The 115,161-nt window shown below is 37.3% G+C and overlaps 1 protein-coding gene and 1 non-coding gene across 2 annotated transcripts; one reads left to right on the forward strand and one right to left on the reverse strand.

Annotated features, from left to right (window-relative positions):
• Positions 1-1,651: 1,651 nt before the first annotated feature.
• Positions 1,652-107,481, reverse strand: Rbcn-3A (rabconnectin-3 alpha). The gene is made up of 62 exons (XM_071666188.1): positions 107,391-107,481; positions 105,720-105,841; positions 104,077-104,274; positions 103,397-103,553; positions 102,995-103,183; positions 101,839-101,983; positions 101,084-101,269; positions 98,458-98,612; positions 95,464-95,630; positions 94,089-94,660; positions 93,138-93,312; positions 91,333-91,503; positions 89,665-89,825; positions 89,124-89,325; positions 87,210-87,375; positions 86,599-86,717; positions 86,286-86,441; positions 85,582-85,831; positions 84,310-84,459; positions 83,154-83,369; positions 81,287-81,444; positions 78,870-79,009; positions 77,366-77,508; positions 76,750-76,938; positions 73,694-73,871; positions 72,694-72,826; positions 71,474-71,635; positions 69,659-69,799; positions 68,451-68,649; positions 66,489-66,676; positions 66,107-66,193; positions 65,704-65,967; positions 64,720-64,827; positions 63,734-63,935; positions 61,939-62,050; positions 59,362-59,549; positions 56,215-56,367; positions 55,906-56,069; positions 55,534-55,537; positions 55,125-55,340; positions 53,273-53,305; positions 51,551-51,718; positions 49,342-49,574; positions 48,076-48,248; positions 47,329-47,468; positions 45,771-46,012; positions 44,723-44,956; positions 43,995-44,105; positions 42,891-43,020; positions 37,021-37,219; positions 34,802-34,941; positions 33,681-33,880; positions 30,903-31,027; positions 28,526-28,608; positions 27,843-27,934; positions 20,963-21,055; positions 14,848-14,908; positions 14,394-14,602; positions 13,124-13,268; positions 11,338-11,471; positions 9,726-9,809; positions 1,652-8,966 (listed from the first exon to the last, which is right to left on the reverse strand). Exons 2-62 carry the CDS (start codon positions 105,804-105,806, stop codon positions 8,769-8,771), a joined length of 9,978 nt encoding a protein of 3,325 aa, XP_071522289.1. The 5' UTR covers positions 105,807-105,841; positions 107,391-107,481; the 3' UTR covers positions 1,652-8,768.
• A 1,870-nt stretch (positions 107,482-109,351) lies between these two features.
• TRNAH-GUG (transfer RNA histidin (anticodon GUG)) lies at positions 109,352-109,423 on the forward strand. Its single transcript has one exon. It is a non-coding gene; the product is annotated as a tRNA-His (tRNA).
• The last annotated feature ends 5,738 nt before the right edge of the window (positions 109,424-115,161 follow it).

The following is a 115,161-nucleotide window of genomic DNA, read 5'->3' on the forward strand; positions in this document are numbered from 1 at the left end:
TTTCAGCATTTAACGGAATCCTAAAAAAAATTATGGTAGTAACTCCCACATTTTAGCTTCTCTGTCAGTTTAAGAAACCTACGGAGTTGTATCCCACATTTCACATCTACATGCTCGACATCAGCACGGTCTTACAACCTAAGATTGTTTAACCATCAAAAGGTTATGGTGTGGTATGGGTGGGAGGGGGTTTAGTGCCGGTACACTAGGGCCTCTTAGGAGGGAGGTGCAAAGGGTACGTCGTACCAGGCACCGGGGGTCTAAAAGGAGGACCGGGAATTTCCTGGGGTCTCAAAAGAATGCTGAAAATCAACAGAACGCTCCATTCCACCCCTCTCTCATCCTTCATAACCTTTTTGGTCTTATACATCATGGTATAAAACCGTAGTAGATAAAAACAGGATGACTAATGGAAAAGGGAAGGGGGCCCCGAAGAAACTTTGTACCCCCCAAATAAAATTCCTCTCAGAGGCCTTGTGCTACACTAATATGTGTATATGTGACCAAAAAGTTATTTTTGTGAAGTACTGTTTGCCAGTCCATGGAGTACTTTCGGTGGTGAAACTCTCCCTCTCTGTATGCAAGCTCACCACCGAAATTACTACGACAGGAAACCCAAGCTTCACAAACCAACTATATGGCCTTATAACCCATGTTATAATCTCTGCATAAAACCTAGTTCCAAGAAAAATCTATCGACTTTCTCATGTAATTCATTAGGAATAAAAATGTATGAAGCTTCGATCCCATCTCAAATAAAAACTATGGACTTTCATCTACATTTAATGATTAAAAATGCCACTTAAAATTCATATTTCCTAAACAAAAACAAGGACTGGAATTAGAAGGCTTTGTGATACTGTCACAAAAGACATGAAGATGAGTAAGAGAGAAAATATAATGGATTTGTTTGAAAGTATGGGTAAAGATGATGAGTGAAGTAATAATATTTCTCCTTTTTACTCTAGCAATTAAGAAATGGGAGGGAAGGATTTCTAGCCCCTCCCCTCACCTTTTAGGATGCTTCGGGTATACACGGCAAGTATTCATTCTCCCCTATATACATAAAGGCATGATTAGTATGTATTGCAAAAAGATTGGTGTGGAGGCGAAGACAGTTACATATGTTCAGGTGTTGACTTGGTAATAGAATCAATGTAGTGAAAGGAAATGGGAGACAATGACAATACAGGAGTTAGTAAGAGTTTCAATAAATTTCTTTTTATATATAGAAAAGTTGGTGGTATATAAGAAGCAATGACTGATATGGTGAAGCATGAATATGGAATTGCTGTGAAGGGCACCTAGCGTGTATCAAAGTATGAAAATAGTGATTGCATTTCTGGACCAAATGAAGGCAGTAGTTGTTTCATTGTATAAATGAATGGGTACTAAAAACAACTGTAAGAATTAATTGGAATAACTTTAATATAGTTGGTAGAATAGAAATACTGTGTAACAACAGTGGTTCCCAAACTTTCTAACATGATGACCCCTTTTTGGTTTCTACAAGTTCCTCATGCCCCAATCCATATCTTTACTTTAATAAATTTTACATTTTGTATCATATGTTTTAGTATTGATTAGGATCAACTACTTTGTAATTAATAAATCTTTGTATGAGTGAACAAGGGTGGAAGAAGACACAAGAGACAACTAAAACTCTTTATTCCTATGTTTCAGTTCAGTGAACCATCTTCAGCGAATGGACAACAGACCAGAACAATGGTATACATGTGCAGCTCAAGTCAACCCACAGTCAGACACCACACCACATCTCACAGTCATACACCATCCAACAGTTACACACCACACTGCACAGTCACACAATGCAGTCAATATACCATACCACAGTAATACACCACACTACAGGCACAAACCATACCACACAGTCAGACACCACACTAACTGCACAGTCACACACCTAATTACAAGGTGGATAAAATAAGAAACCATACGCTTCTTCAGAGGTCCATGACTGAGAACTGCACATCACACCAAAGCTACAGGCAAATTCCATAAAAAAATAATTCAAAAAGGAGAAAACCTGAATAAAACAAACGGAGGACCATGACAAATCTTATTATATCCCTGGGTAAGGGAAGATTGGCACATGGTAATGTTGAGAGAGATGAACAGTGAGTCACTGTGGTACGCACTACACACATAAGGCGCATGAGGAAAGATGCGATGGACAGAGTACAGATAAGGCTGATTGCTGTGTTTTGGTTTTGCAAGGATGTGTGGCATGTTTAATCTGAGGGAGATTCCTCTTAAATGACATAAACTCAGAGTTCCTTATTGACCTTTTGTTAAACGAAATTATATTTTCTGGCACATGGTTTTGTATATCCCCTGTATCCACCATACACACCCTAGTTTGGGAAACTGCATTCAAAGGATTTGTGAAGTTCTTGTTGGCGAAGAACAACGTGGGTTAAGGAACAGAAAAGGGTGTACAGGCCAGATTTTAGAACTTTAACAGGTAGTAGAGAAAAATCTAGAGAGGATGAACAAAGTGTATATAGCATTTAAAAGGAACAATGATAGATGCAAGGGAAGACTGAAGGTAAAGTCAGAGTAAGAAAACAGTATAATATCAATGAAACTAAAGATGTAAAAACAAAAATGAACTTGTGAAGAGGATGGATACAGGTAGATGGAAGGGAAGGTTCACAGTAAGATTACAAGAATATGATGATTCTGCATATCACATCCTAAAGAAACCAGGAAAAAAAATCAATATCTGAAAAATGAATATGTCTCTGGAAGTAAGATTCCATTTGGCAGGAAAATGAAATATAGCAATCGCATATTTACACCATATTTATACTCATAATACAAGACTAACATATTTCTCACAATGTTTTAATAATTTATCAACACAGAATATATACACACAAACACACACAGACACACACAGAAAAACAGAAGAACAGAAAATGAGACTATTTCATACACATGTTTTCCAAAAAAGTTATCTTTCTAATACTCCATCACTATATATTAATTGCAGTTATATCATACATACATTTGCACATAGTGATGAGATTTGCATAACAACTACAAAACTGCATTATAATGAAAATTTTTCTATAAAAGATAAATGTTCATATGTATCAATAAGAGTTTTGATATTCCAAAACCTTGCAACATACATTTACATATCACACTACCTATATTGGTGGGAATGTAATGAGTCTATCTATCAACCTATCATTATTAACTCCATTCCCATTTCTATGGGGTAGATCATGTCCCCAGCCCCAAGCCTGCATCCTGACTAAAAGGGCAGAGATATCCAAGTCCTTGGGTAGACTTGCTACCATAGAATGAAATAATCTACCAGCACTTTAACAGAATATATATTAAAAGAAAAATTAGAATTAAAAGACTACAGAAAAATATATAAATTTTAAAATCCTGAATGTTATCATATCTGAAAAAATTAATGTATTAATATCATACATCCTAATTTACATCAATAATGAACAAAATATTACACCAGAAATGGTCAACAATTTCAAAATAATACTAGATAAGTTTTTGGGTTATAAGAATACTAAACACAAGAAAATGTACTGCAATAAAACAAAAATTAGGCAGGAATACAAATTTGTAGTTAAAAGCATAATAGCTCTAACATTTTGATGTTTTATAGCATAAACACCGATGACAGGCCGCTCTTAGCTGTTGTGAAAATCGAAATTTGTCTGCACAGTGTAAGTATTCCACTGGAGCAAAAGTAAGTTTTATTTCATACATCCTTCTTTGAACGGGAGAACGATTTTAAGGATTCATGTACATATATTATACATAAGACTTAGAGAGTGGATGTGAGCAAATGAGGCCATTCTTCATTTGTTGCTAGTGCTATCTCACTATCTGGGAAACAGGGAACAAGTATGGAAATATATACAAGAAAGTGTACCTGTTATGTTGTGCGGGATAACAATGATTGAGATAGTGGTAACATGCTCAGAGCATCAGACTAAGGCAAAACAGTACGATTTCAGAAATGAAGTGCTTTAGATACCTTGGGATGGACATGACTGCAAAAGGAACTATGAGACCTGGAGAGAGTCACAGGGTGGGTCAGGGGGCAAAGTTCCTTGGTGTACTAAGGAATGTGTGAAAAAAGAGGACAATCTGTGAAGGTAAAGACAGGCATGTTTGATGGTAAAGTAGTCCTGACTGTGTAGCATGGATGTGACGTATGGCTTAAGGATAATATGTGGTATTAGGAGAATTGATTGATTAAGAAATGAGGGGTAAGAGAAAGCTTACTCATAAGTGTATAATTTCCATCATTGTGGGGTTGTATAAAAAATCAATATATTGGTGTTACCTGGCTTAGTCTTTAAGTGGTTACACCATGAGCAAGAAGTCACTACCATCAAGGAATTCTCGATATCAGTGGACAGTATTGGGGTACAGTCTCATTAAGGAGCTTCTCTCTCCAAAATGGTCCATTATTTCCCTACTCTTGCATGGAATTAAGCCTCAGTGAAGTGCAGACTTGAAGCTGCAGGAGTCCCATAAAAGGGCTCCTGGGGCTGTATAACAATAAAATAATAATGTAAAATCTGGAACTACAGCAATTTCATCACACAGAATGAAATTAAAATCTCTACCATTGCACAATCCAATGAATTAGTTGAAACAAATGTTAAATTTTGCAAGTCCTAAATTTTCAACTTAATCTTATAAAACATTTGAGGTAAAAAACAGAAATATCATGAGTTTCATGCAATAACAATACAATTCAGACTTAAAATATCTGGGTTTCTAGAGCAATCCAGAATAAATAATCTCCATCTGCAAAGACAGATTACCATCACAGACAGGTAAAGGCCCATGTGATAATATTGCTATTCTATGAGTGTATGGGTTTTGATCTTTGAATTCCTATATTGTTTAAGTGACATTAGTGGGCTTCAGAACTCTTTTTCATCATATTATACAATGATCATATGTATCCTCTAGCCAGTGCAAATGGTGGGAACAACAATTAAGTTTACAAAAATAAACATTGTACTGTATGTAAAGGTATTGATAAGCTGATTAACCTAGTTTCTGTATTTTGTTCAAGGTCAAGCATTAATTCTGTTAACTTATAATAATTTCCAGTTTGGATTCTAACTAACTGCCAAATGAATGACAGCTTTTTCTTATATTTCCAATTGTCTATTACACCCAAATATAACTTGTATATGCAATCAAAGCTTGGGATTAAAGCCAAGTCTACTTTAGTAAACAATATGAATCAATATCAATATGAATCAAAAAGTAAGTACACTGATTACAAGACATCATATAAGTAAGCAACACTTGACTGGACTAGTTTAATATAAACAGGGTTCCATCATCTAGAAAGTATCAATAATTAAATTTCATGAATACTTTTGGGATAGTTGCCACATTCTAAATTCAGAGAATTCATGAATTTGGCTAATAAGCTGAGAAAATACAATTTCATAAAGCAATAATATCTTCTAGGTTTACAGTTATAATAAATTCATTCAAGTTATAGTTTCTTTGAAAGTGAAATCCAGAGATAAAACTACTTAACAATAGTAAGTAGTCTGAACAGTAAACAAACACGAGAGATAAAATTTTTAAGTGTGTAGTCTAAATGGCAAACATTAGTGCACTTTCAATTGTATAAAATTGTCTAACAGATGCCTAAATCCTTTGATCCCACCAAGCCTTCTTTGGCCAAGCTTTACTTTCAAGCCGCAACCAAGCATATCTGACACCCCAAAGAAATGATCGCTCATGAAAAAAATACTAATAAACCCTTTTCATGTCAAATATTCAACCCTTTACTTTTAATGAAACTCTTACCCTAACATAGCAACATTTCAAGTAATGTTGAGCTATTACACTTTACTTAAATTTCAAAAAAATGTGTTGAATTTTAAAAACTATCTTAGATTAGCATATGATATCACAACATCTGTCATGCTCTACTCATGAATTTCATGAAACAGTTTGGCATGCTTGTTCCCATTTTGCTGGCATTTCAGCAGGGTACCATGTCATGTTGCAGTGCTCTTCCCTAAGGAATTCATAATGGATATAACATTTTGCACAATTTGACATTCATGGCTTTTTCAAATTCAATGATCAATAACTTCTTGAAATGTTTGTCAAAATCTTAAAGAACAACTCCCAAAAGAAAAACAAAAAAGAAAAACAAAACGATTCAAATATGTTACACTGCCTCTAAAAATATTTTTTTCATGAGATGGAATCATAAGTCAGGCATACCTGGGTAAATACAACAAATAAACAAATAAAAAAATTCACTGCACTTCAAAAATGCATTTTACTTATTGAAAGTTATAACATGCACATTCGATAGGTAATCCAAATGAATAATATTCTAGTATATATAAAAATACAAAGAAGAACAGCTTGAGATAAGAAAAAAAAGATGAATCATTATATTCATAAAATTCTGTATACAAGTAACCTCATTTCTTTCATAAACAAGTAAGTCATATAAGTTTTGTCTTAACAAGCTAAAGCATTACAGGAGCTTCTTGAGACACTTTCCTTGGACCCAATTTCTGGATCAGTAATTAATGAAGGAAAAATAAAAGTGGTTACAAAAATTACTCTGCAATTAATCAAATACTTATGAAGTTACTTTTTATGATGGCAAAACAATCAAATATCTATCTATCTACCTATATCTATTCTATAAATCCTGTTCAAACTTCAGTAATCGTTGATATTAACTATCTAGTTCTATATTTGATGTAATAATCTATATTTACAATACATATTAAATTCAAAAATACCGATGCAAACAGAGCACTAAAAAAATAATCTTAGTATGTGTGAGAAACACAAAAAGAAGGTACACCTAAAATGAAGTATTTATAACTGCAAGCTTCTCGAATCTAACTCAAACCCTAAGACGGTACAGACTAAGAAGATTGCTCTAAAATGCAGTATAATCTTGGGGTACAGGTTTTAAATAGATTTTCACCATTTTTAGAAATTATGAAAAAATAGAGAAATTAAAATACTTTCTTAAAATACAGTGACAACCATTCATAAAAAAAACTATTAATCTGATATCAAAACATTTCTCACAACTAACAATACATATCTATTACAAAAGAATAACCAATATGCCATACCAAGGCATGTAAACTAGTATTTACAATACAGGAACTTATGTACAAATTACACTTAAAATGGCTATAGGCAATATCTCATAATTATCATAAATATGACCTCATAGGGTTTCTTAACGGTGGTACATGACCAATGAAGGACTTGAAAAACCATATTATATAACCTCCCAAGACAGACTTTTCAGATTCATACACAAGTGATACACGTAGAGACAATAAATATATGACAACCAGAATAACTGAATAAATGTAACCATAAAATAATCATAGTTTCATCTCCTTTTAACACTGTACAGTAGTGTAGATAAGGTCTGTAAGGTTTCAGTGATAATGCTCGTGTTACATATGATCATTAGTATAAAAAGACACTACTCAAGTGTTTTTACATTGTGAAGATCAATCATTCAAGAAATCAGAGGTTGTTTTTATAATAAGTTAGCAGATAATCTGCAGCAAGCGGCACAAAAATTTAGTTGCCTATCACAAATGTTCATTGGCTAGAGGTAGATAAGAGAATTTCCAAAAGTGTAATGCCAGTTTAAGACATATATCAAGAAAATTCTGGTCAGAGTCACATGACTGTAACACAATATACAATAACCTAAAATATAAAAGCTGAGAGGATATCTAGATTTTTGGTCAATAAAGGAACAAGTAGGTAACTCCATGGAGCAGGAGTTACTCTGATTTCCCTGTCTGAGATGCTAGGTATGATTCTACGACTGGGAATAGCGAGAAGGTGCTATGCTCATGGTTGGTCAGATGCTGCGCTATCAATAAAAACAAGGAAACTGAAAAGATCCTAGCAAACAGGTTGTCATCCCTTTTAGAAAAAAAGACAAAAAGCACATTGGATCATAGGATACAAAATCTTCTGAAGAAAAAACTATAATCTAACAGTATGTCTTTATCATGTGAACCTTATCATCACAGTGACAATCTGGGAAAATAAGCTTTCTTTGAAAGTCTCAGAAAAAATAATGGACTGGCTTATTTAATGATGGGGACCAAATGTTCAAATACTTGATTCAGAGCAAGAGTTCCATCAGTAAAGATGGTCATCATGTAACTGAATTCTATTGGAGAAATGGTCATCATGTAAATTGTACATTGTAAATATAGAAATATCATGAAAAAATATATGTTTGAAATAAATGAAAGAAAAGAGAAGAATAACTTAAGAGAACCACAAGTACATCTGAACTTTTTTTTCCAAAGATTTACCAGACAGATTTTGTTCTATATCAAAAAATTAATATACTTAATGGTATTTACATCATATACTTACTGATATTTACATCACAAACTGACTGAGATATTTACCATCAAACAAAACTATACCTTTTTTCACATATGTTTGCCATTCCCCATATTAGTGGTAGGAACAGGCAAAGAAATGGCTGCAATCACACACATCCACCCTCTAGCTGTCACGTATTATGCACTAAAACCAGAGGGAACTCTGGTTTCAGCACATTTTATTTGACAGCTAGTGGATGTGGCCAGATGAGGCCATTTCTTTGCCTATTCCTTGAACCTTCTTGCGACAGCAGATAATGGTGATCATGTTAAAAAAAAAAAAAAAATCTATATACTCTACCTCATCCTCTAATTCTCTTATAAATGGTTAACGTTGAGGTCTCTTTCTGGTAATTGCCTTAGTTTAATGGACCCATCAGCACCACATGAGAAGAGTCTATTGTTTGCATCAAGTTGAAGCTGTGTCACACCTTGACTCAAATTCTTGAAAAGAGATGAACGAGAGTGTTCTCCAGGCAAATTATATATCAGGTTGTGGATAGCAAGACCCCAAACCTACAAAAAGAATCAAATTCATTAATGTTTATATATGCACACTGCTAAGAAACATAAATCCAAAAGAACATTCTAACATTTAGAATAGGCCATCCATACCTGTCAGAAATATCAATCAGTATATTGTATAATAAACAAGGATTGGGGAGAGGTAAAAACGAATACTACACAGGTATCCCCTGTGCATCACAAAATGCAACTAAGAGGGGTGGAAGCAACGGGCTGGAACTCCTTCCCTCCGGTATCATGACATTCTAATGGTAAGAACAGAAGAGGAACCGAGTAAAAAATTTTTTCCCACTGGCAGTGTTGCAGTTAGCATTGCTGACCATGATACATTCATGGGCCATCTGGGGATTGGCACATGAGTTCAAATCCTAGGTGTGGCATTTCTGAACTGAAGTGAGATGAACCAGAGATTTTTGTTCAGTATCTGACACTTGAAAATTGTGGAGAAATAGCAGATAACTTAAATTACGCAGAAGATTCAGCAGGCAACTATTTACTTTGATTACAGGAATTATACAGTGCACGATACATGTTGGGTGAAATTCATCTGATATCATTTACAAATAGTTAATATGCAAAAACACTTCCTATACAGATAAGTGAATATCCATGTCAGGTTACAGAAAACAAATAACATAATTCAACTAGGATTACTGCCTACTTGAAGAAATGTCACAGTTATGTGGAGTCTGTATGACATTAAATACGAAAGTGCTACAACTAGATAAGGCAAAGACATATGTCAATTACCTTGATATCTCCATCAGCAGATCCTGTACAAAAGAACTCTTCACTCTGATCCAGGGCCATGCATTTAATGGCTGCATCATGTGCCTGAAAATTCAATGGGTGCCGTGATACAGGATCAATAAGTACACATACAAGTATAGCACTACATAATAAATTTCTGTGATGCTCATTAACCCATTTAATTTGAAAGCAGGGAAACAATTTCTATATTTGTTTCTTTTCTGAATCTCATTCATTTCTTCTAATCAAATTCAAAAATACTATAATTCAACCTAATGATAACTTAAACATGTTAGCAATAACCATACAGTCCACCCTATACTGGAAACACCACAAAAAAAAAAAAAAAAAAAAAAAAAAAAATCAAAATCTGCTTCCTAAAAGACACAAAAGTTGCATAGGTGCCATCATTATTTTCTGAGAGGCTACTCCATACTTATAGGTATCTCATTCACCATCAAGCATAATGGGGTGACTCTTCTACTTCTATTCGGTCAGAGTGGAATCAGAAGCATTCTACCTTGTCAACTCTCCTGCTATCACCCTTAAACCCTCCTTTTTCATATGATGTGATGCTGTTTCCCTCTCTCTGTTTCCTGAGGCACTGTTTTGTCCACCACACTTGCAAGATATCAACATGAGTCCAAGCCTCTAAGACCTGGACATATGGCATGCAAGTGGCTGCTTCTTTATGTAGTTTCTGCATGGGGGCTAGCCATATCTCAGTTTTTTCCCCCATACTCCAAAGCTGTAGAGCTCTCTTCCATCTCTTGTCTTTCCCTCTTCTAATTAGCTTTCCACCTTCAGGAGTCAAGTCTAGAAACAACTGAAGATCTCAACTGAATTCTGGCTATTTATCTTCTTTCTTAATACTAAAAATCTTTCTTTCATTTGACATATCCACAACTGGAGCACACTTTTACCAATGTCATGCAACTTACATAAAAAACAATTTTTTCTTATTAATTTTCCCATTTCATTTACAATCACCTAAGAACCAATTTCTATAAGAGTCCTCATGTCATCCAAGGCCTTTCTAAAGATCTGTGCAGCCCAAGGATGCACATCATCCAGCGGCGGGGAAATGTACATTCCTCTGGAGTGAAAAGTTTTTTGATGAGAATGTACCCCCAGGGATACAACCTTGCTAAAGGTGACTTTTCACTCATGGTGTAAATGCAAATAGGTGGAGTCCGGTTACCCATTTTTGATTTACAAAGTAATTAGACAAAAGGACTTTAATACCCACTGATGTCCTCAGTACAGCATTTGCTGATAGGATTTTAATTGGTTGAATTTACAAACATTAAAATACTGAGAGAACATTAATGTCTAAAAGCTAATTTCACCTAAATGAAGAACATTTCAGTTACTACTTTTATGTAAACATAAAACCCTTATGAGAAAGGATGAAAATTTTTGAAAGATAAAATAAACTTTAAAAAATATGCTTTATTCAAGAGGTAAATGAGATAAATATCATAAGCAGTATCAAGCACAACAAGCAGCTGACATCTCTCAATACTGAGAAAATGCCATATATTTCTTATTCTATCTATCTTTGCAAACTGCAGGCTACTGCCAACTTTGAAGCTATGAACAAATATCATACCTGAAATTTGTGTCTAAGTGTGCGTTGCCTGATGTCAAAGATACAGACAGTGCCTTTCTTGCCTGCAGAGAGAACCACTTGGTGTTGTGGGGCATACAACAATGCAGATGCCCCATTCTCATGACAAGTCCATGCTGTCAAAACATAATTTTTGATAAACTCAATGAAGAATTTTCTTGGTATTGATCTATAATTCTACAACCCTGGTAAGACATCACTTGGTTTATAAAAAGTCAACACAAAGAACTTTGAGTTACAATTATAACAAGTGGAAATGAGACTATGATCTTTTTTAAACTTGTTTGCTGTTTCCCATAACAGCAAGGTAAGGCTGAAAACAGACAAAGAACAACCTCATTTGATCACATCCACTCTCGAGCTTTCATGTACAATACACAAAAACTTCCTATCCACAATCAAGACCCACAGACCTTTCCATGATTTCCCTTGACCATTTCAATCATCCTAATTCAACCCAATGACAGCATGATGCCCCGTGTACAACATTACTACAATCTGCTCTATGACATGCATGCCTCACATCCTCATGTATGCCAAGCCCTGAACACTCAAGGCTTCTTTCACTCCATCCTTGGTTCCTCCTTTTCCTTGTTCCCTTCACTTCCAACATGTGTACCCTGTAAGTCATCCTCTCTATGTGTCCAAAACCTTTTAGCACACCCTCTTCAACTCTCATTTATACTCTTCGTAATACCACACCTTTCTCTTACCTTATCATTTCTTATTCAACCAACCCTTTTCACACCAAACTTTTGTCTTTAAACATTTAATTTCAAAGACATCCACCTTCTTTTGTGCTTGTTTAACTAGGGCCCATATCTCACATTCATACAACTATTTTGGAACTACTCTACCACCAAATATAGCCATCTTTGCCCTCACACACTACTCAAGGCATCCAGGATCTTAGACCTCTCACCACTTATAGGGCTTAATTGATTTTCTATGATTCCATCCACTCCCATGTCCAATCCTAAATCAATATAACAAAGTTAGGAAGCACTGCAGGATGGGAGATGGGCACGTGTTCAAGGGTAATGAACGATGGGACGGAGAAGTTAAACTCCTAGTAAAAGAGAAAAGTGTATGGATTGTATCTGCTGGGAAGGAGAATGAGTGAATGGGACATGTGAAGTTGGTCAAGGAAAAGGTATGTGAACTGAAAAGAGGATGAATGAGAAATGGGGTGAAATAATATTGATGAACTGCAGGTTGCATAAAAAAGAATTTTGCAGTAGAACAGTGCAAGCAGAACAAGAGAACAAATGGAAGCTACAGTAAGGGAAGCAGATGGGGAAATGCAAGGAATAGGTGAAAAAAAAAAAAGTGTTTTGAAGGACTGTCGAAGGTGTTTGATAAATACAGTGGTAGATATGGTGATTTTGGGACAAGTCACTTGGTGAGCGAAAAAGGTCTTGCAAAAGGTTTAATAAAATGAAAGGGGGTAGCAAAGGCCTTGCAGATGAAGCATGAAAAAGAAGCAGAAGCAGATGCAAAAGTAATGCCGGAAAAATGTAAACAGATGGACAGACTTTCTTAATTAACTTACCTTTACCAGTATCAACTTTTTTTTTAGTATCTTGAGGTATATCTGCATCACTGATAATTGCATTGAAACATACTCTTCACAGACAAAGAAAATATAGAAGAGATAGCTAATTAGAAATGGTTTACATGACAGACCTGATAAAACATATACACTACTACTACTACAGCATAAAATGCAACTTCCCGCACATTATAGTTCATTTCAATGAATACTTACAAACAACATTAGCCTTCCTCTGAGGCAACAATGTGTCCCAGAGTGCCACATTACGGTGCTCAGAAGATTGCCCAGCTGTAGCAAGCAGACTAGATGATCCCACGAAGACAAAATCACTTCCATGTTTGTTATGGCACTGATGAGTCTTGAAATGAGCAAGTAAAAATATTTAGTCCCTTGTACAAGTTAGTCTTGATATAATGCTCTCTTCCATCACATTGATTCACCCTTGAACTATCAATGGCCACAGAAAATACACAATGCAACAGCAAGCCTACTTTATGGGCATGCATACAACCCATAATGCAACAGCAGGCCTACTTTATGGGAATGCATATGGCCCATTCTCTGAGGTAAAAAACCAAAGTACCTATTATATCTCCATGTAAGAGAAGTCGATCTATGGGAGAGAGGGTCAAGTTTTAAAGGAAGATTTGGGGAGTTGATACATCTTTGTCAGGTAATTATATGGAGCTAGAGACTTATCAAATGAGGAAGCAGTACTCTATACAAGGGCAAATCAGTTCAATGAGGAAGCAGTACTCTATACAAGGGCAAATCAGTTCAATGTCAAACAAGAGCACCTTCTCAGGGTAGAAGAATCACTGGCACCTGAATACGATTCTCAGTCTATTGGAGACTAAAATATAAGTGCACATTGAAGATGCAAATTTGAAGATGTGATGGAATCTGCAAAGAGGTGGGAAGTAAGACATGGGCCTACAAAAATGGGACAACAGCAAACAGAGAGAGTGCAGAAAAAGAATGTTGTGAGAATATATAAAAGTTAAAAATATGGATGTTTGACAGAAGTAAAAATCACTGTGGATATGAATGATGGATTTTGAAAACAATTTTATAAGCAAGGTTTGGTATGAGAAGGTTAACTCAGAATGCAAATATGAGCAAGCTGAAAGAAGAGGAGAGGAAAACCTACACCATAGTGAAAGGCTCAAGTTGGGAAGTAAACGACTAAGGAAAGTTTAGGAATTGGTAGAGAGTTTGGAGTTAATTAAGGAAAGAAAAACTCAGCTGGATGGGGAAAGACAGTATACTGGGGAGAGAGAAATGTCTAAATACAACATATGATCATATAACAACACCAGGTGTCTGATTTCTTTGCACTCTGAAATATTCATCAAGAATGCAAATATTTGCACAGTTTTACATAATCCATATTCAGCAGCTCATTTGTTACAGGACATTTATGACTTCCAATATTTCATAATAATAAAACACAATAAGAAATATGAGGTGAAAAGCTACTTACATAGTATGGTTTATTGACTTGCGATGCCAGTCCTAGCTGGTAGAGGGATAAATTTCCATCACCATCTATTACTCCAAATTTGTTACCTTGTTGGTTGAACTGGACACGCGCCACCTTGGCAAATGTGCCTCCAGGACGAGGCCTGGCTACAACTGCACTGTGGTGCCACTCTCGAACAACCACAGATCCATCTTGGCATCCTAGCAGGTCTAAGAGATATCCATAAATATCGATAATGAAACAAGATGGCTGAAGACTCCGTCTGATGGTCTTATCAAAATATATAATCATTACAGAATCGGCATAAGTATCTCTCTGAATGTATACAATTTTTATACATAATTGCTGATGTTTCATATCACTGTCTCCACATCTAAAGTAATTCCTCTAAATCTTTGCAAAAAGCTACAAGTTTTTAAGAAATACAAAGCTCTTTTACATATGACCAACTTACAAAGTGGTAAGACAGGGTGAGATGCCATGCGGCGAGTTCCCTCAATACGATGATTCAGCAGCTGAAGAGTATAAACCAAAATTTTAGTTTTCAATAATCTGTCTCTTGCTTCAGAGACTACAAAGTAAGCCCTGTAAAGCTAAAAGAATCAAGCTGAAGAAAGCAGAGAAGTAATTATCTTATGGATGAATAAGATTACACTCTAACCATTACTCATGGTTACATATAAAAAACAAACAATATCTCATATAAGATATGCCTACTTTGCATTCTTATTTACATGTGCTATCATGCTGGTGCAATATAACACAGGTGAAGATGGTAGAGTTTTTCTTTTTTCATATTCTGTGTATCAAATAAAAATTATTTCAAATCTTCCATCAGATTTTTAAAGAATTCATAAAAATTCATCCTATACATACCTTGGCAGATTCGCACATTACTTTTGATTATATCCTTTATGATACAAAAATTCAATCTCAGTATGGCTTTATTCACAAATCATTCACTTCTGCTCACAAAACCATGCCTTGCAGTTTTGAAAACAGTTAAATATACCTAATGGTTTTATTCTTACACTATAAAAGCATATGGCTAATAATCAACATGTTTTTGGAAGATGCAAATCAAATCTTGGTTGAATTAAGGCTAAATTTTACCATATCATAGACAAATTACTCAGGTATTCCCAAAAAGACACTGAAAATGCATCTAAAAACACCTCAGTGATTTCAAATGTGTAATCTATGAACCTGTCTGGCCAAATCAAACCCTAAATTTTGCCAATATAATTTCTTACTAATATACTTTCCTCTATCAACTTATCAACAATTCATCACAAAAATTACATTATGCATAAAGAGAAAATCAAACTTAATTACTAAAAAGTGATGTCAACTGGCAGTGTGGTGACAGAAGGCTCTGTCAAGATGATCAAAATGCTCACCTCATTCTAAGGTCATGCATGTGATGGTATGAATGCCAGTGAAGATAAGTAGTTTTCCTGTTCATGTCCCAACAAGAAACCAAGTTCTGTTTGGACACAAGCAAAACTAACACAAGGATAGAGTTGCCATCAACGTAATTGGGTGGTGAGTGACTGTGGCTGGTTGGAGGAGGATAAAACCCCTGAGCAGGAAGTAGGGGAGGCTCTTTTGTTCGTATTTTGTGTGCTTCTTAAGCAATTCTGTATAGACTTGCATAACCTTGTTGAGATGAAGCACAGCCTATATACAGCCTGCTAGATGTAATAATTACCGATTCTCTCCACCGCCTCTACATTGTAACTAAGCATCTCCATCTTGCTCTCTTAGGTATCATAAATTACTTCTTGTTCTTTTCCTGCAGAAGCACTAGATGCTTCACTGTCACATAATTCATCATGAGAAGATGCAGTGCACTGATAATCCATGGGGTTATTAAAGAACAATTACACAAGACAGCCACATATGCTGAGTGTAAACAGAGACTGCATTAAGAACAGAGCATGTTAGCAACACCCACTTGGCAGCAAGCATGCGGGGAATTCTTGTGTTTTTTCAATGACGTATGGAAAAGTGGGTTAACTCAAACCCTCACAGACATGAAATGCACACATATGAATTGTTGATTAATGGGGGATACTTTACAATGAATTTGAGTATCATAATATTCATATGGATAAAAAAGGAGGGAAGCTTTTTGTAAAAAAAATGTTTTATGATTTTTCATTCTCATATATGTTTTGGAAAATGTTCTTCAAATGTATCAATTTTTCCACTCTTCATGCATTAGAATAGCCAATGGTCTTGGTATTCTGTATCTTACATGGGAGAATAATAAGAATGGTAATCATGTAATTTCTTGTACTAAGAAACAAAATCTTCATTCTTCAAGATACATCCCATAGATATATATGGAGCTGTGGTTTCGGTGCATTATTACATGATAGCTAGAGAATGAGTGTGAACAAATGGGGCCTTTGTTGTCTTTTCCTAACGCTACCTTGCACACATGAGGGGGGAGGGGGTTGTTATTTCATGTGTGGCAAGGTGGCGATGGGAATGAATAAAGGCAGACAGTATGAATCATGTACATGTGTATATATGTTATTGTCTGTGTGTGTGTGTGTATATATATATATATATATATATATATATATATATATATATATATATATATATATATGTATAAGTTGAGACGTATAGGTACGTATATTTGCGTGTGTGGACGTGTATGTATATACATGTGTGTGTGAGTGGGTTGGGCCATTCTTTCGTCTGTTTCCTTGCGTTACCTCGCTAATGCAGGAGACAGCGACAAAGCAAAATAAATAAATAAATAATATATATATTATGTGTGGAAGTCGAGAACATTATCTCGGAAAGCAAAAATGGGTATGTTTGAAGGAATAGTGGTTCCAACAATGTTGTATGGTTGCGAGGCGTGGGCTATGGATAGAGTTGTGCGCAGGAGGATGGATGTGCTGGAAATGAGATGTTTGAGGACAATGTGTGGTGTGAGGTGGTTTGATCGAGTGAGTAACGTAAGGGTAAGAGAGATGTGTGGAAATAAAAAGAGCGTGGTTGAGAGAGCAGAAGAGGGTGTTTTGAAGTGGTTTGGGCACATGGAGAGGATGAGTGAGGAAAGATTGACCAAGAGGATATATGTGTCGGAGGTGGAGGGAGCAAGGAGAAGAGGGAGACCAAATTGGAGGTGGAAAGATGGAGTGAAAAAGATTTTGTGTGATCGGGGCCTGAACATGCAGGAGGGTGAAAGGAGGGCAAGGAATAGAGTGAATTGGAGCGATGTGGTATACCGGGGTTGACGTGCTGTCAGTGGATTGAATCAAGGCATGTGAAGCGTCTGGGGTAAACCATGGAAAGCTGTGTAGGTATGTATATTTGCGTGTGTGGACGTATGTATATACATGTGTATGGGGGGGGGTTGGGCCATTTCTTTCGTCTGTTTCCTTGCGCTACCTCGCAAACGCGGGAGACAGCGACAAAGTATAAAAAAAAAAAAAAAAAAAAAAAAAAAAAAAAAAAAATATATATATATATATATATATATATATATATATATATATATATATATATATATATATATATATTGGCGTGCTGTCAATGGATTGAACCAGGGCATGTGAAGCATCTGGGGTAAACCATGGAAAGTTTTGTGGGGCCTGGATGTGGAGAGGGAGCTGTGGTTTCGGTGCATTATACATGACAGCTGGAGACTGAGTGTGAACGAATGTGGCCTTTGTTGTCTTTTCAGGCTTAAAGCTGAAGAAGTATCCTTAATTTCCTAATTCTTACAGTGGTCAGGTCAAAGGGATTTTCTGGACCTTGTTGTGTAATCAAAGCAGTAAAAATATACCTACAAGGTCTGGTTATAGCCAGCCCTTGTAGGTATATATCTATAGCTGTCTTATAACACCTAAACTACTGTTATGTTAAGCCAGCCACCTCCCAGCTGTTGAAATATCTACATGTGATTAAACTCATGGCACACAGATGAGGTCACAAACTGATTATAACATATCGGTGTTCTTCTCTTCATCACATCATGGAAGAAAAACTCAGAATAAGTATCTGTAGAAAGCTTCTGACACTGATAGTTAGAGAAGTTTGCTTATAAGGTACACCTATCATCCACTATGAGGGTTATATCTATTGTATTCATCTACTCCAAAGTGAAGTAACTTATAAGTAACAGAGCAGTAACTGGATAGAGGCTAGAGACTAGAAGGCAAGCAAAATTCTTTCTAGTAAAGAAGCTCTTCAGACAAAGGACATTTAAATCTAGATAGACATCTTGTATGAGATGAGACTGGATTATGACAGTGGTCAAGGAGACAGACATCAGGAAGAATGCAGTGATAGTAACATGAATGATGCAACTCCCTGTTCTCTTTCTGTGGTGACAGTGGTGCTAATGGTGATGACAAGAAGAGCCAAGATGCCATCTCCCCTTACAGTGAGCAAAAGAACCTGTTCCAGTGATTTTCAAGATACTGAAACATGCTTATGTTCACTAACATTTTCTGAGAAATCTTGCAATAATCTACTACACATATTTGATCAAGAAAAAGAAAAAGCCTTTAAAATATCATCTTTTATATTCTTTTGGGAGTGGAGGAGAGAGCAAGAATCATAAAACAATTTTTTTTTCAAAAAGTTTCACTGTCATGTTTGAGGGCATGACCAACATTACATTCATAGCTTACCAATAATTGGCATTACATGATGCTATGAAATACTTTAATCAAAAACCCATGGGATCCTATTCTTACAACATTAATCATGTCTACTTCTCAATTAAGAAACTTCAGCTATGATTTATTTGCACTCCTTTAGATGGCCATCACATACATTCTAAATTGCATGGTAGAAGTTTAGGAAACCTCTGAATGAAGTCACACGGAGCTCCATTTTTGTGGTAAAAATATGTTACAAAATATTGAGAAAGCAATACAAGGTACGTACGGGATGAGTTTTGTATTTTCAGATTGGTCTATTTATTTTACATAGAAAAATAAGAATGATCTATGTATGTATCACTAAGGTACAACACCTCATACATAGTTTTTTTTTATCATATCTAAAGAGTCAGTCACAGAAGCAAACTAAAATGGTACAAGCATTATCAAAAGAAACACTTCAATGACAATAAGCTAAAAAATTTTAAGATGCTGCAAAATATATCAAAGTAACTTAATTCTAAACCATTCTCATTCACTATTTGGAGAACTGAAATATTAGTCAATTCAAAAGGAATCAGTTTCCAAAATTTAATCTTGTCACTTCAAATTTCAAAAGTAAAAAGCAAAATGCCAGAAAATATCTGCTTTGAGTAAAGGATACCAACCAAATTTCATACTTCATTCCCTGTTCTCTATTTCACATTCACATATGAATTAGGTCAGTATGCAAAAACAAAACATCTATCAGTATTCTTTAAAAATTAAGATTTCAACATAAAAAAGATGGAATATTCACTGATCATAAGGTACACTAATATCACTTGACATTTAACACACAAAACAGGAGTGCTACAGATGATCAACAGTATTGCATATCAACTGTTCATTAACTGATTCCTTCACCACACAAGATTAACTTTGATAAATAAATGTCAGATCCCTTTTATGGAGATATATCTACAATGCAAAACTGAGGTGCACATTTCATCCTTGATGATCTGGGCATGTATGATTCCCACTGTAAGTTGGTTAGATATCATGAAAGTGGGCCCAATGGTAAAGAAAAAGAAATACAAAAAAACTTTGTAATATTTTTTGACGCTGACAGAGATATCTAGGTAGAATTCTGACAGGCAATCACTGTTTATAAAGTCATATCCAACTTCATATCCATCAATCAGTACAGTGCTTGGTGTAAAAACTGACTGCCAGTTGCTAGACAATATCAATTGTATAAGACAAACTGAAAATAACGAAATCCAAGGGAATAGTGAGCCATGTTTATATGGCAACTGCTTTGTTATCAAACTCTGGCAAGTCCAAAAATTTCCATTCCTTTAGCATTATAATATCAATTCCTTAGCCATCTCTAAGTTCAAATGAATAATTCAACTTTCATGTTCTGGCACCTTACTCATATCCAAATATAGAAATGTGAATGATTTTATCACTTTAGCACATGAAAGATATGAATAAACATCAAATAAAATGAAAACACATAAAACTACAGAGAAGATTCACTTCAAAGTAGCTTTCGAGTTAATGAGCCCATGGTTGTCTAATGACTTCTGAAGGCACTACTACCACATTATCATGCTTCATCCTGGGCCAACTTGAGTTCTACAGAATTTACTGTATCAATCTCACATTTCAGTTTAGGTTCAGTTATATGCTTAGGAAAACTTTTCTCATCACTTCAGCAAAACTTTTTCTACCACACAACATTCATTACGTTGTCTCATTCAATAAAGATATGAAACGAAGTGTTTCATTCTTGAATTATCCCTGATTAGGAGTGACAGTGTATACTGAGGAATTCACTTCTCTTAAGCAATACTATTACCATCTGTAATAAACTATCAACAAATACAAACAAACACTACAGTCATAGGGAATAAAGTCTGTTATGAAAGGTAAAAGGGCATTCCTCACCGGCTTCAGGTAATGACGACTGCGTTCCCATACGAAGCGACAGAAACGAGGGTTGTTGGAGCCAGGGAAACTAACCCCTTTAAACTCCTTCAACTGAGCCGCATTAACAAGACAACACAACACAGTATATAAATAAAATTAAAGTGTTCTGTACTGATGAAGAAACTAGGCTCATGAACTCAGTAACACCTACGACAATGTAAGACACATTCAGTTAAAAGATTAAAGGAAGAACTAAAAATCTCAACAGGTCTTACCAAAATGACATGAAACTATCGGCTGTTAAAGATTATCATAATTTCTACCATGGCCTGTACCAGGTAATTTAGTAACTGAATTATACTCTATAATGGGACAATCTGATAATCATAATAATGATGAATACACAATGTAAAACAGTGTCAAAAAACTGAAAGACCAGAATAAATCGTTATATCTTTTACATCTGCACTGTGCATCTTTATTAGCTTTTGATCATTTACAAACACAGGGATGTTAGCAGCTATCCAATTAGCAATCTGAGATGGCAACATGCTCAGCTTGTAATTTTCATTGAAAATAATAACAGGAGAAAGAGGGGAAAAAATAAAACAGGATCTCAAGAACAGTTTCACTTTGCAAATTCACAATGAATTTGGATAAATAGTTTTTAAAAATTCAATAGCTAAGAGATGATAGATAATGACAGACAGAGGGACGACAGGAAAGGTCACATCTTAGTTAATTAAGCCAAAAAACAAATAAGTAAATAAAATCTGTTTAAACTTTGTACTACTTCAATATTCTAAAATCAATAGTTACATTAAATGTTCTGTAACTGTGCCAGCCACTTTAACAATCTGTGATGGCATCAAATGTAAATATACCAGCCACTTCAACCTATCAATGAAAGACATTCAGTAAAAAATTCAGGACAACTGAGTAGCATGCTCTGCATAAACCAATGCATGGAATCCGTTCTAACCTTGCCTCAGTTTTGGTTCTTTAATGAGATGCAAATAGAAACCTTAATATCTGCAACAATTATGAAATGCTCCTGTTACCCTATTACTATCTATTTATCTCTATCCATATTCCTTTTGGTATAAGATAGCTGAAGTAAAACCACCTCCACATAAGATGAGCTCTATAAATTTCAACAGGTTCCTTTATTTACATGCCTTTCTCACTCTTCTACTCCTTAACTCTTTTTCTCCATTTTAACTCCCAAATTCTTTTACACCTATTTCTACTAATTTCACACAAAGGCACTCTCACCCATTCCCTCCACATATCCATGTACCCAAAGTGTTTCCTATTTCACCATCTTCACAGTATCCTAATTCACAATTCTCTTGCAAATTTCCTCATTTTTCAATCTTTAGAAAAAATCCAGAACAAGCACTATATCTTATTCTACAGTTACAAACCTGTTTCAATGCTATAAACTACACTACAGAAGAATGTTAAGTAAACTATTATGCATTACATCAGTTCACACTGAATCTGAAAAATATATCTTGTTTGCATATATGGTAAGAACTTTTGTCTTTAAAATAACATTTAATGGATATGATCAGTTTGTAATATATCTAGCACCGATAGATGCTTAGTTTTTACCATAAGAAATAAGCGTTTAATGTAACACTGGTATAATCTATTATGGTAGGAAAGAGCCGCATCCTATATTTCTATCATACTTAAAATGTAACACAGTTATTGCTGGATTAAAGGATACATTATTAACACTTCCAAAATCTTTAGTCACTTTCACAATACTGAAACTGAGCACTTTTTGACAGAGAGAGGGACAGATCTAACCACAAGGAACAACACACTAAGCAAGAGGGAAGTCAGAAACAATAAGAAAAAATACTCCTGTTACTAACAGACAATATCCCTGGGGATAGGGGAGAAAGAATACTTCCCACGTATTCCCTGCGTGTCGTAGAAGGCGACTAAAAGGGAAGGGAGCGGGGGGCTGGAAATCCTCCACTCTCATTTTTTTATTTTAATTTTCCAAAAGAAGGAACAGAGAAGGGGGCCAGGTGAGGGTATTCCCTCAAAGGCCCAGTCCTCTGTTCTTAACGCCACCTCGCTATCGCGGGAAATGGCGAATAGTATGAAAAAAAAAAAAAACAAACTAACAGACAAGTGGACAAATGTTAAGTGAATAAGCAATGAATACAGAAATCATTACAAAGAATTTATATGACAGAAATGACAAGTTAAAAGAGTGGGGAACATGTGTAAAACTTCCCACCTATCAGCACAAATAGGAAATGAAATTCACGCAAACAATGGGAGTATACAGACTTATCACTTGCCTTGCAAGGGTAATCTTTTTATACTTGGTGGTGAGAGATGTACTTTAGAGAGGCTAGATTTATCCTTGCATATATCAGTGGGCATGATATGAAAAATATTAAATGTTATTGTTAGTTTTAACTCAAGCTGTATCATGCAGTTAAAAGTTGGTCCAACTTGCTTTGCTTTAGATATGCACACATTATTCTTGAGACTATGTTGAATTGGGAAATAGATATTCTGCATTACAATAGCACAAGATCAATTCATGTCTAATATTAGATGATAATCCATGTGGGATAATGCATGAAAATTAAACTTACTGCCTACATGACAGTAATAACAAAAATGAGCACTGCATACCTCATTAAAAGTGGTTTTTAATATCTAATGCGCACAAAAGCACTCAGAGGTTACACAAGTTGTTCAATGTTATTTTTTCACATTCTAGAGGCTTTGCATGCAGAAATATTATGATAATTAAGGCAACCACAGTAGATATGCATGAAACATCAAAGAAAGCATCCTTCCGATATCTTTATTCACTGTTGTGAATATGCCAAGATCCTTTAATGATTAACTGTAACTCTTTTCTTGAACACACTGTTAAATGTCAAAGAGTATAAGTCAAATCAAGCTGTATCAGAATCTGTTCTAGAAGTAAAAAAATATCTATCAATGACAATGTTCATCAAAATAATTTTTGTATATGAGGGCAGACAGATGATCAAGCCAAAGTTTTTCCTAAAATGAAGCTAATATTACACCATCACACTTTCATATCCACACATGATTCACAAGCCTACATATTCTCTCTTGGATTTGCTACATTCAGCCATTATGGATCTCTTCGAAAACATCAAAATTCAAAAGTATATCACCATTACAACCCCTGCTTTAACTTTTCTGGCACTCACTTCTCAATCCTGTCTTTCTTCACAGCTTCCTATCAACTTAAATGAAATTCAGCATTAACTTCCTTTCTTTATCCTGCTAGCAAATGTGTAGAGAGAGAGAGAACATATCAGTTCATGTCTTACGCCATCTACAGTATGTGGAGTGGCTACATCTCACTTATGACTTAGTAATTCCTGAATAATAACTTCAAATCTAAGGATAATTCAAGCATACCAAGGCTAACTGCTTACACAAAACTGACTTCTTGAGTGCAGCATTACTCCTACACCATAGTGTCCAAGAAAATTTCACTTTTATACTCCTATACCTTAGTGGCCGACACAAAAAATCAATTTTTACCCTTACACCATAGTGCCCTAAATAAAATTTTGCTATTAATCAGAAATCAGTTCTAATTATAATATCACTATTCATCATCATTGCTTTCACCATAACTAAAAGAATGGCAAGTGCAGCAGTTGCTGCAATCTTGATTTACAAAAAAAAAAGGAAAAAGAAAAAGAGGAAAAAAAGAGAGTTGTTTCAGTAAGTAAATGTACAGAGGGGGGATGTAAATATAGGGACAGAGACAGGAGTAAAACAGATGTTAAATAATTACATAAAGAAATATAACACACCAATTTCTGAAGTGCAAGTAAAACTGAGCATGTATGCAATGCCACCTAGTGGTCTACCATACAGGCAGCTCCACACTATTTTAAATACTACCATCTGTTCTCTCCTGTTTATCCTTTCCTGTCACTTTCACTTTCCTCTCTACCCTTCTACTTCCTTCTCAAGCATAATTTGTGGGGCAACTTGAAGTCTTTTCAGATATTTTCATTCTAAATGTAAGCACATGGCAATTCCTTACGAGAGCTGATAACCATCTAACATTCTTCAGTTTATGTCTTGTGTAATAAGTCATTCATATATGAAGGAGTGGAGATGGTCAGTAACCAATATGTCTGAGAAATCTTATGCGTGCATTAACCTGTTCCGAATGCAGGGAAATGTAACATAATATTTGATGATACGGGCAGGGGGATATCATTACTTAAATGTACTGTATTTTCTAAAGCTCGGTCATCTCTACATAACAAAGTATCTTGTGTACTGCAATATGCTTGCTTTGACATCAAGTTTTGATGTAATGCAGCACTGATAATTAATTTTGATCTTCATTTAGTCTAATATTTAGCCATTCCACTGACAAATAAAAAAATTTACGTATTCATTATGGAAAAGGTTCCTACCATTGATTTCTAATAAGAACTTGTAAAAAGTACCATCAGTTCTTAAAAAATAAAAATTCAAGTAATCAGACCTTTAGGCAAACTAGGAAAAATCAATAAAACAGATGTAACTACTCTAGGATAATACTGATGCTGTAAACTAAATGCAATACTGGATCAGCAAAGTCATTGGAATTGAAGCTTGTGAGTATTTCATAAAGAAAAGCAGCTGGTGTGGCACAAAAAGCAAATTGTGGTGCTGAGAAACAACTTTATGTGATGACATTTATGAAAAGTTGGTGAAAGCTGTGAGGTGCAAACATACAAATTATAAGAATACTCACTATAGCAGCTCAACAGAAAATTATCCTATATCTTTTCTTTACACAAACAAGAAGCAAGAAATCCACATGGCAAAACTATACCCCCATATAATGAAACTAATACAGTGATCAACAAAAAATCTAAGCTTGCCCTGCATTTCATAAACAATAATATTTACCATTTATCCAAACATCAGCTTATCTTTCATTAAAGAGATACCATAGTAATCTTCAATGAGAAATTCTTTTACACTGTAACAGCTTTTATCCATAAGAAAACACCAGTAATTCATCAAGCTATAATTTCATATTTCAGTGTCTAAGCATAAACTTCATTAGAGTTACTACAATAAAAATTTTAAGTTTTGAAGGATAAACTAATTCTCTGCCACAGGCAAAGCACTATAAACATTGAGAAAATCCTTGCTGGTGAAAGGTTCTTGCTTGGAAGGGTCAAAACACCAAAGATCTAATGAGGTTCCACACAGACCAGACTCATTAAGAATCACAAAGATTCCCCCAGGGCAGACACCCTTTGACTCAGTACCCTGCTGAATTAAAGGTACATTAGTAGAAACATGGGAACCTTAGGCCAGGGGGTCTTTCTTCACTTCTACAGCTGACACAGTTATAAGATGATTTTATCTGGTCTCAGTTCACCAGCAACAGTAAACATCCTGCATCATGAAGACTAAGGCTTTGCTGAGTTTCATAAGCAATTTCTTTGGAATGACATCTCTAACCCATTCTCCTCATAGTGTTTCTCAAGTGTTGGGTTGTGACCCTATATGGGATAATGAGTGGACTTCCAAAGGGTATGAGAGATTGTCTGTACTGAGCAAACATTTTTTTTTTTTGCTTTGGAATACTAAAAGTTTCTGACCAGTTCATATATCATTTACGTTTTGAACTAAAGAAAGATGACCTACACCAAGGAAAATCTAAAGAAAGGGACTCCAGACTGTCCAACATTTGACAAAGCATCCTTCATTCACCTCAGCACACTGGATGCAAATGATTAAGAATACATGTGGTAATATGCACTTAATCAAACCTGTTTAAAGCTTAGCCTGTGATATGCCAGCATGCTGGTTTACTGTAATGCCTATGATGTGTCATGAGACAACCAAACATTTTGGCAACAATGTTTTAAATTCACAACAGATGTATGATTCCATATCTTATCCAATGATGTCACTAGCAAGCTAACAATGCAGCTGAAAAAATATCAAGCATCACAGTTACCCATAAATCATCAAAGACAGTGTAACCGAGTCATGAGCACAGGAGCCAGAATTACAGAGGGCCTATTCTTGTCAATCTTATAAAAGAAAAAATTTCTCTTGTATTTGAGTAATAGTCTTAACTCTGTCCATGTAACTGATAAGCAAATACATAAATAATGCATTTAATTTATAAAATGTGGTTTTCCTTCCATCCATGATCATGAACTTCCTATAGTTTCATTTACATATGCATCTTTCTTCATCTTTTTTCATACATATTTGCCCTTTTTATATATCTATTTATTTATCATACTTAATTGCCGTGACCTCACTGACGCGGGAAACAGCAATTAAGTATAATAAATAAATATATAAAAAATATGCACATGTAAATGATAGTATGGGATGTTCATGATCATGGATGGAAGGAAAACCACAGTGTAATGTATTGTGGTGTGTATTAAGAAACCATACTAAGGAAAACCCAAAATCATCATATACTTATATAAATAAAAACCATCTATGCTGCCTGACAGGGCTCTCCCCTGTCAACTTAAAGAAAATCAGAACAGTTTTCATATCTCCTGCTTTTATTAAATGGAAACCTGAGAGGTAAGGATTAGCTACTCTATGGACTTGACATTATAAAAAGATCAGCTATGTATACCTTAGTGGATAATGCCGATTCAAACCCAATAAACTACAGGATGAAAGGAAATTCACATGACTGAGGGCAGAATACTACCTTGAGACAGAGGAATCATGAAACCACTGGGGATAATCTCTACGAAGATGATGATTACTGAAATTCAATTCAGGAAATGCATAAGAATGCAAAATGAATCTAAGAACAAGTGAGGACTAAAATATCTTTACTGTTAAACTAAATTGTAAAAAGTCATATAAGCCTTACCACATTGGTGCCCCTTCCTGTTTGTCCCATTGATGGTCCACCCATGGCTGAGAAGTTGATGCTCGAGGAAGATGACAAGTTCCCGTCAATGGCTGCACAATACAGTAAATCTAATTACAATCTGCGTGTACAATACAAGTCAGGTTTATTATTCAGTAACAATTTTTCTACAGTGATAATTAGATAAAGCAATTGCATTATTTTTTTTTTCTAAATTCTGTATGCATAAGCACCAACAAACTTGCACACATACACCACACACACAAGCCCATGTAGTGTAGTGGTTAACACTATAACCAACTTGTCTAATGGGCCCAGATCTGAATCCTGAACAAGGCAGCTGGTTCATGGCCAACCAAGCTGTTCACTCCTCTCTTGGAGCTGGTTGATGAATGGGTACCTGGTAAGCAGGGAGGTGTATGTGTGTGTATATGTAAGGCTTGATCATGACAATAAAGTTAAGATATGAAATAATGTGAGTCTTCATTTCTTTCCCTGATTATTGGAAGGCAAAGTGAAGGTGGTAAACAGAACTAGCACTACAGTGCAATCAAGTTCCCTGCTCTGGCCCAGGTCACTGCTTTTTCTTTCAGTCTTAAACACACATGAAAGACAAGTTAGGATGCAAATAATAACATAAATAAACTTCTCCAAAGACTCCCTCAAAGATACAAAAGACTTACCTCCCTTGCTAGGGTCTAAAACATTTTTATCCAGAGGAGTCTGCACCACCAAGAAGTTTGACGATGGCACAGTGTCTGGTTCCCTGAAATATTCATAAGCCTGTATTGAAAGTATCTCACACCTTTCATATCATCCATTCTGTTTCAAATAATACAAATGTTCCTGAACTCTACACTATCTACAGCAACTTTCATGGAGTAAAGCAGGCAAGCAGTCTTTGGGAGTCTGCGTGGAACCCAACATAAGGTCTCTGGAACAGACAAAAATGGGTTTTGCTTTCTACAAAAAACTAGTTTTTTAGCCTATATAGAGCAAGTCAAGGATAAAGTCCAAACATCATCTTATATTCTAGAGTTAGCAGTGATATTTTGAATTATCCCTTAAGTATGGTTTGTTAATGTAAATGTCTGGGTTTTTAAGTTCATTATATACTGCTAACATCCCTGAGTAGTAAGCACACACCACCAAAATCTGTGTGAGGATGCTCTTCTCTTTTTGAGCTTAGTATTACTAACCAGCATTAGCCAAGATGTCAGAGCCTTTTCAGACCATGTTCCATACTGTTCAACAAAATGTTCATCAAGCATTGTTTTTAACTCAGAGCGAGTCATGCCTCATGCTAAAAGTACCAAATTGCTGCACACTAAGGCGACATCCCAACAGGGTGGCAAAAGTTTGGTTTCATCCCTCATTAATTAAATCCAACATGCTGGCTCAAGTGCTAGCACATACTCTTACTGATGCATGCAGAGTGGTAAGGCCTTTCAATGAACAGCATGAACCATCCTAAATGCCTGCTAATGGGGACGGGGCAGTACTGTCATAGATGAAAAGATAAAAGTCTGCATTCATATAATCATTCATATAATCAATCAACCCATCTGTGAAGTATGTGGGAAGAGTTTTACAATTGTGAGGCCCCACCTTTTGAGCTTTTTTTACTGTAAGGTAGCTTTTTAAACATCTGTACACATGTATTTATGATTTCATCACTATATTTATTCCAACCATCAAAAACCCTAACACCAAAACAATATTTCTTCATGTATTTTCTAACAAGCTTCTCACCAAGCTCCTTTTTATAACCTCTAGTTAGTCTGCCTTTGCATTACAGGAAGATCTGCTCACTGTTTATATCATTCAACTGATTCAAAATGCCAAGGCTGTAATCATATCACCCCTTATTCTTCTTTTCTCTAAGGTGGGTTTCAGGTGATTGGTAGACACTATACATGACAGCTGGATGCTACAGAATCATCTGCAGAAGACTGGCGAATCAACTTTGTTTCTTTAGCTTCCCAGCAGCCACAGAAACTGCTGCTCTGTACCAGCAGCTGGGAAAAGGGGCTGTTCCACAATGCACAACTTGGGAAAGCTCTGCTCTAATGCTTGTCCATCTCAGAAAATCACTGCTGGCTTAGTGCCATGGTTACTGTATAAATGTTCTATTTTTTTTGCATTTGTCTTTGTGTGCCCTATGGGTGAGCATATGCATATTTTCATATGCTTTAAGAATGTGGAGGCAGTGTTCCTAAGCCCTCCCTATGCCTATTACATTTCTTCCAGCAAAATGCTCATTAGTCTTATCATGCCTGGTCTGTAGCCACAAATCAAACCCATTTCACACACTTTGTTCACCTATCCCAGAGACTACCCTATGCCAGTGCTCTGAATTTCTTTCTTACATAGCGCTTAAACAATCTTGATAATGAATTATGCAAGTGTCAGAGGGCTTACTTGGTCAATTTCCTCCTTGTGTTCTCTTATTCTGCCACCACAAATCATGCCATTTGTGCTCCCACAGACAACCTGCTATCCAGATGTTTTCTATTTCTCTATTTTACAATAACAAACCTACAATAGTGTAAGAGATTCTGCAGCCCTTTAGTGTTACCCTCCATATATCTATTGGGTCCTTAAGTTATGAGCTATATATCTGAGATGAATTCCATTCCTAACTTCATGTGGTGGATAATGTGCATACAGGCATACATCCTCAACTTATCTTCCTATAATTATAGGAACAAAGGCATTTACATTGCTCAGGTGCTTCTTAATCATTTACTTTATAAATTGCCCCCATACTTAGGTGCTTTTTGAACATTCACATGGCATACTGAGGTGACTCACCCAACTGCATCTGAAATCATTCATTGATCAGAATCTCTACCTATCTATGTCTCTAATGCCCAATCCCTTCAGGGACTCCCATTTAGGGGGTCGCCACAGAAAATGAGTCTCCACTTATCCATGTCCTTACATGCCTCCCTCACATAAAGAAACCTTTGAATATTATGGTAAGATGGGGACTCTATTAAACTAAAGAATATAAGCTTATGATACAAAACCATAAATATCTCAAGATAAAAAACTCACTTGTTTAAGGCCAAGACATCTAATTCACATTCATTGGTAAGCCATCCAGGATGATCCAATAGTAAAGACACATCCAGTTCTTGTACCTCACGCACAGTTGCTATAGCCATCAAACCAGCATTCACCTTGAAAAGAAACATATCTTTTTATGACTTCAAAGATCTTCTCCAGCTTCAATTATAATTACTATAACAAAAGTTACACCTTTTAGAAACTGAAATACAAGGAGGGGAGGGTCTCCAGCTCCCCATACATTGATATGTATATGTATGTATATGTGTGTGTATGGGTATTTGTGTATATATACATGTATCCGAGTGGATGGGCCATTTTTCGTGTTTCCTGGTGCTACCTCGCAGGAAACAGCAATCAAGTATAATAAATGAATAAAAACAATAAAATTTACAAATCAGCCAAAAGAGCATGAATGTCCATAATGGCACAAAATATAAAGTGTTCATAATTGCTTGTCACATGTAAGGATTAAACACTTCCATCTGGATAACTGAAAAGAAACTGCATTTAACAGTTCATTCCTACCTATTGCAAGTAGTAGATGGGCAGCCATCAACTACTGGAAGTATATTACCAGTACAGTAAAAACCTGCCTGGATTTGTATGTAGCATTTATGGATCTGGAGAAGGCATATGATAGAGTTGATAGAGATGCTCTGTGGAAGGTATTAAGAATATATGGTGTGGGAGGCAAGTTGTTAGAAGCAGTGAAAAGTTTTTATCGAGGATGTAAGGCGTGTGTACGTGTAGGAAGAGAGGAAAGTGATTGGTTCTCAGTGAATGTAGGATTGCGGCAGGGGTGTGTGATGTCTCCATGGTTGTTTAATTTGTTTATGGATGGGGTTGTTAGGGAGGTAAATGCAAGAGTCTTGGAAAGAGGGGCAAGTATGAAGTCTGTTGGGGATGAGAGAGCTTGGGAAGTGAGTCAGTTGTTGTTCGCTGATGATACAGCGCTGGTGGCGGATTCATGTGAGAAACTGCAGAAGCTGGTGACTGAGTTTGGTAAAGTGTGTGGAAGAAGAAAGTTAAGAGTAAATGTGAATAAGAGCAAGGTTATTAGGTACAGTAGGGTTGAGGGTCAAGTCAATTGGGAGGTGAGTTTGAATGGAGAAAAACTGGAGGAAGTGAAGTGTTTTAGATATCTGGGAGTGGATCTGTCAGCGGATGGAACCATGGAAGCGGAAGTGGATCATAGGGTGGGGGAGGGAGCGAAAATTTTGGGAGCCTTGAAAAATGTGTGGAAGTCGAGAACATTATCCCGGAAAGCAAAAATGGGTATGTTTGAAGGAATAGTAGTTCCAACAATGTTGTATGGTTGCGAGGCGTGGGCTATGGATAGAGTTGTGCGCAGGAGGATGGATGTGCTGGAAATGAGATGTTTGAGGACAATGTGTGGTGTGAGGTGGTTTGATCGAGTAAGTAACGTAAGGGTAAGAGAGATGTGTGGAAATAAAAAGAGCGTGGTTGAGAGAGCAGAAGAGGGTGTTTTGAAATGGTTTGGGCACATGGAGAGAATGAGTGAGGAAAGATTGACCAAGAGGATATATGTGTCGGAGGTGAAGGGAACGAGGAGAAGAGGGAGACCAAATTGGAGGTGGAAAGATGGAGTGAAAAGGATTTTGTGTGATCGGGGCCTGAACATGCAGGAGGGTGAAAGGAGGGCAAGGAATAGAGTGAATTGGAGCGATGTGGTATACAGGGGTTGACGTGCTGTCAGTGGATTGAATCAGGGCATGTGGAGCGTCCGGGGTGGGCCGTGGAGGGCTGTGTGGGTATGTATATTTGCGTGTGTGGACGTGTGTATGTACATGTGTATGGGGGGGGTTGGGCCATTTCTTTCGTCTGTTTCCTTGCGCTACCTCGCAAACGCGGGAGACAGCGACAAAGTATAAAAAAAAAAAAAAAAAAAAAAAAAAAAAAAAAAAAAGATTTTGGGAGGATCAGCAGGGGCTATCAAGCTTCACTTCTTTGGTCCAGGTAACTGGCTTTTATTTCTGTCTTACCCATAAATGGGCTTCTGGCTTTATGTTCACAAACATACATTCTCACCACTCACACATAACTGACAACAAGTAACTCACAAAACTCATTCATTATTCCTCTATATTCTCCAGTGGTACGTGTTAAGTACCAAACCTCGTCATAACTGATTGTAAGTAAGTAACCTTCCTGTTGGCTCCTGACAAAGCAGCATAGAAAAGTCTTTATATTAACTACCTGACTTAAACTGGTACAATGCAGTACAGAGGTGGAACTGTGTGTGTGTGTGTGTGTGTGTGTGTGTGTGTGTGTGTGTGTGTGTGTGTGTAACATGTCCCCTTTTTGTATAACAGGAATTACAGTCATAAACATATCCTCTTTCTCTTTGAAACTGTTATCCTGAGGTCAGAGTGAGGTGAAGCATGAGCTGGGTAGCAAGCAGCTACTGCACACAACCATAAGATTCTGTCCGTACAGCAAACACTTTCTTGACATATACCCTTAACACATCTTCATTCTCTAATGACATATTTTTCTAAATCCAAATAAATCGTCTAAGATACTTATCTATGTTGTTCTCCTATGAATTTATATCCATACAAATGGAACAAAAATATTCAAATACATGAACTCCTGAAATGAAGTTATTAAATACAATACCACCAAAAAATAATTCCTAATTACTAGGAATTGTTGCAATCATTTGCCCACATCAAGGCATACTTCTTTTCAAGGAAGGAAGCAAGAAAAATCTGTGTTGTAAGCAATCATTCTTTGATATACCTTATTGATGCAGTAAGCAGTAACAGAGTCCTGTTCCTTGTGGATAATGCGTACTGGCTCTAAAGACTGCACTGCCGTTTCTGAAGGCGGACCACCGTGTTCTGAAGGCTCATGCTGGTTTTCAGCACCCATCTCAGACCCTCCTTCACCTGTTCCAGAACCATCAGCTGCATCTCCTACTTCACTCATAGTGTCATCACCTTGAGAAACGAGACGAAAACTAATTATCAAACATACACATACACGGGCATATACATATACACACATGTACATATTCATACTTGCTTGCCATCATCCATTCCTGGCGTTACCCTACCCCACAGAAAACAGCATTGCTACCCCCTGCTTCTGTGAGGTAGTACCAGGAAAACACAAAATAAAGCCACATTCGCACACACTCAGTCTCTAGCTGTCATGTGTAATGCACCAAAACCACAGCTCCCTATCGACTTCTAGGCCCCACAGACCTTTCCATGGTTTACCCTAGACATTTCATATGCCCTAGTTCAGTCCACTGACAGCATGTCGACCCTAGTATACCACATTGTTTCAATTCACTCTATTCCTTGCACACCTCTCACCCTCCTAATCACTCAAGATCATTTTCACTCCATCCTTCCACCTTCAATGTGGTTTCCTACTTCTCCTTGTTCCCTCCACCTCTGACACATATATCCTCTTTGTCAATCATTCCTCACTCATTCTCTCCATATGTCCAAACCATTTCAACATAAATGAGATGGCCTCAATTGGGGTATTCAGTTGCTGGTGCTGACACAGCTACTATAGAAAACAAAAAGATAGGCAATATAACAAAAAGAGAAGTATATCAAGGAGGAGTGAAGTGGAGATTAAGAAGAGTTAAAGCAAATTACAAAAGCATGAATCAGTTAATGGATGGTTGCATCAATTTATGGATGGTTGTTGTACATTAGGGAGGTGCAACAAAACTTCAGAGATGAAAGTTATCAGTACTAAGTCAAGAAAATTAAGGACAGGATGTAATTTGTACAAAACTAAAAAAAGGATTGTAATACAGGGACAGATAACTAATATTTAGAAAATGAGGGAAAAGTTAGTTATAACCTCCGCTGGTAACTTAAACAACTTGGATCACATACCATGGTCAGAATACTGGGCTGGTTCAGGTGCAGGTCTCTTGCGACCAAAGATGTATCTTACAAAAACATCCTGAACATCTTCCTGTCTCACAAGGTAGTTCCACAGGCGATCCACAGGTTTCACTCCTCTTTTGTTACGTCTGTAGTAATATAAGAAATCAAATTTCAATTAGACTTAGGAACAAAGCAACTCATGGAAAGTAGATATTACACTATGAGAAATTATACCCACAAAAATTTCAAATATCTAAAGAGTTACAAATTCAGATATCTGCCGTTATGGGAGATATCTATCTTTACATCTCTTCCCAAGACTAGACTTGCTATTCAATCAGCAGCAGCTGTAAGCTATATAGGCCTGATTTATTTCAATATGGCTCAAGGGAAATCTAACAAGCATACTTACCCTTAATGTGTATAGCATATGGGAAACATGCATTCTTATGACAAACTTGTGGGTGTAACATCAAAACACTGATGCTTTATATATTCATATTCTCCTTTCATTTTCTCATACATCATTTCTTATACACTAATACATCAAAAGCTTACTTCAAGCACACACTCTTATGAACTTCTAAGGATATTCATGCTGACCTGAATTCAAGAATTATATTTCAATGAATCCTTCTTAGGACTAATGAACTGCTTCTCTCTTTCCTTTGACTTAATTTAATTTCAATCTAATTTTTTCAGTATGTGAACACTGTTAAACACATCAATCATATCAGGACAAGTCACAGTCTGGTAAGCTATCTGTATAATGTTTATATCATGATATCTGATCAATTTTCCTAACCAGAAATGAGCAAATCTCAAAGTAAAATCTACAGAAGAGGGAAAAACACCAAAATGCAAAATGAACAAAATATGAATAGTTCTGAAGCCTGAATGTGAGATTTGATATGACTGGCTGTTTCAGAATAAACTGATGAGTAAGTGTGCAGAACTAAAGACATTCCACAAGATATAACAGTGTATTAGAAAAAAATCCTCTGTATAATTTATGTATTATAACTGCTTAGAAGACATTAATCTTCAGCCTCTGAACAAGATTTCCAGTTTCTTTAGTCAAACTTAATTATATTTTTGTAAATGACAAATTCTAAGATAGACAGAACCAAGCAGTATTCACTATGCAGCCCATGGGCCCTACGCAACTCCTAAAAGTCTCCCCTGTAACCAAGAAGAAAGACAAAGAAAAAACAATAATCAAATTTGAGAGAATGTTAATGATAATAATTTGTAAGTATATGGAAAAATGAACTGATTACAAAACTACGGTATATAAATTTTAGCAATTCAATGCAAATCTTGAGACATATATATAGAAAACATTAGCTATGCATATTTCAAAAGGCTTATATATAATTTGTAAAAAGTTTTCACAGCTTACTTGAAATTTCCTGCTGCTCCAAACAGCCCTCACCATTTCTCTAGCAAATACCAATCAATCAATCATCATGGTGATGCCAAGTATGTTCAAAGTGTTAAATGGTGGATGGAGTGAAACATCAAAGGAGATGAGGAAGTGCAGTTTTAAAAAAAAAAATGGTAAGATTTCATTTTTGGCATTAAACTTAAATTGGCTATACCTTCCCATTGAGAAATTCTATTCAAATTAGGGTTTATGAAAGAAGGTTATGCTGTGATGCAATGCAGCACACGAAAGAAAGTAAGCAGAATTTTAGGAAGTTAAATAAACTAGTGCCATGTTATGACTGTATAAGTGCATTATGTTATTTGTAAAAGAAAGACTCTTCTTACTCTTGGCATATAAAATAATTATCAAATGCATCACTTGATTACTGTGTATGGATAATGGAGCAGAACAGATTCCTTGTCTCCCAACATAATTCTTAATCCATTATGATATATGCATACCTACTTGTCAAAATAGCTACAGAAAAATTTTTCTTACAAAGAACCAAGGGAAAAAGGCAGCCATAATTTCTCTCAATTACCTCTCTGAATTCAGTTATAGAGAAAAACTTAAGAAGACAGGACAAACAAAGGTATTTGTTTTAGGTGGCATTGGCCACATAAGTAATAAATCCTTTTTTTTCAAAGAAAAGTATGAATGCCTCATCATTGATGAAGTTATAAGCAAACAATTCTTACTTTGAGATTATTCATCACTTTTCCCGTTCAAAACTATAAATACTTAAGAAGGATAAAACAATTTTTGTATGGTGGTACAAAAAGAAATATATACTCACGCAAATGGAGTATTATGAGTTTCCAACAGTCCTCGGTATTTAAGAATGGCAGGTCCAACAACCTGAGTCTCAGCAAAACAACCAGGAATGTATTCTGGTGGAGGACCCTTCTTGCTTTCAATGTGCGTTACCAATGCAGCCAACCACTGGTCCAAAGTTCGCAAAATGGAATGCAGCAAAGGACTTTGCATTGGAAGTTCTGTGTGGATCATTAGGTTTAACAGGGGATCATCAGTACACAACTGAGATTTAATATATTCTTTTACCTGTTCCCATACATCTATTTCAATTCAAGATACAATGTGCGAGAAACTGTCTAAAAATATTTCAAGGAAAATTCAATGGCAGCTTAATGGACAATTAATAATCCTAAAGCATATAAATTCAATGATAATTATTTATGATAACATAAAAATGTAACAACATGAATGAAAGAACTGAATGTTATGAATATTCCTTGATATACAGTACTGTAATGGAATTAATGTTGGCAAGAAGTGCAGTCTAAACTATTTGTGCAATTTTGCAATTAGGCATATTTAATTGAATACAAGCAAATAGCCGGCAATATCTAAACTTCTATCCCTTATTAATACACCAAGCAATAACTTATCCTAACCATATCTTGAATTACAGCCCTTAAAATTCTTTAAAATGTATGCTGACCATAACACTGCAAATATTAGTAATGTTTAATTAACTATGAATAGCCTACAAATTATATGTACTATGTTAAAAGATGTATGCCATGTTGGTTTATGTATGTATGTATGCATGTGCTAGTTTATCGCCATCCCAAAGCCAAGCAAAGCCAAGCATAGCAAAGAAAATCTAAAGATTCTAAACAGAAAATTTCGAAGTAAATTCACAGATCACATATAAGCATTTCAAGTACAGTCTTAGCAGATAGAAAGAAAAAAATAGAGTTTTGAAGATGAAATATTCTCTCTGTGGGGCAGCTTACTGCAAGCTGTGAGAGAATCTCCATGATCTCTGAGGGTTAGAGACCTCTATCCCCTTACCTTCCAGTAAGGTCAACCATCTCCCCCTTTACAAACCACCCTTTCAATGGCAGTGCCTCTCGGTATTTAGGGAAGAAATGCAAGTAAATGGCATGCAGATGGTGCTATGCTGACATATTAGAAATGGAAGTACATGATGGAATGAGGAAGTTAAATTACTAATGAAATCAAAAAGGGAGATGCATGAACTTTATATGCATAGAAAGTATTAGGTGACTGGGAAGAGCATGAGAAAAAATGGAGGTCAAGAGAAAGATACACAAGCTGAAAAATAGGGCAATGAGAGATAGAAGAAATATTGATGTACTTTAAACAGAATACAAACATGTTTGGGAAGGAAGTAAATAATGAGAATAATAGAACACTTTTTGGGAGTAAGCCTGAAATTCAATCAAACAGCAAAAGGAATAATCTATTAATGAACAGGGTGGTGAGGGAGGTTTAATGCAAGGATCAGTGCAGTATGCTGAAGGCACAGGGTCATAGAAGGTACAGCAGTTGCTGTTTCTGGATAACATGATTCTAGAGGCAGACTCCAGAGAAACGTCCAGAAGCTAGTGATGGAGTTTGCAATAGTGTGTATCGGGAAAAAAAAAGTGAAAACTGACACAAACAAAAATAAGGTACTGAAGTATGACAAGATGGTTTGAATGTACCTTTAAACATGGAGGACCTGGAAGATGTGGACCTCCAATAAATCTAAAATGGGTATGGCATTCAATGGAACTATGAGGTTAAAGTGAATCACAACGTGCAGGAGGGGGTTAAGCTTGGGTGCATTAAGGAGTAAGCGGAAGAGAAGGTTAGTTTCAGTTTGGGAAAAGATAGGTATGTTTTAAGATACAGTAGTTGCCAGAGTTGGATGGATATGAGTCTTGGGTCCTGAATGCAAAGGTAAGGAAAAAGAGGGAATGTACTGGAAATAAAATGCCTGAAAATGATGTATGGTATGAGGCAGCTTGTTAATGTAAATATGATACTGTCAGAGAGGGATATGGTAGTGAGCAACTAGGGTGTTCTGAAATATTTTGGGCAAAAAAAGATGATTGAAGAGACAATACTGAAAAAAAAAAATTGTGCTGGTAGAAAGGGGGTGGGGGAAATCAATGAGATGGAAGGATGGAGTAATGGAGGATCTGGGGTACCAAGGCCAGAACATTGAGAAGAGTAAGAGGTGTGTGTGTGTGTGTGTGTGTGTGTTAGATGGAAACAACTGGAGCATTATGGTACAAGGAAGTCATCATGCTCTTAACGAATAAGTCGAAGTAAACTCCTGGGTAGTATTTGAACTTGCCTGTGGACAGTAGTATCTGGTTTTGATACATTATACTATACATGATGGCTAAGATCAGATTGCAGATGTCTATAGTACATCTCATTGCTCTTCAGTTTCAATTCATCTGACCATATCTCTCTTTTAACTTTCTTTCTCTCCTCATTGCTACTGATCCCTACCCATGTAATACTGGTAACCCTCTCACTAGAGGTTTCAAAGAACCATCCATGATAATGTTTTACATTCTGACTATGGATTTTTATTTACTAGTTCATGTTACCAATGAAAAGTTTATCTCTCTGTAGTTACATTACCACAGTTGTATACCCTTTTTAGTCTTATTTCTTCTCTGATCCTCTTCTGATATTCTCACTAATGATGTAGATACATTCAAGCTTGATATCTTTTACTTATGTTACTTTATCTTTATGATCTAATACTGATACCACAGAAGCCCATCTGACTCTAGTGCTTAGACAAGGCGATGCATTAAATTTTTTATATTGGTCTCTCCACAATTTTGTATCCATTTGAAATGATGTACATTAATCCAAATCTATATCTCTGCTATCAAAATTCCCCATCATTAGAACTATATTACCTCAGTACAGTGTATATCTTACTGCCCTTGGATCATCTTCAAAGACCTTATTTTCTCATTAAATGACTGTCTGGCTCATGACAAGTCTTTGGAGGACTGTAAATCACACAACTTTTCCCCATTCTACTTTTCCCAATCATGCAATTCTTAAAAGTACCATCCACCAGAATTTTCTTGAAACTAAGTCTTTTCTCAATAAATGGGCTAGTTCCTCTTCTTCTATGTCTCTTCTTTCTTTCCTTGCTATTATACAACTCATGAAAAAAGTTTGGTGATATTTCACTTCTAGTAAGTCTCCTCTCAACAACAATACTACCTGATATAGTTTTACCTATTTTGTCTTTAAAGTTCTAGCACTTTCTCAATTCTTACTAATCCAGCATCACATCACATTACTTTCATGCCTACCCTAGCTTTATTTACTGTATCTATCCTCAATGTGCTGGTGATGGGATGATCTGCTCTTTAGTCTCCTATGACGTTCCCAGATCTTTTCTTTACTCCTTCCTCACTCTTCCTTTCAAATTTTCTTTAAGCATCAGCTGCAACTTTTGATCCTGTTTCTCTAGTAGTGCCATTAATGTCTCTACCCTTAAGGTTCAAAATTCCCTTCATCCATCTTCTTTACAGATGATCTGGTGAAAATACCATCTTTCTTTTCTAACTTGTTCCATTTCTTTGCACCAGCCAACTATCCAATATAGTGTAGTGTTTGTGGAGGCTCCTACCTAATGTTCCTAATGACTACTACTACTCACTAATGTTTCTACCTAATACTCCAGCCTATATGTTCCAGCTTATTACTGCTATCTACTGCTGCTACCAATTGCCAATAGGCAGGGATAGCACATAGTGCTCACCGCAGGAAAATCTAGAATTATGAAGAATGAGCTGTGTCACTTAAGTGTTGTCAAGTAATTGTATAACAAGGAAAGACTGTATGTTTCTGGACAGAAATCCAGCAGTCCACCTGTGGGTGAGGCAGAAACAAAAGACAGCTACCTGGGTCAGAGGAGTGCAACTTGACAACCATTGAAGTTGCTGGCTTACTATGCAACTGTGAGTAACCCTCCTGATACCCAGGCTGGTAGTACTAGGAATATGTCTTCCTGGTCGTTGGCTGCCTACAAACTACTATCTACTACAAAACAAGCAATAAAAAGAATCTTTAGTAAAAAATACTTGGCTTCTCTCATCAGCCAGATCATCTGAATCACTTATAGACTACTCTGCTCTCATTACATGTTAATCTGCCACAAGGGATTGGTACTTCTACAAATTATTATGTCAAGAGTTCCTTATGGTATCTCTTCCCTCCATTTCACTGTACTATGGGCATGCTGAATGTGTTGTTGCTCTGCTTCCTCTTCTTCACTGAAAAAGCTGGTCCTGGTGATCATGACCCTCTTAAAGATGTGTAAATGTCATAGTAGGGCTGTGAGCATTGTGTGAACTAGCAGTATTGCTGAAAGCACTAATTGAGGTTTGAGCACTGTGTAATAATCTAGAGGCATTGTGGTTAGCAGTGCATGAACTAATGTAATAAGTATTTGAACATTAAATGCATCACTGGTAGTTTTGAACAGGGCAATTCACACTAAGCTGCAAGCAATGTAATAAGTCACTGCTATGCTGTAAGTATTATGTGAGACTAGTAGTGTGAGAGCTGTGTAGATTATCTTATAGAATACCCGAAATGTAGGAGCATAATTACCAGCTACCTCAGCTGCTTAACAGTGTGCTTTTTTATCTAAAGTAAGTGATAAGCTAAATATCTTTGTAGACTTTACATTAACAAAGGAAATGTTTAGCATTAAGTTATTGCAGACTTAACTGCTCATGCATTTGGAGTCTAAGGCTAGGCATCATATTGAAAAGATGCATTACCACAAGGAGGTACTTTATCATGAATTTAAACAAAAATGCAAGTCTATGAGCTAAAAGTCTTGATTAAATCATTCAACTAACCGTACAAAAAAAAAAAAAGAAAAGAAAAAAGAAAAAACGAAAGGTTAAGTGAACTCTTCAAGAAAGAAATGTGTGGTGCACTTACTTTTGTGCATATTACTGAAATATGAATCTGGATCAAACAGTTGTCTCATACAATGCAAGAGGCTGTGGAAGATTCTTGAAAGAGGAATAAAGGAATAGGAAAAGAAAATCTGAGGGAGTTACAGAATTCATAAAGTATTAGATGAATGAGTATTATGAGTCATGCTGTTCTGGATATGTGCAATGAGTGTTCAAGAATCCTAAAAAACAATGCAGGTAAGTAATATAAGGAGGTGGGGCATAAGAAAGAACAGATGAAGTGAAAAACAGGAGATAGGGTATATGAACATGAAACAAATACATATACAGGAACATGTGCTTAATATGGCAATGAAGGATTTTCAGTAAAGTGAAAGATATCACAAAACTCTGACAATTGCAATCCAAAACACAAACAAAAAAGATTAACACAAAATGAAGAAAAAATTGTCAGGATAATATATTCTAGAGATAGCTATGCAGATACAGATGAGGGCAGCTTATCAAAGAGTGAATGAGAAGATCAGGAGCAGTACAAACAAGAAAGTCCACAGCAAAGATGGGAGAAAAGAAAAGAAGTACTTATATGACTTAAGTGCCATGACCTTGATATTTGGAGCAAAGATGCATATATCTTGCAATCAGTCACTATAGCAAAGGTCATACAGCAATCCATACATAACAAGAGAAGGCTGAAAATGGCTTCTAAAAGCTTAGTGCAACTTACACAAGTGCATGCAAGTGAAAATAATGAACAACAGGGTGACTAACAAAGAAAAGATTAAGCAATACTCACATGCTAATCAAGGGATATAATTCATTTCAAAGTGATACAGCTATGGATGAGTTATGCTGTCTGTACTACTCAAGCAGATATGCAAGCTGATGCACATTAAATGGGATTGGCGAGAGCATGTGTGTGTACCTTTTTTCCCCTTACCAAGAAACTCCACCCCAGCAACCTCTAGAAACCGTAACACCACCATCTTAGCTGCACGCACTGTGGCCAATCTCAGCAGACACCAGGAGTATGAGTCTGGATCACTGTGTTCTGTATTTTCAGCCATTACCTGGTGAGAAAATAAATTCTGTAAATAGCAACTAATTTTTCTTAAAAGTGGAAAGATGCCTGAACATATGCAAAGCAGTCATGTCTAGTCAAGGTAATTGTACTCTTACTCTACCATCCTCATCATCCACGTACAGTATCCATTACTCCCTAATACTGTCCAATATCTAGTCAATCATAATCCTTAAACACAAGAGCAATTACAATTAAGTTACTTAATTCCTGGTGGGGTCACAATAAGCTTGTGACCCAAATATCAACTACCAAATAAAGCAGTTGATATAAACAAGCCAGATTTCTATTTCTAGGTAGTAGCTGGTAGGCATCCAACAACCAAGGAGGTACATTGCCATTACTACCAGCCTGAGTATCAGGAGGTTTAGTGACTGCTGCATATTGGTACAACACTTCAGGTTGTCGAGGTGCACTATTCTTACCTAGGTAGCTGTAGCTGTCTTTTCTTTCTGCCTCAACCACATGTGGACTATTGGCATTCTGTCCACAAACAAACGATTTCTCCTTGTCATACACAGCACTTAACAACACTTTAAATCACACAGCTCATTCTTTTTAACTCTAGATTTTCTTGCAGTGAGCTTTATGGGATATCTCTGCCTTTTGGCAAAAAGGGAGGAGCTATAGACAGAAGTAGTGGGTAAGAACATTTACAGCAGGAGCGTTAGGTAGAAATATTAGGAGGAAGAAGCAGGTAGGAACATTAGGCAGGCGGAATTATGAAGTAGGAGTCGGTAGGAACATTAGGCAAGAGCCTCTGCAAACACTATGCTAGAGTTGCCCTCTCCTATTGGCCTTTTAAGGGTGAGGCACTGGAGTTCACTAGTTCTGGAGACTCTACTGCCATGACAACTCTTTTGAGGGAGATCTAATGGGGAACAGGCATCAGAGATATAGATAGATAGATAAATAGATTATCAAATACATATCATTATCTACACATATGCTGAAAATACTAACTTTGGGCTCTTTAAACACATCTTCATCCTCTTCCTCGTACTCTAGACCTTCATCATCATCACTAGCGGATGAATCATAATCAATGTTTTCTTGTTCTGATGGAAGCACTGGCTGCAAAGGATAAAACGATAAGAAATATGAATAAAAATATAGTAAGTTCAATTACTTTTGCACAAGGCAGCCGGAAAAACATTGCTATGACATCTGCAAACATCCATTGTCAGTCAACTGTTATCTGGAAATTATTCTACCTTATGAAAGTAATTCTCAAGTGACTAGCACTTACACTCAGTGAATGAGAAATAAGTTGGCAGAGTTCAGCCAATTGTACACTAATATATATATAGTGACAGCTATTCAGAAGCCACGATTACAGTGCTATTTCAGTGCCAACAAATGAATCCCATTCCCTTCTTTCAGACATGGCTTTAGTGGTACAAGCTCTATTTGTGATCTCTCCTATGTGATTCATCTTTGATCCTCCTCTCTCAGGGATTTCAGTGAATCTCATTATGGCCTAAAGCATCTAATAGGGTCTATCACAAGTCTTTACTTCTAAACTTACTTCCTTAAACTTTTTTGCTTCTCTCTGTTCTCTAATGCATAGCTTCCTCTCTAAATGGCCAGTGGAAGTCAGTGATGAATGACTTCTTTCTCTAATATCATCAAAAGCCTCTAAACCTCTTATTATCTACATTCTAACTTCTAAAACATAAAAATTTACTAACTTTTTTCATAAGAAGTGATACAATAGACATTTCTGGAGGCAAAAACTGCTCCCGAGATGCTGGCTTGGTCTCTCCATCATTAGAGGAGCTGCGTGGGTCCTGGAAGCCTAATTGGCCAAGAAGCTTCATATTGAATTTTATGCGGGTCTTTTGCAAGTTTGAGAATGTGGACAAAATCCTTTCTCCACTAACAGATGCTCCACCAACAGCTTCTTTCTCCACAGAACTTTGACTCTGAGGAATCAAGAAGGTTATACATTTAAATTTATTCAATTTGCAATTTTACCTTCTGTATATATTCATAATTCTATTAATGGAAGTTTACTGGTTGCATAGCTAATACTATTCATCTACCAATATCTATGCCTACTTACATCTAAAAGGCATTTAACCTCATTACATGCTGGGTAGCTTAAGAATAAATAAGTGATTTTCTACTCTGCAAGATGGCTCATGAAAAATGTTTACACACTAAATTCAAAGTAAAGTATACCACCTAACATTACTTTGTGCGTTCTCCTCTGACACAAATGTTTTCACTGTCCTTTTATCATGTCATTAATTTTCCATTTTGTCAAATCCCATTCATCTTAACAAAATGTAATTTCTGTCTATCTCCAAATATCCATTCTATCTATAAACCTAAACCACCTCATCAAATCATTCTGTAATCTGCAAAGCATTTCTTTTTCAATTTTGTATCAGTCATAATTCTTCATTCTACAACTCATCTACTCTGAGAAATATTCTACATCTTTCGGTATATAACAAAATACAGTATTCTATCACTTACCCTCTAAAAGCTATCCTTCATTTTCTGACCGACATTTCACTGACAGGCATAATATAAGGATATAGTAATCATCCTAACAGTTATTTCTATATGCACATACTGAGGCTTTCATGTTTCATTAAATGTTCTATTACTTTCTCTTTATATACCATAAAGGAAGTTGATGCTTGAGTAAGTTCAGAAAGACATCTAAAATAATGATCATTACATTGATTGGGATTAAAGTTTCATTTCTTATGTCTAAATCCAACTTACAGGCAAAACATTGGTAATAACTTTAAGCAGTTTCTTGACCCCACCACCAAAAAGCATGGCCCAATCTTTCTCTGTCACTGGTCGAGCAATGAGGCGATAAAGGACGTATGCATCACTAGCTGCTAAACCATGGATTAGAAGACTGAGATATACTGCAACAAATGCTTCACAGAGGAGGAGGTTGAGCTTGGGAGTATCTTCATCACGTTCTCGAGCCACTAAGGCTAAAAGAGATGTCACGCCTGAAACAAAACAAAATAGCACAAGATTCATAACAACCACAAATAACCACAAAAATGAATTTTAAAGAATGAAAAACCGTTTCACTCCATGAAAGTGCCCTGTGACCTAAGAGAGGATCTCCTAGGGTGAGAAGGCTCTAAACCCTTACTTTCTGGTGAGGTTATTAATACCTCACCCTTTGATAACCAGGCAAATGGTGGTAGATTAAATAGCTCACTCAAGGAGCACTCCCATACAATCAGCAACCACCATCAGGTGAAGATCTTATTGTCTAACCTGTTGTCAGGTTTCTAGAGGCTTCCCACCTCATAATTCTTCTGCTGTCACTCTGACAATGATTACTATAAATCAAGAGAAAGGTGGGAAAAGTGAGTGATAAATGTAGATGCTCCTCTATGTCCATGACGTCACTTCTTTAAAATCCTGATACAACAGTAACTTGGGAGATGGGTACCTCACTCTTAAGTAATCTAAGATGTTGACAATAAGCTTGCTAGCATAAATGTGCAGGGGTAGTGAAAATGCAGCACACATTAAATGAGAGAATTTATTTCCCAAGAGTGGGTGCCTGAATGTCATATTTGTCCTCTAAAATTAAATTTACAGCACATCCAATCTCTCTTTTGACGTGCTGTGATATCATTTGGCTTTGAATGACTCAGACATTAATAATGCTGACAGCACGCCCTTTTTACAAGTATAAGGATGAATTCCACATTCAGGGAAACATCTAAAAACATGATTCAGCTTGTCAAAAGTCAGAAGGGCACGCACAGAAAGATAATATACAACATGAGTAATTGCTCTAAATAAAATGGATCATGTTTGCTTACTGAGAACCAAATACCATGGTACTGATGAGTATCTCTGAGATAACATAAAAAGTAATGATACAAGTTAATCCAGCATGGAATGCACAGTAAGAGAATGTCCAAGACAGGTAGCTGTACTACACTAAATGGAGTATGTTAGCTTAATGAGAAGCAAATGCTATGGTAAAAAGTAAATTTTTCAAAAATTAAGTATGAAGTGAGGATAGCATATAATTCGCTTCAGATGTTTATAGTAGGTCCAGGTCCAAAAAAGGGATGTGGCAAGGAAATAAGTTCAAGAAGACACGATACAGTTTGGATATAGCATATGAACGGGGAATAAAAGTCATAAAAAAAAAAAGTTGCTAAAACCCATAGCTGATGGGAATGAGAAGTGCATGACTTTGGGAAGAGTATAAAAAAGCTAAATCTAAAATAAATACTGTTCTGCCTGTTCTAAAACATATAAAATTCTTCAGATAGTTATGTAAACTATTTCTTACCTGGCCACTTGGCAGGTGCAGTGCATACAGTTAATGGTTCTTCTTCATGGGGTGTTCCCGTTCGTATATCACGGCCTACTAAATGAGATTCCCTGTGAGCTACTGTCACATGCTGGATATCCACACCCAAGGCAGCCACTCTATCAGGAAAAGGGAAGTTATGTAACAGCTTCTCAGTGACACTCCTATATGGCTGGTGAGAAGCTCAAGCTACCTATCAAATAAGGCACACTCATGTAGCCTGATGCCCTGCTACAAGTAAAGAAAAAATAATCTAACAAGTCAAAAAAATAATCTACTGGCAAACATTTCTATGAAATGATAGTTGTCTTAAAATGAGCTCTGTTCTTTCATTTTTACCTAATGCAACCTGACAACCACTAAAGTGCCAACTCACTAAACAAATGTCATTAACCATCCTGATACCCAGGCGGGTAGTACTGGTAATATGACTCCCTGACCGACTGACTGAATGACAGATCAAATGATATATTCATTATAGCTTATCAAATCTATTTTTTTCATATGGGTGAATGTATGACAGCCCTTGGCAACTTACGTCACTACAGCAACCACTGGCACACTTAAAATGTGCAAGGTTTGAAAAATATATAGCTGGGTCCCATACTGAAATGTGAAGCGGATGAAAGTTGAGCCCCACATATAAAAGAATCAATACTTGATGACACTGGCATGTGAAAAATTACAAATAAAACTTTACAACACACAAAGTCATAAATACAATACCTGTGTTGAGCCTTCACAGTAAATGTTTCTGAGTCACACAGAGACTGATAGATACAGGCAGATAGAGCAGCAGCCAAGTTACGTAAAACAGTAGCATGGCACAGAAGTTGAGCTTCAGGTTCTGCAACACCTAATATTTCCACCAAAGTTTGCAGAAGATCATGAGTGCCAGCCTATAAAGAAAGCAAAAGATTCATCACCAAAACAAATAAACTTGCAGATGAGCTTTAACATCAAATTCCTTATCAATGCCAGTCTACATTTTAGCTTTGTAAAATAAGCCTATTACTCCAATCACACTTAACTGTAAGTCTAATACTCTCAAGAACATTTTCATGTAAGGAAAATAATACAAAAAGATACTGTATGTAATGTAGTTTGCAGCAGTGCAATACTGTTATTCAAGACATCAAACTGCTGGTTATGTACTTCAAATTACTGAAACTACTGCACATTTTTTTCTCTGAAATTTCTGTATCCACAGATAAGGAACAGAATAACACATGTACTATTTTAGCAAATATCCTGTATTTCCTGCAAATTAGTGCTATGCTGTGCACAACATTAAGACCTTTCTGTCTGTCTGTATCTATCTGTATCTCTGATGCCAGTTCCCTAAGAGAACTCCCTCAGGGGGGGTAGCCACAATAAAAGAGTTGCCATTATGAGTGAGTTCCTGTGCAACACCTTTCTTCAAAAAAATGGGTTCTAGGTTCTCACAAGCCTACTATAATGTCTTTCACCATCTTTAATGAACACAAATCAGTAGGCAGCCATTAACAGACAATGAAAACAAAGATCTGCAATGTTGAAAGAAAATCTGTCAAAATATGGTACAAGTTATTTGCAACCCTTGGCATCTATTAGCAATGGGAAAGATTGTCTTTAAGTACAGTAACAAAGTATGCAGGGGATATGAGGTGTATCCTCAACTCTTTCAGTCCCTGGTCAGACATTTGTCAAGACTCAATACCCATGTACTCAGCTTTACACATGCAGAAATGAAAATATGATTTATAAGTATGGTTGAGGTAGTATGTTTGTCTGCTGACCATGATCACAAAGACTAACGAGTTTTAAGATAATCATGAAATATTAAAGGCTGCTAGCTTAAATTCTATCTTTAATATCCAAATCAAACTCAGAATATATCATCTTCATATACAGAAGGAACTTTAAATTCAATAGCAAGCAAACCACAGGATCAAAGAAATCAAATAATAAGCAATAACCCTGCTGTAACTATGGCTTTATTGTTATTCATACCTGTAAATGGCGAACAGGATCAGACACAACAGTCTTATTGGAGGCTATAGATGCAGACAACAATGGCAGAGTAGTTGGGAATGGTAATGGGGACAGCAACTGCTGCTTACTATTCTCTTGTTGTAATTCCTGAAGAAGCAATATCAACTCCATTCTAACTGAAGCCAAGCCACCACCACTGGACCCATGTAGCGAGCAATAACTCAGCAGTGTTCGTAGAAGTTGCTGGTTGGCTACAAAGATCTTAGATTAATATTTGAGTTATGAATGTGTCACTATAAAAATATTTAACAAACATATTACAATAAGCTCTGGAAATCCAATTACATTATGTAAAGTCTTAAACAAACCAGTTGGTTCACTTGTATGAATTACAGGCTATGCAAAAGGGAGCTGAGAAGAAAGATGTGTGGTTCAACCTACGACTATAAATGGTTCTGACAGCAAAGACATTTCATGATGATACAGTTCATATAATCAACATATAAGAAAGAGCAAGAAATGAAAAAACAATAAAAAAGATGAGCAGAAAAAAAAGGACAAGGTAAATAAATATCCTAAACTGTTTCCAAAATCATCATGAGGCAAACAGCTATTCAGAAATACAAAATTAGACTCAGTGATTCAGAGGGATTTATTGTTCAAAGAGAAGAGTCCAAAAATGAAAAGATAAATGCTACACTACATGTTTATTCACAATGGAGGATACACTACTATGAACAAAAATTAAATAAGATACAGGAAACAACATTTATATGAAATCAGCAGCCATCTGTACTTAACTAGTTTTCTTCCCACAAAATCCTCCTATCCATGATTTCACGTTCATCATGTATAAAACTTAAATGTTTATAAGTGTATAGTAACCAGGTGTAAACTGGCCTAATGATAATAAACACATTTTTTTGACTCATACAAATATATGATATCAAGCTGAGGGTAAACATGAATAAAAGTAAGCTTATTAGGTTTAGCACTGGAGAGACACATGTGAGGTGGTGTGCGAGTTTGAGTGGAGAAAACCTGGAGCAAGAGAAGTGTTTTAAATAACTGGGAGTGTACATGGCAGCAAATGGAATCATGGAAACTGAAGTGATCTAAAGGTAGGTGAGTGGGGGGTAAAGGTTATGGGAGCACGGAGGAGTGAATGGAAACAGAGGTTACAAACTGTTAAGACAAAGATGAATATGTTTGAAGGTGCTGTATGAATGCAAGGCATGGGCTATAGATCAGAATGTAAGAAAGATGGTGAAAATGCTGATAATTAAAAGTTTGAGGACAATATGTAGTAAAAGAAAGGTTGAAAGAGTGAAAAATGAGAAGGTAAGACAAAGCTGTGGTAACAAGAAGAGTGTCATTGGGAGAGCTGTGGAGGGTGTGCTGAGTTGAGAGAATGAGTGAGGAATGGTTGACAAAAAGGATGTGTGTCAGAATTAGAGGGGAAAGGAAAATTGAAATGCGGATGAGAGGATGGAGAGGAAAAGGTTTTGAGTGCTTAAAGCCTGAACATGCAGGGCTGGTGAAAAGGTGTGCACAGGAATGAGTGAAATGGAAAACTGTGGTATACAAGGGGTGATGTGGTGTCAATGGACTAAACCAGGGTATATGAAGTGGCTGGGAGAAACCACGGAAAGGTCAGTGGGACCTGGTTGGATAGGTGTCAGTGCATTACATGTTCATATGCTTGTGGGTTAGCTCTACATTTACCTGTTACCTTACTATTTTTCTTCATTTGCTTGTAAAAAAACTGAGTAAATAGCTCTACTTTCTTATTCGATATATATCCTTTTAATATCACACTGTCAAGAACCTCTGAATGTTAAACTGTTAAGTAATGCACTCAACAACTAGTTTCATGGGCTTTGAAATTTGCTAAAAACCTACCTAAATTGGGGAGGTAAAGAATTTTCATAATGTATGGATGGGGCTGAGCTAGGTACTAGCATCTAAATGAATAACAGTCTTGAACCCTATTCAGTTAAATTGATGCCTTTATCTTCAGGAATTGGGTAATGAGATGTGAATTTTTACCTCTAAGCCACAAAGAGTTGAATAACATCCACATATCATTTACATATCATTCCTATGGTTAGAGACATCACTTAAAACCGAAAAAACCTAAACATACTAATGTATTTCAGGGAAGATTTGCAGCACTAATGCCAATAACAGAAGATATACATATATTTAAAACAAAAAATCAAAATACCCATAAGCCAGCGTTTCCTTCTGGCAGCACGCTCCATTTTCTCCTCAAACTCAAGCTTCTCCTGCTGCAGGATTTCATGTAGTGTGGAGGGCTCCGTCATAGGCATGGAGGGCAATGGTGTGTGGTCAGCAACCTCATCAGGAGGAATTGCTTCAATGAGATCATTCTCTGTTGATGAAAATGACTCATAAAACCATAACATTAATACAACGTAAAGTAAACTTTGCCTCACCCACTTTTCATGCTTGAAACTGCATTCAGATTGTTAAATTGTTAACAATATAGGAAGCCCTTCTATTAAGTAGCTAACACCATTAAGAATGACACAGATAATGAAGTTAGGTCTTGAGTGAGAAAAGGGACAAAAGAAAAAAGAAAGAATTCTACAAAATTCAAGATGAAAGATACAGGTTTATGAATACATTAAAGAAAATAGGAAGATGAGTGAGTGGCATGTCTATAGAAAGGACATTAAGCACAGACCAGTTTTTAGTTTTAATGAGACTAAAAGCAAGCCAAACAATTCTGACATTTAGGGTCTAGGATGGTTTTCTGGTGGAAACTTTAGGTATAAAAAAGTAATACCATAAAGGATATCAGTTTGTAGTTTTAGTTCTCTGATGGAAAAGTTTTTCACATAACAACAAAATGAGAGAACACATCTAACTTACATTAAGACATCAAAGTTTCAGGACATGTAAGGTTTTATCACAACCATATCAAAATACAGATAAACAGAATCTCAATACGACAAGAAGCTATATTCATTACGGCATTCATAGTGCTTACTATGATCAATATCAACAAGGCCAAACAATTTTATTTCATATCTCAGATGTCCTTAATAAATCACATGCCTAATACATGTATTAACAAACTCAAGAGTAAGTAAGAAGAGAGGTCACTGTTTGTGAGGCAAAGACATGTATGTTTCATGATATAGTGTCCTGACAAGTGTTGAATGAATGCAATGTTGGGCCTTAGATAAAATACTAGATTTATCATTCAAGAGAAAGCTTTCTTGTTTAGTAAATGCTTCACCACGCAAAAACCATCACACAAAAACCATATCCAGAATGCAAGCACCAGTATATCAAAGCAACTATTTACACAAGCAAATACCCTTCACCAGCATGGACGCTACAGCAGAGGCTTTTCCAAACAACAAACTCAGTCCTATTTTACACAAAGGTCCTTCAGCCAGTCTCCCAATCAATTAACTTTATAAACTTGTTCCAGAGCTGGGGTGGTTAGCAATCTCCATCCTATGAAGATTTCAAACTAAAAGGCTGTGTATATTACAATTGGTAGGTAAAGTGAATTCTATCTTGAGCTGGCTAGAACTGTGATTATTGAATCTGTAACCATTTGCCTAAAAGATTATACTGTTTTACCAATTTTTTACTAACTACCAAAACATCTAAGTCACTCTCAAGGCAGTACTCGAGAACAGCTTTACAGAGAAACTCCAAACATAAAAATGATTTTCATCTGACACAGATACAACTACTATTCAACTCTTTATACTGCATTAACCAGTAAAACATTCATGACTATTACCAACATAAGTAGTAACCCTTGGGATTAAAAATCAATAAACATGATCCAGTTATAAGCTCCTATATAACTCTGCTGCTGGTGTCTACAGATGTTATAATAACTGTTATCTAAGTTAGCCAGATCACCCCCACCATATGTGTTTAACCTCATCCATATACTTACCCCACCAGGTGTCCAGCCACAACTTGCAGTTAACTGTGGTGATTAAATTCTAACATAAATACACTTTCTTTACCAGTCAAAGTCTTAAAACATAACTGTTACAGGAATGATAATTACTTTATAAAACCTATAAAAGTCTTCAAAACTTTTTCCATTAACAGGGATGGGACAGATGTGAAAGGTCTCAAGGAAATGAAGAAAGCAGCTCTGATTAAGAAAAGACATCTTTATGGCACTGTGATGATATATGGCTTATGAGGAGTAATACTTTGTTCTTCCCAAAGTAAATTACGATAGAAGACTTTTAAAGATTCTAGAAGCATATTCTTTTAACAAAATATTCATCTAACAGAATTATCTAAGCCTCAAAAGTTTTAACCACTGATATATATGTCCCATGATAACAATGCCACCAACCCAACTCTGTCTTCATGATACACATACCCATTTGTTTGGAGACAAAATAGCACTAAGCCTTGAAAGAAGGGTAGTATAACAGCACAGCCTAATATTCAGTGACTTTTTCACCACCACAGCACAAAAATCTTTCATGAAATATACACTTCAGGGCTACAAAATTGGAAAAATACAGATATCAATGGGATCATTAAGTCAATTGAAAGTATGTATACCATAGCTTATGAAAAGGGGGCCCCAAGTCAAAAGCATAAAATTCACCTGCAAACTGTTGAGGAGAGGGAGAACATTATGATTATCAGCTGCTAGGAGTGTCACTCAGGTTGCATATATTCATCCCTTAAATTACGACATTCATGAGAATCGTATCCTTCAGTTGTGAAGCAGATGTATTAAATTCCTTAAGAACATTTCTGATTCTCTTTTTGGCAGGAAACTTTTTGTACTTTTGATGTCCCAATACAATACTAATTTTCTTCAAGAAAGAAGAGTTCAATCTTTCTTCTTTAAAGCTATCTAAATTAAAGAACACTTTCCTAATAAACCCTTTTCACTCTAGACTGACAAAATCTTCACAGCCATTCTTCAAAACTCCTCTGAATCCTGTGCATATCTTAAAAAATTCCAAGCTTCAATATACTTCCCATTACAATATCATTCTTCAAAATGGTGCTACTTACCATTATGCTCTTAGTAATTCATGTGAATTAACTACTTTATATGTAATACATCACTACATTCTAGAATATATTGTGCCGAGTAAGTAACGTAAGGGTAAGAGAGATGTGTGGAAATAAAAAGAGCGTGGTTGAGAGAGCAGAAGAGGGTGTTTTGAAATGGTTTGGGCACATGGAGAGAATGAGTGAGGAGAGATTGACCAAGAGGATATATGTGTCGGAGGTGGAGGGAACGAGGAGAAGAGGGAGACCAAATTGGAGGTGGAAAGATGGAGTGAAAAAGATTTTGTGTGATCGGGGCCTGAACATGCAGGAGGGTGAAAGGAGGGCAAGAAATAGAGTGAATTGGAGTCATGTGGTATACAGGGGTTGACGTGCTGTCAGTGGATTGAAGCAAGGCATGTGAAGCGTCTGGGGTAAACCATGGAAAGCTGTGTAGGTATGTATATTTGCGTGTGTGGACGTGTGTATGTACATGTGTATGGGGGGGGGGGGGCCATTTCTTTCGTCTGTTTCCTTGCGCTACCTCGCAAACGCGGGAGACAGCGACAAAGTATAAAAAAAAAAAAAAAAAAAAAAAAATATTCATAATTTAAAAACTCATTCTGCTCCCTAAGGTATACTTTTTGGTGTCCTGCTATCCAATTCTGCATTCTAAATATCACAGACAAACCATCTCCATCAACTTATCCTGTCAAAATCTTATATGTTGGTGTCACTTAAGCATACGTCCATCTTTGTGACGATACAAGACTCACCACCAGCATGGAGTGTACTGCAGTAGTTGCAAACCTCCTTCAGAGCTTCTACTTCTCTCTCAAGCCAAACATACAGCTGATATCGTAGCTGTCCCCCGTCTACTTCACAGCCAGTGGCTAGAGTTGCTAGTTCCTCCATCATCATCTTAAGGCACGACACAAACTTCAGCTGCTGAGCCATTATATCCAAATGTTTTTTACTTGTCTCTGATGGCCCTACGGGTAAAATGAATTTTACTCTAAACCTTAAAAATCTTCTTTCTTTGTAGAGACTGTGGCGTTAGCCATGTGAATGACACCAAGAACCAGCCAGGCAGGCTAGCTAACAACAGAATACAAAGAATTCCAGTCACTCAAATAAACAATAAAAAACAAGAGCACCATTATAAAGATATTCCATTTATCCTACCAGCCTGATAATAAAAACACTAGTCAATTAAGATAATGCTATGACAGACAACTTCCAGCTTGTTATCGAAGCATCACATCAAGAGAGTTGAAAATGGAACAAATTATATACAGGCCAATGTCAAAACTGTTTTTTGAAAGAATGGGCAATGAAATGTTCTCAAAATCATTTACAGCATCTAGCAGGTCCAAACCACTAGTATGTATTCCCACCAAGTCAGATTATCCAAATTAAAGGAAATGAAAATACCGAGTTAAATTTTTACCATTCTTTGCCTTAATAAAAAGTACCTTTCCACCTAATGCAACTATTTTTCATTATAAGAAACGTATGATATATCAACTGACAGTGATGTAACAATCAAAATCTTACCTTCATCCTCACTACCTTGAGACATGGTATCAACTGGTTTATCATCTTTCTCTTCCTCTCATCATCTACACCTAGGGCAAAATCTAGCTCAAGACCATCATCTTCTCTTTTCTGAAAAGATGCTGGAGTGGACCAGTCAAACCCTGTAGACAATGAACCAAAACCTGAAGAAGTGAAGGGATGGAAAGTGACAGAAATACACAAAACCTTATTTGAAATAGTTTCAGGACTTCACAAAACCATGTTTTATGAGATATTTTCCAGAGCAACAAATCAACAGAGATGAGTAATCTTTAAGAGGGTACATACCTGAGGATGAGCTTGGTGCAAACAGATCAGCAGCTCTGTCTCCACTACCATCAGCAAGGCCACTACGTTCAAAGGAGTCACCACTTTCAAGTGTTCCACTGTGTATCAGCTCTGATGCAGGTTTTTGCTCCTTAGATGGGCTTCCTAAAAGATCTAAAAAAAGGAAAACTAAATGAACAACTTGATGCATAGATTCATTTATTTTGTCTCTCTTAAATCAACTGTACTGGAATGGCTTAGAAAAATCAACGTGGAAAAACTACATGTAAAGTGAAACCCTGTTCCAATGCAATTCAATGTATCAGAATTTGGCTTCTAACGGACCATGTGGACCCCACCAAACTAAGTTTGGGATCAAAGGGAACATTCTGTGAAAGTCCATTAAATCACAAAATTAGTCCAGTAAGGTAAGTATCCATCAGACTGAGTCTGGGATGAAACAAAATAGTCCATTAGCTCCCAAGCTCGATCAAAGATGCTGGGCACAGGAGAACATGTGACAGCCTATTGTGCATTACCTTGGTACACTTTTTCTTTATCTTTTATCATTTTTTTAACAATTTCAAAGCATTACACATGAAAGCTTGTGTGTGAATGTGGCCTTCCTTCGTCTGCTTCCTGGAGCTACCTCGTTGATGCAGGGGGTGGCAATGTTGTTTCCTGTGGGGTGGGGTGGTGCCAGGAATGGATGAAGGCAAGTATGAATATGTACACATGTAAATATGTATATGCATATATACACATGTATATATTCACATTTTTTTTGTCTTCATCCATTCCTGGTACTACCCTGCCCAACAGGAAACAGCATTGCTATCCCATGCTTCAGCAAGGTAGCAACATGAAAACAGACAAAAAAAAAGGCCACATTTGTTCACCCTCAGTCTCCAGCTGTCATGTGCAATGCACCAAAACCACAGCTCCCTATCCACATCCACGCCACATAGACCTTTCCTTGTTTTACCCCAGATGTTTCACATGTCATGGTTCAGTCCATATGTATATGTGCTTCCATGTACATATATGTGCATGTGAGTGAATGTGCCCTTATTTGATTGTTTCTTAGCACTGCCTCCCTAACACAGAAACAGCAATCAAGTACAATAAATAAAATAATAAACAATCATATATCTACACATAAAGACCTAGCTTGGTCACTACCTCCAGCATGAAATATATGTGTGCTTAGTCAGCACATGTACTAACTTGGTACTTGTGTTTTCATGCAACTGCTGTATTTTTGTGGTAAAAAGGCCTATCTTTTTGTCCAAAATCATGATAAATATGAGCATCATCAGTACTGTATGTGCTACAAATTCCTGGAAACATATCAGCATTGCTAAGGTGGTTTGATCGAGTAAGTAATGAAAGGGTAAGAGAGATGTGGTAACAAAAAAGTGTGGTTGAGATAGCGGAAGAGGTGTATTGAAATGGTTTGGTCTCATGAAGAGAATGAGAGAGGAAAGATTGACAAGGAGGATATATGTATCAGAGATGGAGGGAACAAGGAAAAGTGGGAGACCAAATTGGAGGTGGAAGGATGGAGTGAAAAAGATTTTGAGAGATCGGGGCCTGAACATACAGGAGGGTGAAAGACGTGCAAGGAATAGAGTGAATTGGAACAATGTGGTATACCAGGGTCGACATGCTGTCAGCGGATTGAACCAAGGCATGTGAAGCGTCTGGGGTAAACCATGGAAAGTTTTGTGGGGCCTGGATGTGGAAAGGGAGCGGTGGTTTCGGTGCATAACACATGACAGCTAGAGACTGAGTGTGACATGACAGCTAGAGACTGAGTGTGAACGAATGTGGCCTTTTGTCTTTTCCTAGCGCTACCTCGCGAGAGGAGGGGGGATGTTATTTCATGAGTGGCATGGTGGTGATGGGAATGAATAAAGGCAGCAAGTATGAATATGTACAAGGGTATATATATATATGTCTGTGTATGTATGTATATGTATATGTTGAAATGTATAGGTGTGTATATGTGCGTGTGTGGATATGTATGTATATACATGTGTATGTGGGTGGGTTGGGCTATTCTTTTGTCTGTTTCCATGTGCTACCTCGCTAACGTGAGAGACAGCGACAAAGTATAATAATAATAATAAAAAATAAAAAAAAGTATCTATAGTCTAATCTCAGAATTCCATTAGAGCAAATGTAAGATTGATAAAATCAACTCAATTATCAACAGTTCGTCAACATTACCTGCCCGTGTCGACCAAAAAAGATCACCTCCTAAGCCTTTGTTTTCAGAAAAGGACACTTCTAGAAGGTTGAGATTCTTGGTAATAGATAAACTTGTGAGCACTAACCTTCTATTGAATTCATAGTTCACAAATCCTATATATCAAGGCTGTTAACTCTGGAGCTGGGTGAACACAAACCACATCAACAGTAAGAAAAGCTTCATTCAGTACTTAGTTACTAAATGCTGTATCTGAGTATGCCAATGTTTTTTTACACTCCTCAGCATCATCTGATCCACTCTTGTTATTGTAATCATTCACCAGATGGAAATGACCAAAAATTTCCTCATCAAAAGGAGACCTAAATGCAAAGAAACTAAGAGACTGGAAAACTTACATATACAACATAACCTTGTTTCAATTAGTTTCCAAAAACTGTCTAACATTTCTTCTTCACAAAAGGAAATTCAGTTTCCTCAACTTAAATTTGCAAGTTAGTTAAAATAATCAAAACTCATAGCTGCATGGTTGAGCTGGAATCGTGTTAATGACCAGGTTTGAAAGCTGACATCTTTCCAGTTTACTATACACTAAGCCCATGATCTGCAATTTTTTTTCCAGCCATCTTTGTTTAAGGATTGAATGAATGTGAATCTCTGTATGGCTATGCTGTGAGGGTAAAGCCCATAATGTATGGAACAGAGTTAACTGCTAAGAAATAGCTTTCATATCCTGATCTATTTCGTTTACTTTAGCTTTTCAATAACTGAATCAAGCTTACTAAGATACTCTTTCAATGCCAATCAAAATGCAGGATCACTTTGCCAAGGGAAGCTGGGTTCCAAATACCTTTGTTCCTAGCCTGTACAGGTCAAAATTGCCACAGCGTGTGTCTATGGCTGTGTCAGGTAAAGAATGTTATTCAACATCTAAAGATCAAGCACTGAATTCCTACCTCCAGTATCTGGATTTTCCAAATCAATCACATTGTCAGGTAATTTTGACAAGACCTCCAGTGCTAGAGTTGGACAGCCTGAACGGAGATGAGCATGAGCAGTGGTAAAGTACAGTCGTCTCTCCAGTGGGGTCATGCTGCTTTCATACACACTCTTTTTGTCAAGTGTGTCCTGACCTGCTCCTAGGCTGCAAAAAGTTAAAACTGGGTTAAATTACAAGCAGCAAAAAGTTGAAATCTGTGTTAAATCACAAGTTTTATCCATGGCTGAACAATAATAAAATCTTGATGTCAGAAAAATTACCCAAAGTTGACAAATATGGTATATATGATATATATTCCCAGGAAATGTATGGGCCAGATCTCTACCTAACTTCATATTTCAGTGAAAAGGCACCAGCCCTTCATCCTTTGCAAATGAGGCAAAGGCATTTGTAGCTGTTTGCTCATATAATGGGTCTGCCCTTAGCCAGTCAGCTGATTCGAGCGAGAAACAGCAGAAGTTGGTGACAGTGTCTGGAAAAGTGTGAAAGTAGAAAGATAAGAGTAAATGTGAATAAAAGCAAGGTTATTAGGTTTAGTAGGTTTGAGGGACAAGTTAATTGGGATATAAGTATGAATGGAGAAAAGTTGGAGGAAGTGAAGTATTTTAGATATCTGAGAGTGGACTTAGCAATGAATGGAACCATGGAAGCGGAAGTGAGTCACAGGGTGGGGGAGGGGGCAAAGGTTCTGGGAGCGGTGAAGAATGTGTGGAAGGAGAAAACATTATCTCGGAGAGTAAAAATGGGTTATGTTTGAAGGAATAGTAGTTCCAACAATGTGATATGGTTGCGAGGCATGGGCTATAGATAGGGATGTACGGAGGAGGGTGGATGTGTTGAAAATGAAATGTATGAGGACAATATATGGTGTGAGGTGGTTTGATTAAGTAATGAAAGGGTAAGAGAGATGTGTGGAAATAAAGAGTGAGGTTGCAAGATCAGAAGAGGGTGTGTTGAAATGGTTTGGACATAAGGAGGAATGAGAGGAAAGATTGACAAAGAGGATATATGTGTCAGAGGTGGAGGACCAAACTGTGGGTGGAAGGATGGTGTGAAAAATATCCTGAGCGACTGGGACCTGAACATAAGGAAAGAAAGAGGCGTGCAAGGAATAGAGTGAATTGGCACGATGTGGTATACCAGGGTTGACGTGCTGTCAGTGGACTAAACTAAGGCAACTGAAACGTCTCGAGTAAACCATGGAAAGGGAGCTGTGGTTTCGGTGCATTACACATGACAGCTAGAGACCAAGAGTGAATGCATGTGGTCTTTTTTGTCTGTTTTCCTGGCGCTACCTTGCTGAAACAAGGGGTTGTGCTGCTGTTCCCTGTGGGGCGGGGTAGTACCAGGAATGGATGAAGGCAAGCAAGTATAAATGTGTATATGTGTATATATGTATATGTCTGTGCATGTGTATGTATATGTATGTATATGTGTATGTGATGATATGTATATGTGTGTATATGTGCATTTATGTACATATACGTGTATATAAGTGGATGGGCCATCCTTTGTCTGTTTCCTGGCACTACTTCGCTGATGCAGGAAACAACGATAAGTATAAAAATAATCAATTTCATACATATTCGCCATTTCTCACACTTGGCCCCCTTCTTTGTTCCTTCTTTTGGAAAAGCAAAAAACTGTGTTGCAGATGGCAACTAAAAGGGGTAGGAGCGAGGTGCTGGAAATTCTTGAGCAGAGAATGGGGACAAGAGAGGATTTTACTCTGTAAGGCTGTCATCTATTCCTTACGCTACCTTGCTAATGTGGGAAATGGCAAATACGTATGAAAGTTTTTTAAAACATTTGTCACTTCCGGCATTAGCAAGGTAGCACCTAAAACAGATGACATACAAAAAGGATACTTAGCCATGAGAGCTGGCTGACACCAGCAAGGAAGCCATGCAGCATAGCCAACTGTGCGCACAATCCCAGAGAAAACACGAGCCCCAAGAAGCTGGCTGGGGGAAAGTCGATGATGTCAGCCCAGTGGTAGCTGCCAACTGGCTGAGGACAGGCTTGTTAAACAAGCATGGAGCTACGGATACCTTTGGCAAGTCAACAAAGGTTGAGTGAAGGCTGCCTCCTCAAAGAAATAAGAGAGAAAGCGGAGTCCTGCTTTGAATATTCCAAAGGAATATGTTTCATGCTTATGGAACAATTTTCTGGGGGAATACAGTAAAATTTTTCTTTATCCAAAGTTGCAGATTGCTAAAATTTCATTCAAGCTGTTTACATGGTCATTATCCTCAAGAATGAAAGAGTAACATAAATCTTTCAGACTGCCTTTTACATAATATAAAATTATTAAATAATCAAATTCAAATATCACCAATGACACAAAAGAATATTTCACATTATGTGTGAGCTATTCTGCTGGCAACATTTCAAGGTCAAATTCATAATATGGTATACTCTTATTAGCTATACATCATTTGTTATTTTTCCTAATAAACATTAGCAGCTATAGAAAACTCTTAAACCCACACCAGATATATCACTTCATAAAGATATGCACAGTGATACTCACCGAGAAGCCATCAATGATCCACCGGCACCCTTTGCACTGTTAGCAATACACTGCCGAATCAGTAGTGGATGAGTTCTCAGGTAAATGTAGAAATTGAACACACTTGGATCAGCTAAAAGATTAGGGAAAATATTTGAAGTTAAAGTAACCAAATTCCTTTCTCTTTCATCACAAAGAACAATGACACAGAAAAAAATAATCAATTCAATGTAAGAGGAAATCTGACTTCTGAATCTTCTTGCTTGTTGGCTTTTAAACAGATTCCAATGAATCTTTATTGTCTTACTTATTCTGTTTCTTTCACATTTTGAAGTTTTGAATTATAGCACATCTTACTTCTTCAAACTGTTACCATCCATAAATTATTAAAACCTTTCATTTCCTCTTTCTAGGTTGTAACCTCAAGTTCTTTAAGTCTTTAGAGATAATCTATGAGTTTAATTTCTTCAATTTTGTTACTAACATATCTATGAGTTCTCTACAGTTTATCAATTTCTGCTTGTACAGCTTTATGAATAAATATTTTGCATTTTTATCATTACCCTTCTATCTCCCATGCAAGTTTTCATTGTCAAGCCTCATTACCATTTGCTAATGCCATTCTTGACCATAGTCTTCTAATTTCAATTTTCCCCTGGGTGGACACTCTCTGACAGTTTCCTTTGGGTACTTTTGTACACTGCTCAAAGAATGGGAACCTCTGACCTCAGGGTTTGTCTTAGACCTCTCTACCTATAACAGCAACCTATGATGAGGGGGCACACCAGAAAATGACAAATGGAAACAAAAGAGAGTGGAGGGAGTATGTGATGGACTGTTTGAGAGAGAAAATCTTACAACTCTGGTATTGTCTCATGTAAGCAAAACAATCAAAACATATACAAAGCCAACAAAGCCACAGTTATACATATGGTACTCGATTCATAGTCTGTAATATTCCAAAACAGACAATCAAAAATTAAAAACAAGAGAAGTTAAATGTAAAATACATTGTAAAGGTTGTGCTACTATATATCTAGCTCGGCCATGCTTTCGTCTGTTTCCTTGCGCTACCTCACTAATGTGGGAGACGGTGATTAAGTATAATAACAATTCGGTGATTAAGTATAATAACAATAACAATATAACATGGGAGAAAATCTATGGAAAAAAGTACACACTGCTGAACTATCATAATGAAACCATCATCACATAGTTAGCTTAACTGTGCAGACACACTATCATATGCCATGGGGCTGTAAATAAAAACTGAAGTACCTAAATAATGTGCTATGAAGCACAAAGCAAAGCATCGAAATCTATTATCTTTGAGGCCTATAAACAAAGGTCACAATGCAAAAACACAACAAGCAGATCAAGTGTAAACAATTGTGAAGAGGATATCTGATGACTAGGTGTCATCTCACCACTATGCCAAGACACCAATGACATTACAAACTTAGGTGGGTTGCTGGATCTTTATGATTAAGTATCAGCCAATAAGGAATCATGGTATCTGAAAAAGAGATGAATCCTCAAGGATGCACCCTATTTTGGGGATGAAATGGAATTTTAACTATCTAAAAGCAGGTGGTCTATCAAATGCTCATTGAGCTTTGTTTACAGTTTAAAATAAGAAGTCTGAGGAATATAAAATCAATAATTACATAAATCACTTAAAAATTACTCGTTAATGCAGGAAATGGCAAACAAGTAAAAAAAGAATCTTTAAAGTTTAGGCCTAATTAGTTTCCTAAACTTTATCTAGCTTTACAAAGGTCACTTAAACTTTTCCACACTTAACTACATGACTGACCAGCACTAATGCCACTTGTAGATGATTTGGTGGCTACATAGTCTGGGTGATGTATCCCAAGAATGGCATCAGTCTGCAGCAATGTATTGAGGGAGTTACTGTAATCTCTAAGCATCCAGTATGCTGTAGACCGGATGAATGGATTTGGATGGACTTTCTTCAGGTCCATATTTTCACCTTGTTCATCTTTTCCCAGAATTCTCTGAAATTTTAATACAAAGATTGTTGACTGAGGATTTCTGGTAAAGAAAACTACGCTTGGTTTAACAATAAATTACATATAAACTAACATTATGTTCTAAAAAAATCAACAATCATATTTCTCAAAGACAGCTATTCACTGTCTTACTTGTTTCTCTTGCCTTCACAATCATCTATCTTTTATCAATTTCCTACTTTATACACCTCCTTATGCAGACTTTAAAAGGCACCTCTCATTCTTTTCTGTTATCCACAATTCTTAAACTAAAAGGCATAATCTTCACCTCTGTAACATAATACAGAACTCATGCCTAATGAGCTTCTGACATTTAAAGGAATTTGAATATCTAAATATTGAGTAAACAGGATAAGCAGGGATGATTCTCATGGAGCGTCTTACTCAGAGAATACTAAGTACATGAAGGATAAAGAGACAAACATGATTTCCATAGGATTTGGGAGGAGGGCTTTAAACAGGAACAGGGCTCTGTAATATGATGAAGCATACATTGAAAATAATATATTTGTTAGTTTTCATTCTGAATCATGTACATTCCACAGATTTAAAGAAGGTCAACCCACTTTGAATAAAAATGTCCGATATATAATATACCCTGCGTATGATATGATAAACTATTCTACTGCTAAAACTTGCAATTTGCTCAAACACAAAATAACATTCAAGAAATTATGTCTATGGCCAAAGAATGTTATATGCATGTTCTCAATATCTATGAAAGAAATAAGCCTTCCACTTGTATCACACTGGGGACATGAAAACTCACTGTATTAAGAAGTTTACACAGTGTTGGAGGTACAGCCTCAAACTCCCCTTCATACAGTCGTATGATAACAATTGCTAGCTGTTCATCCTGCAGCTTGTTCAGTACCACCTGAAAAAATACATGGAAATAACTTACTATGAAGGCTCAGTCACCTGTTCCTTATGCTACCCTGCTATTGCGGGAAATGGTGAATATGAAAAAAAAATATATATATTTCTTTCATACATATTTGCCATTTCCTGCGTTAGCAAGATATATATAGAGTGAATTTGAATGATGTGGTACACAGGGGTCGACATGCTGTCAATGGACTGAATCATGGCATGTAAAATGTTTGGGGTAAACCATGGAAAGGTATGTGGGGCTTAGATGTGGATAGGATGTTGTGGTTTCGGTGCATTACACATGACAGCTAGAGACTGAGTGTGAACAAATGTGGCTAAATGAGGATGAACAGAAGATCCTGCAGCACCTAAGTTCTGACTAAACCTACAGGTAACCCAGGCTTAAACAGCTCCTGAGGATCATTTGTGAAACTTAACTTGATCAATTCCTAATTCTTATCTTAGCAACCATAATCCCCAAAGTCTAATCAGTTACTTTTACCAATTTTCATCGATAACACAAAAAAAGGTTTCTGCAGTAGTGCTACAACAATTTCTTTTTTCTTATTTTTCTTTGCATTTCTACTTGTTTTCTTTTATTTCTAGGATAATTTAGTCTATTCCTCAAAGGCCCTAATCCATGATCAAATATATCAAATGAGAATGTTTTCTGAAAGAAATTTCTTAGTTGGAACAAACCAATCTCTTTCAGTGTATCATATGTAATATTTATATACCTGCATAAGTACCTCCAACCAAATGAGTAAATACCCCTACATCTATAAGTATTTCCAACTTCTGTTAACTCTAAAAGTATTAAGTATTTCCAAAATGACTGAATTTTCCTTATGTAAACATAAAATGGCAACAGACTCCTTACCTCAAGGGCATCCTTTAATGCTCCCGCCAAAAGGAAAAATGCTGCAGCATGTTCAAACCTCTGTTTACCCAAAAGAGCAAAGGCATTTTTTAAAGCAGCTTTTCGCCATCGTTCTTCAGAAAAGTTGTTAGCAAAAAAGTCTGTCATTCGTTTATCACTTATAGAGCGGAAGAGGCCCCACACAAGATTTTTCTTCTTCATAGCAAGGTAATATATAGCAGCATCAAGGGGGTCATTCTTCAATAGAAATGCAGCCTTGGCAATCTGAGGGCAGGGAAAGATTTGTTATGTTACAGTCTATTGGATATAACATAATTACTTTTCTTAAGCTAAATGTTAAGAAAGAAAAATGAGTCATTATTTTCTTTCATAAGTTTTTCTAAACATAAACAATTCAAATTACCTTGTTGAAGCAACGGGTTAAAAGAGCATTGTTCCTAACCCACCATCCGAATCCCAGTTCACGCAGCTCAGACCAACGTGGATTACCCTGAAAATATGCATATGTTACTAACTCAATTACAGTTTGAGCCCTCTTTCTAACACATGCATACTTTCTATTATGCTTTCTATATTTGACATTTCCTCATTTTTGAGGAAAATTTCTAAAAACCAATAAATATCTCATAAAATATAACTGATTGCTATGAAGCATTATGCATTAGAAAGAGAAAAATTTTCCCAGAAAGCATCAGCTTAGTTTCGATGAAGACTGAAAATGATAAAAAAAAACATAAGGAGCTTAATGAATCCCTAATGTACTCAGTTTTCTTATACTCATTTACCTGTCTCATAGATGATATGAAATCTAGAAGTTCTTCTTGACTCTCAGAATGGAAGGCCCATACAAAATTGTGACTGCCAATCCCTCCTTTCTGCAATGCTGCACGTTGTGCAATGGGCAAACATCTAAGAAGATACGTGTGGTGCCGCATTGCAAGAAGGAAACGCAAACCACAATCGTCCAGAGTTTCTGATAAAATAGTTTTTAAATTCATTAATCAGCTCATGGTTTTCATATTTATATACCATAATACATAACATCACATCCTTAAGAAATATAATGAAAAAATTTGTAATGTGTATAAGTCAATGTCAAAAAAAAGTCATTCCCAACAGAGAAAGATTAACTAGCAAATATAGGCACACAATAAACACATGATAGAGAAAGACAGAGAGTATATTCATAAGTCATGAGGGAGGGCTGGTGTGAGGCATAAGATTTAGTAGATGATGGGGTGAAGGACACATTCCCAGCCAAGATTACCTCTGCTATGTGTTCAGCATAATAAGAGACACCTTGGCCACTGAAGCAGTACCTGTCCCAGGGAAGGACAGTACAAAAGCCATGCAAAGATGATCCCTGAGGTCTCCCAGAGTGCCAAAGTTGACATATAAGTGGGCCCAATAAGAAGTGATATATAGCTGTACTGGTGATCTGAGCAAAGGGAAAGAGATTCTTAGTGTCTAAGCATGTATGACTAAGAGAGTTTCAAAAACTATGGATATGGCAAAAGAGAGACTGCTAAGGCAGTAGTTAGAAGGTTGGGTTAGTATACTTTCTTAGGGATGGACTGAACCAAGGCAAGCTTCCAAGAAGCAGGAAATGTTTGGGTATCTACACTGAAGAAACAGGACAGAATCACAGGTACCTCAGAGATAAACTCCACTTGGACACCAGATGGTATGCCACCTACAGCATATGTCCATCTATCAAATGACCCTGTATGAGAAAAACATGGGAGAGGGCAAAGTTCTGTATGAGGTGGTGGTGGGAGCACTAGATATGGAATCCTACACAGCTGAGATGGAAGAAACACAGATGCTGAGAATAGTGGTTTTACAAGCAGGAAATTCCAATGTAGACTGATCAAGTGGAAAAAGATGGGGGGGGGGGGGTTCAATTACAGATGCTGCTGAAGAGACTTCTGGTAAAGGACTGGAAATATTCATCAGATGAGGGAGAGGTAAAATCATCCTTTATAAGCTGAGAAAGGGGTCAAAGCAGCACAGACAGGAAATGGCATTTACAATGGCCTGCAGCTGCCACCATCCTGACAGAGCGGAGGAGCTTCATGGCAGCATGGCCCTAAACCGAGCTGCGGGAGCTGACCTCTGAAATCATCTTAACACAGGGTGAGGTAAGACTCAACTCACCCCTGGCACACCCTTACAAACCACTCTTGAGTCACCTACAAGCTATGTTTTCCCCTTAACCAACCAATAAAACTATCATTAAACATACTCATGTGCACATCACCAAACAAACATTTATCAGTTCCCCCTATCCTCCCACATACATACCCAAGCCTCCCAAGGTACATCCTCCCTGTGTGTGCTGTCACCACTACTATGTCACTGAAGACATAAAATATAAATCTTCAACCACCCATCAATAACCTAGCAAAACAATATCACAATATTCCCTTCTCTCTGATATCCTTTGGATTGCCATATGGGTGTGGTGGACAATCTGAGTGCCATGGCATTCCAATATGGGAAACCTATCTATCTATCTACATCTCCGATGCCTGATCCCTTCTGGAACTCTCTCATGTGGGTGGCCATGGCAATAGTCTTCATAACTAGTGAATTCCAGTGCTGCTTCTTAGACTTTAGTGCCTCACCCTTAACAGGCCACTGGCAGAGGGCAACTCTGCTACTACTTCTACCTAATGCTCCTAGAACAACAACAACATGAAAAACAATGAACACATCCAACATTAACAGAAACTGCCTAAGCCTACCCATTGAAGGCTCATCTGTAGTAGTTCTGGAAAATGTCTCCTTCGCTAGCGCCTCCTTGGCTTTGTTTATATCAAATCGGTCAGCAAAGTCAACATTGCATGAAGCTACAGTGTCAGCTAAAGCCAAAAGGTGCATCTGGTCAAGGCTGGAAAGGCCTGGAAGGTGTGTGTGGGTCAGCAGGGCAGCCAAAATCTGAGCCTGAAAAGTAAAAAAGAAATTAATATTATCAAATGCTTTTAGTGTCCAAAGTAACAGAATCATCTCTTGATAAACAGAAATCTGATCATATATTGACAAACCTATCAAGTTATGTAGAAGGCTGTAAATCTGCACTTTTACATGCAAGCTATGACAAGTAACAGGTTTACTTATATCTAAGCAAAAAGTATGGTTCAATCTTGCAAAATTTACAAAATACTATCATCCTTTTACACAACTACTTCTTGTGCATTAGCAAGGTAGTTTCAGGAACAAAAAAACAGCATCTTATTTGCATATACCCACTCTCATGCTGTTGTGTACAATGTACTGAAATCAAAGTCTAACATCCAAAGCCAAGCCCCATAAACTATTCCATGGTTTACCATGGCTACTTTATATGCCCTGGCTCAGCTAAGCAAGAGCACATCACCCCTATACATCATATCAATCCCCCAACACAATCCCATCTACTTGTGTTCATCACTCAATTTTTTGCAGCAGCACTAGACCCCTCCCAACTAAACCACTCAATAACTAAGTACCAACCCCAAAACAGAAATAAAAATCTTAACCTGCTTCACATTTCAGCAACCTACAATTATACATAATCAGAAATTTCCCTATCCCAACAAACACAACACTAAAGAACACATACACACTGAAAGACCACACACACAAGTTACACTTTCTTGTCTATGCTTTGGACATCATCTATCCACATAACAATAAAAACACCAATTCATTATATCTCAAGACCCTTCAAACTCATAATACAACTAGCATGAAGACAACACTAAACATTTACAGCTCAATTGCTCAAAATTCAAAGACACAAACACAATAACACTACATTTTATGACTTCTTGTACTGCATGATGGACATGGCTGGGTTGCTGAAGCAGCTGATCCATGAATTTCAACTGTATGCACCCCTTAGGGGGAGGGGGGAGGGGGGAATGGCTTGGATAGGAATCAATCTAAAATGAAATGACAATGGTATACTCACTTGACGTGGCCCAAAGAATGCAATGCTCTTAACCTCATGAGACAGTGACTTGCGTCGACCACTCAAGTCTACTTCATCATCATCCAGCGTGAGATCATCATCAACTGACATAGTTGGTGCCCCAAACAATTCAGCATAAGTCTGCAGATTTCATATATTTATAATTTAAGAAAAAAATCTAAATAACAGTCAAGAAGGTACATAACATTTATCAGGGTTTACACACTCAAAAGCATTGCAAAAATACAGATTATCTATTTATGAGCCAACATACCACATGTGTAACACACGTTACCAGAGAATACTGAAAAAGTGGATTATGTCTTGAGGCAGAAGCATGCTGCAATGAAGATGGGATACTGTACATACAGAGAATGCTAATCATGGAGAATTTGACCCAAAAGCTGATATTCCAACCTAAAGTCATCACACTAATCCCCATCAGGATCAGTTTGGATCATACACAAACACAAAAGGATGCAGTTTCTTGTATTCTACATCTGAAAATGATTATACCAATCTGTATGTATACATTTATTACCATGTATGGAACTGTTACATAAATTCAGACCACAGAATATTGCTACACTACTTCCACAACCTTCACTGATGGAGTGCATAAAGATAATTTACTTAAAACAGGTCCTAAGGTATGTAAGAATTAGATAAATAAAACTGAAAACTGAGAGCTATAAACTTCTTTTAATAATGCTAAACACTAAAACAACCATGATTTGTTTTTCCAAAAGAAATGAAATAGACAACCTTCACTAAACTAACTAATGTTCCTGCCTAATGTTCCAACCTACTACATTTGTCAAATGTTCCTTCTAACTACTTCTACCTAAAGTTTCTACCTACTGCTCTTACCATTTAGCCAAAAGGCAGGGCTAGCACACAGAACTCATCAAAGGAAAATCTATAGTTGTGATGAATGAGTTGTCCGAGTTAAAAAGCCTTGTCAAAAGTTATGTGTAAATAACCTGGATAGTCTGGTACATTTTGTAGGTACTTATTCAATGCACTCTTAACTTTCTTTACTCTGCATTCCATACTGTTTCTGATGGTAGATGGCATGGTGCTGAAAAATGTTGGGCCCCAGATATTTAAGGTGTTCTCTCTTTTTGTGCAAATCACATCTTTGGATTTCAGAGGTAGTATTTCACAAAGTCTTCCACGCCTGTCATGCCAGTGGGATCTTATTTTTGAATGTAAGTATATCCACAACTGGTGAACTCTGACACTGCTTCTTAGCCTTTAATGCCTCACCCTTAACAGGCCACTGGCAGAGGGCAACTCTAGCACGGTGTTTCTAGAGGCTCCTACCTAAAGTTCCTATTTCTTCTACCTAGCATGTGTACTTAATGTTCATGACTGATGTTACAGCCTACTGCCTCTAACTGATACTCCTGCCTAACATTCCTACCTACTACTACTACCTAATGCTCCCAACTGATGTTCCTTCCTACTTCATCTATCTACTGCTCATACCATTCCACCAAAAGGCAGGGTTTGTACATAGTGCTTACCACAGGAAAACCTAGTTACAAAAAATGAATTGTGCATGTTGAGTGTTGTCAAGAGTTTTGTTTGACAGGGAGCAGACTGTATGTCTCTGGACATAATGTCCTCGTGTACATGAGGCATAGAAAAAGACAGCTACCTGAGTTACAGAAACGCAACTTGAAAACTACAGAAGTGCTGGCTCTCTACACAGCCATTACTAACCTTCAGATACCCTGGCAGGGATTACTGACAATATCCCTCCCTGCTCAGTAGCTGTCTACCACCTATTGCCTACTTAAGTCAACTTACATCTTCTTTATTGTCTGCTTTCTTTGCTTGATGATTTTGTGTATCCTTATCAGCTTCTAACAGCAACCACAGTGGCAAAGGAGGAATGGCTGTCACCTCAATGTAGTCCAGAGTGAGTTCCTCGGGTAGCATAGTCAGGGATCCCCGTCCCTCTCGACTCGCCTGTGAACCAAAATACTTAAATGATTAGAGTAAAATCATGATTTTCACAACTGTTAAATTTCCAAAAAACTGAGGCAGGCTCTGGAAAAACCCTGATGATAAGGAAATATATCACCACAAAGTTAACATGAAACTTACACAATATGATGAAATACTTAAATGATCAGAGTAAAATCATGATTTTCACAACTGTTAAATTTCCAAAAAACTGAGGCAGGCTCTGGAAAAACCCTGATGATATGGAAATATATCACCACAAAGTTAACATGAAACTTACACAAGATGATGCAGTGCTATGCTTAATAGCCGATTTGATGTTTACCCTCTAGTAAATCCATGGTCTCCTTCTAAAATCCAAAAGGACAAGACAAATGTTCAGATAAGGGTAGTTCTACTTTCTCTTTTTCCTCCTCTAATGATATGGTGTGGATTTCAATTACAAGAAACTATTGTTGCAAACCTAGGTGGGGCAAACTGATAATATAGGATCAAGATTCCATATCTCCAAGACACTATAATTAATGCAAACAACTAAGTAACAGTGCTGACTGAGGGTTCACATGCATATCAGGGGAGAGTCAGGGTATTTGCACCTTCATGACTCCATAATTTGTATGCGGATCTGACTTTCTGTACTTCAAAAGTAGGGTGCAGCTTTTGACTGACCCAGGTCCTTTGGGTTCAAGATCTCACTTTCTTCAATTTCCATTTTTTTTTCTATTCAAAGGGGTGTAACTTTCTGATCACCACATATAATGTTGCTGAAAATAGGTAAAACATTTGTGGATAAACTGTCAACTATTTCATTGTGAGCTTCTGTGGCATTCATGAAGAAAACACTCATCTCATTCTGTAGGCCAAATGTAAAAGATTTTTGATCTACCTGCCTCAGTTCACATTTTTATTGGTTCTTTGACTGTCCACTTAGTAAAATTTTGGTTCTGGACTATGCAAGATGTGAAACTATGAATCAATGAAAATGCGAAATATCAATTTTCTAGTAAAATCAGTATTCAAGGAACAATACACTTACAGATAAAGACAGAACAGACACTCACAGAGCCTCCTTGGTTGCCAGACATGGACAAGGTGCGTGAGCGTGACCAACTACGGTTGCGAGGATCATCAACATCTGAAAGGCTGGTACGATAAATCACATCCGTGCTCCTTTGGCCTAACTGTGATAGACACCTGTGGGAAAACAATAATTAAACAAATGACACACAAAGATATTCATTCATTTATTTATATTTCATAATTACTAATAACTTGAATTCAGTGACCAAAGTATTTTTCTTTTATTGCATGGCTTTTGCTGTGAAGAAAGAAGGCTCCTGCAGTACTTTCTCCACTCATTATGGTCTTGGCACCATTTAAAAGATTCTTTCACTGACATTTACTAGATTCATGAACTCACTCTGTTCTTCTGCCTTTGCTATCTTCCTCTATACTTGTTACACTACAACCTGATCATACTCTCATAATCATTGCCCCTAACATCCATAATTTGTGCTCAAGGAATAGTTAAATTAAACAAAGTTCTGATATGAAACTAAGTTGCTTGAGATCAGTCATTTTTGATATATCATTAGCATATGATACTGAGAAACCAGCAATAAGAATATGAGTTACAAATGAAGTTTAAGGAATTCCACTTGTATCTAAAAAACTAAACATATATGACACATATTATGTTGTGTTTAATAAAAGGAGCCAATGTAAACTACAAATAGAGTGAAGACTAACCTCCCAAGTGAACTTTTTGACTAAGTTGTCTATGAAGTATCAAAAAGCAAGGATCAGAAAGGAAACCAATCTTACAAGATATACTGCTGTTGTAATTCTATGGAGTTAAACAGCATTTTTAGAATCATAATTTAGGAAATGATTCCATAATCAGACTAAACTACAATGCTACAAAGAGGGGGAAGTAGGAGGAGGAGAAGAGGGATAGGGAGGAGTAGGAGGAGGAGGAGGAGGAAGACTGTTAATGATAACAGCACATAACAAAATTATCAATTTGTTCATAAAACGCTGAAAAACATGCATATACATTACCTAACTAAGTGTGCGAGAATTGCCTTGACACGGCGTATTTTGCCAGAATTGAGAAGTTCCATTAGTTGCCGTGGGTGATACTGGGGCAGAACAGGGGATGCAATGTGGCTGGCCTCAAATATTCCAGATATTGATGGTCCTATCTCATCTGATGGAGTGGTCATCACTTCCCCAAGACCTAAAAAATTACTCATGTTTTAGAACACAGTAACTGTAAGAAAAAAACATTTGATGGATTCAATGAGATGAAAGGAAAATTAGGATATGCTTTTTTTTTTTTTTTTTTTTTTTTAGAAAAAACTGCAATAAACATGTATCTTTCATGTAAGCAGCCATCTGTTTATGGAATCATGAAACTGGACAGTGCATCACAACTTAACTGACTGCCAAAAGATGAAGGGTTCCTGGGGTAACAAAAAGACCCTTTCATGGAGGAGCCCTGGGGTTAACATACATAAATACCTATACATGAGTAAATACACAAATTAATAAATGAATAAATGCTTTTGTAGTTTATAAACAATTGTGTTCAAGTACAGTTTCTTGGTAAATATCCACTGGGCCGTCATTAACATAATATAATTAACTGTTTAAGCATATGTTTTTTAATAACTTCCAAATAAATTTGGTTGTTTCATATTTCTTAACAAAGTAGAGTACAGCAGAGTACAGTCTTGTCAAAGAACTTTTCACTTTACAGGAATCCATCCTGTCCTTGCTACTGACTGTAGCAAAGCCTTGGGCAGCAGGAGCCCCTTTATAAGGGTTCCTTGGGTAAAACCAGCACCCTTTCAAAAAAGGGTCCTAGGATGGGAAAACTATAAATTAATAAATAAATAAATATACATAAGCTTTTGAAGTTTACTAACAGCTGTGTTTGTGTTCTTTTTCTTAGTACAAATCCATCTGGCCTTCATTAATGAGGTTACTGTTAAACAGGCATCTTAATCACTTTCAAATACATTGAATTGTTCCAAACTTGTGTGGCAAGAAGGGAAGTGCCTGAGGACTGGCAGACTGAATGTTTAACACCCTTGTTAAAAGGCAAGAACAAACAAGAATGTATGAATGACAAAGATTCAGATATCCCCCATTTTATAATTTCCCAGTATGGAAACTGAGGTATATACATTGACTGTGAAGAACTAAAATGACGTAGAAAAAAGTTTCAAAAATCATGCAGAAACAGTGGAACATGACTGCCCATCAATAATTTGCAAGCAAGTAGCACGATTCTCCCAAGCCAGGCAGTCAGACACATGTGACTATACAGTTGTTTTGTAAAACTTTCTCAAACCCCCTATAACTATGAATGGAAAGTGCCTGAGTAAGTCTTGTGCTTCTGGGAAAAAGAAAATCAGAAAAAACACTAGTCTGGATGTGCAATGAAATGCTTTGAGGTACTCTGATGCTGATTAATGTTAAGCTGAGTAGTAAAGTCAAAGCAAAAGAAATGTGACAAGTCTGAATCCTCGAGATGTTCAGGTGAGAATTTGAATCTTTTTAAAGTGGAAGCTCCAGTCACAGTCATAAGTCCACATCAAAGAGAGGCTTTACCTGAAATACAGGGAGGTTAAAGATTGGAAAAAGAAGAGACAAGGGTAAGTATTTACATATTTTGGACAAGTGAAAAACCTGTTTTTTAAAATGTGCTTGGTCATAATTATTGGGAAAGACATACGAAGGTAGAGAGTTCCAAAATTTCAAGGTATAGGGAAAAAAACAGTAATGAAAACAGCTCACCCTTGAGTTGCCGATGGCCACACAGTAATCATGTGACCCAGCACTTTGCCAAGTATTGCCTGGTCTAACTAGTCATTGAGGCATAAAAGCAGCCAGCTCTTGAGAGCAAAATCCAAAATCACTTCCCCTCTTGTACAGAAGAGGGGAAGTGAACCAAAATTGAGACATAGGGTGTAAGTACTTCATGTTTTGAAGTTACCCAGGGAGAGTTTATAAGATGGAACGTTTTCAACTCAACCCTGTCAGAGATAGAACCACCACAGATGTGAAAGCAGTACTCCATACAAGGTTAGATAAATCCTTTGTATAAACATAGCAACTGCTTGAGAGGAAAGAAATTTCAACCTCTAAACAGGACTCCCAGTTTCTTAAAGGCAGACTTAGCTATTTCTGTAATGGGATTTTCAAGAAAGAGTGGCTGTTACAGTAATAACATGTATGTTCTTCAAGTTAAAAGGCAGAATTACAGAACCATCAAAGGAAAGAGGAAAGTTGTGAGGAATTTTTGAAAGAAAGATAGGAAGAAACTGGGTCTTGAAGGCAATAAACTTAACACCGAGGTATCCTTCCAAGTCTGAGTTCATAGAGGAAGTTTTGTCGGGACAAGATGCATGTTGCGAGGAAGAGGAGCAGAATTGAAGGATGTGTAAAAATGCAGATTTGAGTTGTCAATATATGAGTGCATTTAGTTATTTGAGAAAGAAAGGAAATTGTTGACAAAAAGTAGGGAAAAAATAGGAGACAGGACAGAACCCTGAGGGACACTGATGTTGATGGAGGAAGGGAGATAGGCTGATCCACCAACAACAACAGAAATAGCGCTGCCCAAGATGAAGCTAGATGTCAGGGGGCAAAGTAAGAGAGGTAGGCCAAAAGAGGGGAGCTTAATGACGAGTGCCCTCTAGTTTCAAAGTTCCTAACAACTGGACCTAGAATCTACAAACCATTACCAGAGATAGCATGTTCCACTTAACAGTTAAGAGTTCATGGTTTTTATGCTAAACACATAGGTTACCAGTAAATTTGTGAGAAAAGAAATTATAAAGAAAAGACTATCTAAAAGACAATGTTTCACTCTGTCAAGCAGAGAGTGACAGTATCAGTAATCAAGAAAGATTTTAAAGAGATGGATGCACTATCCTTACCAATGGAGAAATCTTGTCATACAAACTTGTTGGGTGGTATCCTTTTTGGGTTCTGCGGTAACTTTCATGAATGTTTTTGGATTTAAACCAGAACACGTGTTACTTATTCAACAGAATCAGGGTGACTATTCATAGACAAGCATAAATATTGCCCATGTATTTACTCACCCTTTTTCATCTTATTATCAAGAGCAGCAAGGACTGAAAATGATGCAACCCTTGATATGGATGTAGCAGATTTGGGGTTATGTGATGATGCTTGCAGATATGTTTTTAGATCTGTCTCAGTCAGGTCACGCCCATCTTCCTTACCACTCACTGCTTCTCGATGCTGGGTTTGCTTCTGTTCTGCTGCTGCTTCCAGGGATAAGAAGTAAAAATGTTACTTGCAGAAGAAATAAAATAATTATTCCGAGATAAAAGGAATTAAAACAACACATGATTTTTGATATGTGAGGCTTTGCACCTATTCCATCCTAAGCACACGAAGAAGAAAAATACGTTTATGGACAGATGATATTCACAAGAGACATTTCAACTACACAATTATTGATGATCCTAAAAGTTACTCTGTGATCTTAGTAAATTCACTGTACGTGGCTTTTTATCATTATCTCTAGCAACATGTGATATCTGTAAACTGTGACCCCCATTTCTTTTGGGAACTCACTCAAGAGGGGTGGCCATGACAAAAGTTTCCCTAACTGGTGAACAAGATAACCACTTCCAAACTTCAAAACCAATTTCATCTCTTGCAATCTAGAAATCTAATCATTGTTGTTACCTGGAATGTGCCACTGAGAGTACACATGCATTTCATTATCCATTCCAACAACCAGTATGCCATCACGCACCCAGGATACTTGCATTGGCAGAGGAGCTAGTCCATCAGCTGTTGTTAGAGACAGTTTCTCTAATCGCATCCACCTGGCAAACAGAATATAAAGATGATTTTATCATCTGTGAGTCTGATATCAACTACATCAAATACAGATAGATAGGTCTACTGCCCAAACACTGAGACTTTCAATATGACTGCTTTACTGGAATCTTCACAACAGCATGATTGTTATAGCCATGCAGAGTTCATATCAACAAAAATCACATAATCACTCAACTTATCGGAATTACTCTTTTGGTATCAATTCACTCACACCCTTGGAATACCAATATCTATCATAGCAATTAAACAATGGTGAACATTTACTTCATTACACTCAACATAATCTTTTTATATTTACAATTACCACAAGACCAATTTCCATTAAAAAGTCCTTGAGTTAATATACATGGATGACATGTATGGTTGCATGCACATAGATAATATGTGAACAGAGAAGTGAGTGCTATTGAAAAGGCTTTATATATCTGATACACACCATCAAACTGAGAATGGAGTAATGATAAGGGATGAATGGGTAATATACATACATATACATATATTATCCCTGAGGATACGGGTGAAAGAATACTTCCCCAATGTATTCTCTGCATGTCGTAGAAGGCGACAAAAGGGGTGGGAGCAGGGGGCTGGAAATCCTCCCCTCTAGTTTTCACTTTTCCAAAAGAAGGAACAGAGATGGGGGGTAAGTGAGGATTTTCCCTCAAAGGCTTGGTTCTCTGTTCTTGATGCTACCTTGCTAAAGCAGAAAATGGCAAATACATAAGAATTTATGAAAAGAGAGACAAGAAGCTTGCAAGAGAGAGTGCTAGTTCTAATTCTGATGCATAAATGTGAAACTTCAATTTTCCTTGATCCATATAGGTAATTAATAAAAGCAGCAATGGAAGAAATTGAGAAAACAGAGTAAGGAATGATATGAAAAAGATGTGCAGTGTGAAGAAATTGTTAGAAAGACACAGGTACATCCAAGCAGAATACATATATGGAATATTGTACACTGGAAGATCAATGATTGTACAGCTGGAGGTAAGGAGAAAAGATTAAAAAAGGGAGACCCTGATGTATAACAAAATTTTTAGATAAAAATATTCTACATAAGAATTCCAGGATAATGAATTCTAATTATGTGCACTTGCCACACATTCTGTGTGAGGGTGAAGGTGTCAATGAAAACATTACTTTCACTTGCTGAATTGACAAAGATACCAGGGAGAAAATCAGAGAGCGGTAAAATCAGCGTGGAAGCCTCTTTTAGCTGTAGCACATATACATATACTGAGAGGCTGTGAGGATTTAATCTCTCCCACATAAATGGGAGATAAATCATAAATATGTTGACAAACACAAAATAAGAAAAAGATGAACAGAATTATCAAACCCTTACCTTGGCAAATTAGTATCAGAAATGGTATGCATTGACATAGATTTTTGCAAAACTGGACGAGGCCTAGGTTCTTTATCCTTCTTGCTATCTTCACTACTCATCACTGCTACTTCATCTGCAACACTAGTGTATGCCAAGATCTGTGGGTAAAGTTTACTTTATTAGTGGCACTAATGAGCACTAAGAACAATGGTTAAAGTACGTACATGTGTATGTATGTATACATACACAATCCCCCCCAATCAACCAAAGCTAATCAAAACATGAAAATCCTGTCATATGCAAACAACCTCACAATCACATCACAACACCCTGTCATCACAGTAGCAGCAACAAATATGTAGCACTATATTACATACCTGGTACAATGACACACTTGGAACAGAATATCTGCATCTTCACATTAGTCAACAATCACCTTTTTAACCCTTGAAGGAGATGATTCCAGATCATACTCTCCAGTCACCTTAAATACCTAATCATTCTAAGCATCAGTTATGACACACACAACATTCACTCCCCACACTAATAACATGAACACAAAAGCAAAACTTAAACTAAAAGCCCTCTGAATACTAATTGGCACCAGATTTGGATGAATAAAAGAATCCCATAACATCCTAAAAAAACAATCCATCCACTCCATTCCAAACTATATCTCACTTGCCTGGTTTTCTATTCTTACAGAAGCATATGTAACAAAGCTAAAAACCTCACAAAATAATGCACTCAGAACAATCACTGGCTGTCTTGAAACCATAAAAATTAAACACCTACACAATGAAACAAAGCTCCTGAAAGTACAATACCTCAACATACTCAACATTCAATTCTATGCAACAACATAACACTTCTCCCACCCATTCCATAACTAACCATCAACCCACAAACAGAAATGCTTATCTCTGCTTTACACTTCAGCAACCTTTACCCATAAATCCCCCCCACCCTTAACATACATAACAATGAAAAAACACATACAAACTGAAATAACTTGTCAAATAAAAAACAAGGATTGAAACCTGAGCCCTGTAGTCACAGCCTTACACCAAATATCTTCCCATGGTTTCCTAACTTCTTCATAAGCCCATTAACACTCCAATGTCTCCTGTGTACCACAGTGCTCCAAGCTGCTCTATCCAATGCATGCCTCATACTCTCCAGCATGTTCAGGTCCCAATTACTCAAATCATCCTTCATTCCATTCTTCCACCTTCTCCTCAGTTCCCCCTTCTCTTTGTTCCCTACACTTCCAAAAAGTATACCCTCTCAATCAGCCTTCTTCAATCATCCTCTGTCCAAACCATTTCAGTGATCCACTTCAGCTCTCTGTCATACTTTTATTACAGCCATAAATCTCTCTCACTCTGTTGCTTCTTATTTGATCAACCTTCCACTCATCTATTTTTATACTCAATCGTTTCATTTCCTACATATTCATCCTCTTCCGTAATGTTCCACACAGAGCTCACACCTTGCTTCCTACAGCACTATCAGAACTACTACACCATCATACAAACCCTCCCTTGCCCTTACTACTCAATGCAGATATTTAAGACACTGGTACTCGCTTTAGGTTCTCTTCATTCTACCATGCTCAAACTGACTTGCCTCTCGCTTCTCCTGTAACAAAGTACTTTAATTTTATTCATACGGCTGTGGTAAAACACTGAAGTAAATCCATAAATCTTCTGAAGGAATGAGGTTTTTGGAAGGCATGCATCAACAGAATTTTCTTTTTCCATCACAAATGAAAGAAATACATATGAAAGTACAGGATAAACATAAAAAATGGGAGCTAACTCATTTCCTATGGCTGTGGTATAATGCTAAAGTTAATGTATAGATCACATGGGATTGGAGGAGGAAGGGTTTTGAAGAGTGTACATCAATTATATTTTCTGTTGCATGAAAGTAATACATGTAGAAGTAAAGAATATGGTAGATAAAAAAGCTAATATACTTCAAATGGCCACAGTATAATCTAAAGTTAATGCACAAATCCTCTATGGGAGGGGTGGAGAAATGGAGGAAGAGGACGCATATCACAGTCTGAGTGTGAGGCAGACACAAGAGCCACAAATAGTGGCCATACAGATGTCATAATACAGGTGCAGTCTAAAAAATGCCTCCAAAAATGAACTTTATGTGTGCGACTCCCAATATGCAAGGTTTAACAGTTACTGGTAGTTAGCCATGGTAATGGAAGTTGACGAGTTACACTGCTTTGGCTCCTACATGGAAAGACATAGCATCCATTTGTAGGAGGAGATGTATCAACTTGGCCTCAATAATTCTGTTTTCATTTTCTGATTGCCTAAGCTGTTCTTAAGTACAAGTCATAATGGCAAGTGTATCTAATTCTATCGCTCTGTCTCTCTTTTATTTACAAGAAAAGCTTCATAATGTACACTTACCTTACTTCCAATTGCAACTGTCAAAAGATGTGAGCCATCCTCTTGGGAAACCCAATCAATCTGGACTGGGTGTTTCTGCTTCACACTCACACCTCGTTTGTCGAAACGTTGATTACGAAGTGAGTGCAGGGTGCTAGGGCTTGGAACCAATAACTGACCTGGAGAGAAAGCATATAAATCATAAAATCAGGCACTTATGCACTCATGTCAAGATGTAATGTTACCTTCTCACTTATCCAATAAAATCTAATCATTATACGTGAAAGATGTTTTTATATTTCAGCACATTACTGTTTAAGTAAATAAAATATTTCATGTTATTCATCGTGAAAAACAAAAAACACTAACATGCATAACTAAGTGGATAAATTTTATATTCAAGAGTAAGGCATATTGTATCTTTGTAATTACAAACTGATCATTTATTCGCTACATCTACCTATCTATAGCACTGCTGCCCATTCCATACAGGTTCTCCATAAAGGTGGTGGCCACAGCATGAAAGTCACTATACCTGGTGAACTTTAGTGCAACTTCACAGCCTTCAATGCCTCACCCTTAACAGCCCACTGACAGAGGGCAACTCTACAGCAGTAATTCTTAAGGCACATAACTAATGTTTCTACCAACTGCTTCTACCTAATATGTCTACCTAAAGTTCCAACCAACTATATCTAGCTAAACTTCCTGCCTGTTATTCCTACCTACTACTTCTACCCTAAAAAACTGCAAGAGTTGGGGTGTTGCTTAAAATGGAATAGAAAATCATGAAAATTCTTCAGTCATCTCTACCACCATCACTTCACCACAATCATCACTACCACTACCACCACTCCACAAGTCATCTCTACCATCACTCCCTCATCACCATCTCCATCCAACCAGTCATCATCACCTAGAGCATTACCCTAAGGTCACCGGAGAAAGTAAATCAAGAACTTGCAGACTTTGCACAACACAAAACACATTATTTCATAAAATGAGTTTCAATAGAAATATTGGGTGAAGGACCATATGCAAGCAAATGTATTAAACAACCAAAAATATACATAAAATACTCCATATGTTATGATATTTAATGAAAACTCACCAGATAATGTGGTGACGAGGGCCTGATATTGCAGTGGAGGAGTGCAATCAAAACAATCACTGGCAGCCTAAAAACCACAAAAACTTAACACCTACACAATGAGACAAAGATCCTCCTCATATAATTCTACATCAACATGCTTGGTATTCAATTCTATACAACAGCACTAGACCCCTCCTACCCTAACTACACCATAACTAATCACACCTAAGTAGAAATGAAAACCTAAACCAAGCCTCACAACACTTCAGCAACCTTTACTCACAGATCTCCACCTAATATGACACTGACAAAAAACTTACACCCTGAAATGACAGAAAGAGCACTAAATAACAGCCCCTTAAGTCCTACACTTCAACCCACCAAACATACATCTATCAGAAGGCACACTCCTCACACAAACACGTCATATTTTCTTGTCTATACTCTGGACATCACCCACCCCTATAACCCTATAAACACAGTTTCAACATAACACATTTCAAATAACATCACGAAGACTCTAGGAACTTACTACTCAATTGCTCTGCATTCTCTACACACGGATGTACACATAACATTGCTATACTTTATGACATTTGGCCCCAACAGGTAGATGTGGCCATTTTCCTGAGCACTGCAGGAGCCTAACTAAGATATTACAGATTCTTGGAATAGGGAGTGTCATTCATAACATCTATCTAGTAGAGTATTGATGTCAAAAATCAAGAGAAATTCTAAAACAAATACATTTATGCAAATTCTCTCATCATAGACATCTAAAAGCACATTACTTACTAGACACAGAATGCAAGGCATCAACAGAGAATACTGGTGATGCTGGACATGTTTGTGAGAGGTCCTCAGAACTTAGTGCAGATTTAAGTCTGGTGGTAGATCGACCTTGTGCAACTTTTGAGAGGTAAGCAAGATCAAGATCAGCCATGCTAGATTCCCCAGGATGTGTGACTATGTCACGCAGGTCAAATTTGTCTTCTAGCACCCACTGTGACCCTGAAAAAAATGGTAATTCTTGGTGATCAATAAAGGTTCATATTCAAAATGATTTCTCAACTTATGCAAGTTATGTCTTACAAAGTTCCTGTTAAAACTGGTCAGGCATATGGAATGCACTCATTTATAACTCCTAACAATGTATTCCTACCTTCTGTACTTAGAAATAACCAGTCCTTCTTTTTTATCCTTTTTTTAATACAAAAAGGCAATGATCATGACACTTAACTTTTTCAATATGTGTTTCTTTATCATCCATTCCAACACTCAATGTAAATGATGTAAAAGTAACAGATTATATTGTTTTGACAGAAACTCATATCTTTTATGCAATGGTGACACATGGACCATTTTTTCTTTTAATTTCTGCTATACTGCAATCATTTAACTCATAGAAATGTTGTCAAGCTTATGCTTCAGTCCAACAGCCCAATTAAACCTGTTTCATACCTATGAAGAAAGCTGGCAATCGCAGAATGTAGTCTACCCAAGGTTGTGAAGTTGGCTGATCTGGACAAGCCACTGACTGACTAAAATACTTGACAAACATCAACCTAAGCCAATCAACACTGACACAGGACCTCAGCAGCAAAGAAAAATCCATATGTGACACAAACTAATTTCAACATCAGACCATGCTTACTGCTTATATTGTTTGATCAGTTTTTCAGTATCTGTAATAGATCTGTTAAGGTATCATGAAACCTTCTGGGAATCACTAAATCATACACTTCTCCCAAGGAAAAGTATCTTCACACTTTCTACGCAAGCATTTCCTTTAAATATCACATGAGTAACAGTCTTTAAAGTTAACTCCTTTGAAATATACCTTTAACAATACTTTCCTCTCATCATGAATATTATTTCTTTGATAAAGAGAACCTTGCTGCATTACAACTGAAGTAAGTTGGGTCTAGTACAGGGACAATCAGTGACATACCTCCAGTAGATTCACATTCATATATGGCTAATGAGCATGAAAACTGGATACTGCCATCATTTCCAGCAGAAACTGCTGCTTGCTGCCCTGGAGTCTGATATGCACAAGCAATCCTACCACTATAGGCTGCACTCACATGAAGAGGTTGACCTAAAAACGAAAATACAGTGATTAATGTTGATATCTGATGACAAAGATATCAAAGCTTATGTAATATATTTTTGCTTCCACTTCCTGGAACAATAACCCATTAGGGAAACTTGCTTTAATGTAGATGATGTGTGTTAAAATGGTTTGGACTTATGGAGAGAATGAGAGAGGAAAGGTTGACAAAGAGTATATATATGTGTCAGAGATGGGGGGAACATGAAGTAGGTGACCAAACTGAAGGTAGAAGGGTGGAATGAAAAAGATTTTGAGCAATTGGGGCCTGAACATGCAGGAAGGTGAGAGGTGTGCAAGGAAGAGAGCGAACTGGAATGATGTGGTATACTAGGGTTGAAGTGCTGTCAATGGACTGAACCAGGGTATGTGAAACATCTGGGGTAAACCAAGGAAAGGTCTGTGGGGCCTGGATGTGGATAGGGAGGTATGGTTTCAGTGCATTACACATGACAGCAAGAGACTTGAGTGTGAGTGAATGTGGCCTTTTGTGTTTTCCTGGTGCTATACTTGTCTATACTTGTCTACTACTTGCTGTTTCCTGCATTAGTGAGGTAATGCCAGGAACAAACGAAAAAAAGGCTTCATTCACTCACATCCATTCTAGTGTCACGTGTAATGCACCGAAACCACAGCCCTCTCTCCACTATCAGGACCTACTGACCTTTCCATGGTTTCTTCCAGATGCTTCACATGCTCTGGCTCAGTCCACTGACAACACATTGCCGCCTTTATACCACATCACTCCAATTCACTCAATCCATCATCATAATATTTCAGGTAGCATCAGGATAGGACATTAGTTTGTGCATACCTTGTTAATGAATATCTAAGCCTAAAAATGATTATGGTTATGTGGTTTAAAAACAAACAGAGGATCTGTAGTCTGCAGACTCTCAAAAGTTACTGTGAAAAACTTATTAAACACAAAATACAGAATGAAAGTACTGTGCATCATTTCTACATCAAGAATTTGCAAATTATATTAGGAAATTAAACACATAAAATGTCAGGGTCTTAATCAATTCCATGTAAATGGGAAAAGCATTAATGACATTCGATACTAAGAAAGAAAGCATGTGTCCTTTCTACATTATTCATATTTCTTACCTGGCACTTTAATAGCACTTCTTCCATCTTTGCTAACCATATGCCATTCTTGCCACTGAATCTGAATGTTTTCTTCTTCTCCAGACATACGGCATCTCCAAAATCGGATGGTGTTATCAGAGCAAGCAGTCACAAGGACATAAGGAGCATAACATGCTGGGTATATAGATGCAGAGCTTAGGTGGCCTGCAGCAGGAGATGCATGTATCACATGCACACCTGTGGGTAGTGGTAGGGGATGTGCACAGATCTGGAATAATATATCATATAAGAAACGATGAGTAAAGATCCAGAATATTGCCCAAAGAAAAACAAAAATTGATGCATTAACTTCTCCATTTCCAATATGTTTTGAAGGCAAACTAATTTACAATAGGATTCTGCTGCATAAACAATTTAGTCAACATATTCAGAGAGCTCTTTGCTCAGACTGCAATGTGATATCATCTGCCACTTTAGGCAGTCAAGTATCTGTGATGAGTCATATTCAGAAATACAAGATTGTTGTTGGTGGTGGCAATTTTGTTAATCCACAGGTAAAGTTGCAACCTTAGCCTATCTTGTTCTGATCTTCACACATTTTGTTAAAGGTCTACATTCTGTTCTATTTTGAGAGCTTTCAACAGGAATTGTTCTCAGCAAAACTTGGCATAAATCATTCTACTCAACTCAACCACAAGGATAAAATATGAATAAATACTAACCTTTGTTGTAGTAATAGCAATGGGGGAAGCATCAATGTGTCCTGCTAAATTGTCAACTACTGGGGTGCTGCAGCCTGTCCCACGGCCTTCCTCATCCTCACAAAGTTCATGACCATGACTTTCTGATGCAATGACCAGCCTCCACACATGCATTACCTATGTACACATGCAGAAAAATAAAATGATGTACAGAATGACCCAAATCAGTCAATGACTGCTTAAACTCAATTGTATTCAAACATCTATAGCACATCTGCAATGCAATGGCTGTTATATCTGATGATTTATTTGAAAAAGGTAATTTCTTAAATACCGAGCTAGTATGAGTTTTCTCCAGCAGAGTGATGTAGAAGGGTTCCTCGAACTTGGCAGATGAGTGAAGGTCTACCATTGGGGCATGAGTTGGATCAAATATGCCTGCTGCATCTTTACCTATATATGAATGATTTCATGAATAAAAAAAAAATCCTTGTAAATTACTGCTCTATCCAGGTACAAAGCAAGTTCAACAGTAGTCACTTTCATAAAATACTTTGTATTTTGCGTTACTTTGTGAGCAAATTGAATGCATAAAAATTGGTCTTTTTCCGAAGAGAAAGTAAAATAAGCAAATCAATGTGACTATTGTGCCAAACAGTAGGTGTCCCATGTACGCAAAAACCTACGATATGTCAACCCTTACATTCAAGTGTCCACTGTCAACCAAAACAGTTCTGCTTTCCCTATATTTGGATCATCAAGTAAGCTCAAAAATGAAATGTACAAAATTTTTCAAATAGTGCCAATTCATAATAACAGCAATAACATCACACTTACAATAATATAAAGACCATATCTTGAAGTACAGCTTTGTATGTGATACTGACACGACCATGTACTAAAAAAATTTCACTATCTTTTACAAGACAAAATTAATATTCTCACCTGCATTTGATCCACGTTCTCCCCGGATGAGGCCTTCTTGAAAGACATGTAGAAACTGTGTGTTTTGCCAGTCATTTGTTGCATCACCTATGGCATCCAACTCAATAACACAGCCAGGACGTGCAGTTGACTGTTCTGATACTATATCAAAAATATCAGCCAAATTCTGAAAACAGATATAATAGTGATGATTTACCATTTCATTCAGAGTAATAAGAACTTAATGCCTCAAAAACGTTACAGTGACATGACTAGATGTTTAATTCATATCTTTTCAGTCTATGGCTGGCCAGAGGATGACAGACAGTTGTTGTGGAGCACTGCTTAGTTTGTCTGCAATGATGGGTTTTCTCCGTTAGGTGTCTAGCTGTCTCAACTAGACAAGAATGGTCAGCATAGATTTTTCAAATTCAGGTGACTTTAGAAAACATAAGTGAGCCTTATATACAATCAGATACACAGTGAACATCTTGCACACCACACCTTTCTGAAAAATTCAAATGTTAAAAGTTCTTCTCTTACATATGTTCTACTACAGTTAATGCCACATCACCTAAAGGGGATGAAGCTTATATATAATTAACCTAGGACTTACTTATATGAGCATACATGCAACCACAATAAGTTCTCCCCAGTCAAGTTAATGCCCTCTAACACCAAAACATAGGAAAGTATACTACCTTTTTTTGGTATTTTCTTTTATGAAGTTTAATAAAGACATATTATGAGAGGAAAAGAGAATATGAACATTTTTGAGGAGGGGATGATAAATCACAAAGGCAATATTGCAGTTTGAAGTTTAACATCCAGCTGACTTATTACACTATCAGTAATCTGTAAGAGTCTCTTTCACCATCATAAAGCATATGACTAATCCTTAAAGGAAAAAGTTCCTGTTTGGTCTTTTACTCTGTTCCCTGTTTTGGAGTAATACAGAAGGGAATAATTTCAAGACCCCACTCCTGCCTCCTCTTAGTCAGCTTCTGTGATATGCAAGAGATACTTGGCAGTACTCTATCTTCCCTATTCCAAGGATCCATCACTATCCTACTACATACATTTTTTATCATTTATAATACGGATACATTCTCGTGTAATTCTTAAAATCACTTTTACTCCCTTTACTTGTAAACGCTGGAACGTCTTTTTTTATTAGGTATATAAGCACTTTTTTGTGCTTTCATACACACTTTCTAGATCAACTCCACAGCTGTTCCACCTCTAACTTAAACATCTTACTCACCCATCTATAAATATGTACAGCTTTCCCTTTCTTTAAGAGCTTTACTGCCCTTCTTACTTCCTCCTTCGTAATGTCTTCCCCTCACATTTACTTAATCTTTTCTCTCTTTACCTTAATCCTACTGTAAAAATGCATATATCTTTTTGATATAATTTCTAATAAGTTCTTTGAAATACTCTTCCCATTTCTTATATATTTCATCTTTATCACTGGCATTTCGACCATACTTATCTAATAATTATTCTTACACATATCTCTCTTCTACTTTAATTCAACTCATACTAAAATTTTCATAATTCATCTTAAAAGAATAAATTCTTCTTCCATAATCTTGACATGCTTTAAGATTATATCCTACCATGCTTTTGCAAATTTTCTCAAGTCAGCATCTTTGACTTCTCACTCCTGAAATTTCTGACAAATAATCTTAGAATGATAAAAATGCAGTCTATCATCTTTTCAAACTACTGTTCACCATATACTCAACATTACTTAAAAAAAATTTCCATATAAAACCAACACACAGAGAAATATATACAGTTAAGGGAAGGAATTATAAAATATAAATGATGTAGAATAAAAGGTACAGAAACAAGATGCAATTAGTATAAACATTTTCACAAACTATCTATGATAGTACTGGCACAGCAAGTAAATATCTTCCAACTGACCACTTGTCCTGCTTGCTCCTGCAGTGAACTGTCTGTGGAGAGACTTAAAGTAGACTCCATCATACGTTTTTTCCGCTCAGCTGTAGATATTTCAGCCAAGAGTGCTCGTCCATCTATAACTGCTTGATAGACTCGAAGGCACTCCCCATCAGAGGCAACAAAACAGGCTGATGGAGAGTTGGATACACTCCCAAGAGTGGTGCTGTAATCACAAAAAATTATAATCTTTCTGCTTCTGTTTTCAAACTAAAAAATACACTAAGTTAGCTAATCATCAATCATGAAGACCAATTCACATCTTACAGTCATATAAGTTCCATAAAAGTAACTACAAATTCATTGGTGTCTCATCTGTTATGCAAACAATCTTAAAATGAAAATCATATTGGTCTAAATCCATATTCAACACAAAACATTCATCTTTCAAAGTGATCTGTAATATCTTTCATGATCTTTGAGAAACAACGCTTCAAAGGTTTAATAAGATTTTGTTGAATGATGATGCTCATAAAGTAATGGAAGACAAAACAAGTTTCAATACCTTGGTAAAAGTGTTGGGATCCAGGCAGCATTGGAAAAGGCCGAAACTTGTGGAGAATTGATACGCGCCAATTCAGTAACACCGCCAGATTTACTTAGAGGCCCTACAGCATCTACACGCCAGAGAATCAGCTCACTGCACCAATCTTTATAAGTTGTATCCTGTGATAGCAGAAAATAACATTTAATCTAAAGTAACCAAGACGTCATTATTACAGATAACTATACATGAAAATAACAAACATGTTTGTGGATAAATGCAAGTGACTTGAGAATATAATAGGTTTATAAAACAAATGAGAAGAAACAACTGCAAAATACCATTTTTCAAATGCCTTTTCTTTTTTCCTTTACCTTTAGCTGAACTGACGGCAGACTTGGACCACATCTATTGCAAATTAATATAAAGTATCAATAAATATTTCAGATGAATTAAAACATCTTTGAGGTTGCTTGAGCCATTTTAGAATCTAATTTCTACCCAACTCTGTCGATAACAACTTTAGGATGCAACAGGAAAGAGAAAAAAAATAGCCCATATGAGACATTTTCCAACAATGCATTCAAAGTTATTAAAACATGAAACGTGAACATGAAACCATCAGACAGCACAAGGTGGGAAAACTGGCTCCATCTGCAAGAATCGCAAGCAAAAACCAAAAAAAAACACTGTAACCAATTGTTTGAGAATGGCAGCTAAAATACAACACTCATCCATCATAATCATATTTCATTTAGTGGCAAAACAGACAGTCATAAGTATGAAAATTACCATCAAATAAAATGCTGAAATACTAAGTAAAACTAATGATGGTCAGACAATGAAATAAAAGATTTCAATTTTACCCCTCTATTAGCTATAGAATTTCTCCACTGTCACAAATGGAATATGTGGATAATTCCCAAATGTATTACTTGCTAACAGTTAAGAAACTGCTTGATTTAAAACAGACATTAACTACACGATGGAAGAAGGATTTCTATTAGTTCCCGATTCTGGGATGAAATGTCAATCTTGAAGAATATAGGACATCTACCTGTATCCTCTTAAGAGTTCAAACTGACAAGGCTTTAATTTCTGTGAGGTTCAGTGATACTTTAAGACCCAGTATAATGCTTAATGGTGTTATGTACTTACATGGAGGTTAGTGTACTCCCTAGGATGGCTACGGTCACTTACACACAGGAGCCAGCAAATACAGATACCATGAATACATATATACACACACACACTACATACTTTATGGATGTATAGTCTATTTTCACAAAATCTGGTACACAAGATAGATCAATTACATAATTCAGACAATGAATAAAACTTTTTTTTTATTTAACTGCTGTCTCCCGAGTTAGTAAGGTAGTGCAAGGAAACAGAAGAGGAATTGCCTAACCCACCCACATATGCATGTATATACAGAAACGTCCACACACGCACATATACATACATATACATTTCAATGCATACATACATATACATACACAGACATATATACATATACACATCCATACTTGCTGCCTTCATCCATTCCCATCGCCACCCCACCACACACAAAATAGCATCTAATTAAAACTAATAAAAAAATCAAATGATCCTTAAACAAATTTGCTCTGAAATATGTGATACACTGTATCTTCACAATAAGTTAAACTCATCCATCAGTATAACTACCTGGATACATATTAAAGGAGTTTCATCGGTACTAGGTGGATTGCCAGGAGAAACTTCTCTCTTATTGTGATGAGATGTCGAGAGAAGTAATGGCAGGACTGGGTGGCACTTGATGTCATTCAGCTGAAAGCGATGTCCACAAACTCTTGTGAAGTGGGATATATTCAGGACCTGCAATAAAGATCAGCAATGCCACTGATGATTTCAGCATTCTGAATTATGCTTGACAAACACAGGATGTATGGAGGGACATTATGTAGAAAATACCCAAACAGCAACCTTCAGTTTAGATATCCATTGACTTTACATTACAAGGAGCATGGAAATGGTTTGGCATGCATCACCTCTCTTTAGGGTGTATTATGGTTTATTGGTGTTAGGAAAAGATTCATCATGGACAACCCACATATTCAGGAACTTACAAACTGTACATACACTGACAAACAATATGTTAATGAGACATGTATCTATACCTGAATTCCTAATCGTATTAGACTTATGGTTTATGCAGACTAATGCATACTACACGTTAATTATACAAATGTCTTGGGGATTGTGACCAAGTAGTATTTACAGGAAAATGCTCAAATTCATAATGTGTAGTGTACTATTCCAAGTCATTTATGTTATTCTAGGGATTTAACAGAATCGGAATCTTGATGTCCTGAACCTAATTTAGTACAATATCTATCCAAATCTCATTCAACCTATAGTCACCTGTGTATGTGGGAGCACTTCTACTGTTTACAATGCCATGAGATTGGTAAGGTAATGCTATTTAACATGTGCAACTAAATCCCATAAGCAGAAATTATGATTAGCCAAAACTCTAATTTCTGGAAATTCTATTCACAGTCATGTGTTGTCCTTTTAAATGTCTGGATTTTCTTGAATAACAAGTTACTCAAGGAAGATAAATACTCTTTCTAACCCTTTCTTATCCAATACATTAAATAATCAACATATTCCTAACTGGACAAAAGGCTCTTTGTTAAAATACAGGTGTTACATACAAAATTATCTACAATTGTCATAAAATTGAATATCACACAATTTTTTTTTTTTTTTTCATACTGTTCGCCCTTTCCCGCGATAGCGAGGTAGCGTTAAGAACAGAGGACTGGGCCTTTGAGGGAATATCCTCACCTGGCCCTCTTCTCTGTTCCTTTTTTTGGAAAATTAAAATTAAAACACAATTATCAATACGAAATATGGATGATGATTTTTCAACAGGGTAACATTTACAAAGGCCAACACAAATGGAAGAATCTGTAGAGTCTATGTTTGGCACGCTTAAAATCCTTCAATTGCTATGTGCATAAACCATATCCTTATTAACATCTTTAATTGAAAAGCATCCTCTTCATTTTTTCTTTTTAAAACCACTCAAAAGTCATAATATGGTATCCTTTATGGACTAATCATCATTATGTTATGTCTATATATATATAATCAGTCAAGAACATTTCCATCTAATAATTGCCATCATTCTCAAGTTTCTTCCCTGGAACATTTCTCAACATCATCATAGTCCATACTTTTTGTGTCTTGTGTAATATCAAAATATAAAGGATCTGTGCAGTGGTCAAAACTTATACTCCAAAGTTCATTTACTGGTGAGGAGTAGAATTAAAGCCTTTTCTCTGCTATGGCATATTTCCAGTTAACCAATATCAACTGAGGATTATGATCTCTTCAGTTGGAAGGATAATACAATGCAGTGAAAATAGCAGAATATGGGCTTCATATAGCTTACACAATGTAAATTATATTAAGCAATGAAATTTTTTAAAGATGTTATTTACCTGAGTAAATCTGGATCCTTCAGCTACAGTAAGGTGCCAAAGATTCAGAGAACCATTGCTATGCTTAGTAGTCATAGAGATGATCGGAGAGGGGCTACTTCCTCCACCTAATAAGTCACGCTCATCATTACTCGCCAAGGTTAAGTTACTCTTGCTTTTGTTCTTCCCTCCACGACTGTAACATAGAAAGAAAAAGTAACAGCAATTAAATACAAAGGTTAGCATCTTCTATGCTACTTCAAAACACATGCATGAGAGATGCTGCATGCACTGCTGTGCATGATAATGATCTTAGCTGAAGTTGTAATTGTATCTCATGAAAGTGTCACACTAATCTATGATCTATCAACATAGGATGAAAGATATAGTCATTAAAAAAAAAACTGCAAATATGGTATGACTGATAAATTCAAAGCTGGAAAAGTGAATATCAAATAGCTCTTGCATTACAGCTAAAGACTTTGATCCTAATAATCTTAAAAAATTTCACTTTCTTGAACTACAACAAAATCTAACTTACTACCAAAAAAATGGACTTTCATGAATTGTGTCTCATATCCCCCCTACAAGTAAGTTCCTAAGTACAGCATCAAAATGGCAGCACTATTTTTCAAATATCTGGCACTCTTGAATCAGACTGGAAATGGTGTAGTGGCAGCAGTTCCTCTCTCTTAATTTCGGATGAGAGATTTGTCAGATATAGAAGAAATCTGCACAACCACTTTTGTAGTGAGCAATCATAAAAAAAGGATGAAGAAAGGACAAAATAAAGGTCAATCATGTACTGCTCTCCTAATCAGATGGAGAACAAGCAAATCAAACTATGTATATAATAAGTCTATTAATGAAGATCCCTCATGATGAAGATACCTAATTGCACATTAACTCACAAACTAACAATTTTTCTCATTTCATGAGTTTGGCTAAAAATGAAATTCCAAAGGCACTCACAGCTCTTCTTCATGTGCTAGTTCCAGTTTAAGTAGCTGCTTAAGGAATGATGGTGTTGTTCCATTATAGATAGCTAGATTTGGTGACATGGTCATGGCATCTCCTAAAGGAAGAGCATTAGGAATTCTGGCACTGAATGACACTTGTGCTTGACGGAAAGATCCTGGATAATCATCAAGGAAATCCACAATCCATACAAGAAGAGATCCATCCACAGGGTGGATTGAGAAAAGAACGTCTGATGTCTGGTGCCAGTCACGCAGTAATATCTCAATGCGGCGGTCCAGGGCATCTCCAAGGGCAGTGGTGGTTGCTGTGGTCACATCAGTAGCAATTGAAGTTGATGATGTAGCAGCACTAAGTGGCTGATGGGAACGAACTGATGCGGAATGCTGACTGACAGGATCATCATCATCAATACTGCGGGTTCGACTTGTCATGTGAGAAGGAGTTCTTGACCCTAGACGCAACCCAGCTGTTGCCCGGAGCCGAGGATCTTCTAGATCACTAACTTCAGAATGACGATCGTGATCTAATGATGCAGTTTCTTTTTCCATTGCACGACGACTTATCTGTCGGAAAAAAATTTGCATCACATATTCTACATATATCTGTTGCATTCTGTATTTGCATGTTAACAAAACATGATGCTGAATTACTGTAATTCCCTTACTTTATCGATAAGAAAAAATGAAATAAAGCCATCAATATATCAAAAGTTAAAAAAGGTACAGAGATGCAACTCATTCATGATCTAACAGACATATGCTTACATCTATTATATTACTCATACACAAAGCATATGGGTAGGATTGAGAAACAAATAAATCTGTAATCTTCCTGCTGTTGCATACTAATGTACCAGAAAAATAACACTGGAAAAAACATAAGGGGTTCTTAACCCTCTATTAGATTCTAAAATCATGACTACTACATTGTTAAGAATATGAAAAATCTCAACAAAGCAGCCCCATCAAGAGAAAGCCGGAAAACTGAAAAGAGGTGCAAGGAAATTTTTGGTGAAGCCTCAAGGTGAAGAACCAGAAAATGTACAGTCAAGCTGCCACATATCACTATTCCAGTGCTTTCAACTCGTAAGAGTGGCTATAGACACCGACATTTCTTTCATAAGTGCTTACCTTTCATGCTACAGTGAAGCAGTCATTGATGAAAAGATCCTCACTTTGTTCCTTTTCCTGTTTCCAATTCTAGAAAGTGACATTACAAGAGAGAAGAATGGAAGAGCAACTTCAGGCTTTCAACGATTATGACATACAAAAAACAGTCCATACAGGTGCAGATGCATTGGTAGAGAAGTGGTAAACAATGTGAGGGGATCTCCCTAGTACATGAAAACCAATCACTTTTACTGTACCTCCAAAAGTATGTTTTCTGCTTCAGATGTAAAATGCATCTCCTTGTTATTAAGCCAATGGATAACAAAACTCTGCTCTGATTCTCCAGATGTTACTCCACTGATGCTAGGAACCAGAGGAATATCAGTTTCTGCATTTATTGAGGCTGCAAGGTGAAACTGGAAACCTATGTTGAAAAAACAAATAACAATTAAAATGTAAAATATAATGCCACAAGGTATCTAATATACAACAGAACAAAATAAACACCAAAAATGTGCTATCAGTAAACTCGGTGATACTGTGTCAGTTGCTCAACTAAATCTTGTTAAGTGTTTTGCCCAGTATCCCTTGCTATACATCAACAGGCTTAAGTTGAGACCCAGTCTGGACTGTTGGCTCACAATAACCAGGCTGTCCATCATCCCATTTGGGACTGACAAATAGCAACTGTCTAAAAGCTGGAACAGGTAGGCCCACCTTTGGGTGGAGGATGTGCCTTTGGCATATATTCTTGGAATTGTGGGGTGGAGTAAGGGATGGTGGGTTCATCAACATAAGTACTTTCCATCACTCCAACCCTAGTCTACTGTAGAGGGGAACATTCTAGTGATTACTCATCATTTTGACTAAGTTGAAATGATCTAAGTAGAGAACTGACCTAGTGAATTTTATCTACTTTCTAGGCCATGACAACCTGGCTTAAAGAGGACAGTACTTTGAGAAATGGCAGCTTAGAGTAATCTGGCATTTTATTTCGGCTAGACAAGAGTGCTTACCTTGTATCCTTCAAGCATTCTGATATAGAAAGATTGGTGAAGATAGGATACTGTGAAGACTGGATGAGCCTCTATGCTGGACATTATATGATATACTAAATGTTCATCAGCTATATAAGTACAGTATATGAAGTAAAAGACTTCTATCTATAACAGCACATACATAATCTACAGTTTCTCCTATAAAACCAGACACCATCCACCTCCTTCCCTTCAAGCATCTAAGCATCAACTGTATATATCTAAAATAGCCAAATATCCGGAAAGCAGTCATCAACTACTTGAAGCAACAAATGTAGGTTTTACAAGATGAAAAACCACTTCTCTACCATAGGCAAAAAAATATGTCTAGTAGGTGCTCTTTCAGTGTTCATCAACCATACAGCAACCCATCCAGACCTGTGATTTCACAGTGGAGGGGTGATGTCTAGCAACCTCTAAAAATAGGTGGGAGAAGTGGACTGCGCCAGCACAGCCATCAACCAGCCTAATAGGCCCTTGCAGTTGGCCAGGGTAAATACTCGCAGGCATGTGCGAAAGTAAGTGTTAAGAAAGCTAACACTGAAGCCACTATCCTCATATGAAGGGTTCTAGCAAAGAGCCCTGGTAATGATGAGGAACCATCTTCCTGATCCTAACAGAAATATACTCACTCTGCTGATAAATGTTTACACAGGAGCCTGGAAGAACTAGCAAACATTATCCTACATCATTTCTGTTAGACCTAGGAAATATTTGAGTCATAAGTGAACATACCACATGAATCCCATAGAAGACATTTTTCATGACTATAAAAATAGGTTTCCTCCTAAACTGACCTGTCTAACCTTCAACAAGATAATTTGACTTTAGATCAATCTAACTATAAAGAGTATCTTCACTATTTAGTAGATTCTTATACCTAGACACCAAATAAATTAAAAAAAGTGCTTTCCTAATCTGAGGTACTGGCCACTAAGCACTGCTGGAGCTTCACTGAAGGGGATCCTCAGCCATGAGAGTTAGGTACAATAGCGGTTACTGGATTCAACCTGCAAGTGGTTACACCACATGCAAGATGTCAAGTTTGGCAAGACTTTCGCTGACAAAAAGAGGAACGGTTTTGTTGAGTTTCCTCTTGCTCCAAAGAGTCAATCAATTTCCCTGCTCCTCTGTGGAGTTGCATAATACATACACATACAGAGCAACTCCAAGAAGGCCAAGATTTTGGCCTCCTACAGCCAATGCCATTCCAGCTACTATGGAAAAAGTATATCCTGGGATGAACTGGCATATGCCAATCAATGTCCTTAAAAGAAAACATGCAATATTTCTCTGCAGAATATCATGGTCACTTTCACTGTTAACTACAAAACTCTTGCTGCTATATTTCCTTGGATCTGTTTAAAATCAAGGATATAATCCTATTCCAAAATAAAAAGAAAACATGCAAAAAAGTAATGGTTATGCTGACTGAAGCTGGTGTTATCTTCAACTACCTTGCTCACCTTCATCCATTCCCATAGCCATCCCGCCATTCCCTGCATCAGCCAGGTAGCACCGGAAAACAGACAAAAAAAGGCCATATCCGATCACACTGTCTCTAGCTGTCATGTGTAATGTACCGAAACCACAGTTCCCTAACCACATCAAGGCCCCACAGACATTTCCATGGTTTACCTTCATTTCCATGCTGTGATGTCACAGACCTAGATGGGATGCTGTGTGGCTGAGTTTTGTGAACAAGCATCAATCAGTTTCTTATGTTTTATGATGGTCAAAGTGGGGCGAATCTTTATAGATATAATCTATTTTCTGGGTGTAAATGGTGCTTTCAATCTCCATCAAATACTCTCTCAGATGCTTTACATGGTTCTATGAAGAAAGTGTAGATATGGTTTACCTTACTGTATAAACAGTGGATGATAAAAAGAATTACAAGTGCATTACTAGACAGTCAGAAGCAGAGAGATAACATTAGATATATGAGCAGAATGTTACAAACTCTGAAAAACAGTTAAAAAGCTAATGAATATGTGGTATAATGTAGAAGTGGTTTACAATCTATACTGGAAAAAGTCACACCTTCATCCATCCCAAGATAGTGCTTCCTTAGGTGATCAAGTCCAGTATCTCTAACACCTAAATACTATGTCCTTCAGCAAATATACACCAGATACTAATCCAAAATAAAATACATTACATCTTTATTATAAAATCTCAACACTTCTATACTTTTCATACTAAAAAACTAACCTGGAGTAATCCCCATAGCATGAATTCCATACATATGGAAATCATGAACTGAATAGGATGATGGGATGGTAGGAAGAGGCCTTGTCCCAATCCCACTAAGTCCACCCATGACAATGGAACCTGACTTCACATGACGCCTCATCTGGAAACATGCTCTGTGAGCAAAAAATACCAGCATTTGTAAATTCTCTATAAAATTAGCAGAGCCAATTTATTCATACTAATCAAAATCTTCACACTAAAGAATGATGACACACACATACACATATACAGCCAAAAAAAATGTGTATTTTTTCTTGTTGGTGCAAAAAGTACAAGAATTGGGATCCCATGAGTGTAAAACTCTCTGCTCATAATGTACAAATAGCTGATTATAAAAAAACACATAAGAGAAGGGGCAATGCGAATGTAAAACTCTCTCCCCATAACATACAAGTAGCAATCACAGATCAAGAAAGAAACTGATGGAACCTGAGTGTGAAATAGATTTGGGAGCTAACATTGTCCTTAACCTATCACCAAAGTCCTACCCTAAGAGAACAGTTAAGGTGAACAACAGCTTGCTGGTAAATATCAAAATTGCATTCACGTTCACAGACAGGGAAATAATCAGCAAGCAGTTCACATCCTATACAACACAAAGCAAAAAGTAGAATATGCTTCTCAAGTTTGGTCACCATACTTAAACACAAAAAACTAACACAGAAGGTCCTGAGGAGAGGAACGAAGATGGCACCAAAATTAAGAGAAAGGCTTGATACCTTAAAGTTGTCCACCATGGAAAAGAGAAGAAAGTAGGATGACCTGATCACAACCTTTTATCTTTTAAAAAGTGGGATGACCTGATCACAACCTTTTATTTTTCAAAACGGATTGGTGATGTAAACAGTGGGCAGTTCTTTGAGATATGCAATGATAAAACAACTATTGGACATACCATGACACTGAAAAAGCAAATTGTTGAAAAAATATGTGAAGAGGTACTTTTGTATATAAGAGTTGTACATGAATGAAATAAAATGAATGATGATGTGGTTAATGCCGTGACAGACTTCTCTAAGATGAAGTATGGCAAAGTGGATGGGACCGCACTTTAATTTCCTAAGAGGGTGAATGTGTTGTTGAGTATCTAGCTAGGATTCAGTGCATATATGGATCATGGTGAGGTGCCTGAGGATTGGCAGAATGCCTGTATAGTGCCAATGTATAGAGACCAGGGGTACAAAAGTGAATGTTTGAATTACAGGGGTAAAAGTTTGAGTCTGGTAAGGTGTATGGGAGTTTGGTGATTGAGAAGGTGGTTGTAGGCACAGATCATCAAACTGGTGAGGAACAATGTGGTTCAAATGAGGAAAAGGATGTTTGGATCAGAAATTTGTGTTGAAAAATTTGTGAGAAATACTTTGAGAAACAAAAACATCTGTATGTGGCATTGATGGATGTGGAGCAGGCATTTGATACAGCTGATAGAGATGCTTTGTGAAAAGAATGAACATATGGTGTGGGAGGAGAGCTGTCAGAAGTAGAGGAGTTTTAATAAGAGAGTAAAGCCTGTGTACAAGTAGAGAGCAGGGTGAGTGGTTCCAGGTGAAGGTGGGGCTGTGGAAATAATCCTAGCACATGTCCTCATACTCCTTCTTTTAGGCTTCCAGTGATTCAATGGTCACAACCTCTGCCACAATATTATGTAAACCATGGTGTGCCTGAATCCTCTTGAATATGCCAAGATTAATTCTATGACACTCTCAGACATCTTCTGACTTCTCAGAGTGAGAACGTGTATCTTCTTCACTTTGGCTGTAAAGATGTCTGCCAGCAAATGAATGCTGCTCTTGCATTGAGGAGTAACCCACGTCATCAAAACGCATCAACCTACAATGTATGCAAATTTTGACCTCAAAAGCAATGAAAAGCAAGTTCATAAGCATTCTTGATCGCTTACATTTGTGCCCACCCATGATCACTGCCACACCATCATTTCACTTTTTGACATCATCACAATATCTAATCCTTCCTCCTGATCAGCAAAAGCACCAACTTCTGCACTTAGGGTTATACACACGATTTTCATTTTCTGAGAGATTACCAGTGGTACTTTACTTGTAAACGTCAACAAACAAATCAAATATTTGTTGCTGTAAGGAGAATAATGTGAAAACCATGGTTATGTGTTACAATATGAAGTTAATGGAATAAATATACTGCTCTTGATTTTGCTACTATATACAGCACCAAAACTTACTAGAACATTCTGTTTGAGGGGAAAAATGTTGAAAAAGTGCTCACAACACACTGTAAAGCCAAGAGACTCCATAAGTCTCAGTACACAGCCAACTGAACAGAAGGAGGTAAGATGAATCCTATGTGTCAAGAGTGTGTGGATTCCTCCCTACTAGATGCAAATTAGTACTGTCAGCACATCAGCAAGCATTTAAAAATTTGTCCGTTTGACCTTAGGTTAGCACATAGATCAGCAGGTTAGAAGCACACTGCAAATTTACAGACTTGTTACCGAAGGCAAACCAACTTGCTGACAAGCTAATGGGCATCAAGTAATAACAATAACAAATGTCAATGTTTGCAAGTAATTACAACAATAATAAATGTCAATGTTTGTCATACATACTTCATATGCTTCAACCTCTGCATAAAACGATGCTTATGGCGATGTGTTCGGAAACGTGGATTCTGGGCTGCAATAGGATCTAGATGATGGAGAGACACAAGATCATCATCAGGCAAAACTGTCTCCACCCACACACGACTAATATTGTCACGACATGATGTCACCAACATGTTGCTTACACTTCCCCTGTTCAAAAGAGAAATACTAATCAGATAAAATAGTCATAAACAGTATAACTGCATATTGGATGTTGATATTAAAGAAGTTTTACAGAAAGGTGAGGAAGAAGACATTACTCAATAGACTACTGTACTTGCCAAAGTTCAATAATGATGGCCCTGGCACATTTATGCAAACTCTTACACATTCTCATCCCATCTTCCATTATTTTTCTTAAGTCTTAATCTAACATACCTCATTCAAAGGAGCTACTCTTGTCATTAACACTATAACCTTTGTTTCTAAATTTCCATACTACCTCAAGACTTTATCTTTTGTCAATCATTCATAAAATATAGTACCAGCACTACAAAGCAGCAAAATTCTACTCAGTTTCATTTTGTAAATCATTTATAAATGCAATAACAGTAGTCTGAAGCAGAAAAATTACAACCTAAGTTTTCCATCTATTATCTTGTCATCCATGTTATGATAGCTGCAACTTCCAACTTACATATGAGCTGACTTTAAGCACTCGAGTGCATAACATGTGAATATCAATGAAATCTTGATCAAGCATAGCTAGTTCAACTTACTTGGGCATATACTTGCTGGTAGCCCTCCAAGTGAATCCTTTGACAGCACTAGGATGGGGCAAGTAAATGTAGCTGAAACTAACAGATGAACGGGTCATCTCGCTATTCAAGTTTATTCCATCTTGAGGACGAGCAGGAGCCAGCACTAGAAAATCAGTCACTGTCAGAACCTTGAAAATGTACTACCTATGTTAAAAGTAGTGATTCCCAACCAGGGTGCCAGAAACATCTCTTGAGGGTGCCACAAAAGTTTCCAATGATAAATCATAATAACACAGCGACTCTTTATTTCTTTACATTTCACTAGAAATCAGACACTTTTTTCTATCTTAATAACATCAAACAATAACCCTATACCCCAGCTGTATGAATAAAAAATATGAACACTAAGACAATAATGCAAAAAAGTTTAAGGAATATAACATGGGACAGGGGTGTCAAAATTCTGTGAATATTGGACAGAGGTGCTGCAAAATATGACAAATAAGCTTTGGGTGCCTTTAGTAAATCATATAGATTGAAAACCACTAGTCTACAGAATAAACACTGTAAATGTTCAATAAACAGATAGTGTTCCAATAACTTTGGAGTACAGTTTCATCAAAGACCTTCTCACCCTAAGGAATCCAGCATTTTCCTGCTTTAGCATATAGTGCAGCCTTGAAGAGCAGGATCCTTACAAAAGGGGTCTTTAGGCTTTATAACAAGACTGATAATAATATTGAGCGGGAGCATTAAGTAGCAGGTTGAGATATTATGCAGGAACATTAGGTAGGAGCCTCTGGAAACACTGCACTAGAGCTGCCCTTTCCCACTGGCCTCATAAGGGTGAGACACTAAAGGCTAAGCAGCAGCTCTGGAGTTCACCAGTTATGGAAACTCTTTTGCCATGGTCACCCTCTTGAGGGAGTTCCAAGAGGGATGGGGTATCAGAGATATAGACAGATAGATAGATGATAATATGTATAAAGTTTTTAAGACTCCACTTCCAGGTGGTTAATCCTGCTCCATGAGTGTCCCCCTTACCCTGCTCCCAAGTGGAGTGCAACTTTGAAGCTGGGAATGCATGACTAATTAAATGATACTGTACTATATTTGTATAAAACAGATGGAACAAAATTAATGTTATGCCTCACAGAAAGAATCAAATACTTACTATGCTTGTTATCATACCATATCTTGACTAAGCGATCATTAGCTGCTGCTGTGGCAAAAAGGGTGCCATCTGGTGAGAAACATAGAAATACAGTTGGCACTGCTGTGACACATCGCCAAATACACAACCACACTGGTTCATCTTCATCAGCAGCATCACTCTCCAAATCAAACATCACAGGGTAAGGACCTGAGAAAAAAAGATTGACAAAACATGTAACTTGTGTCAGCTACACTTCTGTATCTAATGATAACACGTAAATATGACAAATACCTTTATATCAAATATAATAAATAATCTGAAAAAGCTTCTAAATAAACTAACATATCTGTAATGCAAAAATCTGATTATTTCAGCACAATACATGAAGTTACTGAGTATATTCAGAGGTAAAAAGTTTACCATCCTCTGCAGTTGCAAGCTTTGCCAAGGGAGATGCCCACATCTGTAGCACATCTCCTGCAGTTAGGAGGCGCGTCCCTTCCACATTCCATGACATGGTATTTATGTAACTCTCTGCCTCGATCACTCCCGTCTGAATCCATCGGTAGTCTAGTTTCTATAAAGAAAATATCCATAAATCCATCAATACCTACAACTTCGTCAGTCAAGTTACAGCTTTTTAAAATATCAATTAAACACAGACACAGGATAATAATAATAAACCTAAAAATATCATAATACAAGAACAATAAAAAAGCAGAGAGCTATTGTATGAAGGCATTAAGAAGAGAAAAATGATCAAATTACTTAGGTATAAGTCTGTCAAGTACACATGGTAAGTTAAACTGGAGAGTAATGATTGAGGTGATGATGATTACCTGTAAGACGGGTTAACTTAAGTTGACTCAAGTTGGTTCTTCAACTCAACTCTAGCCTTAACACAAACTTCTGTTCTTACAGACTACTAAAAACTGCTTACATGTTGACTTAAATTTGCAATCTGTGCCCAAGTCTTCAAATATTCAGCAAAAACCTACAAGATATACAGTACTAAGAAAAGAAAAAATCATAACTCAGTAAAGCAATTCAATAAAATTCAAAAGACATGATAATTTTCAAAAATAAAAATAAAAACTTACATGCTCATTAATCTGATTGATTAGAGGTGTGGGTTCAAATATGCAAACGAGCTTCCCATAAGCTGCTGCTATCTTGCCTGTGTCAGTGGAGCAGTCAACACAAGATATCTGGACATTGTCATGGCACACTCCCGGAATCACTTGGACACGCTCATATGTACTGGCCAGAATAACAATGTTGCAGCCAGCAGCATATGCCTACAAAAGAAATCAAACATTAGTAACTTAGGAAAAATCAGGGTAAAGATTTAAATATCCACATGCTTTGTGGAGGGTGTTACGAACATATGGTGCAGGAGAAAAGCAATCAAAAGCAGTCAGTATCTATCGAGTCAGCTGTGCACGTGAATAAGTAGAAGACAGAGTGAATGGTTCCACATTAAGGTGGGTCTGTAGCAGGGCTCCGTGATATCACCATAGCTGTTTAATCTGTTTATGGATGGGGAGGTAAGGGAGGTAATTGCAAGGGTCATGGAGACAGGGGCGGTATGCAGTCTCTTGGGGGTAGGGGGACCAGAGAGGCAACTTGAGTGTTTGCGGATGACACAGAATTGATACCAAATTTGAGTGAAAGTGTGCAGAAATTGGTATCTGAGTTTGGGTAAGTGTGTGAAAGAAGAATGTTAAGGTAAATATGAATAAAAACAAGGTCATCAGGTTTAGTAGTGCAGAGAGATTGGACAGTTAGAGTGTGAATTTGAATGGGAAAAACCTGGAGGAAGTGAAGACATGGACATGGCAGAGAGGAACAATTGGAACTGAAGGGAGTCATAGGATGAGTGTGAGGGTGAAGGCTTTGAGAGCATTGAAGAATGTGAGGAGAGGTCATTATCTCAGAAGGCAAAGATGGGTATGTTCCACGGTACAGATATGAGGCAAGAACTATATATGAAGATGTACAAAAGATGGTGAGCATGCTAAATACGGAATGTTTGAAGGTACTATAGTGTGTGAGGAGGGTTGGCTGAGTAATTAATGATAGGGTAAGGAATATGTGCAGTGAAAAGATCAGTATGGTTGGGAGATCTGAAGTAGGTATACTGAAATGGTTTGGAAATAGGGTAAGAATGAGTGAGGAGAGATTGGCACAAAGGACACATGCGACAGAAGTGTAGGGGAAATGAGATGGGGGAGACCCCATCATAAGCTGGATATAAAGGGATGGAATGAAGGGAGAGGACCCATAAAGTGTGTCAGAGGGATGGAGCATGTTATCTAGACATGTTTGACAAAGCACCCTGACATTTCCTGCCATGGCCATCCCCCTCCTTAAACTTACTGTGCGAAATGAGATATTTGAAATATATCCCTAATTCGATGTGCTGAACACTATTTCAAATTCTTTTAACATCATGAAGAGAGTAATGCAGTGATTACCTTGCTGTAGATTTCAAAATGGCATATCAAGCTTTTTCTTTCTTTCTTTTAAACTATTCGCCATTTCCCGCGTTAGCGAGGTAGCGTTTAAGAACAGAGGACTGGGCCTTTGTGGAATATCCTCACCTGGCCCCCCTCTGTTCCTTCTTTTGGAAAATTAAAAAAAAAAACGATAGGGGAGGATTTCCAGCCTTAATAATCATATAGTATGCTAAACAGAGCAAGTGTGGTCTATAAATTACCACCATGTTAAAAGAAATACTTACTGTGAATGGCACACCTTCCACACTACCAACAGCAAAGCAGCGGTCACCAGCATTGCAAGCGCCAGTAAGGATCTGATGGCATTTCATTTTGCAATATCAGCTCTGACCGCTCAATCAGTTACCTAAAACAAAATACTGCATTACAACTACAATCACAAAAAAGAGAAATCTGCAGTAAAATACTGATTTAAGGAAAAACAGGCAAAATTCACTGATAATCTTTAATTCAACTCGTTTATTCTACTTACCACACCTGTAAATAATTATGAAGGTAAAAAGATACAGTAATGTCATAGATGATTATACAAGAACCAACATTCATCATTCAGTGTCAGAGAAGTCCTTTTTTACATATGACTGAATGATTTTATTTTATCTACAGTGAACATCTAGTTATATTGTAACATCATATCACAAAAAATGTATCACTGTAATCAACGTCTGTCTATATATTCAATAAAAACAATACTTTGCAATTCATCTTAGAATCCCATTACCTTATTTCTCATCACCAAGACCACATTTGCAATAGAAGAGTCACTGGTGATTTTCTTTCCTATGTGATTCACCTCTGGTTTTCCTCTGTCAGGAATTCTGGTGACATTCGTAACATTTTCCATGACATCTCCATATCATTTGAAAGGATCTGGCTTCTCTTTCTGGCCACTGTGAAGCTGCTGCTCTCTCCTTGACGTATAGGTGATTATTTTGGCCAATGCTCCCATGTGCATGTAACCCTACCACATAGACTTAAAACTATACCACATGTCTGGCTGCTGTTTTCCAGTTTCTTCGAAGAGACTAGCCTTACGACAAATTACTGTACGATACCTACTTTCCTTAATCAGTGAGGCTATGGAATTAATTTCCTACTTTCATCTCTCTCTCTTCATGAATCACTCCTGCAATGCTAGTATAATTAGAAGAATGAAACAACAGATGCAAAGCATGATTCTGAGCATTACATTTTACTGAACAATACCATATTAGATAAGGTGATCAGGGTTTCGTATATCAGGGAAAATTTTGGGTTAATTACTGTACAAATAGGTATAACACATAAAAATAGCAACCTACCTGTAGCCTATGAAAACCGTACTTAGCCTTACCTAATAGCAGAAATGGAAGAGAGGAGATGTACTAACATTATATTCATTTCCTGCTGGGGATCACTTGGCTGCTAGAGAGGAAGACTGACCTGGCTTGCTCCATTTAGGCGAATTGTCCTTGACTGGCGACTGTTATCCCGGTAACCCTTCTGGCACCTAATGAGTAAAATCAGTACCAAATGACTCCCAAGTGACACTGAATATGCGGTTTCAGACGAGGCGATGACGAATGAAATAGCAGCAAGACGGCGAGACAAGTCAAATTTAAGTCTCTCATGTAATGTAACCGTGCGTCTGTATGTCCATACGTAGCTTCACTAGTAATTATACCTTGGAGTGGTAACAATGATGGAGTCAATACATCAAAATGTCTTGAACATTCTCTGATAAGTTTGTTATGAATGGAAGCCCCAATCGCAAGTGATACTACCCAAAAAATGATAATCTCAAATTTTGACGATATCTGACGTATCCTCAGTCTCCGTCCACTTTCCTCCTGTGCTCGCTGGTGTTCCATTCATGTACAGTTTCCAAGAGAAGAAGAGCTTCACATACAACTCACCTAAGGAGAGAAACATCATGACAACATCGGCGATTCCCGAATTCTGCTGCTCCCAGGTCGATGTTTTCGTCTGTCAAAATTTCTGATTCTGTCCCCGAGGATTTATTTTCAATATTTTCCACTATCCAAAAATCAACATCCAAACCTTTCAAATGGAAAAAATTCAAATGCATCAGAGGGTATTCTAGATGGTGTAAAAAAGACACCTTATGCCCTATAAATCCATGAGATAAATGCAATATCAAAGTCAAAGTTGAGATCAACCCAAACGAACATATACACCAGTCACAAGCACAGACAGAGTCATCTGTTGAGCAAATATATGACTAAACCTTCCAGAATTTGTCATGCTTATCTACCATTAGTCTCTTAAATAGGCCAAGACTATCATCATCCATTATCTGAATAAACACTGATAACAAAACTGGAGTCATCTCATTATCAGGTGTGTCATCGTGAACAGAAGACAGGCTACAGATGAGAGGATGAAGGACAAATATCAGGACCCCAGAGAGGAAAATTAAAGTTACGTGTCCTTCAGCGCCAGCGGGTATCCCTCCCCTCACCATGAAAAGGATGGCCGATAAACGGAACGGATAAGGAATGGCTCCCACATACAACACACAATAAGGGATATACTAAGCCTCAGTTTCACACATCTGCTATACTGTGGTCAAAAAACTATCTGGTCTGTGTGGGATTTAAACCATTCTTGACAATTTCTTCCCGGCCAAGTTCCTTTATTCCAGTATTTCGAATGAATTTGAGGACAGTGAGGTAAACCCTCGCAGACAGGATATATATATATATATATATATATATATATATATATATATATGCTATCAGTTAAATTCATTACTCTGTAAAAATAGATACAAATTGCTGCCACCATCTTTGCAATATGTTAATGCAGCTCCCAATCATCACCTTGGCCTCCAAATTTGTTTTTGGGCTGACTAATAATATCTATTTTTCTTCTGCCAAGAGACATGGGTGGATCTGAGCAATGCCAGACAATTACATGCTACAGAACGATTGTTAGGTAGGGTGGTGGACTGACCAACACACAGACGAATAAAAAGATGAACCAAAAGATGGATAGATGAATAGACTTCAAAATAGATTATATGAAGGATGGCTGTGCTGATATAGGCTTAGATGGGTAGGTGGATAAGGGCTTGAATGAATGGCTTTGCAAGAGGTGGACAGATGAACATAATGAAGACATTCTGGAGATATGAAGTGATACAGATAAAAATGAATTACCGTAGTACAAGATGGACAGAGGTTAAAGACAATCTATGATGGCCAATTTCTACAGTGACTGCGCTCTTCTCTCGCATATATATATATATATATATATATATATATATATATATATATATATATATATATATATATATATAAATATATATATATATATATATATATATATATATTTATATATATATATTTATATATATAACCTCTGGTAATTTCGCACTTGGTGTCCCTAATTTCTGTTGATCTTAGCTACTATGTGTTATGCCTTCACAGGTAGCGCGTAGCGTGCACCGCGCGTCTCCAGATTAACACCAGCACAAAATTGGATCCCCCAACGCGTACGGATATGGCCCCAATCAGAGGAGAACTAATCTCACTTTCTGTCCTTCCATCACGAACTTGTGGTCTGAAAGTCCGAGTGTTACTGATTCTGTAAGGGAAAATCGAGTTGTGGACGCGTCTCCGCAAATGGTTTGACCTCACAAGGAAATGGAGAAAGAAAGAAAGAAAGAAAGAAAGAAAGAAAGAAAGAAAGAGGGAGGGAGAGAGAGAGAGAGAGAGAGAGAGAGAGAGAGAGAGAGAGAGAGAGAGAGAGAGAGAGAGAGAGAGAGAGAGAGAGAGACTCTCCCATGCCATAGACAAATTCAGGGGTGAAAATGTGAATTCTCTATAATATCTATCTAAAAGTCTCACCGGCGGCCGTGATCGTATAGTGGTTAGTACATTGCGTTGTGGCCGCAATAACCCAGGTTCGAATCCTGGTCACGGCAATAAGGGACACCTTTTGTTGTTATAATTTCCTAAGGACCAGTAAGGGAGTGTCACGCCAAGTAACACAGTAACCAAACGATGAGAGACGATAGCGACAGAAGGTACTGGCCAGCAGAAGCCGTGGCTCCCTGTTCCCCCAGGGTAATAGCTAGTACCAACTGTGCCTCACTATTCCCCCAGGGGCAATTCTTATGTCCTCACACACGCACAACGCTGGGTTGGGAAGCTTCCCCTGGGGGAGGTGGGTCTCCATAACCCCTTCCAGACGACAGCCATAACACTGAGTTTACTATCAAATCAATCAAAAGACACGAGAGAGAGAGAGAGAGAGAGAGAGAGAGAGAGAGAGAGAGAGAGAGAGAGAGAGAGAGAGATTCTCTTCATGTAATCTGAAAATTCTGTTCATAGTAACAGCTGGCGCAGAGTTGTTTGGATTTAGGTCCTGAAGTGGCTGGACGGGGGATAATACATACATAACTCTGAAATGGAAGAATTAAATAGTATAAAGGTCTATGTTTTAACTTTTATTTCTTATATTTAGGTGGCACGTTGGATACGTATCTCTAGTGCCTTATTAGTATACCTCCAGCAGACTGGGAGAAGGAGGGGGTTATATATGTAGTAATGTTGTTGTCCTAGAGTTCAGAGGAATCCAAAAGGTGATCCATGTCTCCGTTGCTGACGAGGTCTTCATTATGTCTATACTCTCTCATCTTGCGGACCCTTTGGGTGCTGCTTGTCTTAGGCATACACCGATCACTTGAATCTTCAGTCGTCCTTCGGAGCCTTCGATGTTGGGGGAACTCCACGTTTGTGACAAATTGGAGGGTCCTATTTTGTATCATTTGGGGTTTCTTAGTGCGTGACTGGGTGACGAAGAGTGTGGGAATGGGAGAATGGGTGTATATGGCCCTTTCTAATGCCCTTCTACTACTGGGGTGTAACTTACTGTCAGAAAAGCTTGACGTACAGTGTGAGGTACCTATACCTACATTTTCAGATATAGTTTAGTTGTATCTTTCCTTGATTTTGTACGCGAAAGTCGATAATGGTGATGTGTGCTAAATATTCAAGTTAAGCCTTGAGGCATAACAGAAAACTAGAGTGAGAGAGAACGTAACCCATCCCTTTGAAGGGTAAACAATTACATAATGTCTATGAACGGGGTTCAAATCTAACACGTATACACCGTACTCATCAAGTTGTCCAAATACCTTATAAGTTAAACAAGTAGTGATGATGCTTTTCATAATAGAGTTTTTATGGTTTCCGATCCTGACAGACACTATGACATTCCCTAATACAGTAAACATAAACAAATTGAGATACCTATGATAATATAACCTGACAGTTCCCTAAATCTCCAACGTCGACATCACCGTACAATCAACAATATATATACAGTACAAGACAGGATGAACTCAGACGGAATAGATGGTAAAGGATATTGATATATTTACAAAAAATAATGCGATAGCACTGATGGACTAAAATTATAGCCGGGTTATTCGAGGTCTAATAAAAATAACCTTACAGGTTTGAAGTACCAGATTAACGTATATATATTCTGCTCCATTTAGATCTCTTAGCTCTTAGAAGAAGAGTTCTGTTAATCATCTCTGGCTAAAGACAAACAGATATCAATCACAAGAACTTTATGAGGATAAATGTAGGATGAGGTGGAGTGCCACAAGGCGTTTGTTTACTTCCCACACTTTCCCTCCCAGCCCTCGCACACACGACACATATATATATATATAAACAGCAATTCAGGTGTCATTATATCATCACGTATGCAAATGATACAACAGATACCAGTCCACAACATCAGTGGTAACTAAAGACATCAACCCAGTTAGCAAACGACCCGCGTGCCTTCCCGTAGTAAGGATGTTTTTTTTTTTTTTTTATAGAAAACAGCGTTTTTCTTATCAACCCAGTTAGAAAACGACCCGCGTGCCTTACCGTAGTAAGAATGTTTTTTTTTTTTTTTTATAGAAAACAGCGTTTTTCTTCTGGGAAGAAAACGTTAACATTGATTCAATTTCTACCTTATGTGAAAGGAAGGATCCATACGTTCCTTTTCTGCATGCACAGTTATAAGTTAACAAGTTACTTGATTTCTAAAGTGCCAATTTACATACCTAAACCTTTTTAGGGGGTACTATCGTAATTTACATACCTCTTTTGGACCACGGGAGGAAAAAATATATCAAGGTCAGAAATTTATGAATTTCTATCACTTACACGTGTAAATGTAAAAGGACCCTGAAAATATTCTTTTATATAAAAAAAAAAGAGAGATGCCAAATGGCTTATACAAACTGAGCCCTGAGACTGTTTGAGTGCTGGGTGTATGCGCCACAAGGGCGTGTTTAGCTCACGGGCGACAAGGGATAAGGGAATTTGACACTCTCGCTGGGGAATAATGCACTTGATATGTGTCAGGGCGGGTGACCCTCCCAGCTGCTGCCCGAGGCGCTCTTAGCGTTCCTTCTGGAAACCACCTTCAAGGCCGAACGATAACTTTTGGTACCGCTAGACCGAGATGAAATTTGAATTTAAAATTCTTTGTTTTCATAAGAGCCATTTTCAAGGTACATCGTTCATGAAAAATGAATAATTCTAATATCAACAAAACGAGTTTATAATTTGGATAAAAGTGGATATGAACTGTAATGAAAAAATATCGACTAAAACGTCGCACTTACATACTAAATTGAGCGTAAAAAAAATCCATTTATTTTTTTTTTCTGGGAGTTTGAGATTTCCCAGGCGATAGTCCTTGATAACTGGTGGTTGGGGGGAGGTCGGCTGGCTAGACCAGCCCAGATAACTGACAACGGCAGCAAAAGCTGGACCCAGGAAATGTGATAACTAAGATACGGAAAGATGGAACTGATAAATAATAGAAAGGGTGAAAGGCAAAAAGGGGAGAACTATGGCCAACGGTCCAACCATACAATAAAGTAATCGTACACACACACACACACACATTATATATATATATATATATATATATATATATATATATATATATATATATATATATATATATATATATCCAATTCTTAGCGTTTCTCACACCCTTACTATTACTGTGTGGGACATATGTTTATAAAAGTGTTAAACCAACCGCCCAAAACACATCATAGAAACATGACACATGATAAACACGTTCAGTGGGGAGACATATATATGTATATATTTACACTGGCAGAGAGACACACAAAAAGTTATACAACATGATATAAAATCCACAATGTCCACTTTCTTCTCAGTAATCAAGACTGCATTGTGGGTCCAGGTATAGATGCGTATGAAGACGATCTTAGCTATGAACGCCACCTAATGCGTACGCCCTCCCGAACCCAGCCCTACCCCACATGCAAATCCCCGGGGTCCCTGTGTGTGTGTGTGTGTGTGTGTGTGTGTGTGTGTGTGTGCCCAAAAGGCGTACCCACCATTCTCGCTTTTACCTCCCGACCCAAAAGTAAGATATACTGCTGACCCGGAACCCTTTCTGATTCTATCTCGTATGGTCGATCGTCTCCTCCGTGACAATAGTTGATTTTATCTAAGCTGCTTGATATTTACGAGTGTCAGGTTCACCTGACAGCTCTATCAGGGTGTGTGTGTGTGTGTGTGTGTGTGTGTGTGTGTGTGTGTGTTACGGGCAGAGAGTTTTATACACTCGTGTTGCCCCGTCTCCTAACCTTGTATCTATAGACAATATTTCTATTCCTGTGTATGTATCAACTAACATACACACACACACACACACACCCTAGTCTAAACTAATCGACCAGCCCCGAGGGGAGGATGAACACTAGGGTTGACTGTAAGCTAACTGCCGCACCCAGGATTCGAACCTGTCTGCGCGCGCGCGCGTGTGTGTGTGTGTGTGTGGGGTGTGGGGTGGTTCGTTGTCATGGCTTGGGGTGGAGGAGCCCCCCCCCCTCTCCACCGTAACTACATCCGGGTCCAGTGATCTCTGCTGCTGCTGCTGATGATGATGGTTAACTGGCTAACTGCCTGCCTGCCAAGCCCCCAACGAGGAGAACTTCCGTCGTTTGCCTGGGAATGGGTACGATACTGGGGATGGGTACGATACTGGGGATGGGTACGATACTGGGGATGGGTACGATACTGGGGATGGGTACGAGATACTGGGGATGGGTACGATACTGGGGATGGGTACGACACTAGGGATGGGTACGAGATACTGGGGATGGGTACGATACTAGGGATGGGTACGAGATACTGGGAATGGGTACGAGATACTGGGGATGGGTACGAGATACTGGGGATGGGTACGATACTGGGGATGGGTACGATACTGGGGATGGGTACGAGATACTGGGAATGGGTACGAGATACTGGGAATGGGTACGATACTGGGGATGGGTACGAGATACTGGGGATGGGTACGAGATACTGGGGATGGGTACGAGATACTGGGGATGGGTACGAGATACTGGGGACGGCCCGTCTGATGGCGACACATTCAGGCAGGCGGACACCTAGCGCATCAAAACGACAACAACCGCTTCTCTAATGGTATCCACACGGAGGAGGAGCAGCTCCTCCTCCTCCTCCTCCTCCTCCTCCTCCTCCTCCTCCTCCTCCTCCTTCTCCTCCTTCTCTCGACGGTGTTCGAAATCTCTCGTACTTCATACAGCCTCCAGCGAGGCCTCGCCTGACGGAGTGGAAGATGGGGGAGGCGGGCGTCGCTGCCCCTCCTCCTGGCACTTGCCTCTTGTCAACACTGCCGCGTCCAGTCCCTCACCTCACCTCTCCTCCTCCTCAGACGAAGCCCTGACCATCCACCACACACACACACACCACAAGGGTTAATAAGCCATATATATCCTGGTGTACTGTGGCCCACACAGACCTTGGCGGATACGTCCCTTGCGGCAGGTGGGGGGGAGTCTCTCGCGGGGGGTACGACAGACCTCTACCCAATGGTGCATTATGGTCGGGAGTCGTACATTACTACCCAAGATGTGAGACTTAAGCAACCAGCGTCGTAGGGAAGACAATGCCCGTGATGTTCCAGGACTAGGGAGTCTCCTGTAGACTCTTGGGAGGAGGAGGGGTGGCTGCCTTCCTGTAGGCCCTTGCCCTTGGGAACTATGCTGGAAGCCCTTGGATACTCTCCTGTGGAGCCTGGCAGACAGACCATACTGGGGATCCTTCTGTGTGTCCCTCAGGGATTCCTAAAGGTCCCTAAAGGAAGTCTCCACTGGGTTCTTGAGGGACTCAACTGTGGGCCACTGGTTACTTCTCCTGTGGGACCCCAGTCTGGCCCAACTCGACCCTACGCCACATATGCCACATTCTGTGAGGAGGTAAGTTTCTAAGGCAACTAAACCAGGCATTACTACGGGCCCACTAGAGTGAGAGGAGGAACCTGCGTCGTTGAAGATTTGGAGGAGAATACAAGATCTCTCACATGAATTGGAAAAATGAGATAGGAAAAAAAAAAAACCCCGTAGGTCTTCCTTTGAGCTCGTGTTAGTGAGTTTATCTAGAACTGTATTCAAAGCTTACTTGTAAAAATTTCCTCCTTTGGTTTACATATATGTATATTTTTCTTTCGTGTATCTCTCCTGATGATGTGATTATTACACGAAAGTGCACTTGGGAACTTATCACGGTTCATTTCCCCGTGGACTCATGGGAATATAATATATATATATATATATATATATATATATATATATATATATAT

This window comes from Panulirus ornatus, chromosome 11 (assembly GCF_036320965.1).
Source record: "Panulirus ornatus isolate Po-2019 chromosome 11, ASM3632096v1, whole genome shotgun sequence".
Lineage (NCBI taxonomy): Eukaryota > Metazoa > Arthropoda > Malacostraca > Decapoda > Palinuridae > Panulirus > Panulirus ornatus.

Excerpts from the sequence above, each read along its gene's own strand:
- Rbcn-3A (XM_071666188.1), bottom strand. The coding sequence starts at position 105,806 with ATGAAATGCCATCAGATCCTTACTGGCGCTTGCAATGCTGGTGACCGC. Across the intron at positions 85,832-86,285 it reads TTGCTATTACTACAACAAAG|ATCTGTGCACATCCCCTACC; the intron begins GTTAGTATTTAT and ends ATATTATTCCAG. Across the intron at positions 43,021-43,994 it reads ATGTGTTTAAAGAGCCCAAA|GTAATGGCTGAAAATACAGA; the intron begins GTTAGTATTTTC and ends TTTTCTCACCAG.